Genomic DNA, 144179 nt, shown 5'->3' with positions numbered 1-144179 from the left:
TTTACCTCTTTGTCTGGCTGACTTTCTCAGCAAGATTGATTCAAAATCCATCTAAGCCCTGAAAGGAATTAGCAGGAAACCACTTTGTTTGACAATGCTGTGGGGGCTGTTCGAGCAGCCAGAGGAACCAGCAGCAATACCCCAAAAAAGCCCAGGCCCTGACTAACTGGGGGGCCCTGTTAAGTGCAGTGAAGTATGAGTAAGTCACACAAACCTCTCACTCATACCTACAGACGCAAAAAATAGCATTCTGAGAGAAAAACAAACTAGTTAGTAATTGACTGTGAGGTACTCTGAAGCTGAATCACAAAGGTATCAGTCACTGGTGATTTTCTAGACAGTCCTGCAGAAGGTTATAGAACAAAATATTCCAAACTCTTTTGTTTGTAAACAGGGCAAAATCAAACATTAAAGGGTGTTATATACCGTGAATGCCTGGGTGATGTCTGTGACCTTTGAAAGAGTTAAAATCAGTCAGGAAATGTGCCACATAAATAAAACCCAGCGAGATCCTTATTATTAACTTCCCTTATGGGAGCTCACATTTCAAAAACATATTGGACAAATCAGGAGGTTGAAACCAGAGAATTTATTAAGAAAATATATCAGGAAAAGCACCATTTTAATAAAACCCTGGGAATAATCTCAAATCCAGATTATTTTTTTTTCCTGTGTGTGGGGATGCCCTAGAAAACAACCTGCATCCTGGGGCTGGGGGGAAGGAAGAGGCTCCAGGAGGCTGTGCCCTTCCCAAGCACCTCTGCCCTGCCTGGGGGCGAAAGCTCCTCTGCGTGAACTGTAAATATGTGGCTTATTTTTACTGTAAGAAGTGGCCAATTTCCTTCCTAGAACTGACCCTCTCACCAGCAGCCTAGGGGATTTCTTTCTTAAGCAAGTGGTTAAAGCTGGTATTTCAACAGAGTGTGGGGAGGGGTGTTAAGGACAGCGTTACAACAGGCGTTCAGAGGACAGCAGGAGTTTCACCGAAATCCCTGCGGGCTGATGAGGGCAGTAGCAGCGCGGCAGACCATCCTGGGGCCATCTCTTACAACTCCTTGTTGACTGTCCATCGCTGGCATAGGCAGCGTTGGGTACAGCAGCCGAAAAACCAGCCAAAATTTACGTCATCATGGGAAAAAAAGTCACATCACTCATGTCAAATGGGCCAGAAACTGGAATGTGGTGGACTACACGTGAACTGAGAGCCGACCCGAGCAAGGGCACATAGTGCATCCTGCCTGAAATCCTCACACACTCACGCAGAATGAGGGTATCTTTCAATCTCTCACGCCTGATCAACACCCACGGCCTTAAATATATTTTTAACTTTATTTCTGATTATTTTTGTACATATTTTAGTGACCCCTTTTTTTGTACTAAGCTTAATGGCTGCATACACTGTCACAAACGCATTGTTACCTGTCACACCATTTATACCATCTCATTTATTCCGACCAACACAGCAGCCCATGCTATAATTCATCAGAATCAGACGTTGATTATTGAAGTGGGTAATTGCAAAGGCTGTGGCCTGGTGATCATTTCTGGGCAAGGCATAGTCCAACAGACAGGATCAAATACGATGGATGTGATTGCAGTGAAGGTGTTGGCCATTGATAGGTTGCATCCTGCCATGCAGCATAAATCACTGCAATATGGCTTGTAAAATATTGGTGCCTTAGTTTCATCTGCCAGCAGGTGTGTAAAATAATACTGGACCAAAGGCACAGCTGCTATTGCCCTCTTCTGGATAGAATAATACTAATTAATATCAGTAATAACAGACTTGTTTGTGCCTCACCTCCCTGCTGTAAGGATCAGTAGCTTTTATTGCATGTCTCTGTAAAAAATATGTATATCTGCAGTCTTTCTACTTTATGTATATATATGGAGTCCTTCTGCTTTTTATATATATATTAAAAAATTCAGTCAACTACAAAATATTACAATGAATCCAATGGCCTTTCTCTGGCTGAAGTTTTCCTGCCATGTAGTCTTTCACCCATATTCTCCTGATCAAAACAAGCAAACAAACCAACCCCTGCAAAACCCACCTGGGCTTGTAAACATCTTTATAGACCAGGGGAAGCACAGAAAAAGGCCAGCCTTTGTAGGCCATTTTGGAAGATAAGTCACAAAACTAGTATAACTTCTGAGAGACTGATATAATTCCATAACATGAAGTTTTATACAGGGGCAGGGAAAGTCACCGGGTAACATCTCAGCACCCCTGCCAGTTTTATTTCTGATCTCACAACGATATACCTTCCATTTTTTGTCTGTACCTTTTACTTTGTAATTGCACATGTATATGTAATTGCTGTCCAAGTCTAGAGTATCCATTGTTGGCCACCACTGGAAATAGTATATTGGCCGTGGTGAAACACAGTCTGCATCCATAAGAAAAATGTCTGTGTTCTCACAAGTCCATGAGGTAAAAACCTCATGGCCTCCTTGTTCCTTCTTGGATTCCATCGAGCACTGAACTTTTTTTGGTTTAAAATGCTGTCTCATTGATATCTCCCTGTGGAGTCCAAAGTGCGAAAGGTCAAGCGAAGACGGCTTTGCAGCCTCACCATCATTTGCATCGACTTTCTCTCCCACAAAACTCTGCAAACTCCGCATTTCAGAAAGCAGATGATTGTGCAAAAAATGAACAGCGCAAACTCTTGATTTTTCACCCACGGTTCCAGGCAGTGCTATCACTCATACAAACAGCAAACCGCTCACAGGGGGAATGTGGCAACAGAGGAGCTTTACAGAATCGTCTTGCAATTACAGCCCAGTGGCAGAAGCTTTTTTCTGGGCTTTGTGGTGAACCTCAGTGCTAAACTCCTCGCTGGAGCTGGTTTGCAAGGTTTTCTCAGCCATGCACAGGGAAGAGACAAGGTGAATCCTGGGCTAGTTCCAGGAATTTGTTCAGAGACATTTCTGGTGGCTACACTTTTAAAAAATTGTAATGGAGCTTTCTGTTTTCCTTTTATTTCAGTGTTTCAGAGAAACAGTAATGCTTTGCTTTTGGGTAAAATTCAAATCAATGCAAACCTCATAAGACAATAAAATTTTATAGATTGTTATCCAATATGTAATTTGTTACACAGTATCTGTGCGGCTTCTGGTCATTGAGACATTAAGACTTGCCTTTTTTTAAGGCAGATTTTATGTGAGAAGGGCATAAGAAGGAATCACCTTTCATACCTCTTGTGCCATAAATTAAATTACCCTTAACCTAAATCATTTATCACGTAGTGGCAGCCTAATGAGACCAAAATAAACAGAAACAAACTGCCTGAAATTTTCTTGAAGGGACAACTTTTATTTATATCAGCACAATCTTTGGCTGGTAGCTTCACAGGTTGGCCGCATGGATTTTACAGTGGATAACATCAGATGCTCTGAGCAATAACTGAAGAAAACTTATGAGGCTATAAAGCTTGTAAAAGGGACTTTTTCACCCTGGAATCGCATATCACGGGCTGTGAGTGTAGAAGAGATGTTATAGGACAGTTGCATACTTTATGTTTATTTGCTGGCAGTAACTTTCGGCTGGATGTGACTAATAGGAGGAAGGGAAGGAGCCTTCATTTCTCCCGCACATCTGAACAGCAGCCTGAGGGGTACTCAAATACAGATCATCAGGGCTTTTGTCATTTGGATCAAGAGGGTTGGAAAACCTTTCAGAAAGAATGATAGCTACCATACTTGTGAAATACACTGCAATGTATTGTGCTTCCTGCTAAGATGCTCTTTTTCTAATATCACATTTCTCTTTACAATATACATTGGCCTGCACATGACATTATTTTTGCCTGTGTAGTTTCAAAGAAAAGGAGGAATACTTTGGAGTAAGTGTGACTTGTTTTTTTCTTTTTCTTTTTTGTTTTGGTGGGGTTTTTTTTTTGAGCCAGACACACAAGCATAAAAGAAGCTTTTACTCAGTAGATCTTGCTTGAAGTACGAGTGCACTGACCTACAGATACACACAGAGAGTGTAAGCCTATTTACTGCAACATGTGATTGTATCATAAGCTAAGTGAAGATCCAAATCTTTAGAGAGCTGATCCAAATCTTACTGAAGTCAGTGCAATATGTTTCCCTGACTTTCACAAGACAGAATCAGACGCTGTATGCTGTTTATTAGCTACATTAATTACTGTGTGGTTTACCCTCCACATAATGTATTTGTGGTTGATATATTCTGCTGTGTACAGAAATTGAAATATGTGTTGATGATCTTGCACACTGATGAGGACTGATTTGCTTATTAAGGAAATAAAAGCTAAAGATAGTGGATTCAGACCCAGTACTTGCCATTTTCCCTAATGGATGACAGATTTCACTAAGAGGAGCAGACCAAGAGAGGAATATAGTCAATCTATTTGTTGCTTTTAGCCTAGAACCAGTAAAAAATTTGATTCGTGTGACTATGTAGCAAAAACATTGTTTTATATGTCAAGAAAAAAATAAACAGTCCATTATTTAGATCATCACCAGTAAACAGATGTTTTCAAGAACAAAATGCACGTCCATCATCTTCTTATCGTCTCTAGTCAATCTGCTAAACTCTTGCTGAACCTATAACATTTGCTGCTAGAGAAAATCCTGGACAGCGAGAGAGGCTGAGTCAACAACCAGAGTGACATGCAGTGTAACATCAGCAGAAGTTATTAGTGCCCACATGCAATTTATGAGAGCAATCAAACATGCGGATGACAAGAAGTTGGGGAAGAGCCGCAGTATCCCAGGAAACAATCTGCATTATTAAGAACATAACCCCGGTGAAAGTATGATTAGCATAGAAAACTGCAGACACTTCACTTCCAGATCCTCCTCAACGTCTCTTCTTCAAAACAGGAAGCGCATTTAAGTCCATTAGAGACTGGACTCTATTTTGAAGTTTTACTAATGCAATTCCAAGGAAATGTGGAGAAACTTCTTGACAGGGCAGCTTTGCAGGCTTGCGAAACCAAAAGTGACACTTATACAATAATTTTTCTGCAGTCATTGGGATGGGTTTGATGGTCCTTGGAAAAGCATCAGATTGGGGTTCTTCTGGCTCATTCATGCTACACAGCTCTATACATCCGTCTTCAAACGGCAAAGATACAGCTAGCTCCAAATGTTGGCTGTTACTGGTATCAATGGTTGTACGCAAGCTGAAACTGGTCAGAACCTTTCTTAAATGTGTCACAGTGAGTACAGTCTCCTGAGCCTTTGGAAGAGGATACAGAAGGACTTCAAATGGAAACGTCATTATTTGTATGTCTTGGATCCCTGTCCCATGGGAACACTCAGCAAATGGGAAGGAGGGGCTACAGACATGGGCCTTTGACTCTTCACATTTAGCAATCAAACTACTATTTCAAAGGAAAGAACCTTCTAATACGCTGTCCCAATTCAGCAAAACACCTCAACATATATTTTGCATTAAATATGAGAATGTTCCTATAACTGCAGGAAAGAATGCACAGCAGCTGAAAATATGCTAATTAGTACCTTCTGCCGTGAAAGACTGACCGTTCTACAAACTTGGCATTAGACAGACCCTGAAGCAGAGAGCTTACACCCTTTAAATTCAGTGTTTTCCTTAAATAAGTGCTTATGCTCCTCTTGATGTCCTCTGGCTAGAAATAATAGCAGTGTTGAATAGCCAGCCTCCACTTTTGAAGATAGTTTGCCTTAGGCACCTTTACAAAATACAGGAAAAATTTTGGTCGTTGACTTACATTATTTTTATTGATGTGGAAAATGTAAATATGATTCCTTATTAAGAAAAGCACTCATGGATTTATTGTGACAGAATGTTTTTTCATGTTCTAAATGTATTTATAGTTGGTTTGGCTTAAAACAAAGGACAATCTTTCTAAGAGGTTCGGGGAAATCACATGCTTTAATAGTGACTCCAAAGGGATAAGGAATAAAGAAATGATAAGGGGATAAGGGCTTTTGATAAGGGATAAAGAAATGATAAGGGGATAAGGAAATATCCCCTTTACTATGGAAAGACCAATTTTGATATTCTTAAAGTCTGATAAATCAACAATTGTAACAGTTTCTACCAAACAGTTTGACGCAGGTATGAAACCAGAGGAAGCAGGTCCCTTTTGTGTCATCTTCAAAAGGCAAAGATTCCTTCTTGATTTAAGATCCTATAGAACCGTCTGTGGTTGTGAGGGTTTGAAGAACTGCATGAGTATTATTATATGCAGGTTGGATCATTCTCACATTCAGGAGAGGATTTTGGAGCATTTTCAGCTGTTCCTACTCCTCTACTACCACGGGTTAGTTTATACTACAGAAAATGCTTCTCCCTATTGTTGAGGCTTGAAATGTGACCAGCACGTGTGTGCAGACATCAGTACTCAGGGTTTCGCTGGGCAAGCGATGTGTTCTTGACCAGGTTGTGAACGTTATTCAGAGATGCTACAAGTCTCTATTGTACGGCTATAGGTATATTCAGCTACTTCTGAGAGCAGCCGGCGAGGAGGAGCTGTAAGAAGAGCCGAGCAGTGGCCCTGCAATCTTGTGAAATCGGACTAAGACAGAGAGAGAAGGACCATGCAGTCACCTAAGAGCAGTACAGCGAACAAGACAAACATGAGAAACTCTTTCCTTAGATCCTTACGAACTAATTCATAACAGACTGCATTTTTACTTTGTTCTTTAGCAGTGAAAAAAGTAAGTCTGGTCTTGGATCCACACGGAGGATTTGGACTGCAGTACTCCATTCTCCTTGCATAACTATAATCCTTCTGAGAAACAAACATGCACAATCCCAGCACTATCAGCTGTGTTTCATGAGTCACATCAGCAGCGATACATATTCCTCGCTGAAAACAATGCTGTGAAGTTGAGATCAACCGCGTAAATCTTGGAAGAATATTTGGCCTTGAACATTTCACCTATTCTACCACTACAAAAATACAGTGATGTATGGATTAAGAATGCAGCAACTGTTCAAGAAGCACACAGAAATGCTTAGAATAGAAAGTACAGAACAGGAGAATGAAAAGGGAATGAATAACAGCTAATCATGCAGGTGAATTTTCACCATCTTCCTTTAATTGACACTACAGTAATATTAAAACTTCAAGATTTTTCATTATAGCTTATGATTTTTCATCATTTCATATTTCTCCTGTTAATTTGTGGGTGCCATGCAGCTTACCTAGATGCTCAGGACTACGTTACATTGAGGGATGTGCACAGTTCCCCAGCAGCTAGTTATATTTTGGGGTACTTAATCAGCAGAACCATTTGCATAAGTACTTTGCAAAATAAGTGTTTCTCAAAATGGCCTTGAGTAAGATAGCAGTGTGTTTAATTCACTACTATTTCTTTTTTGTATTATAACAGATCATTTGGCATTGTGCAATTTCCTCTCGATTATTCTCTGCGATTCCAACAACATATTCTGGAGCATAAAGAGAGTCTAAATGAAAGTGCTGAATAGAAGGGTATAGAAGAGGCTTCTCAGAGCATTGATGTTACAAGAAAACAGGTTAAAGTCCTATTAGCTTTCAAAGTAGAGTCTAATAGACGAGAAAACAAAGCAGAAATGAAAAGGAAGTTAAGCTTCTAGAAAAAAAACCAACACAATACCGGTAAAAATCCCTTGCTAAATATTTATATCCAGCCATGGCCAGGTTTGATGCAAATAGTTTCCATGGACCTTCACATTTTAAAATTTTAGAATGGATGTATTTTAAAGTGCATACATAAATAAGTGCATCCCAAATATTATCGGTCTCTGTATTAGGAAATCCTAAGTAAAATCATTATTCTTATCTTACAACAGATAAAGTTAAAGGTTTTTTCTTCCAAATTTCTTTGGTCCTGATTCCTAGCTGGTGTAAATTAATATTTCTCCATAGCGCTCAAAGCTATTCCTACTTGCACCACTGGAGTATCCAACCCTGTTTACCTGTCAAAAACTGAGAACACCTCCAGAATAGTAAGTTCAAGTTCAAATCTCCTCAGTGTATCCACGGAGAGAGAGCATTCATAAATACTGATTACTATTCAAGCTAACATTTTGCTTTTCTAACATATTCTGGATCTATATAAATTGTCTGCTGAATATCCAGCAGATGCAAATGTATCGATACTTGCAGGCGTGACTTGTTCGGAGTGCAGCATAATTATGAAGAAATAGAATCAATTTCTAACAAATCAGCTGTCATGCGCAAAGCAGGACTCCAGTAGTAATTAATGTAATAAAATGTATTAATGTTTCTCTCTATCTCTTTCTTTTACCCGCTTGGTGACACTTGATAAGGTCTGCCTTCTGAATAAGCAAACAGCTCATACATAAGTCCTAGGAAACAGCATTGCAGAAGAAATTAATTAATAAACAAACAAAACTCAATTAATCTCAGGCCTAGAATTACACCATCATTTTCAAGCAACTTGACACCATGGGTATGTGTTGTGTGAACTGACTTTGAAGTGACTTTGAAGGAACTTAGATGTGTCTGTGGAATTCTTAGCAAAAAAGAAAGACACATTTAATTGTAGGAAAAAGGAATATAGATTAGTCTTGTTTTAAACGTGCCAAATTGTTCTCTGTAATAAAAAGAATCTCTAAACTTGTGCTTATATTTAGATCATGTTAACATGTGCTTCTCTGTATGTATTCAAATACACAGCTCATAATCAAGTTTTCTTTCCAAATTACTGCTTTAAATAGGAAAAACCAAAGTCTCTAATTTATACTATGATTTGAAACATGATCATCTTCTAAAAATCCAAACAGTGCTTAACGTCTGATCTGTGGCAAGTTGTTTAAGAAGGACACGGCTATTTATACTTCTTAAACACTAATAAGTCATTTCTCTTCAGAGGCTCAATTGAGAACAGCGCACCTTCTGTTCACCCAGTTCAGCCTCTCTTGGGCAAGGAAGCATCACCCAGTTTCCAGCTCCTTGACCTTCCTCCTCTGGCTTAGCTGCTTCATAGACTACAACCCCCAGATGGGCATCGCCCTTGACGTGCTCATCTTGCCTCGCAAGGTCCTTTCAAGCAGCTCTCCGGCACTGCTGCTCAGAGCAGGTCATGTGCGGGTGCTGCAGGCGAGGACAGGGCTGTGGGCTCCTTTTTCTTGTAAAGGGAGGCCAAAACGTTAGGGATATCGAAATACAAGGGAATAGCGCAGGGGGACGGCCAGTATCAGTGGACTGGTAGGGGACAAAATGGTGCTTTAACGACAGACCTTCATGTGAGCTGGTTTGTCCTGGTTATTAACTTCTTTATTGTTGAGTCAGCCTGAGATCTCTCTGCTCCTCTCTCTTGTTATAGCACCCAAAAACCTTCTGTAGAACAGGTACTCCATATGGTGAAGCCATTAGAAACTCCAGCACTTTTCTCCTTGGCTTTTGTTTAAAGGACGTATTTCTCCTCTTTTTTTTTTATTTTGTCCAGGTATGTTGTTCCAGCAGAATAGGTAAATAACTTGTATGCCTGTTCCCCTCTCCAGATCATCTTGAACCCTGTCTAGACATTAATACAATCCATTTGCTGCACTGATTATTCTGCTTGGATATATCCCCGATCTTAAAACACATGGATTATGCTGAATTAAGTCTAATTTCATCTAGAAACCAACAGATTATTTTCTTCCTTTCCTCATTATCAAAGAGATTCTAAATGATAGTAATAAACAGAAATGATATCACCAAGGAGGAAGGGAATGGTAAGGATCATCATTTCACGCCAAATCATTTACTTGTTAAACAATAAGCCCTGGAATTAACTTTCCCTCCTGACACACATGCATGCACATATGCATGCAAACAGGATGATTAGAGACTTCATCTTAGGCAAAAATAATGGCCATGTATGGTTCAGCTAATCTTAAAGTCACCCTGGCATGACAGTCCTGCCTTGTTTCTATTTATATTATTTAGTATCCAACTTAGCCTCATTGCCAGCTGGTTTAAATTCATCTAACCTATAAGCATTTGTGTCTGCCTAGGTCAGCACAGAACTAGTCCTGGCCTCCTCATTTATTGCTGCACAGCAAGGTATGGCTATTACAAAATCTAAATATTTCCTGACAGCCCTCTGGGGAAATCTAAAGTTAATAATTTACTTTCATGGTACCGTTAATACTTTCTGCCAGGCTGAAGACCAGTTGTTAATAACTTGGAGGATTTCCAGGTTCTTGTCTAAAATTAGCTTGGGTTTCACTTTTTGTTTTGTCTACAAATATTAACCCTGGTCCATGAATTTCTGAGGCAGGAGTGGCAGGCCGACTGCCCGGTCCCCTTCTCCAAGGGGGACGCGTTTCTCCAAGCCCCTGGTTCAAAAGAGCGTTTCTCCAACTCTCCAAAACTGAACTCCACTGATGTTTTGCTCAACTGCAGACTCACTTTGGCAAGAAAGTTTGCTGGGGGTCTCTGCGGCTGGTGTGCAACCACATTGCACTGGCCTTTGGGAACCCCCACGGGTGCCCACCCCAAGACTGGTTTCCACAAAGCCCAGTCTGCATTAGGTCTTTGTTTCACACCTGCTTTTCTCGTGCCACGCAGCCGCCGTCTGCTGAGTTAAAGTTACAGTCTGCTAGGAGAAGGGAGGTGCTCTTTGGTTTGGGGGTTGATTTTTGCAGGATAGCCACCTTGTTGTATCCTGCTGGAAGATCCTAGTAGACCCAAGATGCCCATTGTTCTTAGCAGCGACTAGGAAGTGCAATGGCAGTAAAATAAACATTTCTTTTTCCAGAGGAGATATTTTCAGGTATATAAAAAGAGAGAAGAGGTAGTCTGAAGGACCAAAACTGGTGTTAGTGAGTGCCTCGCTGCCTCTGCTACCGGCTGAAACTATTTCAGGTGAGTTTAGATGTCACTTGCAACCCAAAAGGAGTCAGCTTGGGTATCGTGTCCCACTGCAGTTCTTCAGGAAAGCCTGTTGAAAGCTCTAATAAACTCCCTACCCCCATAATGCTGGAGCATCTTTAAGCCTACCCTTTCTGGGAGGAGAATGTAGCACTTGCCCAAGTCTAGAGAAGATTAGAAACAATTCATTAGCACATTTTCAACAAAAGAGACAAAAAGGACTTGAACACCTCTCCCCAAAGTCTAGGAAGCCTTTCCTTTCCCTGCAGCTTCACTGCAGTACCCTGCTGCTCAGCTGAGAATACCTCCTGCTTTTTTTTCCTGAAATTGAGTCCCAAGATGACTTGTTGCCCTGAAGGGAGTCCAAGAAGCAGACAGGGGACTGTTGGTGCACCATATAATCCAGGGGTCATGTTTAATACCCACTCAATACCCCTCACAGCACGTTACGTCCTGCTTTCTTTCATACCTTGTGCCTTTGCGTGCAACACTCATCATTCCTCCCCTTTCTCCTCCAGAAAAGAGGATATGAAAATGAATAGTTTCTTCATAAACTGCCATAACAGTATTTTTTTTAACTAGGAGAAGCTGCTAGCCAGGTGTTGTGACGACGAGGTGCTGGGTTTGGGAGCCCAACATTTGAAGCCGTCTGGCTGTAATTGGGAGGAATAACAAATGATGAGCCACAATGAAAGGAGAAAAAGAAAGAGAGATCATGTCAGATGTTGGAGCAATAAACCACAAATCAGATTCTGTGCTGGTAAATATTACTTACATCAACAAGCCAAGAACAAGAAAAAGAGGGTCTCTCTCAGTAAATGGTAAATTCCTGCTGCGTACTGATCAAGTGAGGCTTGTGAGCCATTGCAGGGGAATCCCCGCAGCCATTAGCTCGATGAACTGGTGCCAGGTAAAGGCCTCGCTGGGATGTCTCCTGCTGAGAAGGACAGAGGTTTGTTATTAGGCTTCTGAGAAACACAGCAGTTCGACCCTGGCTAGAGTGGAAGGTACCAAGCGAGGCGACCTGAGGCTGCACCAGTCCCTCCATGCACCGTGATTCCCTCCATGGCCACCAGCTGGAGGTATAGATATATAAGAAATGCAGAAGTAAAAGCTTTGTTACTAAGGATATTATTTTGTTTGAAAGAGGAGCACCATAAAGATATCACAACACCTTTAATATGGATTTTAATAAAAAGATCTGGGATAGTAAATATGAAGCAAGCACAAGATTAAAATGAAAACACTGAATAGCAGACTTTACAGCGGCACAAATTAAAGCGTTCCTGTGATGTAAGGCTCATATTAAACAACCGCTGCATGAGATCTTGAAAGAGGGGAAGTTCTCAAGATACCATTGTAAAGTTTTATCAGCAGTTCCTTTATTAACATCCTTATCCTTGAAGAAACCTGCATAGTGTCTTTTGATGACATTCTAATTTTGGTCCTATTTTATTGAAGAAATGGGAATTTTGCTACTAACTTCAGTTGGAATGGAATCAATTTTTTTTATCATTATTACACTGATAATATTTGGAAGGCTGTTTTCTAGAATTCTTAAGCTTTTACTCATAGATATGAAGTAGATATTAAATTTTTCATCTGTGAAGAATAATGTAGGCTCTTCAGTCTCAGTATTTGGGTACCATCCAGACATTTATCTTTAGTGTTTGTGAACACGTTAAAAGAAACATGATAATTAGTTCACAGGTTATAGTGTCAGGTTTGGTAAATTTAACGCTTTCAGATCTCTCCAGAAAATGTATTTAAAAATGTATTGAATTGAAAATTGATCCACACTTACACTTCAGCAAAACCATTCAAGCCTTTTTATCAGACCTTTTCTATCTCAATGTTTGCTCAGTAATTACTGTAGACCATATTGAGTGATTAGCAGAGAATCTTCTAGTTGTTGGAAATTATCTATACAATGGAAACTTCTAAACTCCAATTCACATGGAAAATGTTCTCTTCTGCAATTCACAGAAAGCTCTGAAGACTAAGCTGGAGTTTTCATCTCATCAAACTTACAGGACAGATCTCATATAGATGTTTGAACATCCATGTAGAGATTAAACGACAGCAGCACTATTTTAGCTGAAGAATGTGTAGAGCTCTTGTATTTTGCCCTTGCAGTCCTGTCAGTTACTTGACAAAAAAAAATTGGAAAGTCCTACAGCAGGATGACTAACTGGAATGGCTCAGGAGTATTGAAGTCATAACCCAAGCCTTTATATGAAGCCAGTGTACGGGTGAAGTTGCCATCACATCGTAGCAGATGTTAACATCTTTCTGCCATGTCTTTAAACGAGTATTCTGACTAGTAGGTTCTACAGGAGAATTTGGATTTTAGGTTATTCCTATGAAGAATACCACTTCAGCATATACATTATTTAGATGTTTAATAACTGTTTTTTTTTCCAGTTTTCCTCTATAAACATTTTGATGGCAGATGATACTCCAAGTGCTGGTGCAGAGGCATGGAAAGGAATAAAACTAAAAGAGCAAGAGGTCTGTCACCTCTGTCCTGATAAGAGGGAAAAAGGCTTAGATGACCTACGCATCGTGCTTGAACTAAGGTGGCATTAGATCTTGTTCCTGCCACCATGAGGAAGGTCACGTCCAGAAGGAGCAATGGCTGGAGCATGTGTAGGTCAGTCCAAGCTCCCAGCATTCCTTCCAGTGAAAACCCACTGTGAAAGGTGGGAAATACTTGGATCTTGACTCCATCTGGAATTAGGCTGTGACAGGGTTACACCGCTGGACCAAGGACTCAACGTATTCTGACGTCTAGTCACGTACATAACAAATTTTGCTTTTTCTGTCTTCATACATACCACATATTATACAATGGAAGACTTAAAAATGCAAACAAAAACGGAAGCAAAACAGAAAATTATATATGAGGGTAATTCTTCCATCACGCCCCCAGGATCTGTGTATCTGCAAGCGCAAAGAGATGGCAGGTCAACGGCCCATAAGCTTTTGGTGAAGCACTGTACATATCACCTACAGAAACTCCTCAGCTTGACTTAGTTTTGCCTTCCCTCGGTTGCCGGTAACATGGCAGTCATTGCTAAATGCTACTATCACTGCTGCAAATCTTTCTTTACGTTTATCCATTTTGCCCCAGGAAGCTTTTGTGGCTGACATTTTTCTTTCTATCAAACAACATAAGATAAATTATTTCTCTACTTTGCCTCACTCTACTTCTGCCTCACTTTTGTTTAGTTTATGAAAAGAGTTGCAGGCTAGAAATCCGCTGTCAAAGGCACCTATGCTTATCCCAGCTACAAATTTAACATAGAAAACACATTTTCCTGAAATCAGAAGTGATAGTTTCTGCTAAGAACAGAGAACACAGCACAGACACATACAGCTGAAAATGAAGCACAACTGTAGTAGGGTTTGAGACGCTGTGTCTCTTGATAGCACATTTCAGGATCATACTGATGAGGAGCTTACTCACTGTAAACGGATGCTGATCCTCACTGCTGCCTCCAGGAATATCAGTAATGAGTACTAATGTTCATGACATGTTTCTAAACTACTTAAACTGACACAATTGCTTTTCATGTTACACTGGGTAAAATGGGGTGACTAACTAACAAAACCCAGTAATTCACTGAATATTTTAAGAGACACGTGCAATGATGTGACTCACTCAATTAAGTGACAAATATTTTATACTAGCCTGAATTTGGACAGTCTTACATAGAAATGATGTTCCAAAACAGAATCCTCCACGTGATAAAGACTACAGAATAGAAATTACGACAAACTAACATATTGACTTTGTAACTATATGTTGTCTTCCATCAGCTTGAGTCCAATGTGTTTATACACAAAGCTAGGCACGGCAAGTGGACATAGAAACCATGGAAAAGGCGTTATAAAGAGGAATATGTTGGGATTTGATTTACAATGAGTTCAGGGCCCATGGTTCTGGTAATGAGATGAGCAGTTTACCTGAATGCCATTTGCCATTCTGGGCAGTGTTAACCTGAATTGGTGGCACACTTGAATTCTATCGTTTCCCTGAAAGGGACATGCCGAGGGCTCTGGATTGAAGGCAGTCCTTGGCACAGCCCAGCGCTGTTCTTGAAAAGCTGCAGGAGTGCAGACACACCCTGAAGCGCAGGGTATCGGCTGTGCAAGGGCACCCTAACGTTTCCCACACAAACATCCTTGCTCCACATGCCCAAGAGTACGACACCAACAGACCAGTCAGGGTTTATAACAAATAGAAAAGGCTTCGCCACTCTTTGAACAAAACAAACTTCTGTGCCAGTTTTATCCCACTACACCACAATGAGATATTTCTGTCTTTATTTATCGTACTGCAAAGAGCAGAAATAGCACCGTGACTTCATATGTCAAAAAAGAATAAAGCAAACAGTTGAGATGATTGAATCAAATTATACCTTTGTTTGTACTACGTATGTATACACAGACTTACATGCATATATACATATGGACACATACATATACAAAAAGCTAATATGTCTACATCTCCCACGTTACAAGGAATCTACCAGCAACGTTGGTGCATAAGCAGTATGAGTATGTGAAGCAGAATTTTATATTGCCCATGAGACAGCCCTTTCAGAATGATTACTGGCATTGCATACTGTGTATAAACTGGAAAAAAAAAAAGGCATATCAGGGTACTAGCAAATAAGCTCCAAACGACATGGTTCATATGAGATAACTGCACCTTTGCTGTGCTTTCCTAAGGCTTGGTTAAGCACAAGGGCTGTGATTGTATTACAACAGTTATATTCATTACGACTTAAGCAGTTTACTGTTGAAAGACAGTTTTATGCTGATTTGTCAACAACGCCACCCACTGGGGTTTATATCTTTCAGTCTTTATGTTTGGGTTAAACACAGCAAATTGTTTCCTCGCCTTTTTCCTATTGAGACACGGTTACGTACAGCTGTGAGTGCCCACACAACGGTGGGTGCCATTGCATTAAACCTATATTCAAAATGTCCTGTCACGCACTAATACCCTCCCAGGCCATTGTGACAGCAACGCTAGCCGCACACCAGCTCACGGGTACATTCTGCAGTGCACTGGTGATGGGAGAGGAGCGTTTCTATTTCAGCTTTCTAGTTTAAGCTCACTAATCGTTGCTGCCTGAAAATAAAACCAAGTGAAAAATCAAAATTATTTAAGACATGGAAATCCTGTTGCGTTTTGCATTTGACTGTTGGAAGAAGGTGTAAGCCCTCAGAACGATCCCTCATCATGGGAAGATGAGCAAGTTCGTCCGATGCAGGGATGGTGGGTCCCGTTTGTTCGGCAGCTGGCTCAGCCCAAGGCTTTTGCCTTGTCCCTAGGTGTCACAGGGCCACCGGGGTGCCCTTATTATTTAGTAAGCCAGGTATGGCCTTCATATCTGCTTACTGCAATACTGGTGAATCCATCTGGGGAGCTGAGTGGAGCCTCATCATAGACACCAAAGTAGAGTCCACCCATTACTCCTCATGTGCCAGTGAGGTGCCTTAATGCAGGGAGGTTAAGAAACAAAAGCATCTGTAGTGTCACACTGTATGAGTCCCAATGTCACCTGAAACGCAATGAGCTGTTAGGATTTAGGAAAATGTTTTGAAAACACAAGATTTAAACCCTCCCTGAAGGCTCTATGCACTGAATTTAAATTGCAAACAAGCTACAATATTTTCTGTTTCCCTAGGAAAAGTAAGCAATAGCAGTCAGGAGTGATAAACAAATGAAAATACAAGTCCTTTTGTGAAAAAGGAAAAAAAATAGGAGTGATCAGTATTGGAAACCTTGGTTAAATAACATGGGGTACTTTCCTCCTTCGCAATATGGTTCAATAATTTTAAATAAGCAGTGGGCACTACAGCAGCATAGGTAAATCTTGCTGGGGACTGTAAAACTGGTTGCTTCTGCTTCTGCTCTGGTAGTTACAAGTATTTGCTATTCAGTCTGTTATGGATATCTGGAAAATAGTTTGAGTGCAGAAAGTGCCTCAGGGATAAAAAGTTTGAAAAGAAAAATGTAGCTGTGTATCATTGGCATTCATGAGAAAATTCACATTAGATGCCTTCAAATCAGGTGCTCAGGAGACAATATAGAGATCAGGAGCAGCAGTGTGCCAAGAATGCAAGCCTAGCTGGGACAGACTCAGCTGATTTCCTGGCAGATGAAGACTACAAAAGTACGTAAGGCCAAATCCAAAAGATAATATAGATGTGTGGAAGCGGGTGGGAGGGAAAGCTGAGGCTGCAGAATAAAAAGGCAATGCATGCACTCCCTGGATTATAGCCTCTTATCTTCACATTTTTATTCCTTTCCTCCTATATGCATTCAACAGATCTCTTCCCGTAGGTAGTTACACCAATATACCAGCCCTGCAGTGAAGCTCCTCTGCCAGCACCGCTGTGGAATTTAGTCCAGATCCCTGTTGTTAAACACTGTTTCTTTCACCAGGTCAAAAAGTTGCTGTTTCTGCAAACATTGCTACATTTTGCCATGGGTAAAAATGTCAATTTGCTTGAATTTAGCTAAGAGCAAAATCTCATCATCCCGCTGCCTGACAACCTTTACCTCAAAAAGATGTCAGTTTGCCACCTGAACCAAATCTTTCTTGCTTTCACAAAACTAACAGACAATTGTGGCAGAAATGTGAAATGTTGCATGTTTTCATGAAAACTCAGATGACACCAGAAGTGCATTTTCTCCTTCGTCACAGATCTGATCTTGTAAGTGTTTTGTCACTCAAAAAATAAGCAGTTGACGAAAGTACAGGTCTTGAAACCCAAAGCCTAGGTTGAGCCTCAGCTCAATAAAGAACAAAGTAGTGGCGCTTATGGTAATGCCCTAACTATATGTCAGATCATTTCAATTAATAAATGAATCTATAATATGTCTCAAATTCCATCACCAAGGGAAAACAGCAATACAACTGCAAGCTTCAGGCACATGACCAAAAAAAACCCCTTTCCCTCTACGTGCTAAGTGCAGTGGAACTAAGTCAATGCATCTACTCGTATCTCACATTTAGACAGACATTTTCAACATTCCACACGTACAGAAAGAAGCGTTTGATGAAAGCAATCCTTCTGCGCCCTCTCTTTCCAGTAACGCTGCCCAAAGCATTTGCAACGCGAGGCGGACGCTGCACAACCCATCCAGGCAGCAGCCTGGTGCTGGGCAGCAAGCAGAGCCCTGCCTGACCAGCGTGTGTCCCCCAGACTCACTTCAGGTGCCTTTTCCCCCCCCCCCTCACAGTATTTCTACTTATTCATCTCATAGTTACACCCCTGTATGTCCCACACATCACATTTGGGCGTCTCAGGAGTAGATATCTTCCCTTCCCCCACCGATAAGCAAGAGTGACAGCTAAGAAAGGTCTGAGGGCTGAGTCCTTTCCTACGGACTTGTTTTCTCTAACAGGAAAACAACAAAGAACGACGCTGACTACTTCTGTAACAAACATATTTGTATAAATTACATGCTGTTGACAAATGGACGTGCAATCAGTACTTTTAGGGGAAAATGTAATGTTTCCCCCATGATCATATTTAACACACTTTGTTTTCCATCTATCTATCTAGACCGACTGTTCAAACTGTGGCATAACAATTAGAGTAAGTGATAGCGCTACATCCAGAAAACAAAGAGTATGATGGCACAATTTATCTTGTTACATTTCTTGATTTAATGCCAGTCTGGGATTTCTAGTCTGAACCAGATTTTTCTTATGCTATAAATATTTCAGTTTTTTCATTTATTCTTGATTTAGTTTGACAGTAAATAATCCCATGGAAGCTGCTGTTGGAAAGACATTGTAAAAATTATTAAGTGCCTGCTTGTCAGTTAGGTCCTTGTGTTTGTCAGAGTGAAATAAGTAAAACAGTTGGGTTACTTAAAGGAAACCTGTGTGTATGTACATACATATATATTTACAATAATGCCCCATAATTTGCAACCTTAGAAGCAGGAGAATTACAGTTCTGAGGACTGATCAATACCTTATATGAATATAAAGAGCTCTGGGTATATATTCTGGATATTGGCAGCAGCAGGTACTTGCTTCTTGGTTTCAAAATGACTCTCACATAACCCAACGAGAGGAGAATAGAAAGCAAGGTGTTTTTCAGAAGGATCTGTCCTTGCAAGGCAGAGCAAGTGTCTTGGAAAAGGATGGATCTGGTCAGTTAATTGGCTTTTATTGGTGATTTTTTGTTGTTCAGAATATTCGCCTCGGGAAACACATGAGTAACATTGGCAGGTTTTGGTCCTTTTTCTTTTGAGCTGTAATTGCCTCAGGCAACTCTTGCACCTTTAAAAGGGATTTCAGGTCATCAGCACGAAATAACTCACACACCAAATGTGTAATGACCAGAAACGGACATGTGTGAGAGAACTTGAGGAAAGGGAGTTGGGTGGGACCAGAGCAGGCAGCCCTGGGAAATGCTTTCTGCCCAGGTCAAGACAAACCACCACAGAAAAATGCCCAGCACAGGAGGTGAATGCAAATAGAAATGCCAAGGAAACACGTGGGAATGTGCAAAATTTGTTGCCAAGACTTCACCAACAGAGGACAAACCGTAGGCAAATACTGGTTGTCACCTTCTGACACTAACAGAGAGCACTGGCACCCTGCAAGGACCTTGGTCAGGCAATGGGCATTTGAGCCGCCTCACCCAGTGGTGCTGCTGGATGCTCACGTGCAGGTCATTGAGGAATATTCCTACAGGCAACAGAACCTTCCTGCTAACCTAGAGTTAGAAACAAGGTAAAACTGGGATGCAGGGGAAGGCAGGGAGTCAAAGTCATAAAATTAATCCAGGAGGAACTAATAGGAAATCTTAGTAAATAATTAAAATTCTAAGATTTTTTGATCTGAAAAGAGACATTCTGTTTAGGAAGGACAAGGAAAGAAAGGTAAGGGGTTTTTTTCTTGTCTTAAGTATCAGAGATGTGTACACCAGCTTCAGGACAAATATTGACAAACAAGAGAAAGGGTGTGAAATAAATATGATGCAACTCCATAAGGAAAAGTAGAAGGTTTCACACCTAAGTAGAAATAATCAATGCATACCTTCAGTATAGGCAGGCAATTTAAAGAAGGGGTTAGAATGGAACCTGAACTGAATGCAAGTATAAAGAAAAAAAAAAGGAGCCATCCTCATTTGGGAATGTGTAAATAGCAAATGGCTGTTTGTCATCGCTCTGCCTCAGCTGAAGGGCTGTGCCCAGCTCTGGGCAGCGTGCTTGTAGGAAAATGTCAGCTATGCTGAAATAACCCAGAAGAGACGGTAAAACAATGACTTAGGAAAAAGAAAATAGCAATCCTCTAGCAGAAAACATAATAATATTCTTCAAACACACAAAAGGGATAGAGAAAAATATCCACGTCCATTGGTAGCAGAGAAATAAAGACATTTACAGCCAACATTAGGAATCACTTTTAAACCAAGAATGTTGCCAAGGTTTGCTTAGGAAGGTATGGAAAGACTTATATCACTGTAGGTCTTTGAAGCATGATAGGCAGATATTTATTGAGGATATTTCAGGTGCAATTACTGTTGCTTGGGGCAGGATTAATGTATAAAGGTACCAGCCAGCTCCTTTTTCTGCTTCTGTTTTGACAGAATTATCTAAACTTTGGTTTCCTCTTCTTAAACAGCTCAAGCCTTTTATACTTTTAAATGATGCAGAAGTGCTTCAGTAGACCCCAGACGTGTGTGAAGTAGGACCTCACACAAGATTAAAAGAAATTCTCCTTTTTCCATCCTTTCTTTTAAAAACTTAGCATCTTGTCAAGGTTTGATCATTCCCTGCCTGAAATGGCAACTAGCAATGGTGCGCCAGGTTTATGTGTGTCTCCCCAGAAACCACCTACAATTTTTATTTGAGGTTTATAAAAGCCTATGAACAGAATTAAGTCCCTTATAGAAGCAGGACGACTTCCAAAAGACTTGAATTCCTTAATTTTCTAAAAGACATCTCTTTCACTCATATCAGCAATAAGTTCCAGGGTAGCTCTGTATGAAATCTTTTTGCACTGGTATGAAGAAGTAGACAAGGGAGAATATGGATCCTTAAATGTGGATCATAAATGTAGTATCTCCTGGAAAATTTTCAGCACTTAAAAGGTTTAGAATGATTTTATGATTTTGTAAACCCATTTTATTAAGTGATTTCCTGTTTCAGCTCTTTTATGAACTGATTCCCAACAGTAAATTACTAGTTTGCCCTCTGAGAGTACAGGCCAAACAGGTACTTTTTTCCCCCGGTTTAATTCATCATACGTTGACTGAAATGTCAAAGGAAATTAAAGCAAATTGTTATGTAAAACCTTACAGGTGAATTTTTCATTTCTGAAGAACAAACCTTAACACAATAAAAGGTTTGGTTTGGTTTTCAGTTGGTTTTTGGGGGGGAGGCTTGGTTGTTTTTCTTGTGTATGTATGACACTATTGCCCTCTCCTCCCACATGAGATCTATTATTCTGCATCAGTACCTGCGTACGTCACAATACCTTCACCAAAGGATCCTTTCTGGGATCAGGAGTCAAACCACTGTAGGGCAAGAGATACCATAAAGCGCAATGAGTCAAGAAGAGTATGGCTTTTTTGCAAAGACCTTTTCTTCCAACCCAGAAACCTTTGGCGAATGGATCACAGGCAGATTTTGCTTTCTTACTTGGAGAAACTCACTCCCACGCAAGTGATCTCTGCGCCACGCGGAGTGGACGGACAGGTCTCAAACGTTATGTAGGCTTTTCACTGATCTCATTTCCAGCTTTTTGTCGTTTGGGAATTGTGTCTATGCTGGGACGCTCCTATCTAGACTCTTTATTGCATTTTTAGCGTCTGATTCTTCAGACAGTACAGTGCAACATGATTTTGCACAGTGAAAATTTGGATATTAATTTCAAATCTGTACTTTAATTACCCAATATCTCTTCTTGTTTTTACAGAATATCAAGGTAGTCACAGGAAGACACACTTTACTTTCCACTGATTGGATGGGAGGAATTTTTGACCTTGGAAAGTGGAGATGGTGTTGCTATGGAAACTAATAAGCCTGCTGCCATTCATGAGCTGCAGCACAGGTAAAATGTTCCACTATTAGTGTTTGTGATTGATAAATCTATATCAGTATCATAATTCTTCTAGAAAGGAGAAGCAATTACCAAAACTAACAGTACTTATTCGCATGAACAAGTGACTAAGGAGCTTTTCATTAGGACATGCTTTAATTTTAAGCAACACAAGGTGCTGCCTTTGAACCAGGAAAACATGTTTCAAGATCGTAAGAAAGCTGTACTCCAGGTAATAGCTTTAAAAAATACTCTAAAGCGTTTAGAAAAAAAGTGCAGTTGTTACTTGGCTAACAACATGCACAAGAACGACAATTCTTAGCCACAGCATAACTTACTCCCAAGCCAGCAAATGGAGCTGGATTCAAAACCAGAACAGTTTAGTGAGGTGCATGGGAGTGCTGCATGGAGGGTTTAGATTCCACACTTAATGTCATACCCTTCCAATGCCTCCATGCTAGTAAAGTGTCTTTAAATCACATTTAACTTACAAAAGAATTCATCTATGAAGTCCAAAACAGGTAAGAATCACGATGACTATCAAAACACAAATATCAAAAATGAAAGAAAATCTTGCTTAACACCCAAAGCAAGTGCAAATGTTCCTTCTTTGCCTCCAGTCGGCAGGATAAACCCTCCTGCACCCTGCCCTGTCACCAACCCAAGTCCCAGGCATCCTGTCACTCCTCAGGCTGCATGCAGAGGACAAAGTGTGGTTGGGGGAAGCAGGACTGCTTTCCCTCTTCTCCTTCTCGACTATCCCTCACGCTCAATTAAAATATCAACAGGTTGCTAACATATTGTGAGGCAAAATGTTCTTTTCTGCCTGGCTGGGCATTGTTCACAGTCAGGGTTTGGTATTCTGAGTTCATTCCGGTTTTGAACCTTTCTTCTGATTCAAAGCATATAACTTGACAATCCTGCTTCATAAAATCATATAAATGGGATTAACTCATGTGACTCATTACAGACTCATCTGAAACCAGACACAAAATGGTAACTGAACTCTTTGAGGTTATAATGAATTTGGGGATGAACTGACCCTTCACACTCGTCTGTGATAGAAACCATGACAACTGACTTTTGTCTACAATTAATGTATTGAACTCTAAATAGCTGGGATGTTACTCATGTACTCATGAGGAAATTGTATTAAAGTAACCTCAGATGATGCTTAAATTAATTATGTAGTGCATGAGTCAGCTGCTGTTTGAAATGAAGAAACAGAAGCAGAGTGCAGACTTCAGTAGCATCTTAAAATATGATTTAAATTAAACTAGATAATATTTTATATAATAGATTCCAGGTAAAAAATGTAAATCTCGGGATCAGAGTTTCTGTTAAATCTATACTAAATGCCTATTTCTATAACAAACAGCCCACATGTTAAGGACTTCAAATTAAAATATTTGTAGCGATTTCAAGCAAGCAGGTGCTTGTTTAGGCCCAGATATGCTGAACGAAACACACCACCGACCTCTTTAGGACCCCAATCGTCCCTTTAATTGCGCACTACACTGCCACAGCATCTATCAGCTCTCTTGGGTACATCTCACAGATCGTTTACTTCTTTACTAGCCGAAGTAAAGGACTCATACCAATCTTTTAGAGTACAGAAATCCCCTATAATTTCTTGATTGCTTTTAGCAGTTGTGAAATAGACTGTGAACCTGGAATATGAATCACTGGAGGAGCAGTACAGCTTGGTGATGGACAAGATATTTTTACCCCCATGTTTTGTATTTCCAAATATAACCTTTTCCTTCACTTCTTTCCACAAAGCTTTCCTTTTTCAAACTTTTAGTCATCTTCATCTTTCTTGCTAGAGGATCATCTTTTAATGAGACCAGTATCCTGGGCCGACTGAGTTAAAAGATACTAGGAGCTCACTCTTACCTTAACACGTTCAGGTTTTTTTGAAGACTTAACAATAGATAAAAATTTAAATGTTCCATATTCCCAGGCACCAAGAGTAGATCACAACGGCACCTTTGTCCTGATCTTGCCGTCAATTAAAGGAACAGCCAAAGCTCCCACTGACTTCACTGAGATGCATTAATTTATACCTGGGTATAAATTAATTTCGTTGATTTCAGTGAGCTATGCTGATTTTTCACTGCATGGCATTCTGAAATATGCTTGATGGTAATAGTCGAGCCTGCAGTTACAGGTAAAAACTACTTTGATTTATTATATGGATGGTTCGCATCAATTTAAGAGTAGAAGAACCGAGTGGGAAAATTGGGAACTAGTCACGATGCTGAGCAGTCTTGTTGGCTGGGGCTTAAAAGGTAATTCAGGTTGCTAGATGACATTGGTCAGCCATTTCTTTCTTGTTTCTACCTCAGTTCTACCAGACATGGAGTTAAAATTATATCGACCTATAAATGAATTTTAAATCTAAGGATTAAATGTGCTGTACAGCTAGATATCTTACCCCCCCAAACGGTAATTCAATTACTCGAAAATCAAAATACCTTCTCTATTCTCTCTATGTGGAAAGATCATGGAAAGAGTAATATTCCCTCCAACTCTTATTTTCCAGCAGAGCTTTTTTATGTGACTCAACAAGGGTCTTTAGGGTTTTCTTGCAAGTGCCTCAGGGGATAAAATAAAATAAAGTAATGTATGCATGCACACTGACGCAGTGAGGGAACAGATTAGACTTTTTTTCATAAGCCATTGCTATTTAAATGAGATAATCTGATCTAAGCAGAGCACCAGAGGCAAGAAGGGTGATGAAGATAAACTCAGAGATCATTACTTTAAATTCTGTGTACTTGTTACAAGGATGCATGACAACCATCTCCTTAGACTATTGCTTGATATTAATAGGTTAAGAAAGAGCACTCACTTTCTGGATTAAAGATCTAGACAGGATCTGAGAAGTTGATATAAACAGTAAAGTGTGTCCAAAGTGCTCAAGAAAAAAAAAAAAAAAATGCTTCTTCACACCAAAACTGTCTCAAGTTTTCCTCCTACAGCTGCTCCTGGCACATGGTCCTTCCTCTGGAGCTATTGTGCAAGGCTGGTTGCCAGCAATATCATATTGAGAGGAGAAGCTGACTTAAGGATCCCTTAGATACACCTTAGGCTGATGTTTGGAAATGGGTGCCAGGCCTGGTTCTGCAGGAGGTTGCCCATGCAACAACAGGCACCTCCTCTATCTGTCTCTCTGGTCCCTCCATTCTCTCCTCTGTCCATAAGGACTTAAGGATTCTGTCCAATGCTGTAACGCAAAGAATAATTTGATCACAAATACTTTGCAAAAGCCATTCTCCCACCCTTTTCTATTACCCAGCTTAGGTGTACTGGATAAATGCAGGTTGCAGAGCTTAGTCTAGAAAAGAAACAGGCACAGCTTGATTTTTCCAGTGGCTGACCCAAGTGTATGATACTGGGGGAGCAAACAAGCCTGTCGGTATCTCCCTGCGCAGCAGGTTATGTACAGTGCCACTTTGACACCAGCTTCACAGCAACTGTCTGAGCTTCGTGCTTCCTTCTTTCAATTCTCCAAGGCTCTTCACTGTTCAGGAAGAGGAGAAGAGTTATCTTCTCATTATTTCTGCAGTTTCTTTCTTATCCAAATTTTCTGTGTCCCTCTCATTTCTAAAGGCTGTCATGACCCCTCTTTTTTTCTGATTCCTGGTGGCTTCTGTCCTTCAAATAAAAACATGCAGTCTTCCATATAGAGATGGTCTTTGCAACTGTCCTTGGCTCTGCTGATGGTCTCGACCCCATCATGGAAGCAAACAGGTTTTCCAGGGTTAAAGATGAGGAAAAAGGAAAATGTCAGTAAAAGCTATCAGGCTCTTAAAATTAGCTATGGACAAGAAAAATATTAAAAGCCAAACCAGCCTGGTCTGAACCTTCATTTTGGAAATGAGGCAGTAACTGTATTTTTCACACAGTCCTTTGGCTTACTGGCTTAAATTCAATTGAAGATGCAACTGCAACCTCCTGGGCTGTATTTTGGCCCATCATTTTGAAACTGCTAAATTAGAGAGAGAAATTTCATGATGTAAAGTGTCCTGATACTCCTCTGGGTCACAGCGTGATGAATATTGAATACATCACATCCCACACTTTGCCTGCAGTCTCTTGCAGATTTATTGTTAGCATAACAGCACCTTTAGGAATGGAACAGCAGACCATATATTTTAAGACAAGTGACATCTTTGCTATTTCTAACAGCAAACTGTGGAGATGAACTAGTCCAGCCTGGAAATGTTAAGGCTTCTCTGAACAACCAGAGGCATTTGGAGACCTACTGATGAGTCAGAGGATGATAATAATTAGATCTCCCTTGGACAACACGGAAGTTTGCATGACTTTGGGAAACAGTGACCCTGAAAGCTGTATTTCTTCTGTAAATGACTTCCAAGCATCTGGCAGGAGAGGATGGCTGGTAATGCAGTGACCTTCTCAGAAGGGTGAAGTGACATTTAAGGAAAAACCTTTGTTTCCATTTTGTGGGGTGCCATGTGGTTCAGCTCATTTCTCAACATCAGTGAACAACAAACACACTCTGGTACAACAAAGCCAGTGAAAGGCATCACCTAATGCCCCAAAGATGCAGCACTGGGGCAGGTGAAAGCGTGGTGGAGAGCCACAGAGAGGTGGGCGGCCCTTCCCCTGCCATTTCAAAGACAACAAACATTTTGGCTATTGGCAAGACGCAGAAATAAGGACCGCGACTGTATTCAGAGAGGATGGGCTACAAAATTATCTAGTTGCTTTGATTTGATGTTAACAGGCTTTACCTGATTTCTGTTCTTAGAAAGACTTCATAAAGATTTCACAAGTTGTGTCAGCTTCACTCTCCTTCATCCCCAACTGGGATGCTCTAAGGGATACTGCTTGACTGTCTCCGATGCTGAAGGAAGACACTGTCTCAGGGAGGTACTTTCCTAATGGAACAAGCTGCTTCTCTGGTACCTGGAGGCCCCAGCACAGGCTAGTGTGGGCAGTGAGAGATGGGAGAGAAGGTCTCTCAGTGGTGACCTTCACTCTCATCTTCCTCTGGTACATCATTTGCTTTCTCCTTCCGTGTAACAGATTGACTATCCGGGTCTGACATGGGCCAGCAACACCCCAGCTAAAAGCTAGTACTCCAGGACCTGCCACACATGTGCTCCGATACGAAACCAGGACTTAATACTTTTTGTATTAGCAGGAACAATACAATTATTAAAAAAAAAAAAAAGACACGCAAACATGTGAAAGAAGAAAAAGCATCACAAGTAACAAGGGAAATAAGGTGTTTTTCTAATTCGTCACCTAGCTTTGCAGACATCACATTTGGAATATATTATCCCTAATATTGCCTTAAACTGGAGAATCGCAGAGTGAGCTGCTCTGCCCCCGTTCATATGTGGGAGGGCTTACGCAGAGCTGGTCCCTCCGTATTTAATTTTAAGAAGGAGAATGAGCAAATTCACTACTTCCATTTCCTGTCTGTTATCAGAACCACAAACTCTTTCCAACTCAAGGGCGAAAACCAGCCGAAATTAGACAGTATGTGAGAAATGTGAATCTCTGTCCTCAGTGCAAGGCAACATAGAGGACAAACCCTCTCGTGACAGGAGGACCGGTGCTCAGGAAGCCTGTGAGCAATTTCTGACTCTGCCACTTGCTGGTGGCTTGAACAGGAGGCTGTTACAAAGCACCAAGGAGTTTAAGATAACCATTTCCTTCATTGCTCAATTCAAAGAGGGATCAATTCACCCCAGCTTGTGGTGTAAGCTGCTATGGTAATGAAGCACATAAAGAAAGAAACGACACTGCAGCAATGATAACTTCAACAAGAAAAGTGACAACCCGCGTTAGCAGCAATTAGCCAGTGTGACTGCAAGAAGGAGTCAGCACGGGTAATTTTATGCCTCTGCAGATTGCCACGGCAGTCTTATCACTTGCTTGGAAAAGGGAAGAATGAGGGCAAAGCTCAGTATTTCAGAAAGCCCTACCTATGACATCTAGGGAAGGTAAGGGGTTTTGCAGATTTTCACTAAACAGAAATAAATCCACCTCTCGAGCAGTTTTATTCTGAGTGGGCAGCAGAGACTATCGTTGCCACGTTTCCCAAGCATACCATACACCTCAGACTGACCTGCTGGATACAGGGAACCGTGATCATTTAATGGGCTAGACTGACATTAGAGAGGAGTCTTCCTTATTATACTTTGTTTCCAAGAAAAATGTCTTTTTTTGGATTCCCTCAAGTGCACCGACATACGGTGAAAAAGAGGTTAGAGCTCAGATGCTTCTTTGAGGGTGCATTTTCAAATTTTAGATTGCATTGATTTAGCTGTCAGAAAGACATTATTTACAGTTCCTGAATTTAAGTGGAGCATACTAGAATTCATGGAAGTCATCACTAGAGTTTTTATGTTTTCTATATGGCTCTAGCATATAAGTCTTTTCTATAGTCTGAAAGGCCTAACCCATTTTTATAGAGGTTTAAATAATTACTACTTCCTAATCTCTTCAATTAATTACTTTACATTAAAAAGATGGGGTTTTTTCCATACTGTGAATTTTACACGGTTTCTTTCTGTTTCATATCAAGTAATTTCATCTCTCTGTATGAAAGGCTTATTAACTTTGTAAAAAACATCCCTGTACTCCAGAAGTAATTCAGGTTTTTTCATTTTTTGTTTGCAACAGCTTCAAAGAAAATTCAATTGCACTTTATTATCACTGCCAAGAAGTTGAAATTAGTAGGTGATTAAGCACTTAAAATATTTTGAGCATTTTCTATTGCCAGCAATAGAAAATTAAAGTATAAAAGAATTAAACTTAAGACGGCACAGTAATATGTCACTGAAATAGTTTACTGAAGCGTACCACTGTTTTCAAGTAAAATGTAATTGAATACAATTCTTCCAGTTAATATAAATATTTGGTGGGGAGCCCGCTTCCAAAACTCCAGATCAGTCTCATACAAGCACAAAACACGCTGGAACTGTACATCTGCCGTAGCCTCCCACGTTGCACAGGGCTTTTCCCTGACCCTAGAGTCCTTCATCCATTCTGTTCACACCCACGGCCCTTCAGAAGGAAGCCCACAGCCCATGTCTGATCTCTCCCTTCCACACCAAGTAACCTTTAAGTTAACTTTTAACACGTTGTTTGGCAGAGGTCACTATTAGAGCAGGGTACTTCGTTTATGAATGTTAGGCTAAAACCACAGGGCTCGATTTGGAGATTCTCCATCTCAGTTGAGGCTGCTGCATCTCGATCCGACACGATCTGTTACAGTAATCAAATAGTGACCAACATGGATTCCCTTGGGGTTTAATAGTCAAGTCCATTCTCTTTTTATCTTCACAACCAATGCCTCAATTAAAGCACTGATGTGTGAAACCTTAGATTTTATTATGGAGAGAAAGATGGACATGTCCTACATGAAATGGAGAGAAACCCAGCTGTAGTCTGTAACTTTCCACTAGCAGAAAAGTGATGTAAGCTGATAGTAAGAATGAGAAGGATTTAATTTGTTTTCAGAAAATAGGCCTTCGGAATGCAAAAAAAAAAAAAGATTAAATCTGCTTTACTTAGAAATGGAAACCCAGGTCGAATTTCCATGCTGTTTAATATTCCCATCCAGCAGATCCGCACACACCGACATAGGTGAAGACCTAGCCCACCAACTTTTAAGAGCTGAAACAATATCTGCTACTTCCACGTAATCACAGACTGATCATCCCTTCCATTGTTTGCAGAAGCTTGAAAATAAAACGTCTCTAGCTATTGATTTGCCACTTCTTTTTCATTTAGCGACTATTGATTGCTGTTTATGTGTGTGTGTTTCTTGTTGAGCAGAAATTAACATTGAAAACTTCTTGGAATTCACTGCATTCGTACCCACTTGACATTCCTGGGGAAAGCTTGCTACCACAATCACTGTAACTGGGGCTTTCAAAAATCCGCTTCATTTTCTCCTCCAATCTCTTGGCAGCAAAGAAAGATTTATACACAAAAATCTTTTTATTATTCTTATTGTTGTTGGCACTTGCCTGGGACAGAAAATGTGGTTGTCAGAGTTAGAGCGCACAGAGTCATTTCAAACCACACAGTATTATTTAGGCTGTGGTTATCGTGCCTACATTACAAAAATAAACCTCTTCAGAATGTGGGCCATTTTTTCATGACTATCTGGAAGAGAAACTCTTCTGATTACCACTAAAATTGCTTGCTGGGACGTGTATGGGAAGCCAGCTCTTAGACACATGCTGATCTGTAATTTGAGAAAAATATGGATGGGTTAGTTTAGAGGGGCCACGTGTAGGGGCTGGATGAATGAAAATATCCAAGATAGAGATGAACTTTTCTTTGACTGAAGCTATTACATCTGTGAAACCGTCCTCTCGTTGGTCTTATTACATTCAGATCATGCAGTTTTCCCAGTTTTGGCACTCTCAGGTCCAAACACAAACAAAAGCCACAGGACAAGTACGCATTTTCCATGAGACTAGATTATAGCCCTGAACTGTCAAATAACAACGCAGATAGATTCCTTTTGTTTACCTTGCATTTGTTTTTCATCCTCCAGAACTCCCCTGTTCTGTATTTTTTCATTAAACTTCAGAGTTGAAATCTAAAAAAAAAAATTAAAAGCAACATTAAATTATTTAATTATCACAGAATTACATGGTCTCAAGAACCAGAGAAAAAACCCCACACCTAGTATTTCAGGATTTATGTTAGCGACTGCTCTAGTTGATAGCATAGTTATCACAATTAGCACCCAGACAGAGATAAAGCTCTCTACAGCTTCTTCTGCAGGAGTTAAGAGGGAAGCAAATAAGAGGACAACTTCTGAATGTGGAGGTAGACTTCAGACACACAGGAGACCTGCAGCCCTCACTCCTCTGAGTTTCTCTGTGTCTACATTTAGGCTGTACCCAGGGCTAAACTATAACAGTTGCTCTATCGCCCAATGACCCCTCAAGAGACAGGGAGGGGAATTGGGAAAAAGGAGAGCAGACCCATGGGCAGAAGCAAGAACAGATTTTAATGAGATAACACCAACATCAGCAGAGACAGCCAGAGTTACCCTCACCCCAATGAACAGGCAGCACTCACAGTCAGCAGGAGAGCAGTCCTTGGGAACAGCCAGAGGAGGAGCAGCAGGAACCCCCTCCCTCCAAAACCTTCCCCCTTTATACCGCCCGTGCCATGACGGGATGGGCTCCACCTGGAGCTCCCTCAGGGCAGCTGCCCTGGCTGCCTGGAGCCTGTCCCAGCCCAACCAGGACACTCTCCTTTCCTCTACCCGTGCAAGGGCTGCCTGGAGGTGACAATAATTGTCCTAGTAGGGCGGCCTAAGGAGCAACCTGTCTAAGTCCTACCAGGTTTGCAGCAAGAGAGAAGTTTATAGATTTTAATCCTAATCTCTCTGACTTTACTTTTATATATTTGACTTTTAGACTCTTTTAGAATTTCGGCAATAGGATTTTTTTTCCTCCTACATAGCATAATACCATGGTATTTTGTCCTTTGTTCAATATTAATATATATAGTTTATTGTTCTATTCTAATTACAATCTCATTATTAAAGGGGTAGTACATTTTTCTCTGACAGATATTGCATCTCATTGTTAGCGGGTCTTAGTTATTCTGTGCTTATTGTTACTAATAATTTGTAGCAATTGAACTGGTATTAGAATATTACTTTGCTAAATCACTTTTGCTGCTAATTAAGGCACTATCTGTGACATTGTTTAGCTCCAAACATCATGCTCCTGCTTTTCAGCCTGCTATAATTACCTGTAAGTCATTCATTTCTACTTATGTAAGTCAGGTCTTTTAATCAAGACTCCTGTGAGCTTTGCTGTGGTGTGAGCTGCTGTTGGTAGGAATGAAAAGTTCTCATGGACAAAGATATTTTTGTAATGGCAAATGCACCTTTCACTGCAGCCCTGGAAGTCCTTAGAAATAGAATAATTGTACTCGATGGTTCCAAAGTGGGTACAAAAGAAGAAGGAGGGTTTTGAGCGCAAAAGTGAAAGATTACTGAAGTAATCCAACTATTCAAGATACCAGCAAGGAAAGTCACCATAGCTTTAAAATGTCTTTTCCTCACAGAACGATTGTCTATAAGATCAGATCTATCGTACTAAATGTTGTGATAATATTTTCTCTGAATAAGCAGCATTACTTAATTATTTGCGTGGGAATATTATTCACTTTTGCTCCCAAAAAAACCCAGAAGATACAAAAAGGTCCCTCTTGAGCCATTAGTAAAAATACCTAGGGGGTTGGAGCAAGCACGATTCTCTTTTAGCGACAGGACACCTGACATATTCTGTACATTGCAAACATTTTACACAGACCTGGGAAAATCAGAAAGAGTTTATTCCTGTGCAATTCATGCTGGATTCGTTTTACTGGAGTGTAAAAAGGTGTAAAAATGTAGCAGATATTTGTCCCGAAATACTGGAGCTGTTCTGCACACACGCGTGCACACACGTACAGTTTACACGTACACACCAGTGCCATAGTTACGCAAAGTTTGATTTCTGCACCTTCACTGGTTCTTTTGCATTTCTGCTTTAATACCAAGCAAGCTGCAGTTACCGGTGGCGTTACAAGCATACACAGACTGGACTGAAGTCACATCTCACCTGCTGGAAATGTCACCCTGAGCGCCTTGTTTTGCTGCCAGAGCCTGCCCAGCGAGAGGGCACTGGGTTTCCTTAAGAGCAGATGCAAAACTCATTACGATTTAAGAGAATTGTGTGGGAAAATAAAAGCATGTCACAAAATCAGAGAACACTGTCCTTCGGAGCAGGCTTCCCCTTTGCTGAATCACTGCGTGCTCTTGGACAGATTTTGGTTTATCTTGTCTCGTTGCCCCAACAGCTCTCCAAGCTGCCGCTCTTCCCAAACCCGGTACAGCCTCCATCTCACAGGCTGCGCCCTGAACTCACTCTAGTTTAGAGCAAAATCTATCCAAACTTTGACTCACGTGCTTAGATGGCCTTCCCACCAACACAAAAGTGATTTATGGAACACAACTTCTTCATCCTCGAATATTGTCTCACTTCATACACTATGCCAAATAGTTTTTGGTGATTGATTACTTTTCCTACAGCTTACAAAAAACCTGTATATCGGTACAGGCAACGTGAAAAAAAAACCTGCAGGGGTTAATCTCTAGTAACATCTTGTTGAGCATTAATCAGATTCATATTTCAGTTGTATTAGTCTAAAGCTACTGAAATCACTAATGATATAATGCAACTTAAATCAGAATATAACACTATACCTCCAACTACTCTTTCTAATCAAATCTCTTTTGCTTTACACTGAATGCAGTAGAAATGAAAGGTTCTTCTGTGTCTTTCTTGTAAACATTTGTGGTTTTGCAAAACACAAGTAGTTTGCTCTAGGCCAGAGAAAATGTAGTCATTTATGCAGCAGATACTGAATTCATATTTGCCTGACAAGTGACCTATCAGCTACAACTTGTCATCTTCTAATTAGTCTACATTTATTTTTTTCACTAAGTTAACCCCCAGCCTCTCCTGTAGATGAGCTGATGGCACACCAAATTTTGTGTGGTGTCGCAATTAAAATGCTGCACTCCACAAATCTGCCTCTAAAGAAAGGTACGTCTCCTTAATATCATATCAATCTGATGACAAATTGAAAGAGTTTTTGTCCCCAATAATACCACTGGCTTGCAAGGCTTACTGACCGGTAACAACACTGTCATCTTTTTGGACAGTCTAAGAATAATCACATAACACTAAAAGCACACAGCGAGGTCTAGGGACCAGGAATACCTCCATATTATTTGAACACATTTCCAAGTGCAGAAAGCAAACAACAAACCCAGTTTTATTATTGCTCTTGGAAGTTTCTTTTTATAACAAATCATAAATAAGCACCCTTTATAAAATCTGAAGCCACATGAACTTTATCTGGATTCCAGGTTGATTTTTGTTTCCGTATCTATTTTCAAGACTTTCTATGACACAATGTTTAAATTGATAATTTCTGGAGATGTGCAGAAGTACAACTTCAGGAGCTGGGTAAGCTTTCCTATAAATAACCTGCATGTCTACAATTTTTTAACACCTCCAGGGACAGGTAGCTGCAGTTTTGAAGATTTGAATTTAATTCCTTCACAAGTTAAATGCCCAGGTCCTTAAATTTATTTTTTTTTTAAATGTTACTCTGTGTTTTACAGATCAAGACTGACCTGAAAGGCAAGGATCTAACAATTGTATGGAAAAGAATTAAATCCTGTGAACAGAATTCAGCCTGAATCAGGTTTTATGCCTTAAAATATCTTGGTTTTACAGTTTCGGCTACAAATCTAAACCACACGATTTGAAAAATCAATTGAAATTCATATATATTTTAAGCAAACCTAACCTGCATCAAGATTTTATGTCATAGTCTAATATGTGTCCACATTGCACTGTGGACATACACAGCTAATTTGTAGGGAGAAGTTGAGAAAAGAGCCCTTTTGTCAGCCCAAGGCTGGACGTTCACTGCAAGTTAAAATAACAAAACAACAACATGTTATGGTGCACTGACATTTTACTAAAATGTCCACGTGGTTTTCAAGATAATGGATACATGAAAATACTAGCACGCAGAAAATAAACGTGTTAAAATGAGGCATGTTGTAAATTCAGTCACATACAATTATTGAGGAGAGGAAGCGCGTAATATTCTACTTCCTTTCCTTCAAAACTCTGCGCTCTAAACCCACCTAAATTAGAGCAGTATCTATCATTGATTATGTCATTCCCCAGAAATATGGACTTCAGACAGTTTGTCGTAACTCCACTGGTGATACTACACGGCAGACACATTAAGTATCAGTCAAGATGATACAATTTTCCAAATACTACAAGTCAAGCAAATATGTTCTCAGCCTTCTGGGACAAGCTTTCCTGTAGATGGATGACACCAGACTGTGATGTATGGACTGAAGCAAAGCAGTCCCTCATAGACCTTTGTGGTGTCTTTCCACTGGTTTTGATCAGGGCCCTGACCCTTATGGGAAGGACAAGTACTTCAGTACCTAAATCCCATTGAAATCGGGGGATGAAGAGCCTGAATTCAAGTAATACTTGACATTTTGTGTTTACAATCTGAAATTCTCCACCAGCTCTATGTCTTTTGATTTATTTTTATTTATCATATCATCTCGAAGTTATATTTTTATTTACAGTATCATCTTGAAGTTACTTAATGCTTTTTGGATTTTGCCTTTGCAGGCGGTTTTATTTTGTCTTTGCTTTTATTCCATTTTACTCCTTATACCGTCCCCATAATCGAAATACTCTCGGCCCCAGCTCAAGCTCTGATGAGAAGCGGCTCTGCATTGAGTGTGTTTCTTCCTTTGGCACATTACGGCATCAAACCACTTTCCTTTTTTTTTTTCAAATCTGCTTGAGTTTGAATTTCACCACTGGCACAGATGAGATGACTAATCCAATTTGCCTCTACGCAGAGAGTCTTCTTGCAGTTCTTTCTGCACTTCTACTTTTTCCCTGAATAGTCGTCATTTAATGCCCCGTTATCTTAGATGGCACTCATTTAGTGGTTTATTAAGCAGTAATTTAGCAGCCTGTTATCACTTCTTACTGTAGCTAGGAAAAATATGCAATCCAAGTATGCAAGATTTCTGCAGAATTACAGCATTTTTGTGATTTTTGGATTAGAGAAAAATTACCGAAAAGTAATACATAGGAAATGTTTTTGCTGCATTTCATTATTGTCCCTGCACTAAAGCTCCCATCAGGCTATTCAGAATGTAGATTGCCTGAGCTCTATTTCTGTTTCCAGCCCAAGCAGTGAAATTATACAAAATTGCAGAGAAGTCAATGGACTGAGAAAAGCGTAAGGAGGTCCTAAGCCTGGACCCAGTTCTTCTGCCTGCACTCCTACCGTCCTTTCTGTAAGGTTTCCAGGTGGAGAGAAGGCTTAGGTCAGTTTTTGTGAGCTGCTTAAAACCCAGGGAGTTTCAATGAAATAATGTGCAAGGGTAGAAACCAAACTGTGCCCTAAGCATTAAATACAGTAGCATAGAGGGATCAGCATAAACCCCAGCCGGAAAAATGGTGTTGCAAAATAATTTTGACAGTAACTAACATAGGCAAAGTCTTGATTTGGAACTACAGCTTTTAAAATCTGGATGAAACTAGAAATATCTTTTTATCAATAAATCATTCCTGTTTCTTAAAACAGCCAGATTACAACAAATAATGACAGAAGAGATAAAAGGAAGCAGCTAAGAGGGCAATGAGGTACCAGCCAGCTAAAGTGGTGATTGAGAAGGTCCCAGGGATATGGGATTTTTCATCATATCTGCTTATGAAAAGCTTTTCTGGTTCTGGTTTCCCTCTGGAAACATACGCACAAGTGACACGAGAGGACAAATCATACAAAATCTCCCGAAGTGACATATCTTCCCACGCTCTGCAGGCTCTTCTCTGGAGGGAGTGCCTCGGGAAGAATTAACAAGGACTCCTGAAGAAAACTGTATTTTGGACTACTGCTGTTCATAACAGCATAGCACGGAAATGGTGTCAAGCATCGACACCAGAAGGGGAAAGGGACTGCCTTCAAGGTATAATGGTAGGTCTTTCCACTTTTCCAGTTTTCCCCAGGTTTTTCAGCCTGCTGACACGGCCAGCAACTTTTCCCCGTGTGCCTGGCCCCAAGCCCTGCCGTGGGCACGGCAGCCCTGCCTGCTGAACCCTTCCCCTTCTGCCTCTGCTCCAAAGCAGAATTTCAGTGCAGCCCTATCAGCCTGGTTTGTTTTCTTCCTCCTTTCAGTTGGGTTTTGTTTTGCTATTTATGCTGTCATTTTTTTGAGAATAGACAGGATAAAGGTCATTTTTTACTTGAATGGAAAAGAACAGTAATTTGACAGTGAGACATTCCCAGCTTGCCATACATCAGAAATGTTGATATTAGCTCCTTTAAAACAGAGACTAGAGACGAAAATTGCCAGAGCAACCCAATTGCTAGCAGCAGTTATTTACCAAAAAATGAACATTTACAAAGTTATGTTTGTGGCTTCTGCTAAATTTTAGGCTGCCATTACTGAAAAGACTTTAACTTCATTTGTGTTCACTCAGAAGAAGATCATCATGAAGATATTAAATAGTCACAAAAGATGATGGCTTCAAATAGTGTCTTTTGGCTGATCTATAATCATTTGCCTGGGCAATTTTATTCAAGAACATTAGCACTGATCGCTTATGCTGTGTTCCTAATTATTTCTGAAATATTGTGCTGTTGCTCATGCTGAAATGCGTAACGAGCAAAGCGGTAGGTTCGTTCGAAATGCAATGTTCTAACCGGTTTTTAATCAATGAGTGATAATGATAGCTTGTGTTTTGACTTTCACTGTTTAATTGCCAGTAATAAAGCAGATCTTAGTTGATGATATTTAACAGAGTTCAGTTTCATTTATCTCCGTTTATTCTATTTATTTTAAAAGTGCCTGGGAGCTTTCTGTGCTTGACACAATAACAAAATATACACTGCTAATTATATTTTTGTTGCCTAATATTTTCCACAATAGAGGATTCTGATGCCCTTTCACAGGGAGCTATTGCGCCTCACTGGTTTTAGCAGATTTCTGAAATGCAGTAGGTTTCTAATGGTAAAGCTCTGTTCCATGAAATCCCAACCAGATTTTTCTGAGGTCCAGACTATTTAAATCACTATTTCCCTTCTGCTGCTTATGATAGTCATGACATTTTTCTGCCAGCATGCCAAAATAATAATAAAATAGAAATATTCTAAGGGAGAGGTACATCTGCAGGTGATGCTGTACAAGAAAACAGGTCTCCTCCAAACAGCCATACTGGCTCAGATTAAAGGTGCATCCAAGTGATTACAGGACAGTCAGCCAAAAGCAGACACCCGAAGGAGACCATAAGAGCGAAGATGGCATATAGCTTGAACACTGCATTGCACATTCCTCTGTGTTTACACCACGTGCAATGCCCAAAGCAGAGCTGAACTGGGATGATTTTTCCAGTCAGGATAGTGGACACAAGCAAGCAAAATCCCCTGGGAGCAGAGAGGTGTGCTGTACACCGCACACCAGGCAGCAGCTCTCTGTGTATGGCAGCACAAAGGGCTGAGAGGGAAAGCGAAGAGACATTTCTGCTTGACCCTTGAGTTTCTTCACTGGCTGACAGTCAATTTTGCAATAGATTGTACCCGATTTTTGTTCAAGAAAGACCATTTTTTTTAGTTCCAAATTTAGTTTCAATCTACTAAATGGATGTCAATACTGTGATGACAAGCATATGTAAATCAGGCAGTTAATACGATAAATATTTCGATAATATCCTGCCTGATTAATCTAATTTAAATCAAGATCTGCCTTAGGTTTAAAAAGTTATAAATATCTCTTGCGTTCCTCTTCAATTATATGTAAGAAAATAAAGACCTTTTTAATCTTGCCTGGTTTGACATTACCTTAATTGCTTAAGATGATTTATTTTCCAAGATTTTATTCCCAAGTTATCAATCATCTGAAAGCAAGAAATAGGTGGCAGCCTGAAATTTCTACATCAGAGCTTCCTGCGTCCTAAGGATTTTTGCTGTGGTAGTAATTTGGACTACTAAAATTAATTCTCTCCACACGTTTTTCTATTATCTTCATTATTCCTAAGCGTTATTCCAGAATATAAACCTTTCTATCTACATAAAAAATCATTTCTGATGTCAAATTCTTACAGCTAGTTCCTGACTAGCTTTATTCATGCCTTTTATTTAGGGCCTAGTGGGAAAAGCAAGCATCTATGAAGCAGACATTTCGTTCCAGTTAGTCAAAGTAAATAGGCAAAATTTAAATAACTTGTACACAGAGCTTAAACATCCACCTGCAATTTAAGTCCCCTATAATGGTGATTGTATCTAGATTTCTACAAGGCCTGGGACTCATAATACTGCGAAAACCAAAATACTACTTCACATTACGAGATGTTTCCTTTTGAACGAAAATGGGAATTACGAAGTGTGCCCTCTGGAAACAAAAGAGGAATCATTGTTTGCTTTAGTATATTCAAACTATTTGCAAACTAGCCTTTTTCATCACTTCTTTTCCATTCCAATGCGGCTGGATCTTTGCTACTAAGCGTCTGCCTGAAAATAATGCAGCTGTCATCAATATCCAGGAGCTACTGCACACTGAATCGGTCCAGTTTCCAAACACCCAAGTATTTAGTACACCAATTACTATTTATTACACAGTATGCAGTTGATATAAATAGAAAAGAGATGTTCTTAGCAGACCTCCTCCCTCTGTTCATGTGTGCAACTGCTTGTAAGGATGTAGATGCACTACACATTTATATACACACATAGGTACAGGACAAATATATATTGCCTAGTGCAGTGTTTCACACATAGAGAAGGCATCAAAAATGGAGTATTAGTTGATACTTTGTTCAGTAGGGGTTGATCCATTGCCCATTGAAGCTTATGAAAGGCTTTCACCTGCTTCAAAGCACTTTGGCTCTTAGTCTCTACATACGAAAAGAAAAAAAAATGATGAAACTGTATCTACTACCAGCTATAAAAATGTTAGCCAAACTTAGCAATCATCAGGCTGCTGCGTATTTTCTGTACTGAAACTACAGTCACACTGGGGAAATAAAGAAAAAAAGTGTCCCAGTAAACTCAGTTGTATTTGATCAGTACTCTTCCAACGGATTCCCCAAGTCTTTTCTACCATGGGGCAGGAAGAGGGGTGCCATGAAAGATGGTAAAGATCTGTGCAAATGAACTTGAAGATTAAAAGGCTTGGTTTTCCCAGATACCTCAGGCTAGCCAAGAACAGGGGCGGAGGAATAAGGCATTTCAGTCTAACTCTGTGAAACCACTCAGGTGGTTCATCCTAACGTAGAGAAAGCGAGAAAAGAGAGACAGAGCTATTCCTCCCCCCAGGCTTGCTCAGGATCTAGAGGAAGGAGGCGATGGAGCAATTCCCTTTTTTTCTCCCTCTGTCTCCAGGGCCACTGGATCGGAGCGCAGGGCTGCAAAGCAAGGTGCTTAATGAAAAGACTGAAATGGGGCTGAAATGGGGCTTAAAGGCAGGAAGAAATTGTCACAAATCTCTTTCCCCCCCCATTTTGAGTATAAACTGAACTGTAGCTTGCCATATTGCGGGATGCTTATTCAAGTTAGAGTTTCACTCTCTCCCCCTCTCTACAGAGCGTCCATCAAGAGTTGCAATGGAGGTTTGGAGTCATCACACAAAACCCCAGAGCTGATCCACACTAGCAGTGGCAAAAACTATCTGAGCTTAATTAATCACCACCCTCCTAAGACAGTAAAGCACAGTTATATTTTGCACCAAAAAAAATTGCAGAGAAACAAAGTGCTGGATTTATTTAACTGGCAGGATATTAAATGATATAGCTGTTATCTTTTTCTGTATTGTAAATTATTGAATTAAGCCTTCAGTCAGTTTGGCAACAGTGCCAAATGAATATTACAACAGTACAATGCAGCAAACAGTATCTGTCATCGAATCTAGGTCTCACTTATAACTGAAATTACAGTGAACAAAATGCTTGTGCAGTAGATTGGAAAAGGTTCATTATTATTTATTCATCTTGCCTAGTAACACAAAAACTAATGAAATTTCATTGAGAAGAGTGCACGTCAGGATTACTATACATCATAAAGACACATCCCTCTAACTTCATTGTGGATATTTGTCTCCGTAATTAGATGTCTGTTCCACAACAGTTCTGTATCTGAAGGACATGATCAAGTTCATGACATAAAACAAATCACCTGCACAAATGAAAGGGCTTCCTTTATCTTGTCTACATCTTGCACAATAGCACAAAAGTCTTCAGAAAAATCTTTCCATAAAGCCAAGGAAGTCATGCACAGTTAGTAATTCTAGCATTGTTACTCAAACTTTTTAAAAAAACTTTAATAAAATATTACATTATTAATACAGTTCATACACTGGTGTATTTATAGTGCCTGTATTCAGGCTATCGTACCTTTACACGTATCTCCATAACGAATGGTTCATAAATCTGTGTTGATCTGTAGCCAAAAGTGTAAGTTAGTGAAGCTCCATTGAACGCTATCCAGAATGCATCAATTATGAGCCATTTTCCTTCTCTGTGACTTGAACTTCTGGTCTGGAATCTTTAGGGAATATTTTGGTTTTGTACTGAATGCAGTAAGTACCACGTAAAGCTGAAGTAAGAGTTTGATTGCTATACTTAGTATGATATGAGAAACATCACATTTTGGCATTTAGAGATCTATCATTAATTATTTTGGAATTAGAATGTGTGTATCTGTTAGACCAAAATGCGATGGGTAATAAATTCGCTGATACCAAATCATATTCACAGAATATTAGCTCGAAGTGTTGAAGCAATACTGGTTATCACAATAGAACTGTTATAAAATGTTTGAAGCACCAGATTTTGACAAAATCTTTTGTCAATATATATAATTGAAAAAGGCTCATAATTCAAGAATATGGTCATTTTTTGCGTAATAATTCCTTAATTATTATCTGTGATATATTACACCCTAATTTTATATGTTAGATTGTGGCAATCCTGAGCTGGTTATATTAGTAATTAAAAACATATTTTATACTTTTATTGTTTGCTTTCACACCCAAGTACTTCAGGAAAATGTGCAGTTAGTGTCTAACCTGAGCGCATTGCTTGCCGCCTTAGCCTCAGATCACCCTGCCTGCACCACCATACAGGTTATGTTTAAATATTAGGAAAAATACTGGAATATTCAAATAATTTTTCAAGGAATAAAGTTTAGGGGATATAGAATTGTTTTCATTGAAGACATTTAATGTTTGTGTGCCATTTGCAAGGGCTGGAGGAGCCTTAACTGTTCCGGTCTTGAAAGTTACACCTCCAAACCCAAATCCAGACCGTGGTTCTCCGGGTGAGCCACAGGGCACCTCCACGCACGGGAAGAGGGGACAAAGCCAGGTGGGCACCTGGGGTGACGGCTCCAGCCCTGCTGCTGGGACACGGCAGGTCCACCGCTGTGCCTCCCTCCATCTGCTCACCCTCGCTGTCCTTCAAACCTGCGAGGAAGGGGTATGGCCAGCCTGCTGTGGCCCAGATGAAAGGGATGCCTTGCACTGTTGACTGTCACTTTACAGACAGCTTTGTGGATAAAACCTGGGCGCGAGTGCCAAGCTTCAATTCATTACTGAGAGTTTCTCTGACTTCAGTAGGGCCAGGACTTCACCCTCCTCCTCAACGCCCACCTTCCTGCCTACATCAGAGTTAGCTAAGTGTCTTTCTGGTGTTGGTGTCTGATAACAGAGACAACGTGGAATTTCACCACTACTCCCATTTTGACTTTTTCAATAGAAGCAGAAACTTGAAAGGAGCCCTGTGTCTCTGGAGGTCTGTACATCAACGTCTGAAGGGAGAAAACACATGAAAGTTGAAGGCCCTTTGGGAAAATCCTACAGGTTTTAGGTTGCTTCTGCCTGCTCAAACCTATAACATCTCCTCTAATCTCCCTTTCTCTGTGTATGGCTCCTGCTTCACTCTCTGATTGAGACCTGAATGTCACGGAGAGGGAGAGGGGGGAAGCCTGCCTCCCGTTGCCTGTAATACTGACAGGATGTTTTTCTTTTTACAGAACGCTTTCATGGCCCTTTTCTGCTTCTTCTTTTCCCATCTTCTCTTTCAGCATTAATATCTGATTCCTTGAACTGACATGTGTTACTTTACACTTTCCTTTTAGCAAACAGTTTCTTATCCGTTACCTCTCGTTTTGCATCTGTCATGCTCCTTTTACAGTCCTTGAGCTACCTGGTCCAGCCTTTTGATGAGGAAAATAATTATTCCGCTCTGCTTCTGACAAGATTCAATCAAAAGCCCCAATGTTATTTGCAGGGAAAGACTCCATCACGTTTCAACACCTGTGGGCCCTATAAATTCCCCCTCCTCCAGTTAAAACTTACCAATGTCTTCAGCTGTGAAGAAAATTTAACAGATTTTGAAGTCATTTGGGTTTTTCATATTTTTTCTACCCATGCTGTCATTACAAGGAGGCAGTCTCTAACTCACCTGTCCCATCCTTTTTGTTAGAACTGACAGGTGTTTTACTATCAAGCTGATTTAAAAGAGGCCTCTTAATCAGGTGTCAGCTTTGGCCCATAAAGTCATATTAATGTTTTGGATCAGATATGAGGCTCTATCTAAGGCACATTAAGAAAGATTCATTAGAAACTCACTACCCCTGGAATTTACAGCCTTCCTGGAACTTAATAGCGTGGATAAATTCTTCCATATCTGGTTTGCTTATGTGAATTATAGCAGGTTTGCATTGAGAAGCTTTTTAGAGTACAGGTTTTAACATTATTCTGGCCTCTTTATTCTTACCATCTTCAGTAAGGATACGCTGATATGCTACAAATATACCTGCCTAGGCAGGAGCACGGCCCCTCCATGCCTACTGCCTGAGTCCAACTGAGGAAAGAACAGCCCTAGTCCATTGCTTGTTTGGGATTCTTCAATGCAAGACCTCTAGCTACTCGTTCTACAGCACAAACGACTCCTAATCTCCGAGCAGCTCCGCAAAACATCGTGGCAACAGAAATAATGACAGAAGCTGCAAATACTGCAGACTTTGGAGCTCTCAGATCACCAGAACTGTACATTTTTGGTCCTTGAGCAAAGAATCCTCTTGAGTTGGTCTACTTGGAGCTGATTCACGCAGGCAAACCCAAAGCCTTACGTGGTCTTTCTCTGCAAACGGAGTAGTTTGTTTTAGTAGAAAGTTTCTAGGATACTTTCAGTTTCACCAAACAGGATTTATCTGATATTACTGATCAGTTTTGAGTAACAGTAGTTCCACTGGGAAAAAAAAAAAAAAAAAAAAAAAAAAAAAATCATAATAGAAAGGAAAATCTGCGGTAGGAAAGGGATAGAAAATAGTCAGCTGGTTTGCAATACTGGCCTGCTAAGTTATCGATACATATGCTACAGACAGGGTCTTAGCCAGCCTCAGTTGCTCTCAGGCTGTATTGTCAAGCATTTCCAGTTGAGAAATATTGAGCTCTCATAAGGAGCTAAATATGAAGCCAGTCAGAGTCAGGAAAGAACAGGGAGCAGGATTTGGCTGGAAATAATGTTGATTAAGTGTGGGCTCCAGATGTGTTTTGTTCTCCTTGTCTGGATGAAACAGAGCATAAGCATTTCAATATTTATTGTGACTAAACCAAAAACTCTTCGACTACATTTGACGTGAATATCATAGCCCAATATAACTAACTGTTGCCCATAAAGCAATGAGAGGAAAATACCGTGATGTCCTCTGCTGGTACACAGTTATCAAAAATATAGGCTTCCTCCTCTTCTATTGGCACTGTGTTAATCTCTATATTGCCTGAAAACAACATCATTTAATGAATAAAGAAATGTTGATTCATTTTCATACTTTAGATTTGAATTCAGACTAGCGTAATTATGGTCTTAATGGAGATCAAACTGATTAAGTATCATAAAGAAATACATTTAGCTTCTTATAAAACATTTCATGACAAGAGTTTATATTTGCTTTCAAGCACATATGTTTTAAGTCCAAAAATGATACATTTAATCAAATATTCATAGTCCAACAGATTAAAAAAATCTGAATTATTTAAATCTTAACAAAAGTAAACAGACCTCTGAAGATTCATTTGTCATATGTATCTCTGGAGAAATCATGGTAACTGGTATTGAATCTGGAGAATGGGAGAGAAATATATGGCCGTTCTCTACACAAAATGCAAAAGGATGCATCAGGAAATTAGAAATGACCAGCCTGACCTTTTGTATAAATAAGAGACGGACTCATAGTACACTATTGGCTCTGAAAGTGCACATAATTTCTCATAAATTTGGTGTTATTCCCTGTTGCAAATCAGGCAGCAAGAAAAGGATATTAAAGAGAAAACAAAATGATAGCATGAAGCCACCTTTACCAAAACTAATGAATAATATTTTTGTGATAGGGACTGCAGCGCGTCTACTGTAAAGGAGCTGATAGGGTACACGTAAACTATCGTGTCCTTATTTGACACAATAAGGGTCTGCTGTATTTATGACATGGAAAGGTGTTACGTGAACTAAGATGCTCGAGAGTCTGCAAATGACAAATTAGTCTACATTCCATTTAGAACGCATCATGGGAATTTAATTCCAGATTTACCAAAATGTTTACATTTTTGTCCGTCAAACCGGGGATTTTTATATACAACAGGTAGCTCACCACTGTTAATTCCAGGCCCACCCAGCTACACTGATTTAAAAAAATGGAACAATGATCCCTTGGTCATTTTGGTGCTTTTCACTGGTAGTTCTGGGAAGGTGATGAGAATGACTAACAGGCTAAGTAAATTAACCCAGAAGGGAAAAAATTTCCTACCAAAGAAAAGACAAGTCAAAGGATCAACTGTAGAAACAGTGAAAAAAAGAAGTCTTAAAATTTGTCAAGGGATTAAAAGCAGAAGACTTGCAGGAAAAAAAAAAACAAAGATTATTCAACTATCTCCAGCCACCCTCCCTGGGAGACACTGCTTTGCCCTGCATGGCTTGCTGAACATATTGTCTTCTCCCCTGCTCCCCATAACAAGAAAGACTACCATGAGAAATAGAAACAGTTCTGGTTTATTTTACAATCATTTGATTCTGAAAGTATGAAATAAAGGAAAAAAAACTAGTTTGGGGGTCTTAGGTCAGTACTGGGAGACGTGTAATCTTTCTGATCAGAAAGTTGGAAGTGTAAGATACGAGTTAGTTAGTTGTCCTACAGCATCTTGCTCTATGACTAAAGACCCCTGGAAGAACCACAATATAAAGAATAAAAATTACGAATTTAAGCTCTAGGTAGAGGTCAGGGCTGAAACACACACTTACCTTTAGGTATTTGAGTAACCCCACCAAAAGCAAACAGCAAGGCCCTATGATGTCCAAGTTGAGCGACAGCTTCTTTCATTGGGTTTGTTTCATATTTTCTGCAATTTTCACCTCTGTCCACTAGTTATGGATGAGTCGTGAAATATTTGGAGGCTACTCTAAGGCTGCATATAGTCTGCAAAGTTTAACGGAATAAAAAAGTTATGGAAATTGATAGGGTTCGTGTGATTTACTGCATTTTATGGTCGGTTAAGTCACATATAACATCACATATAATGTTCAGCCAAGTTTAATATTTTGTCTAAAACCAGTAGCTCATCTCAGCTGTTTTACTAGCCTGACTTACTTTATATCCTAAACCGAAAGGATGTATTTTTTCTTTCTAGTATGCCCACGCTGTCTCCTTTATAACATGAAATATTCCTAAAATGAGATGTGTCTACCCAAACAGCTATTGTGATATAAAACAAATCAATCTTTTTTGACTGTTACTTTGAATTTTACTCCAATAAGGCTATTTCTCACAGGTACTGCTCATGAAAACACACTCACAGCTGGGCTGTGTGTGTATATATATATATATATATATATATATATATATATATATATATACACATACACACACACACATATATATACAGTGTAAATCGGGCTAACAGAAACAGACACATAGGAACGGGTGTCCTGATTAAGATATGTGAAAACTGTTGCGATTATCAGATGCCATCCTTAAAAAGGCTTCTGGTCAAAAAAGCTGAAGTATAAAACATTTTCATTTGTTCAGCAGTCTCTAGGGTTTTGCCAGATGTTCTCTGCTTTAGATCCACTGAAGTAGAAAAGTCTGACTACATTCATCAGTAAAAAGCAATTTTACTCTTAGAAAGATGGGGTTGCTAAATTTGCTGGTTTCATTAAAAATATTTCAGATATGAAAGAAAGATTAAAAATCAATGATACTTTAAAAAATTAAATATTATAGTCTCATTACTTTGGATAAAAATTATTCATACAATTCCAGAGGATTAGGGCTCTCAGGAAAACAGCCAAGTGTCACAAAAAGATGAAAGCTGACAACAGTGCTGATCTGGCTTTTTTAGAATTCGGAGGAAATAGATTGAAGTAGTCAAAAAGTGCAAAGGGAGATGAATATGTATACAGCTACTAGCAGATACAGCCAGTCTGATTTTTGACGTGCACCCTGTGCAGTTGCTTATGGCCTTGCAGAAGGTGCCTGGGTTGACAGGGCGCCAGCAGCCGGAGCTGACCTGGCTGGGGTTAAGCCTGGGGAGCCGCCTGGGGGTGCATGCCGAGTTCATGCATCAGGACAGCTGATCAACTTTGGGGATGCAGGAGGAGGCTCTGCTGGTGTCGGCTGAGAAAATCCTCTAGGAGTTAGGGAGCTACAGAGCAAGAGAATCGCACTTGGTAACCTGGGGACAGAAGTGATGACACAAGGTACGGTGAAGCAGCGGCCTTTGGGAAGTTGGTTGTACCTTCCCTCTCTGGTAGCCAACAAGCAGATAAAATCGGTGAATAAAATCAGATGTGATTACTGGAAACATTTATACAACTGTAGAGCAACTGGTTTTGGGGGGTTAATACCTCATCTTCCCACCTGCGTAACCGCCTGGCAAACTCTGTGGGTTTCTTGGGCTCATGTAAGACATCTAAGAACTGAAGGATGGTCCGGTTGCCAAGCTTTATTCAAGGAACTGGGATCATTTATTTGTTCTGTCATTAGTGTTCATCTATAGCCACAAAAAAAAATCACTTAATCTCCATGACAGTATTCCTTGCAGAAATCCCTGAGATTTTGAGGAAGCAGATGGGTCTCACCCCAGCCCACGTGTCTGTTGTCCCTTTCTGTTTACGTGCTGTAATTAGACTCTGCGTGTCACCAGGATGATACAGGTTCTAGTGAAAATGATGAATAATCAACCTTTATTTAACGCTACTTCTGTTTAAAAAGGGCCCAAATGAGGGGAAAAAAAAAACCAAAACAAACCCCACCAAACCAAACCTTGAAACCAGGCCAGCTAAAGTACACAAAAGTAATATATCAAAGGATGTGAAGGGTTAGAGGAGAAGGAAGTGACTGATTCCCTCAGACTGCAACGTGACCTTCTGGACCCCATCACCCGAGAGGCCGAATGGCAGAGGAAAGGAAACCCCAGGACCACCGCCCCACCACAACGTACCTCCTGACCTAGAAGCTATTTGGCCAGAGGTCCTCCCTCTCCCATGGCATGCACTCCTGTGGACCATGGTGAAATGTTTGTGCTGCCAGAGACTGGCTGCAGCCGACGAGCCGCCTGCCTTTCAAAGGGTGACGTGAGGCTGACACAGCCGTTTCACCAGGCGAGCAGGGAGGCGGAAGCGCCAAACGCAGAAAGCCACAACTTCATCCTTTCCTGCTTCCAGTCGTGACCTAAAGCACAAGTATGAGGTAGATTTAGGGAGAGATTTAACAAATGGCCATGGAGCTTCCATAGGAAATATGCAAAGAAGGTAGTCTTTGCTGTCACTTGCAAAATAAATCACCAACACCTGGGATATGCAATTTTATTATCAATCAGGCTTGAAATATTTCCTCCTTAATAGCCAAATGTCTGGAGGTGGATTCTCTGCTGAATATAATAGCAGACCTTAACTTTTGACCGAAAGCAAAGGACATTAAAGGACGCTTTTATGTGTAAGGACATGCTAAAGATGTCTAATCTTAAAATACTGTTTTTCTTTCACAGGGGAAGAAACCCTTCATGGTCCTATTTTTATCCAAGAGCCACATGATATCACTTATTCCATGGGCTCAGCAAATCCAGAAATCCTACTGAACTGTACAGCTAAAGGATATCCGCTCCCGTACTACAGGTGAAGTCAACTTTGGAAAAGTATTGTCTCACTGTAAATCTTTTAACTGTGTTTTAATGAGTAGGACACGGTCACACATACCTCAAAATGTGTTGAGCACTCACAGCAGGAGTATACATAGGTACAGGAAATTTGAGGAATGAAGGAAAAGTATTTTTACTAGTTTACAGTTAGGAAAATTAACACGGGAAAAGAAAGCACATCATTGAAAATTGTCCTCAAAGTATTTTAAAACATACAAAATTACTTCTGAATCCACAGAACAGCTGTGAAAAATGGAAAATGGAAACGCTGTGCATTTGTATTTGACAAAACTTTCCATACATCTATAAATGTTTGGAAAGCAAAAGAGCAACATCCTTGCCCGTTTCTAATTCTAACATTTCATGTTTATATTTATAGTGTTTATTTAGAGAAACAGCAAGGTACAGCTCTGGGATCTAGCTTATAATACACTGTAGACTCACTTAAAACCTTGGTACATAGGATTGTTTGTTTATTGAATAACTATGGACTCATCTTTTAAAACATAGCTGCACCAAGAATCTGGAAACCTGAGTCTAATATGAGGAAAAATCTGGAAAAAAATGACAGTGTGCTTTCTTCAGAAAAGAATTGGGAAAATAATGGTCTGGGAAAAGGAAAAAGAAAAATCATTCATGTAAGACATTAAATAATGTGTCCTACCAAATACATAGACAGTATTTATTCAATAGCTTTTAATTGCTCACATAACAGTTTCCTCTGTAGAGCACCACTACTAGTTATCAACTTGGCTTTTGCATTTCATGTATTAATTTGTTTCCAAATATTGTGCTAGTCAAGGAATACTTTATCTCCTTTTCACAGTGTAACTTCTCTTCCTATAAGTAGAAATCCTCACCCATTTCCCATCCCATTTGTTCTTCCTGTTTTCACCATGAACATCCACTGGCTCATGTCATGAATTTCAAGCCTTTTCAGTTCATCCACCCATCTGCTTCATATCCATTTATACAGGCAGTTTCCTCAGAGACCTGTAAAAATTATTGACTCTTTTATTCCAACCACGCACACACACAAACAGTAGAGGCAGCAGGTTCCAGCAGGCAGGAGAGCTGTGAAGTCTCCTCCCACCATATATCTGACATCCACATTTTCTCTCCCACCTTTTTCCTACCCATTCATTAATTAGATTCATTATTTTCTTTGCACCATAAGGATGTTTTGCAAAGTCTGAGTTACCCTAGTAAGACGAGATCAACATCTGGGGATGGATCCTGAACCATCTAGGTCAATCAGAAGTTATCAGACTATCAGTGCTGGGGAGGTTTCATCATGATATGAAAGGAATGGGGAGTCTTCAGCACTTTTCTTTGATTTCACTAGAGCTAATGCCAGTTTTGTCAAACGAGGATTGAGCCCATATATTTAAAGTTCCAACAATTTTAGGCAAATCAAGCACAGTATGAAATTTTTATTGTATCCTTCCTTGAGTGATGGAAAAGAACAGCAAGGACTACCACAAGGTTTTTCTTTGATTCAGAAACACAGAACCACTACAACAGGAATAAAGTTATATACAAGCCAATTTGTTGTTTAGCACCCTTTACATAGATAAATATTCTGATTAATACCTTTTCTTTAAAGAAAAAATGCTTAGCATCTCCTAAAATTATTCTATAATATCCTAAAAATGTAAAAGACTATATTAGTCTTATGAGCTTATCGAATATAGTAATCACTTTTTGCAACTTCATTTCAAAATCCTGTGTGTCTAACAACCACAATGCCAGGATCGCGTAGAACTGAAGTAGGCATAAGTAATAAAAAATGAGAGACACTGATTTCTGGTTAGACACTGTTGGAAGTAACAGAGAACACAGATCTGATAACAACGGAAACAAAAATATGGATAGAAGTGTCTCTAAAGCAGCACGTGTGTAAGGAAATCTATAGAAATGCCCTTTTAAATACCTTTTTATCTATTATGCCTATTTCTATAAAGTCAAATTTTTTTATCCTATTTGGCACACTATTTCAGCCGTTGCCCTGTGTGATGTTGCTGGTAAATAAACATAATCTTTCAAATTAGATTTATTTTTTTTTTTTGCAATTAAGCTTTTCTGCTATAGTTCATTGTGGAATTATCATCAACTAACTTAAGCAATGAATTTTACCTCTTTTTCTGCTTATAGCCTATCCATGAACATATCACAGTTCCACAGGTTTCTTCCATTAAATCTTTCAGTTCAGGACAGCTAGCCTTCCTCCACACTGGAAAAAAACAGAAAGAAGTCACCCAGAGCCCGCCAAGCAAGTGTTTTCTGCAGTATTTTGACATTTCCCGTTTGGTGTCGGGTGCTTAGTTCTATCACTTTTTCTGAACTTACATTCAGTATCCAGAGTAATCATGAAACCCAGTATTTTCATGCAAGTTCGAAATTGAGGATTTTTTTCCCTCAATAATCTTCAAGAGAGCAGTCAATTGAACAAATAAATAAGAAACCCAAGGACAGCATAAGCGTTATTCATTATAACAATATTTTAACATTTCAACATAACTTAGAGAGATGCAATAAAATAAGATAAAGAGATTCAAATTCAATCCAAATCAAAGTACCACAGAAGATAACCGTAACAGACAAATAAAAGCGAGGGGAACAGAAGCACAAAGCCTACAAAGATTGCAAATGACATAAGATGTGTTTATAATCACTGCATAAAATTGTAGAATGATTCCCAGTAACCCCCGAAATACATTTATCTTATTCATACCCTTGACAAACAAATGACAACCCTGCTATAGTGTGCTTGTTCACTAAAATGCTGTCCCTTGACTCATTGCAGATTCCACTTCAAAAGAGGAGTAGAATTAAAAATGCCTTCAACCTCTGTTGTCCTGTACACAGACAATGATTTTTAAATTTTCTATTTTCTTCCTCTATGGAAATACTGTATATTAGGGGGGTTTGCAAGTTTTTTTCCCAATTACAAGAAAGTCTCAGGTGACTTGGCAGGATATTTCCATTTGAATGTAAATAATCTAAGAACCATAGAACACAATGAAGACTTTAAAAAATAAGTATTTTCCTTGTAGCAGTACACCGAAAAGATAATTCATTAAACAGTGTATGCATATACCCACACAGAGAGCAGCCCAACTTAGGGAAAGAGATCTACCAGTAAGAGCTTCCAGCTGTGATAACTTTGGTACAAAATCATGGCGTGGCCACGCGTGCTTTGTAAAACTTCCAGGATTTTACTCGTAAAGCTGGAGAAAACTCTTTCAGCAGGAAATTCTAATAGTTCTAAATGTATCTCTTTTTTCAGACAAATAAAAGAGATTAATGAAATACTGCATTTGAATTTACCCAAAATATTTGCACATTGCCTAAGTGGAATCTTTTACTAATTCCTTAATTGCTTCAACGTTCATACATTGATAGTCTCACTGAAATTGATACACCTTCACATTTCACTTCCAAAAAGAAACCACATCTCCTGAAAGAAAATGTTTCCTTTCTCTAAATAGTTTCTACAGACCAATACTCTTTTCCAGATTCATTAATCACAGAAATGGGAGTCAATTAATTATAGCTACGTAGACATTACACAGCACTTTATAGTATGCCTACAGATGTGATCAGAAATTTCCTGGTTAATTATCCACTTACCAGAAATCATAATCTTATGTCAAAAGTTACAATATTCCCTGTCAAAATATCAAAGATCGTAGGTGACCAAACAGTACTTTTATCTCCCCAAAAGAAACTTCTTGCTCTGAAGCCCATTATCAGCCCGTGTAAGTGTTGCATTGCAAGCTCGATACCTCGTGCCTGTATTTTTTCTATAAAGTGGCAGCTCCAGTCTGAGGGCTTGGTCTTCTCAGCTCTGAGGGATTTACTTGAACATGGGCCGAGGTGTAGGGAAAGGTTTGGGGATCGAATGGCCCAGAAGAAATTCTACTCGGAAGATGAGGGAAGTCTAAAGTCTAAACCTGTGGGGACGCAGCTTAGCAGCCAGCTTGTGTATAATGAAGCATATTGACATTTCTCAAACAAGTCCTAAGAATATTTGTACTCTGCAAAGATCTCCAATATATCATCATTTTCCTAAGTTTTATGTGCTGCTGTCTTCTTTGAACATTTTTAGCTAGATCAATATTTTTTCAGCCTGAAAACATGATAGGAGTTCATTATATTATTTTTTACAGAATTCTTTTATATTACCCTAAAGACAGATTGCTTAATTTGCAGTTGCATTGTAAATACACGTTACTCACATGTTCATGTTCATTAATAAATTCTACTCCTCCTCATTTTTACTTGCTTGGAGATGGAGACTATTTGAATAGCAGATCACAAGCATTGATTAAGTAGTATAAATAAGAGGAAATCATCATATATTACGAGTTTATCCTTACATCAGTGATTCCACTGCAGTGTACTTTAGAAGGGAGTTCCCAATGAGTCCAGCATCAAAGATTAAACATAACCCAGTGGCTTGGAAGAATGCTGGTATATCGGTATATTCAAATGTTAGGATAAATTGGTAACTATTCAAGAAAAGAGAACAAGAGCAAATAGACTGCCTTTTGCTTGAGATTCTTAAATCAAGAAGGGAAGTGGGGAGGTCCCACATACATACATTCTGAAAGTCTTTAACTTAACGAAGATTTTTTTTTGGAATATTTTTATAACTGCTGTTCTACAGAAACTTAGATTTTGAAGCAAATAGAATACGATCATTTGGTTTATGAATTCATAAAACACACAGTTGCTTTTTTTTTCAAAGTTTGGATATATCAATATGACTTGAGAAGTCTTACACTCCTAGGGAGCTAAGGTATTCAGCATCAGAATATAGCATATTTTTTAAAAGTTTAGTTTGTGAAACAATTGGTCCAGGATGCATTTCCTATAACTGTTGAAAAGTATTTTCCAATGGTTGCATGAAGTAGTTCACAAAAATATGTCTATGTTCCCTGCCTTAACAGGCTTATCTTAAAATTTTCTTAACATAATTCTTCAAAGCTTTCTGTGTATTAGACAGCACACTGCAGAACACACAAAGTCATTAAATCACTGTCTATCACATGAATTCATTAATTCACTTTCTTCAGTGATGTAAACATATTAATTAGGAAAAAGCCCACACCAGGAGATGAACCCCTGCTCTGTATGCAAAGTTTAATAATCATTGTACCACGGTGATTAGAATGATTATGGGGATACTGTGAAGAATTCATTTGCAGCAACTAAGCCAACAACTTTGCATTTGTTTTGAAAAACAATTATAGACCTTAATTGGGAGCCATGTAATGATGACAGCAGTTATTTCAGTGATTGATTCCGAAATTAAAGAGAACTGGCAAACTAAATACCAGAATATCCTATGTTAGAAAACTGAAAGGTTTAGACAGCATGTACCGTACGTAAATCCCGAAATATGGCAAAATCCTGACACTGATACAGACTGCTGCTGCATAGCGCAGGCTCGTGGATGGGCACCAGCTAAGATTTTGCTCATCTTTGGAAAAAAAAGCCAAAATACCCCGAAAGAGCAGCAAAAACCTAGACCAGTTAAGCAAAACATAAAAAAGGAGTAGAGCAGAGGTATGGAAAGGTCAAATATCAGCTGTAATTGGTAGGAAGAATTACTGATGGTCCACTGCTGCATCTAAATTTCTTAATGTTGATGCATTCATGGAAGTGGAGGCAGCGATTGGCAGACACACAAATTATTTAATGTCATTAGAGTTTGTTCACAGAACCGAACTGATTTCATATTTTAATCAGTCATTAGTCATCTTTAAAAAACAACAAATGCCCACTTGAAAGGTCAGGATCCTCACTTCCTCTATACATATCTGTCAAGATTCCCTTGGAACACAGAATTGCATGTCACAGCACAGTTTGAAAATCTTCCTCCAAAAAACCAACTACCTGCACAGTCTGATCGCGTAGAGAAAGGTCTGCAGGTGACAAAAGTGAAGTATGGTGCTGTATATCCAGGTCAGATCTTCCAGGAACATAGTTATGGGGCAAGTTTGCTCCAATTTGTTAACCGTGGAAACCACCATCGCTGTCAGTAAGTTTGTCTCTGCAAATAACAAGAAAAACAAATTTTTTATGCTGTGATCCTTCAGGTAGTTAACGTGGAGACACTCGCCTGTGTTTCGAGGATTGTCATAAAGCCTTCTGCAAACCCAAAGCGAGCCCTCAGCCTTAGACCACCCTTAGACCACCCTCGTGTGGTCTTTGCATCCTACAGAGGGGTAGGCATCACACCCACATAGGTCAACAGAAACGATAGAGGCTAAAGAGATGGTTGTGGAATAAAATTAGGAGAAGAAAATGTCTGGTTATGTAGTTTTAGGATGGCTGACAACCTAAAGTGTGGCATTAACAAGCCCAAAGCTTGCAGGCGTCAGTGACTGAGGTCCTTTGTTCTTCCTTTGGACCTCAGGTAGACAACGAAAATTCAACCCTTATGTGACTAACAGCAAAGCCACCAAATTTCCCTTCTTAAAACACATAATATTTATTTTCTTTGAAATATAAATTTTATCTGGACATTTGTAAACAGCTGTGTAATAATGTTGCAGACACAATCCATTTTCTACTCAGTGGACTAACAGGGACAAACCATGTTTTAAAACAGCCGCATTCTCATCATGAAATTATCAGTCTCACACTTGCCGTACAAAAACTTCTCTCTCTGCTTCCATCTGTCCTCCGAAGTGTAACCCTTCCTGATCTGTATCTCCAAACCATTGTTGTAACCAAATTTATGACATCATTTGCAAGGGCTGTAAAGCACATTCAGGTACCATTTATATTATAAAAAGTAAGCTAGCTGTAGTCGAGGCATACACCATACTCCCAGCTGGATGGATAAGTTAGTTTGTATGAATAAGTTAATTACTTTTTGTGGACATTTGGATGAACACTGGTGACTAGCACAAAAACAGTAAAGATTTTTCAAAGAACATAATTATTGATATAATTAAGATTGATATAAGAAGCAGTCTTGCGTGAAAAATGATGTAATTTTGTGATATTTAACAACATTTTTATCATTACAGGTATGCTACAGCACACTATTTAAGATAAATATGAATAGGCTCTGTAAATTATAAGCATAATTTGATTTTTTTCCCCTCAAAGGTGGAAGCAAAATGGCACAGATATTGATCTTACCATGAGTTATCACTACAGGTTGGTTGGAGGCAGCTTGGCAATCAATAACCCACATAAAAAACAGGATATTGGAACATACCAGTGTTTGGCCACAAATTCATTTGGAACAATTCTAAGCAGGAAGGCAAAGCTTCAATTTGCATGTAAGTTGGGAAGATCGTATTTATTAGAGCATTATTTTCCGATTAATTCTGCACATGAACTGTAATTTATTGGATAATTAAAGTATCATCGGTGATTCTCTTCAGAAGGTTTGGCTTACTTCAGCAGTGCTTATTCTTAAAAAAAAAAAAAATCATTCCTAGTAAATATTAATAACAAAACCAGACACCTGATGGCTGCTAGCACTCAGGAACAAGAATGACTTTCAGAAAACTGAAAGGTCGAGGAACACGAGTGCAATTATTTTCGCTTAATAAAGGTGTTTCCACTTTTTAAGACCGTGCTTTCTCCGTGATATTGCAGGTAGTTACAATTGCAGCGGGAAAGGCTGGAAGAAGTTAGGGTCTCTATTTTCTGTGGCGTAACAAGGTCTAACCCAGCCCTAAAAACACCGTACCCCTAATTGCCACACAGATATTTCATTACACTAACAGAGTAAGAAACGCCCTTTTTCCTGACACAGCGTGCAAAATGGTGAGCTATGCCCTGAAATGTTCCATATTTCAGCTCGACTGGGTTCAGCACGTATGTTGTCTTGAGACGATTTAAAATTTATTTTAGGCTTGCTCCCCATTTCGCTTCACAACTTCACAATCTTTTTTTTCACAACGTTTATGTGTGGTGACTGAGTTCTGCTAATGCCCTGGGGGGGGAACAACAGCAACAACAGAAAAAAAACCCAGATATTACCTCCATTCCTTTTTCTTCAGGATAAAGGTCTGAGCTGTCTGTTGCTGGGAGAAAGCAATTGTTTTCAAACCTCATTAATAAAACATGTGTCTAAAGCCAACCTTGTGTCGCTATTTCAGACACCAGCAAACGTATTAATTATTAATCCTGTTCCATTTCTCATAGCAAATCTCATGTCGCAGGGGTTATACAAAGGAGACATTAGAGGTCAGGATGGTTCACAGACTCTCTTTTAGTAAAGCTGATCAAACGGTATATCGCTAGTATCTCATTTAATAATGTTTTACCCTGAATTTCTCAAAGAGCTTTTGATTCCCAAGAGCTGGTCAAATGGAAACAAAAATTTTGATTCATTATTTTGTCACTTTTTTCCAAAACATCTTTGCAAGCCAGCCTTCCTGTATGGGGAATTATTTCAAGATCTGGAGTTGAAAAATGTTTAGTGACAGAACAAATCCCATTTTAGAAAGAAGTGAGAATAGACGGCCGCATTAAAATTGTCAATGGAATCGGTAATCCCAAAGGAAACAGGACAGGCCAGGAATGGAGCTGGGAAAAGACCTAAAGAAAAGGAATAACCTCAAATGAAGGCACAAAGGAGGGATAAAAAATTAAAAGGGAGGGGGAAAGAAGGAAAACCAGGAATACCTGTGAAAGAAGAATTCTTTCTCTGGTGATTGTTCAGCATATCATGTCACTCAATGATTTCACCTTTTCCTGGAAAATTCTATCCTTGTTTCAAATTCCTGGAAGCGCTTTGGTTTCCCTTTCACTGGTCTCCCAGCCCACAGGGAGTCACACTGGCTTGGTGCACCGGCTCTTGGGGCATGTGAACAGCTCTTCTGGTCAGCACGCCTTTGCGTAATATTTAATTGTCCTTCCTTCCTTCCTGTGGTTTTCTGTGTTTACTTTTACCTATCGCCATTTCATAACCCTGTGTAGGACCAAAGCTAGCTCTGGAAAACTGTCTTGTTTTAACTGCGAGGAGAAGGGTTTGGAGACAGCTGAAAGGGTGAAAGAAAGCTTGTGGGGAAAGCCTCGCTGGTAGGGAAGAGAGAGGCGAACAGCCCTTTCTCAGGACACTGGTCCATGTTCGTTTCTACAGTCACAAATGCATCCCTGATAGTCCCCAAGGAAACGAAAGACGCTGGTTGGCACAGAAGAGCCTCACCTTCAAGCTTTTCTTGGAAATGTGATCCTTTGGAAGTTTTCCCTAGTAGAAAAGAGAAACTGCACACGACAGCTGAGTTTACTAAGGTCCTAACGTGGGATTGTACCTTCCCATGGAGAGCAAGGTGGCTCTGCAGAGCCCTCTTGCAACTCCTCCGCTCCTGGCGGCACTGGTGGGCCAGGTGTCTGCACTCAGACACGCGAACCTGAAGGAAATCCTGTGTGATCTCCGGCCTGTCTGAGGCAAGGCACATCTCAGTGCAAAACCGCTGATGCCACTTGGAAGCCAGAGGACCTGTTTGACAGAAAACGAACTTTGTGGTGGCGTTAAGCACTTTCAGCTGTTAAACACCAGCTCTTTAATACTCCGGGCTGGTGAAGCATTTCCTCCGTAGCACTTCGCTCACTAAAAGCCTGAAGTCTCACGCCAATATATGACAATCAAAATGGGGTAAATATCAAACAATTCCTTTACTTAGGCTTCGTGCCCCCACCAAGACACTTCCCAAAGTTACTGCAGGGAGCACGTCACAACAAGGTTGAGCCTCCTTTGTCCACAGCAGCAGACAAACCCACAGCTACCATCCTGCTTTAATCCTCCAGTTCTTAACAGAAACCATGTAGTGGTAAACATCTCCCATATTCAAGCAGCCCACTACTTTTTCATCAGTGGTGAGGGGGCCGACAAAGTGAAGGTTATCATTTGCATTGGCAAACGCAAACGTATAGGAAAATGCTTCAATTTAGCAGCATCACTGTAAAACTATGACCTTTAACTTTTCTTACAATACAAAAAAAAAAAAAACAAAACCCAAAACAGTGCATGGAAAACGTTATAATGACCTGATGAGAATAGTGGAACAAATTAACTTGAAACAGTTATTTCACAGTAAACATTCTCTTATTTCTCATTTTCATGTTGCTATCCAGTTTACTCCTTTGTTTCAACCAATACTTCAGGCTGTATCTTAAAATCCAGGCAAGCAGGCATGTTGATATTATGACATTTTCATTTAATACCCAGCAAAATGGGACTCTTCCCTGGATCGGACTGCCTGGGATATTATTACAATCACAGTGATAAATAATTGAATCCAGCCTATTATCCAAGTAACAGGGTTTATGCGTATTTGTCTTTTTACCACAAGGTAACTAACTCTGAGTTTGAGTCTGAATTAATGATACCTCTGGAAACCTATTGTACATCTCAATACGTGAGAAATACTTTTTTTTCTCTGCTCAAAATAGTGAGCTCTCCGAGTAGAGCAAAATAAATGTGGTATGAGATTAGAAATATGTCTTCAGATTCAGCTGGAGTTTCACGCTTATCCTCTATTAAAAACAGAGCTGTCAAATGAAAGCTGCAGGAGGAATATTGTACAGAAGGAAGTGGCATAGATTATTAAAGCTACAAGCTGAAAATGAGAGACAGCATCAGTGAGAGAGAGCAGAGCAAGAGCACATAAATGCACTAGCGGGATGCATTGGATGGCAGTCTTATGTTATTCGTGCTTCCTGGGAAGGTTTGTTTTGTCATAAATAAAGCTGAAAGCTCCCTATAAATCCTGGGCGTCTCTTGCTACCCAGCAAGCAGCACATTTTGAAAAGCTAACGTGTGTTTTGCAAGAGCTGGAGCTGTTGATCTGCATCTTCAGCCTGGTTAAAAAGCATTGGTGTCTGATCCCAGCTTGCCACAGACGCAGGGGCCCCCATGGAGATTGGAGTTTTGAGCTTTGCTCCCGGTTTACAACCCGCCACCCCCACAATACTGTCCCCCCTCCAAGTTCAGAGTTGACATCCAACACAAGGTCACCAGTAGCGCTTCCAGCTCTACGTCAAGGGAAGGTCAAAGGCAACTCCGTGGGGAGTTCACCTTTGTGAACTACGCAAGAGTCAGCTGGAAGAGAGAGATGGGGACGTGGGAGGTTTTACACGACGTAGTTTCCAAACCGGAACGAAGATGCTTGTGCACAAACTCCCCAGACGTCACGGATTTTGCTTCTCCTGCATGCACGTTGGAGCTGACTCCTCTGAGGAAACAGCTGCCCTGAGCCCCACCACCAGCAGAGCCACCTCCTGAAGCCACCACAAAGCCTGACCAGGCACAAACACAGCAGCTATCTCTTCTGAGCCAGAGACAGCAGGATCACCATCGTGTTCAAATTCACAAAAGAAAAAAGCATCCAGGTTTAAAGAATTATTTTCATCAGTAAAACTGGAGTTTCTCCCATTCTGTGGTGCCAAGATGCATTTACATGCATATTAATGAGGTGGTTTGCAATCATCTATTTTTATTCATGAAAAGCATCTAAATTGCATTTCATGCCTTAAAAAAAGACCAACAAAAAAACCTGTTATACAGAACTGCTTAAATATGGCTGCAACCAGAACTCTATCCCAAGGCACTCAGGGGATTTGTTTTAATTATTTCATCAGTTTTAAGTAAAAGTAACTGTGTGCAAACAACTGGTCTTGAGGGAAATCCCCACAACTAGCTGCAGCAAAACAGTCTGTCCAGGCCTGTTACTCATTCTTTTAGTCCTCACACATGTCTATAACAGAGACATTAACAGATACGTAGGAGAAACCAGAAGTGCAATTAAACAAACTAGAAAGAAAAGTACTCCACCATGAAAAAGGATCACGTGTGAACCTAGCTCATAACTATTTGGGGCATAAACCCAGAAAAATCAGTATTAATTGAAAACCTCTAGCTGCCTGGGGGTCTTAAATTAGATTCTCAGTCAAACTGTTCTCCCATTGCTGATAGACAGTTGTGATGGTTGCTGCTTTCTCAGACCTCGGGGCCCCCACTATTCACCACGAATTCTGAGAAACAGCGGCAACGATTTAAATTCATGAATAGGACTAGTTATTTTGTCCTGAACCACACAGCAGGGCACAAAGTGGCGACATCAGACCATGTGTTTAAAAGTCCCCCCCAGTGCTACAGACCAAGCAAGGATTTCTCCCTGCCTCTTTTGGACCGCAACCACATGCTGATGTTTTTCAAAGGGGTGCTCAGGGGGTTTGCCTGGTGCTTATTCTCAATAGCATTTTCCTAAATGCACACGCCGCCCCTCCTCTTAGCCAGTGACCATGTGCTCAGAGCAGTGGGATGAGAGTGATAGTGCTGGAGCACTTGGAATAAAACCTGCAGCTCCCAAGTGCTCTCATGTGCTTTTTGTCAGATAGAGAGAAGAAGACACAGTTTTGCTGAAATAACAAACTGAAGAGGCAATAATTCCCCCTGGACAGAGTTTTTCCATTCTGAAACATAATATAGTCCATCATTAGCATTTAACTGTTTCAGGGGAAATATATTGGAAGCAATCAAGTCCATTTAGTCTTTGCTAGATCACGACAGTCTGAGCATTAGCAAAGCCCTGTTAGAGTGACTGCCTGCGAGATGCTCAGCTAGCATGAAAGCCCACATTTCATCTGATTACTTCATCATGTTATTTACCTTTGACTGCACACAAATTACAGAAACATCACAAAGCAATGCAGCATGCCTCAAAATGTCATAACCCTTTTTACTCGTAGTATATGCTTTGAAAGAGAAAATGGAAAAATCAATACACTTAGATAGTCTGAATTTGCAAAGTCTGGACATGCATGAATTTTAGTCTAAACGGCACACACACTTCTGGATTGGTTGTATTGCGGTACTCTGTGTGCCCAGAAATCCCTCTGTAACAATTGTATTTGATTAAAAGGTGTGCTAAATGGTGTAACTACCACCTTGAGTAAAGCTCTCTGGGTCTTTAAACTGATTGTTAATTCATCACTGCGTGCGAGGGCTGGCATACTGATCAGGCTGTCTAGCAGCTTCTGTTGCAAGAATGAATGCTGCAACTTCTTTCTTTTCCAAAAGGAGGTATAGACTCCTCAATTCAGTGTGCAGCAGGCACTCAGGGATGGTGGACTGATAACTGAAGAGCGAACAGGAGGAAGAGCTCAGCTTTCCAGTGGCAGAAGCAGGTCACCATCAAAGATACATCCCCCAAAGTTCCATTTACTATATTTCCTGATCCTCTATAGGGACACTTTGGGTAAAGTCATAGACTTCCCTCTATTCACATCATTCTACAACCGCTAAGTGACGCATTAAGCCTGCCTCTCTGTTTTGAAAGGGCTTCCTTACGTAAAACACAGCAACAAACCTCAACGTGCAGATATGTGGAGAATCAGATAGAAACCAACGTCCTTTCCAGGCTCTGCACAGCCCTCCTGACGATCCTGGCAACACCTCACAACCTGCATCTTCCCAGGAGCAGGTGAGAAAAGAATGCAACCTGCAGGAGCAACGCTCCCTGCAGATCAATCCTGTCTGGAGGATGGAAATACTACTGTCATCTCTCCTCACGTCACCGAAGAGGCTTACAGCTCAAAATGGCCTTTTGGACTTTTACCCACAGTTAAAGAATCCAATATAACTACAGCAGCAGTACCTACCTCTCCCTGTGCCTGGGTAGGTGGGGTGCAAACATCTTAAGAGAATGAGTTACCGTAAATATACCAAGAATTCAGTTTATTACTTGGAAATAAAGCCCATATTTTGTCAAAATTCTGCCTGGAGTAAAAAGAAGCGGAACTTTCATTTGTCAGTTCTGACTGCTGTGGACGCTTTGCGCCAACGCTCCGGCACTCTGCAGCAGTTCCCCACGGTAGGGGTCTACATCAAGGTCTTTGCTTAATGGATGCTCTCCACGGAGCAGACCCAGCAGCCTCAGGCACATTTTCTTTTTTTTTTTCCTCTTTTTCACAATGTTTCTCCACAAAATCAGGAAAAAACATGGTGAGAACCTGATACACATTGCTGTATGGGGTCTGTACACTGCTCTAGCCACTCTGAAGCGGGGCACTATGTTTCCTTCAAGGCTACTTTAAGCAGAATATTTGCAGAGAACCAACTATAAACGATGCAGCTTATTCAAAGCCAAAAAATGCTGCAAGACCGCGCTACGTTCAGCTTGTCTTTCTGCATCTCTGTTGAGCCTTCCAGTATTTCTTTCTTTCAGCAGTCTGTGCACTCACAGGTTTAAGGAAAAGCCGGAGCCATCGACCCCCATTCAAGAGTGATGAAGCAGGAAGCCTGGAAGGGTTTCACCTGCTTGCTGACAGGACAAGGCAGGGTGATAATGGTTTTTCTATTTTAAAGCTCAGACACCACAAGAATAGGATTATGCAAATATCCAGACATTCCTGAAGAGAGAAAGAACAGCCTGCAATCTTAAAACCAGGAGATAGGGGTATGTCTACATAAAGGAGGGGTTTTCCTTTCTCCATAATTCCTAAAGCTTTGAGTCCACTCGGTGTTCTCAGAGCCCATCTAAAGTCCATCAGTGCAGTCATGACCTCCTCTCTCTTGTTAAACACACGGCCTGAAGCTGACAGTAGCAACATTGCCCTTTTCTTGAATGTTGCAGCAGCTCAAGCAGCATCTGAAACCCAAGCTGCATTTCTCCCTCTCTCAAACGGTTTTGAACATCTCAGAGTACTTCACCATCACGTTCAAGGCTGAGCTGCATCGGGACACTTTGTTAAAGCTGTTTTATTCCGTTAGGTTAAGTTGCTTGAACTTTTTTTTAACGAAAGAAAAAGGCTCTCACTCCTCTCGTACAGGAATTCTTTACGAAATGGAGACATACATCACAGAGCTGTTGTAAGGGACACTACAGGCAGCGAGCTAGTCAGATAAAGTAGTAATAGGGAATGTATAAGTATTTGAAGATTATCTTTTAGTTATATATTACTTACTATTCTGTAGTTCCTATAAAAGTGTTTATCCTAAATCAACGCATTGCAAGTGGTATTGGAAAAGCAATATATGTGATTGAGATATGGTAGGTAACAAAGCACCTACAGGTCCCAGAGCTGCTAGATTTCCGATTGATAAAATTTAATATTTTTGAGGGATAAAACCAGTTTTTGTAGTCTTGGTGATTTTCTTTTTATCTGCTCTACTTTCACTGCAGACAACGTGACTTAGATTCCAATAAATTATTGAATGAAATATCCATAATGTCCACATGAGCTTCTTCATTCTGTGGTGTGACAAAAAAAGTCACAGTGGAGGCTCACAAGGGAAAAAAAAAACCTGAATTAAATTCTTTAGAATAAATTACCAGCTTTTTTGGAATAAAAATAATGAAATTGATTAGTTATTTTTGTATTGAAGGTTGGTCACGTCTAATACAAAGTTTTTAAGGTACAAGATAAACTTCTCTATTCTGTAGCTTATGTTGAAGAAGGAGGAACAGCGTGTGTCCGTGGTACTTCCCACATTGTGAAGGAATAAGGCCACAGGCACAGCTTTTCTCAACAGGCAAACCACATCTGGTACGGAGACCGCACCGAGCTGTAAATATTCATTTCTAAATGCTACTGAAAGAACAACTAATACCATATCCTACACTCAAAATCCCACTTACAAGATTCACATTCAAAAATCCTTTACATCAATCACTCAGGTAAATCTGGAAATTCCCATTGGAAGGAAGTCTTTGATAGCTTTGCAGGTGGAACAAGCGAGATAAAGCAGTGGTGTCTGGGGAAAGCTCAAGGTAATCCTGCAAGAAGGAATTCTGTGCTGGATCGAGATCTCCAAAGTGCTGGGCAGGAATTTGGGAAGGGCTGAAGTACGCATGGACATGCTTGTTACACACCTTCAGCAGTGCATGAGAGCCCTCTCCTCCTTGCCATTGTTTATTGTGCATATTACAAGCGCAGATTTTTACCTCGTTGGTAGAAGCGTTATAAAAAGCAATTAACAGCCTGAGGTGAGGCTGTGGGGTGTTCCACAGGAGGTACCCGGCAGGACCCTGGACACGGGCTCTCTGCAGGAACGGGGGTACGGCTGCAACAAGAAGGTCCAAGGGAAGGGACGAGTTCATGAACCATCTCCATGCACCCTGGGAAACCAGATCTCTGCAGGAGCAGGGGGAAATATATATGAAAGAAGCTGGTTTGGGGTAAGAGTTAACAGCCCTGCCAAGAGGTAGTCTGACACAGGGGGCCAGGGCCATCTCTGGAGTAAGTCAGTCAAATTGGTGTAATACTGGCAGGGATAAATCCGGCCCATGAGATTTAGACTGGGGAGAGAAATCTGTTTTTAAGAGCACTCCAATCTGGAGAAAACTCATGCAGACGGCAAAGTGACTCTGAGATGACAGGTGACAAATGAACTCTGCCGTGACAAGTGAGAAAACTGCTCAGGAATATGAAATATTAAAAATGTATTTCTTATGTCTCCCTCCCTTTGAGAGGGTCAGATCCTTGGATATGCCTCTGGCCTGCAGATGGGGTTTACAGCAGGAGCCCTAAGGCTGCATCAACACTCACTGCTTGGTGCAAGTCCTGTGCTCGGTTCAGAAGAGAGCTTTAATATTTTATGCTAACTCTGTAAAAGGGGGGAAAAAAACCCAAAAAACCACAGCCGTAGACCAGCACTGCAGCTTCACAGCATGTTTCTTTGCACTGGGCTTCTTGTTGCACGAACAAAAACCAAGTCAGCTACGGATTTCCCCCGCGCCCCCCTCACTCTCCCTGTTTAATTTAATTGTGACCTTCCATTTTTCCCTCTAGAGAAGCTTGATATTACTTTGTAAAGGGCATTTTCACTTTTTAATTGAAAAAGACAATCAGGCTGTGGCAGAAATTATTGTTCCCCACCTTGAAAATTAGTGCCTGGGTTGGCTATTCATACCATTTAAGCTGAATTGAAGACCTGGGGCCCGTGTGCATCTTAATGTGTAAATTACAGGTCCTCTCCCCTTAGAAGCTCCAAAGCAATTTAACTAAATAAAGGAGCACTGTTGAAGGTCCTTGGTTGATTAGGCAGCTTTGGAGAAGGACAAGAGCCAGCGATTGTGCTTTTCCCTCTCCATTTGGCAGACTGCTCTGTTGGGGCGGAGGAGCAGGGCTTTGGGGTGAAAGCAGCAGTGGGGCTCTCCTGGCGGCCTTCTTCAGGGGGGAAGGAGAGGGCACCTTCCTTTTTTAACCAGGGTGGGATGCAGTGTTCGCCTCAGGTGGAAAAATAGAACAGAAGTGGGAATTGCAGTTGATTTTTAACCTGTCCTAGTGAAAGGAGACGCTCAGGTGTTGCCCAGGATTGTCCTGGCTGAAGCAAGTCCTACAGACCTGGCGATGTTACAACACTGACAAAGCAGAGGCTCCCGTGTACTTCAAATGGGGAAGGAGCAGAAGAACTCAGCAGGTGTTTAGTGGAAAACGCAAGTATTTAAAAATCAGGAAATGGGAAATGCTAAGCAGCTTTCAGACACCTTAATTAGAGATAACACTGCTCTTAATCTCAGAATTGAATTAATAGGAAATCAATTAGAAGATTTGAAAAATTGAGATTAGATGGTAAGGGGAAAAGATTAATGTATTGACACTATTATCCAGACAAAGGAACTGTCAGAGGGTTGGTTTAGCAAGTTTACTAGTTTTGAAAGCTGAAAAAAAGAGTTTACTTTCCAGTGAAAGTTGTAGAAAACGAGATTAGCTGTTCCTCTGGGAGATATTTGGAGAAAGAAAGAGATTTCTAAAACACACCCTATCAGTAACCAAGCTGCAGGAGGCTGGTACTAGTCTCCTACAAGGTGATTCAGTACAACAATACTGAGGAGAAGCAAGAGGTGTGGTCTTCTGGAGTGGTCTGAACAGATGATCGCAACCTTCTGGCAACAGGCACACTCTGTATCTAAAAGTGGTTGAGTCCAACAAAAGGTTGGGACTCCCTGCATGTGAAAAAGAGAAATAACAAACCCAAAATCTGGCCAAGTGGGGGACCTCCCATAATTTAAAAGATCAAATAAGTTCCAGTTTTTCTATTTGAAGGTGTAACAGACCTGATTCCTCTCCATCAGGCGCTGAATTCAGACCTGTGCTTACCAGTGGGTCCCCTAATTCACTACAGTCACAGGCAGGTGAAGGTAACTAATTGTCAGCTCGTAACACAGGCGTTAGGAATGCTTATACTATGAACTCCTTTTAAAACCCGCTGAAGGTGTAATTTTTATCTCATTTCCCCACCAGAGAATTTCTATTGTGATACATCACACCCAGTAACACCGATCATATTGCAATACATCATAGCCAGTAAAAAGAAACATAAGAAACTGGAACAGATGTGATATATCACAATTTGACACAGCCACATGGAAATGTGAAAAATCTTATTGATTTGTCCTCAGGAGCATAGCTAATTTGTAAAGTGCTCTTACTAGTAATGCCTCAACATTCATTGCACATTTCAATAATAAATAATTGCAACAATAAATAATATTTGGGATTATGTAACGACAAAACATTTATGAAAAAAATCAGAATTCTGTTCAAGAAAGCGTGAAATTACATCAATTCAGATGAACTGTTAGTAATCATGCAAGGTGATAAATTGGACTTTCTCTAATTGTCTTCAACAATTTCATATATTAAAACACCCCAGTTTTCCTTGTTTGCTGTTTGGTAATACAGAGCTGTCCTATGCTCTTTCTTAAAATGGACTGGCTTGGAAGTGCTACGCCTACCCCTGAGCAGTTTAAGGAAGTGTAAACACGATTGGGAGGTTGAAATGAAGGAGTTGCCACTCGTGATCAGGTTTTTGTTCTTCTCGTATTTAAGAAGGAGTACCCTAATCCCAGAAAAACTGACCCTGTCTTCACACGTTCTGCTGTGCAAGTTAAACCTACCACCCGACCACTTGTAAGGCAGTTTTATATCAAAAAAAAAAAACCCAACCCAACCCAGATGTGTGGGTAATAGTGGTGATGGTTTGGAAATTAGAAGCGATATAGTCATGATACAATCAGCAACTGTGTCAGTGCTGAGCTTTAAAACACTGAAGAAAAAACACTGTGTGGCTGAACATGTTAATTAGCTTATTACCTAACACAAGTATTTTAGCAGGAAATACTTGTGTACGTCGGTTACAATTCGTTTCTGTCTCCATAGGTCATCACTTCAGGCAAACACTTCACCCACCAGTGCGGGTTTGCTTACCTTCGCTCAGCAGCAGCTCTGTACTCAGTAAAGCTACGCTGATGGTCATCCCCATCCAAAACCGCTATTCTTCACAGCTTCTGCTTTGATTGTAGTTGAGTATCTACGTCGAAGCCTTGCAGGCCATCTCCTCTGCTGCCATAAACCACCATAACTTCCTTGACCCCAGTGGAGTACTATTGACTTAGACCAGCCAAAAAAAAAGCTCCAGCCCCTTCCTTCTCACCATTTCTCCCTCCATACCTGGCAAGGAGCTGAAAGCCTCCTTCTCCTCGAGTATTCCCACTTACATCAGAAAGCCCTGTCATTCTCTAATTCAGTTTCCACAAAACACCATATGTTTTGCTTGTTCTGAGCGCATACCTTTCTTGCTTAGGTCTGCAAATGCTCACAAAGATGATGACTTCTTGCCACACACAGCTGAGTCCATATATTTCCACTCTTTACTGTGAAGAATCACTTGTTCATCTGAGCATTTTGCTTAGCCTACATGACCTCATTATCACATCCAACTGATTAATTGCGCTATACAAATAGTAATCTGCCAACATGCAGAGTGCTGGAAAAAAGTTGTTTTTCTGTTAAAACTCGCAGCTGAGAGAGCAATGCAGTGTGAAGGAACTCGTTGTTCATAAAGTGAGATAAATACAGACAGAGAATGGAAGGAATTATGCAGGAACTAGGTGATAATTTATTTATAGATCTCTGCAGAAACACTGAAGTTAGCAAATATACCATCTGTTAAATAGTTGTACTATTCCTAAGTGCATATTAGCAATCTAAATGTGTGCCAAACACCTGATCTTAGCAATCTTATTTGATACTCTTTTTGACAAGCGACATTATGCTTTATTAGATTACGTCATGTTATGTTATAAAGCCATGCTAGGTAACAGTAACTGGGAGAATGGAGTGGTTGTGCTCTGGTGGTGTAAATTCCCGCTCAGGGCAAAGAGAAGTAGCCAGATTTTCAGAATAACAAGAGCAAAGTAGAATATCTACATTTATATTAATCTTCAGGTTATTTTTTTAATATATATTTAACACATCTTACATTGCAATTAATCACTGAAAATACATAAACCCCATACGGGGAAAAATGGATGCAAAACTCTTTTGGGCAAGAGGACTGCTTCCATCGAAAAGAAACATCATTTCTGATGGTCCACCTCTTTCCTCTCTTTATCACCCTGGGCTACATAACAAAGACAGACAATTTTATAACTCATTATTGAATCCCATCCGAACAAAGTGTCATAATATTTCATAGGAGATGCTGCCTGCCTGGAGAAAGGGTCCAATAAAGATGACGACAGAAGTAAGACCGACTCCTATAATGAGTTAATTTTACTTGTTTTCCTCTTTCAGAGGTTTTTTTTTTAATATGCAATGATTCTTTGTTACAGAGAGAAACACTGAATAAATTCATTTTGTACAATTATCTATCAAAATCAACTTCAGACAGAAAAAAAGATCATTCCTGTTCAGTCTACTAAATTTTTGGGGGTGGGGGTTTCTAAAAGATGCAGTGTGATGAAGACTTCAGAGTCAAGCACTGCAATGGTCTGTCTAAAGAAAATGTTAATCCCTAGAAGTCTTTAAAAATTAGTTAAATAAGTATCTGTTAGGAAGGACATAGCATACTTGTACCTGTCATGGGTCTGGCAAATAGACTAACCAACCATTTATGTGCCTCCTTTTTTATACCTGCGATTCACTGGTAAGCATAATGGGGTGAAAATCTCTCCAGCCCTAGGAAAAGCGCAGCTGCTTTCTATATCCAGACTATAAACATGCTGTGAAAGAGCTCAGACTCCTGCAAACAGGGTTTGATACCAAACTTCAGGTTGAAGAGTGTGGATTAAAAAGGCAAAGTCAACTTCTTCCTGACATATAATCAAAAGTAGTCTGGCTAATTATAGAATAGTGGATCCCACAAGAGATCTAGTAGTGCTGCTTCTTTTGTTATTCAAGTCAGGGATACTTCTCATGGGTTTCATGGAGAAACAGAGACAGGTGACACAGTTTCTAAAATTAGAGTAAAAATCATACCGTGACATATCACGTCATTAAACTAAGAATTGCTACTAGCAACTTACCACTTTCCAAAATCTACTTCAATTTCAGGGTAAAGTATTACACAGTTAATTCTCAATTGTCACGAAAACCTTCTGCTACTGCTGCACTGAGCTTCCTTTTTTTTTTTAAACTCCTTTCTCAGGTGTCTCATAACAAGCGAAATTTTGTTCTCAGCAAAAAACTAGGCCTGATTTACCGTAGCAGAAAGCAGTGGGAGCCACTAGTTAGACTACATGTTTTCCACACTGCCCAAGAGTTTTTTGGGGGTTTTTTAAATTTCATTTTTATGTAGAAGCTGCACAATCCGCATTATATTAGCAACTCCAGGAAAGTGGTAGGCAAGGGAAATGTGACCATTTTTGTTGCTAGTACTTGAATCCTAAAAGATCTGAGTGTTTTGTGCTTTTCCAATCTTTTTTCTATTTAATATAGTAAACGGGAAAGTTCGAGGGTCTCTTCTTTTTTTCCCCATACAAAGCTGGCTGCCTTCCTCCCAGAGCACAAAGCCTCAGGCCAGCCAACCCAAGCAAATCCCCATTTAATGTCTTGACAGTTGTCCCAGGGGCCACTTTTCCACACAGCTATTTTGTGCCGGCCTTTTCCTTCTCAGGAAACACTTAACCCGCAGGAAAGAAAAAGAAATCTGATAAACATCCTCAGACTGAATTTTCAAAACAGGTAAATAAATAAATCCACACATTCAGAGACCGGACCAGTAAGCACCTTCTAAGTATGGATCCAAGCTCAAGTTAGTCATATCACATCCATCCACTGTTTTCTTTTCCAATTAGTATTACAGGACGGAATAAAACAAAATAAATATTTTTTTTGGACCTTTCTTGTCTTTTTTCTGCCCCCAGACTACAAGGCAGAGATCTAGCCAGCAGGCAATTAAAAGAACATCAGAGTTTAAAGCACTTTCCCAGTGTATCGACAGGTACCATCTATTGTGGCTATGACAGCGCAAGGAGGTGCTACAGCTGCCTAATTCGATTCAGTCACCTCTGAGCAGACAATGTCTTCATAGGAGACCAATATACAGGAGATGAAGAGGAGGAAAAGAAAAATTAACTGTGTAAAGTTCAACTAAGGGGGAGAAAATTGATATATTGACGTAAATAGCTGAGCCTGTACAGGTAGTAATCATTATTGCTTTGACCAGCGAGAACTGTTTCTCCCTATTGAACTCTGGATCAGGTAGTTGTTCGGCTGATGAAAAATGGAACAACTGTTTGAAACAAGAACCTGCAGCACGGTAAATAAAATAAGCTTAAAGCAAGCCGTATACAATAGCATGGTATAAAAAGTTTTTTAAGGAGAAGCCGATGTTATTTACCATATTAAAACATTTTGATTGTATTTCAAGCAAGCATTTCCCAAAATATTCTGACAAAAGTAGTAAGTCTTCTCATTAGGATTGAGAACTGGATCAAAAAGTAAATAATCATTTTTTAATTTACATCTATTGTGTCATGTTTTGTAATTGATTTATTTAAAGGAAACGAGACTGGTAGTACTTCCAAATGGCAGTGTAATGCGAGAAAGCAGAGGAGATTGAGTATGGTGTAAGATTCAATAATAAAATAAAAATTACTAGCCATAAAAATCACCTATGGGAGATGGGCACGGACATGTTCATACTAAACCATCACGTGATTTCCTACTGGAAGCGTCCCCTTCCTCCCCTTTAAAACCAGTGCTAAAGTTCGTTCGAGTCAAAACATATCCATTTACCGCAGCCAGCTTTAGGTCAGAACAGACTAATTAAGAATACAACATACTTTTATCATCATTTGAACACACTCTGTGGGAGTCCTGATGATGTTTAATTATCACTTGTATATAGAGAAGAGCACACCTGCTTTTTATTTCTATCAAAACCAAAACAACGTAATTTTTTTTCCTATTCATGTAGAGTAAGAGTCTAATAAGTTCCAAAAAATGATGCTAGAAAGAGTCATGGAATACTATACTAGCTCTGCAATTAGGAACTGTAAATAAACTCACAGGGTTGGAGTATAAATGCTTTATGAATAGGCATCTCATGATTGCCAAAGGACTAGATACGAGGTTGAACGTGCTATTTTCCCATACAGTATGTCAATTCACATCCTGAGATTATATTATGCTGTTGCATATATGAATATGTTCTTGAGCTACGTAAGCATTGCATAGTTTGGGATGCAGTTAGGAACAAATCTAACAGATAATAACTGGGTCTTGTTTTCTCTTTCTCTCTCAAGATCTCGAAAATTTTGAAACGAAAATAAGAAGCACAGTGTCAGTCAGAGAAGGACAAGGGGTGGTTCTGCTCTGTGGTCCTCCACCACATTACGGAGGTATGATGAATACTCCTACGTCATGTGCAGCCTGAACATTGACTGCTATGGCTCAGAAGCAGCCTGTGCAGTCCTCTGCCTGACTAGCACTGGAGTGTACTTGTGCACGAAGCGCATGGGTTTACACCAAATTTGGATTCCAATTCTTTAAAAGACACTGGGGGTTGCACTTCTCATGAGGCCCTTTTTTTATTATTTCATGATTATCTGAGGGACTAGAACACGTCATTGCTCTTTGGGTGTGACACAAGCAAAGCAACCATGAAGGTCTAAAAGACTGTCTCCTGACAGAACTGGTTGTCTCAGCTCCTTCACCCGTACGGAATGGCAGAGGAGCAACCATCAGCAATTCTCTCCACATCAAAACCGCTTTGGGTCTGAATGGAATGACTGTTTTGCCTTTTCATGCTTGCTGCCTTCAATGCTATAATTTGAATCCTATGTTTTACACATTAGACTGGTCACAAAAATTCATCTTCTGCTTTTGAATACCTGATTCTCTCCTTCCCGATAATCATAAGTCACAGAAAACTGTAAATTGGAAGGGACTTCTGGAGAGGGAAACTCCCTGATTAAAGGAGGTCTGATTAGATCAGGTTGCTTGATAATTTCCAGTGCTTCAGGTAAAGAATGAAAAGGAGTTTTCTGGGGAATTGAAGGGGGGTGCCTTGCAGCTGTTGCCATTGCCTACTACCACTCCTTAACCATAAGGGGTTTTTTGGGGTCCTTTCTGGAAGAAGTAAAGTCCAGGTGACTTGCAATGACCCAGTAAAGCATTTAGCACGAGGTTTCAGACTTTTCATCTAAGACACCCCTAAGTACGGGGTGCAATTTCCTTTTCCCCCTTGTTATAGGTGTATTGCCACCTCCAACATCAGCATTTACAGAGCAATACAAAGACTTGGGCATGTATGTACACTGCTGTTATTTTTTCTTAACACTTTTTGTGCCTATCAGAACTGAGAAGCTCAAGTGGTCTTTTGAGGGGTTTTTTGAGGTTTTTGACTCCTGCAAGTTTTGAGCCATATACCTTCACAAATCTCCTCCAGGGGTGTTAGAACCCAGATCAAAACTGCTTCAGATCTTCTGAAGTCTGGAGTAAGAATTATGGTTTCCTAACATAACTAGCTGAGGATGATCAGAAATCTTATGCTGGAAGAGCAAATGTATATTAATAAAGGGGAATATCAACAGCACAGTTACCAAATTGTCTTGTTCTGGACTGAAAGAATCAGCAATTCTCAGCTGACTCATGTCCTGCTGGGGGCAGGAGTGACCACACATGCACAAGAGGTGCAGTTTTCTGTGTGCTAGTGCCAACAACCTGCTTTCAGCAATGTTCCCTCAATTCTTCTTAAAGAAACAGAGTTATAAGACAAATTCCCATGAGAAGGTAAATAGTGATCTATAAAAAGGATGCAGTATATCAGAGATGTAGAGAAACCTATCAATCAATTTAAAGCCCGCAAGTCTCGAACAGAGAGGAAATGTCAGTTCACTTAGTGTTTACAGCCATATGAAAGAAGTATATAATCAAGGAGATTAAGTGAAACCTGGCCCTTAAGGGCAGAAAAGGCTTGAAAGAGTTCCTGAAATGTATCAATGGGACAGACAGAAAGACAACACATCCATCCTCGAGTCAGTAAGCTATATATTTTCCTCTTGCTGTAGGGTAAAATTACAGTTTGACAAATAGGAACGAGTAGAAGAAAACATTCAGAACAAATAAATAGTTAACAAGTGAGTTCACCCCAGATTAATTGAACTGACAAAATGGTATCCATGAACAAAGCCTTTGGGGCAGTGGTTCTTAAGCTGGGGATGTGAGCTGTTGACCAATAGGCTTGAAAAATACATTGTCTGAAATAACATGTCTCTAGAGAAAGGAAACTGAGTTCTTTTGTCACCCATAAACACTGTATTTATGATCCAAAATTATATGCCGTGGGGATGAAGTACATGGTATGAACCATGATAAGCTGTATACTATCTCAGGATGCTTAGGAAGTTGTTTTTCGTTGAAAAGGATTGTGTATTTAGTTCTTTAATTGAAACCCCTGCCTCTGACCCACAATACCTACAGGAGAAAGCATTACTAGCCTTGCATACAGCTTCCACTGCTGTACAGGCCTTTAAATGTGACAGGAATCAGCTAGTCATCAAGGAATTTGGAAGACACCATGCCAGCAGGAAAAGAGTTATTAACAAGAGTAGGACAATCCAAGCTGTAAAACGTGTCCCATACACTAGGAAGCAAAACTGCTGCTGGAATTCCCTACCCAACCTGGTACATACAGCCTATAAGCAACGCAGACTTTTTGCTAGTCTGAGCATTTACAGGGAACGGAGGCTGTTTGGGTAGAAAACACTGACTATGCTCTCGGAAACAAGTTATCCATGTCATTGAAGAGACACCCAAGGGAGTCAGAGCAGATGGATACAGCCCTCCAGGCAGCCCTTCCTATAGACCAGCTGCTGCTTCCCCCAGGATGAGTCACTGAACAGACCCAGCCCTACTCATACATCACGGAGGGAAGAGGAGCACAGTTCTGATGGTTACGGGCTTTGTTTTCCTTTGCCTTGGAGGACAGCAAACCTCTGTACAGCAGTTGTTTGAAGCAGCTATCATTAATATAGTTATTGTGAAAGATGATGCACTAGCTAAAGCCTGCCTCCCTGCTAATCAAGGAAGTCTGTATCTGCCTCTTCTCACAATAGGAGACAAGGGCAAGAACCTGAGAAAGCAAGGAGTTTTTATTATGTTGAAGTTCCTCCCCATACAATATCAAGAGGCAGGAATAAGCAGATAGAATGAGAAAAGAAATATCTCTATTATCTATGGTATCTAGGTAAGGGTTTCACTTCTCTTTCTACCTCTCACTAGAGGCCAACCCATTGCCAAACTTACCTAGCCCTATACCACAGTCTGAAGTTAAACTTCTTGCTAAGTTCACAGGAAAGCAAGCTCTGCAGATATCACTAGGCCCCTGAGCTGGTCATCATATGCTGTAAGTACTTTTTCCACATTCAAAAAAATACTCAAACATTTAAAATTAAAGTTTAACCAAAATTAGTTTCTGATACAGTTGACAAGAACAGCTGTGCTGGTTTTTGTAGACACGCTTCTTAACCAAGACTGCACTGATAACCTATTTCCTCTTATACAAAAGACATAAGTTATTTCACTCTAATAGGAAATAGAGAATATATTAGGCAACTATATAAGAAAAAACAAGAAAAAAGTACAGAAGGGTTACTTCAATAGCTTTTGCATCAGCTTTAGACCTTAAACTGACTCTCAGAGAACAAAAACCTTGCAGAATTGTGCTAAGGCTATACTAAAAAAAGTTTAACACCAGAAGAAAACCTACTCTATATTGCTATGAGCAAACATTAGCACTTCTAGTAAGGATCAAACACAAGAATAAAAGACCCAGCTTATACCATAGATCAAGCAAGACATTAAAAATTTGCTACAGTTAATGAATAAAAAACCCCTACCCTGTAATTAGCCTTCAAAAGTCAGAGCAAAGCTGCCCCAAGTTAGCTGCCCCAGCCTAAACCCTTTGTTCCCTCAGCCAGCCCCTCCTTGCCTATTTATGCACCAGGCTGCTCTCCAGCCTCAGCTGTTGTTATTTATGAGGCTCATTAACACACCTTATAAAGTTCAGCTTGTTAGTGAGGCTCTGGAGTGCAGGGGTGGGAAGGTAAACTGTATTTCTTTGTCTGAGATATGTCTCGTCTCTAGCTGAAGTTCTCCAGGTCAGCTATTTTTTTCCCTATGTAATCAACCTATAGTACTATTTTATTATCAGAAAATAGTGCTTATATAGAGCAAGGAGGCAGGGAAAAGCACGTAGGGAGGAGGAAGGAGGCTTGCAGAAGCCCTCATTTCTGTAGCTATAGATGAGCTTGACCTGACTACGCTTAAGAAGCTGCTGCCTAAATGGTAATACTTGACACAAGACTGTGGGGTGGACTGCTATTCATTTATTTTCTTACAAGCAAAGTCTGATATAAGGCCTGTTTCCTTCAAGCTGGCTCCCTGCAGAGCTTTAAGGAAGCTGCTAATCTTGTTAGGAGCAGCAGGATCACTCGTGCATTTGCATTTACTTGTGCATTAGAGCTGCCAGGGTTTGAAGCTGGGATGCTGAGTCTGTAGGCTCTTCTCTGTGCTGACACTACTGTACCAAGGCTACGCTAAAACCCCAAAACACTCTTAAGGAAGTAGGAACCTTGTGGACCTGCTTAGTGGGGGAATCTGCCAAATCCTCAGCCAGCAGGAGGGTGGGGAAGGAGGGGCACGTGAAAGCAGGGCATGGGAAACTGGGTATGTGGAGAGGATGAGATGCGCAGCGCTGCCTTATGTAAAACGGTCTTTGCCTTCTGGCTCGGGTTGTTCCTGCATTTTATATTAAACAGTCTACTTGATAAAGTGCATAATCAGAAAGTGAAGGCTTGAAGTGTATCTCCCTTTCCAAAGTCAAGTGCCTTAGTCATGGGTTTAGAGTCTCTTTCTCTCTGCTCCTCTTTCTTAATGCTCCTATGAATCTTTAATCCTTTCCTGCCAGCTCTGGCAGGAGGGGCAGAGTCTCTTCCCTGAGACCAGCCTGTAGCTGTTCTCCTGCAGAATGAGCAGTATTGATTTGAATCTGCTTGGGCTGAGGAAAGCACTGGAATGTTATATTCCCTAGACTAGTGTATCAGGAGTGATTATCAGCTGCTCTTCTTCCCCTGCTGTGCTCTGAAAGAACGTGCTCATGGCTGATGGGTGTAGGCAATGCTCTCCTGCCTGGCCAAGCTCAGGACTTTTTGCCCTGCCAAGCGGTGCTTGGCTGGAAGGCGAGGTGGTGTTAACCTACTTTTGGGGGGCCCTTTGGGATGATAAGGGAGACTGACACCTTGTAGTCGCCTGCCTTGGATTGAAAAACCCAAACACACCCTTGGATTGCAGCACTAATAAAATAGCTCGTGCTCTGGCACACGCACAACGGAGTCTGCATCGCTGTGATTATCCCTCCACTGACGTGTAGCCCCTTTGAAGTAAAGGCAGTTCTGTGCTCTCCAAGGCTGCTTCTCCCAGGGTCAATGACAGCATGGGGATCACTGTCTTTTTGAGAGCAAATATCATTTCCAGTGTTCAATGCTCAAATACGTTTATTTGGGCTGAGACCAATCAGCTGTATCGGCGAAAAGAAGCGGTACTGTGGTGTTTATTATGCCATAGCTAGAGAGAATTAAAGAAATTAATTACCTGAAGGTGATTAATGTTTTCAAAGCTTGTCTTAGAAAACATGTTGACATGTAGGTGTTAAATTAAAAAGTTGAGGGTAGAAATTACATGAATAATATTTTATTATTAGCTTTTGTGAACTAAATCCTGAAACTTTTGTAGTGCTCTGAATTTTATATTGTCATTATTTGTAGGCCCAGATATCAGAGGATTCTCTCTGGGTATAAAGCTCCATAAGGTTAGCAGAATTTTTTTGTAATCTAGGGCTGAGTCACGGTTTCTCTCTATCTGTCTTTGGAACAAGCTCGACTTTTACTGTAAACCATTTCCTTCAAAAGTTTATGGGGAAAAATCCCCCCACAACACAATCTGGGATCAACTTCTACTTGTTTTGTCCCTATCTAAGTGCCACTGAGTAAGGATTCACCCAAAATTGCTCCAACTCGCCTCTCGCCACATACAGCGGCATCCTGTGATCTGTGAACATCTCTGGAAGGGCTCCCTTCTGCAGCCTCTTTCTCCCTTATGCCCCACTATGGAGTTTTACCTCACACATTAAATTTTCTAAAACATCATATTTTAACTATAGTGAAAAGAGCAATAGGAAAATTGGGTTAATTTGTCTGGAATAAAAAAAAGATCTTCCATTCCCTTGCTTCAGGCGTGTTGATTCATCTTCAACATCGTATGAAAAGTTGATGCTCCAGAGGGAAAGCTACAGCCAAACAGGCCTAAGCACAAAGGAAAAAATGAAATAGAGAAAAAAGCCCACAAAAATCTTTGGTGCTGATAATGGCTAAGAGTTGTGTAAGACCTTTTATACCAAAGCCCTTTCATAGCGGTGTCTGAAATTCAATAATTCTGAGACTGTCACAGGTCCGTTGAAGTGTGATCCCAACTGCTCTCCATTTCAGAAATCCTGTGGTTAAAGGGAAAACAATGAACTAAAAAATAATTGTAACTTTATTTGTCCTTCCATAAAATAGCTGGCAGCAGCAATTTTCAAGTTCATTTGAGTTACACTTCATTAGCAGGTTACTGTCTTTTTATAATTTCCCTTCTATGCCTCTACCACCTTCTGTTCAGCATTACCTTTACCAGACTCTTCCTGGCTGCTGACTTACTCATGAGTATAACCCTAGAAATGATAGCATGGGCTTTTTGCTCCTTTCTTTTGCACATTCTATGGGCCTGCTATACATCTGATTCATTCAAGGCAACCCAAAAAGGAAATATTTATTAATAGTGGCTTCTTTTGTCATGCAATGTTAGATTTTCTAGCCTATTACACCTGTCGATGTTGTAACTTAAATTTCTAAGAAATCACATTGTGTAAGGGAGAAGACTGCTGGTATTATGCCTTAGAAGAGGGGGCGGGGGGAAATAAAAAAGCTTGATCTCCAAAGTTTGGTTCCTTTCTCTTGAGATTTCATCCAACTCCCATTGAAGTCAATTAAAATTAGGGTTTCTATGAAGTCTAGTGGAGCTGAATTAGGCTCTAGGCAAGTATGGCCTGTGGATTGGTGATGATGAACCCGTAGTTAGAAGAGTGGTAGTGTTTATATCCTTTATACTGGGGGGAAAAAGGATTTAAACATGAAAAGGAGGGGCCTGCACTTGTTCCCAGTTAATGGGAAAATTCATCAATAGGCCCTAAGGCGATGGAGGAGTACAGACAGGGAGAGAGTAACGGAAACTTTGGAAGATTAAGTCAACTGGAACCCCTCCGAGAACTGAAATCAGGACAGACAAGGACTGCCTCTCTCTTACTGCTTAATTAATTCACAAATGACCTCATGAAGAATGTCTGTGTAGCATAAAGTTAGTTTTGATAGAGTTTTATTAGGATTTGTATTCTTTATCCTACACAGAGAATTTAGCTGCATCACCAGGTCCTACAGCAGGAATCTGGTTTCTAACTGCACGCCATGAGATGGTTTAAAGGTCGTTTGTGGGCTTCCATTTGGTGTCTTAGCAGGTACAGTGGTGCCCTGTTAGAGTGTGCTGGTGCTTTCTTCAGCCCTGTGATTACCAGCGCCAGAACTGGACTTTGGCAATGGAACCTCCAAACTCCTTGTTCCTATTATGTCACTTTTTAATGCCCTCCAGTTTCTGATTCGATACACTACCCTGTCATGGAAGTCAGGGCATCCAGCTGCCAGGTTCAACCACTCAGAGCCGTTTTGTGGCACATAAGCCCATATATGCCTTTGTGTAGGTCCGTGTGGGGAGGAAAGTAAGGGTTCCAGCTGTCCCAAAAGGGACAGCAGGGCACCAGCCCTCAGGTGTTCTTGTGACATCTGAGCAGACTGCAGATCCGAGGTGTTTCCTCCACCGAAATCCCATGTTTACAACATACTGGTCAACTGAACATAGGCTAAAGCATTTACCCTGCAAATCTTCAGCATTTTCTCTGCTTGCAGGCTAGAGACCTTCAAAAAAAAAAAACAACTTGAAACCAGAGTTTTGCCCACACCAGTCACTTTGGTCTGTTTTTCCGGCCAGACTACAGTCACCAAACTTTGTGCCTGAGGCAGGAACATAGTCTGTATATCGTTTGTCTCTGGAAGGCCTATCAGGTCATGGCTACATTCCTTAGATCTAGCTATAGGCTGATCTTCCCCCCTGTCTCCAGATTTTCTTCTGTAAACAGATGCTTTAACCAGGTACCTAAAAGCACATGGGCACGCAAATGTGAAAACACGGCGCTTTTCTTCTGTGTGTACGCACATGTCTATGTACACACGTGTTGTATTGCAGTATTTTAGGAACTGTGGCATCTTCTAGGTTTACTATACATCAGGAAAAAGTTTAGCGTTAAGCTGTAGTGAAACAGAGCCTGTTGCAGCATTTAGTCAAGTATAGAAGGTGTCATTGATTGCTCCCCGGAGATGCATCATTCTTAATGAGAGTCCTAAAATGTTAGAAGATGATAACATAAAACTCCACAAAGCTACTGGAGTTTGCAGACTTATTACCATACTGTACCCATGTTGTAACTGGGGGGGGGGGGGGGGGAGAAATGTAAATAATCTTTGTCAAATGGGATTGTTGATGGGGGAAACGTGTAAAAATGAAGCTGTTGGCAGAACTCTGTTAGCTTATGAATTATACATTTAATTAAGGAAAGCTAAACTGGTAGATTTTGAAACTTCTGATTTACTGTGCCTTATTGGAGACAGAATTTCAGCCTTGCTCCGGCTGTCGGGTGGCAGCACGCTGTGTTGTGAGCCCTGAGCCCGCTCGCTGCGGTACCGACGGCAGCGAAACAAGGCTTGGCCAAAAAGCCCTTTTGAGAAACCATTTTGGATGGCAAGCTGGCATGGAGATCTACCCTTCCGGGGTGGGACAGTCAAATTCATTTTACACCACTTAGAGTATAGACATACGTTTTTAAGGTGTGTATCGTGAAACTGTGTGGGGAAAACGGAGGAGGGTTAGGAAGTTAGAATAGGACAAGAAGCACCATGGGAGTATGGAAGATGAGGAGGAGGGTCCAATGTGCAATAGGATCAAATATTAAACAATCTCCAAAATATTTGCATGCAGCTGAGTTCCCTCCTTCACAAGAATCTGATGACAAAGCTCTGTGTTTCTTTTTTCCATACTCAGAGTGAAGAAAGGAGCTGTGACATTGGTTCTCTGGTTATTCAGAGGGAAAGTGTTATAAATAGAAATTATTTACCAATTATTTACTAAACCAGCTTTCTCATGGCATTGCAGCACTGCCATTCCTACTTAAAAAACAGGCTGAGCAGGAAAATGAAAAGTAGCAGGGGACAAAAACTTTTGTGACCTTCTGAAGTGGCTTGAAATGAGTTTAAAACTGAAGCAACGCTTACCTTGCCTTTGCTAATTCGTGCATCCCCAGTGCTTTGCCCTGCACCTGACTTGTTCTTTCAACTGGCAATATTGCACTTAAGCACTAATGGGAAGCAGATTATACTAGAGGGGATGCATGATACGTTTCTGACGTTTTCCAGGCTTGTCCTATACGTGGATCTTCAACAACGATACTTTATATGTTCAGGAAGATAATCGCCGCTTTGTTTCACAAGAAACGGGGAATCTGTACATTGCCAAAGTAGAGCCGTCCGATGTGGGCAACTACACCTGCGTGGTCACCAACGCCAAAGCCGAGCAAAGCGCCCGGGGGCCACCCACTCCCCTCACGCTCCGCAGCGATGGTGAGTTATCTGGGCACGCTGGGCTGAACGCAGGCAGCACCACGTTAACTGGTCCAATCTCCAGTTATTGGAAATGGGTAACAGGCTCCCAGTAAAAAGCTGTGCAGTGTGGCACCATCCCACGGTTTCTGCTGGACTGAAATGGGATTTGAACTGCCAGGACAGGGATGATGAGGTAAACACACGCAAAGAAATCAGAGCTCAATATCACTGAAAAAATAGCAAGAGAATGTGAAATGATATGTTAATATTTTTCATCTTACAGATGCCTGTGTGGAGACTTAAGTCTGACAAAGCTTTCTAAATTTATAAACTAGGTGTAGTTCAAATATCAAATCTAGAAAGCTGTTTCAAATTGAGTCATCGAGGTGAGAAACTCACCCGCACGTATACACTTTTCTGGCAACACTTGTAACTGAACGTTCACAGGGAGAAATATGTACCTGGGAAACCTTTACATGACGTTTGTTTTGTAAGCTTGCTCACCTAAATTTCTCTATACTCGTGCTGTTTGCAAAGCAGTGGCGGCGACCAGTAACAAAAGTCTGTATAGAGTTGTGTTTCTAGGGTTAGTAAAACTCAACCGTGCATTATAGAATAATACTTCTGCTATGAGACACTGCTGCTTTACAAGATATTCAATCAGATCACCCAAAACAAAGCTATAGTTCCACAGCTCAAAAGTTAATAACTTGGTACAAACAGTGAGTGTAAATGCTTAACGTCTTTTCTGACTATTTTATTCCTTTTCTCGGACTGGTTCTATCAGCCTCTTTATCTTCTCCCATCCACTTTTGTGGCCTCTGGGTCCTAAACAGGCAGCCTCTAAGGCAACAGCGCAAATTCTACGTGTAACATTAGCCAAGTTCCTGTTAAATACGAATTAAGAATCAGCTCATTTTCACTGTAGGATCTGCCCTAAACTGATGATGGATCTGTGGTTTATCCGATGATCAGCCAGATTTTCAAATGTGGTCATTGCATCTAGTTACATCAGCCTTTCTCAAGCCTGGAGCTCAGGTTTGGATGTTTTAAATAAGTCTTAAGTGTTTCACAAGCACTTTGGACACAAAATTCCACCATTGCCTCCTGCACCCCGAATCTATTCAGTGTCCTGAGAAGTGGCCACTCAGTGAGGCGACCCATATCAAAGCACTGCTTGTCAGCACCTCTTAACAAGAGGTGGGAACCCTAAATTATTTCTAAAATCTCAATGCACAAGTGCAACATACTTGTATGTGCAGAACTTGTACAACTTCATGCTCTTCAACTCTCAAATGCCTAGAACTTACAGGTTTCACATAAGCTTTCAGCATTGGGTTGGATCCCTCCCGGCGGGCCAAGCCTGCTCCACAGACCCCACGTGTTGCTTGCCACAGGTGGAACGTCAGGCTCTGACATTATTAATGCCATCCTTTCTTTTACACTGAAATTGTTGTGCTAGACAGGTCTGAGGCTCACCTGGAGTGCTAGCTGTTTTGATGTTCAACAGGTGTGATGGGGGAGTACGAACCAAAGATCGAAGTACGTTTTCCAGAAACAACATATGCAGCGACGGGCTCATCTGTTAAACTGGAATGCTTTGCCCTCGGAAAGTAAGACTTTCATCTTTTCTTAAAATGTGGGCTCTCACACTGTTCTACAGTGAGAAACGACGGTTCTTCCTAATTTGCACGGCAGGATTTTTTTTGGTCAGAATGTGAATTTGTAAAATTTCCTTTTTTTTTCTTTTTTTTTTTAACCTTATCTTGGTTTGATTGTTTCTGTGCAGGGTGTTCACAGGGAAATGAGAAAGAAAACCAAACCGTAACTGAATCTCATTTGGTTGCGGGGGGGGAGGAAGGGAGGGGAGGGAACACTGGAACAAAGACGGTATTCCTTGAGGGGATAACTCTGAGGTGGGACCCGACTTCAGGTTACAGCGTTCAGTGTAACTGCACTTTCACATCCGACCTGCATCCAAACAGGGATGATTTTCTGCGTGGCATCATTAAGAATGAAACTTGAGGAAACAGGAGACTGTCTAGAGTGGATCTAACAGATTCCCACGGCTCTTAGCACCCTCTTCTCCCAAGCGATGGGAAGCCCTAGCAGCAGACCTTCCTGCTAAAATCTACACATCTATTAGGCTTGTGGCAGCCTCTATTTTTCCTAGGTTGCTCACACTGTTGTATTCACTTCCAGAAGCAGTGGCGCATTCAAACAGCAAGGGGTGCTCTGTATTCAAAGAGCAGACGGTTAACCGAGTTAGTGTAACCAGCCTATGAAAACTAGTCTTTCCAATGAGCATCTGTTTTCCCTGGAAAAGCTAAAATAACCTTAGATGGTTGACCTCTATTTAGTTTAAGTTTACTTTGACAATCTGTTTTAAGGCTGTAAGCTTTTAAAGTGTTTAGAGCTTTCCCAGAGGTTAAAAGCCTGACTTGCAGACAGCACAAATTAATCAAATGTTCCTCTGGAACCTGTGCTGGGAAGTAGAAAAATAAAGCAAATAAAAAGTTAATAAGACGGGAAATGGCCTTCCCTTTCACATGAGATTTCTATATAAGCTAATCTTAGGGCTAATTTTTATTTAAGGATGAAGAATATTTCTACAGAGCCATATTCAAAGGCATATGCATTTTTTTGGCCCAAAACAAGTACCAGACTGGAACACTCCTGCTAAAGCTGATTTTTCTTTCCAAATGCTGTCAAGCTACTTCTCTTTAAATACCTCCTTAATTGTGTGTGAGTCAGTGCAGGCTTTACATCTCAAGTTGTCATTTCATATTTCCATCTGTTGCACGGAAAGCATTTAACAACGATATGTTGACTGCAGAAAAGCATTTCAAAGAGTAAATAATATGTACAAAACAGCGCCTTCTTACTGGAGGGGCAAAGATGGGTCATGTTAGTGTGGCACACAGGTTTTGCCATTTCAGAACATCTTAAGGAGAAAAAAAAATAGGTGGACGTACAGGTAATGAAATCTGTCAGCAGGCACAGTACATTCTATGCTGTGCTTAGAAAATGGAATGGCTGAGAGGGTTAACGCAGCTTTAATACACATTTTCTTCTTCATATATAGGACTGCAACTTAAACTGGTGCTGCCATACTTCCCTGGAATTATACTGTGTAAATACCAGTGATCCACGGTCAGAAATCCATTTTCACGATTTTTTTTTATTTCACACTGCTAATGTGCATCTAGTTTAGGGCACATGTTTGAGAGGAGCTGTTTCTGAGTAAAGGTTCTTTACTCCAGTTTGGGGTTTTTTGATAGATGAGATGTCTTGCAGAACTGCACTGCTTTCGAGTCTGCTTTCTTCTCTCATTTTCACTAACATGTCAATCAGTGGAAAAGCTTTATTTCAGAGCTGGCATTTATATGTGAATAAAGCAAAGGAAACAGATTGCAGGTGAAATACTCTTAACTTATTAGATAAGGCCAGATTTCTAAAGGTATGTAGGTGATTAGCAGTATTGTTAAGAGCTCAAAGTTTCCTGCCTCCTGCTGTTTACAATTGTAGTCAGGCACACATAAATACAGCAGTGTGGCCACCTGCACCTTTAGATGCCTAAATTCCACTAAAACTCTAGCCCCTATTATTGTCTGTTTATGTTAAAATCAATTCAGCTCAACATTTGTTGAGCTATACCTCTGATCTGCCACGAGCACTAACGGTTATTATGTCTCTTGGATTTCAGAACTGCTTTCCCATTATCCATAATTTTCTACATTCATACAGTTAGTCCACTGGTTCAGGCAATGCTGTCAGCTGCTACTACCTCTATGCTATGAATAGCAGAAATCTTTCACACCGAAGGCAGATTATAGGCAACCTGCTGTGGTTTTGGTCTCCAAAAGTCTTAAATGAAAGTACTTTCATGGTATTTAGAGAAATAGCATCTCTTTTCTGTATGGAACAGCAAATCATACCTCTTGGTATGCTCAAAAAAGCACTTCCACACTTGAAATGCTAGTACAAGAGGCCAGGGCTGAGTTTTGAGATGTCTTTTGACCCGGGAGAAACTCAAAGCCACCTAAGCAGCACTCATTCAGCCAGGCTGTGGGACACCCAGAGGTGGGTATATGCCACGTAGTTCTGTTGCAAAGCTCTCTCTTTGCATTTTACACGAAAATATCATGACTGACGCTCACAAATGGGCTTCTAGATCAGTCAAACTCTTGCATGCTTGGAGGAAAATAAATATAAGGGGGACAAAGGGTCAGTATTTAGAGGGTTTGGAGGGATGGATCCCAAACAGACAACAGGGCTTGGGCCAGCCCTTGGCTCTGAGTCCTATTGTGTAGAACAGAGACCATGAATAGTAGAGAAGATTTTGAAAAGCAAGTCAGCCCTCGCCGTGAGGGAAATGCAATTGGGCAAAAAGGTACGTAAGTAGCATGCAACTATCTGATGATTGGCATGGGGAATCCAAACAGGGAAAAAAGTACACCTTAACTCTTTAAAAGAAGAAAAATTGAAATATGAAATAGTAGCTGGACTAGTTCAAATACTGCAGCCTGTGGCAATTTAATAGAAGGGATAGGGCTTTGCGTTCTGCACTAATATTCATTAAGCTGACAGTGTTTAATACTATGCCAGTATTAAAAGTCTTGTTTTGGATCAAGCTATATTAATCATGCCATACATCCTAATTATTGTTCATTATGTCTTTGAGGGGATTGAGCACCACAGAAAGGGTTATGTTCAGTTGAGTCGCTCTGCTGCTTTCTCTAGATTTCTTCCAAAATAACTTTTTTCTGTTGCACAAATAAGAATAGTTTCTGGAACGAAAATAAGCAAAGTAGTTTCCATGTCTGGTGCACACATTTATTAAACTGTCTGTGTTTTACGGTTTTCTTCATTTTCTTCTCAAATATAGGGAAATAATCTGTTCAGAATCCCTGCAGATGGGCCACTGCCAGCTGAGGTTGTAAAAAGCATACGTGAATAATATAAACCAGGATTTCTTTCAACCCAGAATATGCTTTTTTCATGGGAAGACCTGTATTCCTGTAAATGTATTCAGGAAAGCGTTTTTCTAGAGGCTGTTGGTGTGAGTAGATAATCACACAGCTACAAGAGGGGTCCAAATAACCATCCTCACTAAACGTACATCAGAATACCAGGCTTCACTCCATTAGATGGCTGGTCTACTATGTTCTCAAAGAGTTTATGCAGGAGGCTATAAAAGGATCAATTATGGGAATCTAAAATCATATCTGTACGAATGACTTCTGCCACCACAAGTGAAGTTTCAGCCCACGTTCCTAACAGAGCTCTAATACCTTAAGATTTGCACTCTAAGGGATGAGCAAGCAGCACTGTCTCCTATGTTACTTAAGGTGAGTGGCTTGTGACCCCAGGACAATGAGACACAACACCAGGTTTCAGAAAACTTCGCTGCTTTGCTGCTTCCCAAGTTATACATCAGGGTGATTAGAAGCCTGAGTGCTTTAATTGTGATGCCCCTTGGATCCTCGTTCTTCCTTGTGTCAGCAGTTGATGCAGATGTGATAGCAGCTTTCGAACCTCCGCTTTGTCTCATTTGTTTAACTAGGCATGGTCTTCATTACCGAAGCTGTAGATTTAATTTTGTTCTGAAGTGCCCTCAGATGCACAGGACGAAAGATGAGGCACAGATGCAATGCATCATCCGGCTGCAGAGTCTTTGCTACAAAAAGGTGGAACTTTCATCTTGGTGTGGGCTGTAATGCTGCAGACAAATTAATTTCGTGTTTGGTGTGACAAGACTTGTCACCAACCAGGAAATATTTTCCATCTCCTTTTCTTTCTGAGTTAGTAACTTATGGTTTTATGATTCTGTTGCCTGTATGGTAGAATATAAATTAAATTAGTGCTCCTAGATGCTCTGAAGGTTTCAAATAAACTGCAGATTTATGTACAAAGACACTCTCATATTTATGCACTGTTTCCTTATTTACTCAGGTGAAAGCAAGACTTTGTCTATGAAGTGTAATAAATTTGAAAAGTGTACTCATTTTTTCTTTATGTATTCTAAAAATTTTTGCCCCAAGCAGTTATCCATTTTAATCTGGTTATTGGTGGTGACTAAATGAAAACAAGACCCACCACCTGCTGGACTGCCCCAGACCTGCATGGGCAGGTACGATATGCAGCAATGTCAGGTGTTGGCCTTCAATAGAATATGGTTATGCAGCACAATCCTGTAAAAATTCACAAGATTATCTTTATTAAACTAGGTTTTGTATACATTTACCTATACCTAAAGGACAGTTTCACTTCTTAAATCAACTTGTAAAATAGATAATTTGTTACAGAAAGCAAATTCATTAAAATAAATTTTAAATCTAACTTCAGGGGTTTTTTTTTTTAGCCTTGAAAGGTTTCATATGGCCTGTAGTAATAGCTGCTGTTAAAAGACTTGGTTATAAAAATGTAAACTAACATCAAAAAAACCCCAGCCAAAAAACCTGCCTTCTGCAAAATACAGTGACGGAAGATGCTGGAAAGCCTATGGTAATGAGGCGCCAGCAAAGCCAGCGAAGAACTACAGATCTTCTCAAGCTGCTGTGATAAGGGAGGTCCTTCCTCTGGCTGACGGCACGCGGCCGAGCCGCGGTGCTCCTGCAGCCCGCTCATTTAACCTACAGCTCAGGCTGACGAGGAGCCGCTGTCCTGACAAATGAATTCCCTCGGCTGATAAAACTAGGCCACTTGGTGCAAGGCTCCCCTGGCAGGAGAACAAAGGGCTGTTAACTATTTATCGCAATTACGCATTTAAACGCAGCAAAGCTGATGAACCGAACTCTGAGGTTTTTACATCATCCTGCTACAGTTCGCATCGGAGGGAGCGCATTTCAAACCCCCTCGTGTTTGGCCAAAAATGAGGCGACTTTGCCTTGAAAACATCCCCAAGGATGTCATTATAAGCGTGTGGTGTGAATAAGGAAAACAGGAGAGCGTCTTCAGCTCAAACCTCGGTAAACTTGACTTGACAAGTTGACAGAAGGGGCCTTTTTCCACAGAGGCCTGCCTCTGGCCTTGGTGTCAGCGCAGGCTTCCCTTATTCATGAACAGTCAGTGCTAAAAGAAAACAAATGCCTGATAGAATAGGAAATATTTAGATGAAGCGCTTTTAGGTAGTGGAGCATGAATGAATGCATCTAATTGTTGTTTTTCTTCTCCCATATGGCTGTTAGTTTCCTTTAATCTCTGTGGTACCAAAAAAACCCCCATAAATCCAGAAGAGATGCCTCTAAAGTCAGTAGTTACATGCTTCTGGTGTTCAATGCACTGCATGCTTCTGCTATACAGCAGCTATTCACCCGCTGTTTAGTATGCATGGCATTTTAAAAGCCAGCCACGCTCTCCTTCGTGCCGTCAACAGTCTGCATCAATCTGCTGCAAGGCTGCAAAACACCTCTGGCTGTTTTCCTGACTGCAGCATGGCAATGGTGGGACAGACCTATTCTGCACTGGAGCTGCGCTTCTTTCAAATAACTATGAGTAACTCGGCTTCCAGCAATTCTGCGTGAGTAACGCCATGCAAGATTTGTGGAGGAGACAGCACCTTTCAACAGACCAATCAGTGTCTTTGAGAAAAACAGGCAAGCTCTTTTCCTAGTAAGGAATAATATCAAACACGTTTGCATCTGCGACAGGGTTTGGTCTCATAGGGAAGGGCGATTAATAAAGGTGCTGGTGACAACTACTGTTGTCCAAAAAGATTCGGAATTTAAGCAACTACGTAGGTCTTGAACCAAAATGGGAAATAGAAGAATAAAGTGTCAGTTGCTCTTTCCTGCTGTTTCACCGGTTAACGATGGCTGGCATGTCCCAGTCTCTCTCATTCGTAGTAAATTGTGCAGCTGTATTTGAGGGGTTGTGTGAGAGAACTTTGTGTGTATGAGTTACCCATACACATACACGTACCAGTGCAGAGCTAACACCAAAATGTGGAGCAAGTTGCTTATAGTTCCAAACCATTTTCGCAGGCAGTTCGGTCATGAAGGAAAATGTAAAGTCGCCAGAGAAACTTTTACGCTGCTCAAATAGCTCTTAGGGAGCCCTCGGTTAAATTTGTGGCTTTGGGACTGTGATTTTCTGTTTTACGGAGGAGGGGGAAGGGCAGGTTGGAGGCTCTCTTGCCCAGCTGACCTCCCACCAGCACAAGGAAAATGTTTACAGCCTTCCAGTGCACCCGTCCCATCTTTCAAGCTTAAGTGCAGAACTAAGCAAACTTACGGGATCGTTATTCATTGGGTGTTAGAGTGGTCTACCTGTAAACCGTCCTGTCTGTAGTCTGTTTTGCTTGATTTTATGTTTGCAGTTACTCTGCTAACACCTGCCCAGCTGCTCAGTCTGTTCGCTGAGTGCTCACACTTCCCTCGGGTCCTGGTTCTCCTGGTGCTGGGTGAACTTGTGGACATCATCGCCACGCTCATTCCAAATGCAGAAGTTAGGCCTAAGCTCACCTGTGTGATGTAATTTGTCCATTCCGTATTTGTGACTTGATTTCTTTGGTCAATAAATGAGGATTTGAACCAGGGACTAAATAATTTAAGGTGTGAGCTGTTATAGCCTCTGCTAAAAAGGAATAAATACTTTGTAAGTCAGCACGGCAGGCCAGAGACCTTGGGGACTGGCAGACAAGGGCAACATGCACTTCTAATTTCCATGAAAGTTATGTTTTCAAGTTCAGTACCGAGTCCTTGCTGTCGATTTACTTCCAATGGAAAAGAAGTCAGCACTCAGCCAAAGCCTCTGTAAAAAGCTGTTCAAAATGTAACTGCTCGGCTGCTTAGAAAAAGCAGCTTACTTCAGTTTGCAGAAACAGAAAGCAACTGTGAAATCCAAGACTATTAATATTTCAAAGTGTTTTGGTGACATAATAGATCATGAAAGTGAGGCTTGTATGGGTTGCTGTATTACCAGAAATCCAAGAAGTATTTATAGCTGCCTTCACACTTGACTATTTTTTTATTGTATCGAATACATTGATCCAAATATAAATTAAAATGATAGAAAGCTACGGAAAACATGAAACAAGAAATATTCTCTTTTGTCTCTATCTCCTCTCAGCCTCAATGTCTCATGCTTTCCACTTCCTCGCTCAATTGTCTGTCTGCCCCAGCTCCCATTTTTTATACTTAGATTTAGTGGTATTTTTAGGTCCTTTGAATTCTTGTCCAATATTTCCTGTTTTGAGGTGTGAAAATACCTCTAATGCTACAGGGAATTTGTTTGCTCTGAAAACTAGTCAATAATTCAGTGCTACTGTGGTGTTTATTTGGACTTCCAAAGTCATTCCTTCAGCATCACGGTGTTTCAAAGCAGGTTCGAGCTCTAAGTAGGGGTTACTGCAGGGAAAATCCAAATTGGCCTAAGAAGTGATCATAGACTTGACGGAGGACTTCGTCCCACTGTTGGACTTGCACCCCTACATAAACTGGACAGGTTGTACAATGTCAGTCTTACGAACCTCTGTGTGTCGTGCTTAGAAACAGAGAGGATCTCTCTTTTTAAATATCGTTACTCTTACGAAAGGATTTCACATTGTCTTTTTTCCGCTATAACAAATGCTCTCTTCTCTTTCTCTCACAAATTATAATTATTTAGTCCTGTCCCTAGCATTAGCTGGAAGAGGTCTGATGGGTACTCATTGACAAAGAAAATCGAACACAACAAAACCAAAGGAGTTCTTGAAATCCCAGACGTTCAGCAAGAAGACGAAGGCTCTTACGAGTGCATTGCAGGGAACATTCGAGGAAGTAATATTGCAAGAGGTCAATTATTTGTCTATGGTAAGCAGACTGATTAATGTCTTCATTTATTTATTTTTTTTTTACAGAGCATGATGGTGTTCAGACGTATTTCACAGATGAAGCCTATTAGCCCCTTACTGGAGATGCGAAATGTAGTTCAGGTTAAGGTGGTTAAGAAACGATTGGCGGTCTGCAATGACCTTCCCTGAATTACATCCTCAGCAAATAAAGATATTTTGCATTAAAACTCGGATTGAAAATGTGGGCTCTGCCATGATGAAGTTGTAAAGGTTAATACGAGGCAGAAAGAAATCCCTGGTACATTTACATGAAACATTCAGGGCAGGCAAAAAGATTTACTCTCAATAGCTCAGAGCAGCATAAAGCTGTGCTGCCCCAGATGCAGATCAGGGAAGGATTCATGAGGTTTTGGTGCATGGGAGTGTAAGATTATTTCACCTCTTATTCTAGCTGAACTGTATTGCTCCGTAAACAGACGAGGGCAAAGCAGGGGAAGCTCATTCCACTGCCTCCCTCGCCTTCCTCCTTGTCTAAAAGTGGAGAACAATATTTCTGTGAAACTGTCCTCCCTTCCCTTTTCCCTTCCCGCACGCATTAATTTCCTGTGATCCCAGTCACACATGATGGTCCCTAATAGCCAAGGTGAATTATATGCTCTTTAGTCCCATTGTTAACACCCAGGGAAAGCAACGTATTTTGACGCGAACAAGAAGGGACATCTTTTCTTTACCTCATAAATCTTTCAAAAGAGAAGGCAAAAAACGTAACAGTCAGGAAAAAATTACACGAAGCTAGACTGAGCCTACAATTAACATCTGCTGAGAAGACCTTGGCAAGTATTTTTTTTTTTTTTTTTAAGTAAATCTCTTCTAATGAAGAGTTGCAGGCTTTGCTGATAAGCTACCAGTCTCCTGCAGCCACGGCTAATATCAAGATATATGCCAGGAACAGAGCAGTCTGCTGCTGGTTTGAATATTTAATTATTTCTTTGCTTTTAAGGGGTTATTTTTGTTCTCATTGCTCACTAATTTTTGCAGAACATCAATCAAGCAGTTCCATTAAAATTAAGTTCAGTAGATTACCTGGACATGATTGATAACAGCACAGGCAATTACAAAATTATGATCAGCTAATACAATCTAAAACAATGCGCTTATTAAATGTGCTTTGTAAATTAATTAATAGCTGTTCACAGTGAAGTATATAAACAGCACTCACCGGAGCTTTTGCGCAAGGAAATTTTTTTTATCATATTAGGAATGGGCTGGTGTATTATCTACGTAATTGACTTCCTTTTGCTTCATTTCTGTGCTGCTTTCTGGTTTTACTGGGTAGGCAGCCTGTCTCTAGGGAATACAGTTTCTTTCCTGGACTCTGTCTGCTGCTCTGTGTATGATACCCAGCTCCCATGCCTTAGGCTCGGAGAGCAATAACAATGACAGGCAATTAGAATCACTTTTAAGCACGGTGAGCTGTATCCCAGATACTTGCCCATTCTGGGAAGCGGATCGTTGGCATTGTGTTAATCCAACGTTGGACAAAATCTCGAGGCACTTTGGTGGGGCAGAGTCACGAGGTACCCGCAGGATCATGCTGTAGAGGGAGGCTTTTTTAGGAGCTTGTTCTGCTGGTCTCAAAGGACGACGATTCTCTTCCTAAAATTAAATTGTTCTATGTAAGAACGACATCTATGTGTATATCGATATTCATATGCATACAGAGACTACAGCAGTATGATTTAATAACTCAGACAAAAATTTTTCACAGGATGTTAAGACACCAGCCACTGATGTTAGAGGCAGAGGGACTCAACCTAGTATTTCACTTGCATGTGCCTTCAGTCTGTCCCGAGGTTAGGTAGGTGTTAGTTGTTCTCCCTCGGTCTCATACTCACCAGGATCTTGACGAATATTCTAAATGTCAGCCTGCCTCAAGCTAATTCCTGCTCAGCTCAGTCCTTGAGTGCTTGCTTGGATGTTTACAGAGCTCATAGGTGATTCCTGAAAATTCTGCTTTTACGCAGCAATGAATTTATGTCCATGTGCCACAGGTATTCGGAAGGTGGTGTTCTAATCCGAGTAACCTTAATTGCTTTGTGTGGTATTTGTGCTGTAAATTACAAAGAACCCATGGTCTGAACCCCTGGTCTCAGGTATGTGGGTAAAGCAGAGGGGTAATATTTGCAGTCCATGATTTTTATTATAGCTACTGCCCTATGATTTTGAAATTTCTATTTTTGGTATACAGATCCAAGTACCTTGAGAGGAGGACTACAGAAAGCAGGGGTCTTGGTGCTTTCAGAGAGCATGTCCAGAGTTTCAGGCATCTAAAATCACTGCTTCTGCAAATTTTGACCATAAAAATGAATATTACCTAAATTGAAATTCCTGCTCACTAGACATTTGATCTCTAAGATTTCACAAAGTTACTCCTGAACTTTAACACTGGGGAATTGTTGTGCAGAATTCACTCGCAATATAAGAAGAATGTGTTGGACAAATACTCATTAGCCTTGCTCAGTTCATTAATTAATGGCAGTATACCTCCAGCAAAATAATTTTTCTCCTGCTTAAAATGGTTTGCATATTCTTTTCAGCACTCCCTGAATGGGATAAAAAAATCCAAAATGCCTTTCTGTCTCTCTATGACAGTTTATTTTGGGAATGTAAGGCAAAAGGAAAACCAAGCCCTTCCTACAGTTGGTTAAAAAACGGCCAGCCGCTCACATCAGAGGTAAGGTTCCTATCACCTTGTTTGCTACCTTGCATGTCTTTTGGGTTTTTTCACGATTTCGTCATGACATCTTACAGGGCATTACCTTTTTTTCAGAAATTTAAGGTTACAATATCAAAATAAATAGAATAGCACAAACACTGCAACACAAAGCCCTGGTTCTTGGAGTTCATCTTATAGAAAGTGTATGGTGTTACCAGTTTATATAGCGATACACACACCAGTTTCTTCATACGATTTATCTTACAGAGCAGCTCATTACTACAAGACATGGCAGTAGGTATGGATGGGTTTAAAAATACCCGTTGTGGTTAGTGGGAGAAGGGCCTATCCAGAAACGCTAAACACAATTGTAGATGTAATCCGTAATTTGGGAAGTTGGTAGGATACCAACCGGCTGTGTGTGGAAGAGCATTTCAGAGCTGGCAAAGCAAAATGGTCAGTCTTTTAACTTGCACTTTTCCTCTATTTCTGTCCTTAATCTGTAGGCTGGATGGACCTTGGGTCTCACGCAGCATGGCCATTCTTAGGCTGTGTTAATCCTTTAACTGAATTGGTCAGCTACGAAAATCAGTTAATATTGAGGTTAATGCTTTTCTCGTGCTACGTGGAGGAATGACTAAAGAAAACCATAGAAAGTTACAAGGAAAAAGTGAAAAAGTGTTAAATCTCACTTAAAGGGTGAAGAAGGACCAAGTGGAAAGGGAAGTAGTCAAGTGGTAGGAGTGCAGGAGGAGAGGGGAAATCAACTGGAGCTCAAACATTTAAGAAACCTGATCAGATACTTACATAGATGGGTCTCTGAGAACCCAGCTTTGTCTCCTCCCAGGCAGTATCATTCTACTTCTGTGGTGGCCAAGCTTTGGCACGTCCATCTTCCAGTCTTCGGTTGTTGGCAGTCTCATGGAGAATGACTTCTGTGGCAAGAGACTCTTTGCTGCATTTGCATTCTGCTGAGGCCAAGTTTTTCTTTTTTTATTAAGCATCTATTCAGCATCTGTCGGGCACAAAATGGCATGGCTCATCCGTAATGCATTTTTACTTGGCTGGAAAAAATAATACTGTGATTAATTTCTGTCTAGCAATAACAGATACAGAATAATTTTGAAAGCATATGGGGCAAATTAGCACCTGCTGGGTTGCAGAACCAGCACTTGTTTGACTCAGTAGTACTTATTTGAAGCAATTGGAGGGGGGTCCAGTCTTCCGTATGATTTTCGGCTGGATTAGTCCTAAACAGAACCCAACTAGCATCCGAGAAGGCCAGCCAGAATTTACTTGGATTGCAATTTTTCTGAACCTGATCATTTTACTCATCGCCACCTCTCCCTAAGCAAGATTATCCAGTTTCTCTCACTTTGAAGACAGCGATATTTAGAATCTGTCACTCTTCAATTGCATCGTTTCAATAAAAAAGAATAAAACACTCTACAGACACATTTTCAACCAACATTTTCACAGTACTTACAGTGCATTGTAGATGGAATACTTCAGGCAACAAAATGCTGAATGTTATTGCTCAATGGGCAAAACGGATAGTTTGGAGGTGAAAGTACAAGGGAGGTGTAATAAAATATTCAGTCTGTCACAGCACCCTGCTTGTTGGAAATATCACAGGAAGAATACTGTCCAGACACTTTCCACCTTGGGGCTGATTCTAAGGATATTGTTTACTCTTTGTCAAACCTTTCTCCCTGACCACCTAGTTGGTCATCTCTGCATTATTCCTGCTTGTGTACATGGTGTGCTTTATTCTTCTCTTTGTCTGCATAGCTCAAAAGAGCCAGCAGAGAATGGTGGGGATGTGTCTAAACCACAAGTGTTGCTTCAGAAGGGGGTTTTACATTCAAAGGCTGTTTGTAAAAATAGAACGCATCAAGAGGATAGCAAACAGCCTCAAGGTAAAACTAAGTATGCAAAAGATATCTGTAGCGAGAGCCTCGGAAAAAAAAAAAAAATTAACAGTGGATAAATAATGTAATGTTGTTAATTAGTTTGCAATACACCAGCCATACAACCGCAGGCTGTGCTCTCATCAAATTTCCAAGCTAAACAAGGTTGGACTGGGTCAGCTCTTGGCTGGGAGACCTCCAAGGAAAAGCCAGAGTTCTGGAAAACAGAGCTCCATGGTTCATTGTCCACACTCCTCCCTCTGCAAGCACCGCAAGAAGAATCCTCCCCAACAGGCTGTGCCGCTGGCTTGTCTGTGGCGACTCAGCCGGTTAGGTGATATATGTTTAGCAGCTCACCAATACATTTTTAGAGCCTTGTATACGTTCAGCAAAGGCTGTGCTGGATCCTCTAACAATGTACGCTCCCATTACTGCTCCAGAGGCAGGAGCACCAGGCGAAAGGAGCACCGTAATAACGACAGTAATATCTGTTGTTTCAGACTTGCATTTGGTGATGGACTTTGTATTCCCTGTTGTGGGTTTCTTCCAAACTGATTTGTTTTGGGGAACATACTCTCTTCCCCTTCTCAGTGTTACACTTTGCTGTGGAGCTATTATTGTCTCCAGAGGCTAGTAACAGTAAAATCACAAAATCTTTAAGTTATGCTTGTAGCACGAAACAGGCTTTTTTCTATTTGCCAAACTAAAGCAAATAAAACTCCTTTTAATACACCAAGCCCCAAGCCCTGGTCTGAATTTATCTACTGCGCAGCTTCCTCTATTTCAGCAGAACTGCACCGAAGAAACGTGGTCTGTGTAGAAATTCCAGCCACGAGGAACATGCCCTCCCTCTCATCTGCCCAGCTGCCCCTGGGCTCCCAACAGGAATTTAAAAGTGTTGCCTTGCAGTAGAGCTTTTTCAGCGGATCATTTTTCTGTGACTTGTGATCTGATGACATTCGAAATGTTTCTGTCACTTGAGCACCTCTGCCTCCTGTGGAGGTTTTCTGATCATCTCAGATCATCATCATCAGGTCCATCTAATCGGGTGAGGGGGGTAGGCCAGGCTTCACCGTGCCCTCAGACAGGGCTGCGGGTGCTGCTGCTGCTGCTCAGGAGCCGTATGCAAGATGCTGCAGGCTCCTGGAGTGGAGCAGCCCTACCTGCCCTGCGGTAGCTACTTCTGCTCCTGCTTCACGGTGAAGCCTACCCTCAGATTCACAGCTCAGCAACGCAGAGAAACACAAGCCACAGCTGGAACATCTGGGCAAACCTGCCCAAGACAATGACTCCTATGCCTGGAGTTCTTGAGAAGTTTGAAGAGCTTGAAGAAGTTTGCAGCTAAGGGGTCTGCAAACATAACCACCATCACGTCACCGAGCTGTACATCGTATTTCTGACGCATTCATCCAAGAAAATACCATTTCTGCTTCTGAATTGTGAGCGGGTGCACCAGTGTGATGCCAGAAGGCTTTGGGGTTGCACACTCATTGGCTCTATCAATGTTTTTTGCTTGTTTTTTCTTTTATCAGGAAAGAATTCAAATAGAAAACGGAACTCTTATCATACCTATGCTGAATATGTCAGACTCTGGCCTCTATCAGTGTGTGGCAGAAAACAAGTACGACACTATTTATGCCAATGCTGAGCTGCGGGTGATAGGTGAGTAAAAAGTCCCTGAAATGAGCAGGTACCGAGTATAACTAGACACTCGCTGAAAAAAATTGAAATGAAGAAACGAGTAGATATAAATTCCACCTGGCAGTTCAAGTCTGTTGATAGTTCTTTGCTGCTTGCCCTTCACCCACGTGCCAATGGTTTTTTATTTTATTTCATGACTGGTTTGGGGGAAGAATCTAATCCCATGTGTGGTCTTTTTTTATCACATACGCACAAGTTTAATGAATGCCGTTTCTCACTTGGTATTTTGAGTTATTAATAGTTATTCTGCAGTTTTTAAAAGTCATTTTGGAAAGCGAGAAAAATAGTTTTAACTATAAACATGGAGCATATGGCAAAGATGTATACAAAAACAAATAACATGTAGCAAGTAATCTCATTAATGATTACCAGAGATGTGCATAAAATGGCATTTGTTCGTATATCATAAAAAGTATTCTGTTAGACATATCCAAATATAAAGTCTGTTCAACAGCCAAATACTAGTGAAACCAGTAAAAGAGACTTGAAGAGCACCTAGCTATTGTACAGGCCTTGTGAATTCTCCTTCTCCAAGAATTCCTGGAAAAATAAACACATTTTCAGAAAAGAGAGTTGGTTTATGAACGGAAAGCCATTGAAAAACTGTGTTTGTAATCGAATGCTCTCTGCAGACGAATACATGTGGCTGGGATCAGGAGCGGGACGTTTAATCCTGCTGACATAGCTCTGCTCAGGAACCTCACTCTTCATCGCACATAGACCTGTTCTCCCAGTCTGCAGATAACGCCCAGGAAGGATTGTCAGAGCAGACAGTTCCTCGGCAGACAGTTTAGAAACAGCGTGAACAAAGATAAATAATAAATAAGATACAATGAATTCCATTCTTGGGTACTTAAATACATTTTTCATGTTTGATATAGCTACTTTTGCAGAAACCTCAAAAGCAAAGCAATTACTGGATTCACCTGCTCTGTAACTGGAAGAGAAGACTTTAGCAAGTTCACTTAGTAACTTGTCAGCTGCTCACTGTTCTGCTCTTCTTTCTTCTCTATTTCTAGCTGCAGCACCCGATTTTTCCAAAAATCCGGTGAAAAAAACGTCTGTTGTTCAAGTTGGAGGTGAAGTTACAATCGGTTGTAAACCAAGCGCTTCTCCCAGAGCAGTTATTAACTGGAGAAAGGGCTCAGAGGTTCTGCGCCAGAACAAAAGGTACCGTCATAGACCAGTTGCTGGGTTGTTGGGTGTCCTCTGTTTTAATAATAACATTCAAACATCCCTGAAACACAGCTGGCTTAGTATTGCTTTTGACAGCTCATTGATGGAAAACTTTGATGCCAGAGGCCTGTTTGTCTTCAGCAGTGGCCATACAGCTCCGCAGATACAAAGCTGGTTGAGAACAAAGCCAAACCGAATACACACGGGTAATTGTACGTTGCATACGTTTGTGTTCATCAGCAGTTAATTCACCGCAAGGCTATCAGAGCTGACTGTTTACCACACACAAAGCCTGAGTGAATCAGCTTCATGGAGGAGACATCAGTGGAGGCTTCGGGGAGGCGGAATATACCCCCAGGCTGCGGCATAATTGCTTCGCTGCTGTACAGGTTGTACAATAACCCATAGCTACATCAGCCTCCGTATTCTCTGTCTCTTCTGGTTAGGCAGGATTTAGGCACTAGACGAGCACAGTGCACTGGTGCACTCCCTCTCCAACCAGCATGGGGTAGCGTGGGCTTCGCCAAGGTTTTACCGACGTTTTGTCTGTCACGGCTAACAGCTTGTTTGTGAGCTGCCACAAACCATCTACATTATTACATGCTAATGTCTATTAAATGGTAAAGCAATAAAAGTAATTATTAAAATCAAAATCAAAATTTAATTTTTAAATTTTATTTTACTTATGAAAACAAAAGTGACTTACTGGCTTGAGTAAGCTTTGAATAGTATACACAATATACAGCCGTGATGATATTTCCATATACAAATATTGACAGAGAATGAAATGGGCAACAGTGTCTAAGAACTGTCATCTTTCCCAGCATCTATGATTTCGTGGCGTTCTATTATTCTACGATCTCTTTCAGTTCACAAATATAACAGCAATACTGTTTTATCACATTATTGCTTTCAAAGACTGCAAACAGAACCAGTAATTCATAAAGCTCTGGAAACTGAACACCAGATTTTGCACCCAGGACCAGTTGGTCAAGGAGGTTGGTCTGGGTCCCATAAGACTTAAAATAATTATCATTCATTAAAACATTATCCAAACCTGTGACACAAAGAAATATTTCCCTATCACGTACTGCAGTAATGTAACATACAGATAAAAGTAAATCGGGGAAGTCTATGCGAAAGAAATCGCAAGTCTGACAAGTATTTCACATCAGTGCTCACGAGGAAACAGAAAAAGTGGGGAAAGCAATCCGTGCCACAGCGCATAGAGAACTTTCCAATGATTCTTTCCCCTCTTTCACTAATGCCAGTTTTATTTTCTATTTAAGTGCTCACCTAATGATGAAAAATACTTTTTGAACTAGTGTTCAGTCAATTCTTTATTTGCATTTTGATTGTACGGTCTGTTCAACACAAACACCTGCTCATTTCTATGAGGCGCAGCCTATCCCTGCAGCTCTGTAGAAAACAGGCTCACTATACAATGTGCCACAGGTAATCTCTGGATTTTCCGACGTTGATGAGAACAGGAGCAAGGAGAGCACTGTTTAAAACTTACAATTTAAATTGTTGAATCAAGCTTAGATCTTGAGGCTCTAGTACCCTGATATTCCCCATCTGATTTGCTTATCAAAAAAAATTTACATACCGCATACAGTATTTACTTGCGCTCCCATATTAATTTACTAACAATAATTATAAGCATGCCGTAATTTTTGAGCATTCCAGAAGGCCTTCTGCTGCTTGTGAACAAAAGGAGCAGGATTTACACTGAGGCAAAGGGAGAGAGCGTTCAGACTCTCCATGTGCAAAACATTATTACCAGTGTGTCCACTGTGCAAGGTAGAATTTATGAGGCTTTTTGATTATTAAATGACAAATTAGCTAAGGCCACAGTTTCAAAGAAGAGAAAATAAATCACCTACACAGTATTTTTCCAGAGATCTTTATGACAGAAAACAGAAAATGAAATAAGGATTTATTTGGCTGTAAGTAAAGTACACAGCTAATTAAAGTACTAAAATGACATGTACCTTTGCTCACAAGAAAGAGAAGGAATCTGGTCTGTCTTTCCCTCTGTATGTGATTAAACCCTGACATGTCACATACAGATTAACTGTTTTAACTAAACCTTTCCTTATCTCTGCTCCCATTTTATTGTGCAGCAGTTACAATGTCTATGGACTCCTTTAGTAGCTCTGTTTTTGCAAAAAATGTTTGGTTGGGTTATAAATACAGAAAAAAAAAAAAGGAAATACTGATCCCTTACGGTTCTGGCAGCAAATCTGTGATGGACACATTGCTAAATAAGTCAGATCACAGAGCTTCTTCAGAATGATTTAGATAAATTCAATCTTTTGTTACAGAAACAGTGTAACTAGACCTATTCTACCCCAAGGAGAAAGAATATTCTTTCTTTTTTTCACCTTCTTCCTTTCACTCATGACAACAGTTTACTCCTGATAGTCATGTGTGCATGGTCACTGCTCTCCCTGATCATCTGAGCTCTTAATACAATAAGATAACACTGGTTTATATTAAATGATCATTTGTAGGTATGTAAAGAGACGTGTGCTAACTAGGAAGAGCTAATTAACTGACTATCCATATCAATAAAAGCACCATGAAATATTTTTTATTTTATTTCCTCTGAAATAGAAAGGCCTAAAAAGCCTTTTTAAGTTTACGAAGCTGCAGTATTTGGGCCCCTGCTATTTGAAAAGTATTTTAACATTTCCTGAGCCTGAAGAGTAACCTTCTGAGCCTCTTGTCCTGGCCCAGCCGTGAAGGTCCTCACTCCTCTTTTCAGGGCACAGACAGTTTCCACCGGCCCCGCTTGTCTTTCCCATCTTCTCTGCAACACATTGTTGCCCGGATTTCCAATAGCTTGTATGTTCTGATTGATGTAAAATACTTTATTGCATTTGAAGCATACACATAAGTCCTCCAAAAAATTCCCAAATCAATCCATTTTTACATTAGACGGTAAAACTAAGCCTGAACATACCTGTACCCGCTCTGCTTACTGTTCCCAGCCTTGATGTCCCCTCCCCATTGAGTATTCTACTTCCAAAAGTTCAGAAATAGCTAAACTCTGCCCTCATTCATGTGGCTCACCACCTGAGTAGTGGCATTTATCTTTGGTTCACTCACTGGCCAACTTAGAGAGGGAATTCAAGGTTATCAGCTGGAGGAATCAAAAGGAAATTCCACAGTTGGCTAATCCTAGCTGGTGTTCCCTGCTCTCTCTTGACGTGATCTCCCCAATCAGCTTCTCTGGATCACCTAGCAGTACAGCTTCAGGTTTTCTTTTGGGCAATTAACCTCCTTCTTTGGACCAAAGTCTTGAGAAATGGGCTGTCGGGAGCAATATTGCTTTGTCCAATGGGCAACTCTTTGAAAAGGTCTTGTTTGCCCCTTGCCAAATGCGTGACTTTTTCCTGGCATGTGCTGTGGATTTTAGCTCAACATAGAAATGAAATGCAAGAAAGAAAAGGAACAAGCTTCATGGTCTGAAATCCCACCCTGAGGAGTTTGACACAGATACGAGCTATTTTCATGTGTGTCATATATTCTCAGTAAGTGGAGCGGGAGTTTTCTTCACCTCACTTCTCACTTCTTTCATCTCATGTGTCCAGTGAGGAAAAGAAAGAGTAGAAGGGAACAATTCATATATTCAATAAAGCAAATTTGAAAGTCTAGACACTGATCTCATCGCTAATTTACGTCTTGTTGTCATCTTCAGTAGATTCAGGATCAGGACCCTCACGGAAAACTTTATAAAAATTATTTTTGATTGAAACATTTTAATAAATGGGAATTGGAACCCCTTTTGATTTACCAGAGAGGGGTGCTATTGGGTTGAGGATCCCCAAACACTATGCTGAAAGCATATAAACATATGTGATTCACTCCACTCAGCATTTAAATGAGGATAGCTGAGGGAAAACTGAGAAATGAGGTAGGCCAAAAGAATGCATTAGTCATATACAGCGCTTTCCATGCATTAATAATCAGTAATAAGCAAATACTCATAACTTAAACTGTTTTCTGAGGACTGGACAAGAAACATGTTTAGGGGTCAATAAAATATGCCAATACTTGTTGGCTCCTAGACTTGCTTGCAGGGCGCAGTTCAGTCCCAGCTCTGTGAAAGATGGTAATTGATTCTTTGCCATAAATAAATCTGCTGTATGTGGTAAATTCTCTCTCCTGTGTCACACTTGGTTTTGGTGTTTTGCACTCAAGTTATTGCCGTTACTCAGAGGAAACATGGGAGAATGATCGAGCACCGAAATGAAAAGCTGTCTTTCAACAACCTTATGCAAAGAAAACTGAGCAGATGTTGTGACTAGAGACTTCTAACACTGTGGGTGGGGGGAATTATCTGGTAGCTGCTGAGGTCTTACAGCTGCCCCTTGGAGCCTCAAACTCAAGGGGATTCTCCTGCTCCCATGCGAAATGCAAGGAACCAGCAGGTTTCGTTAATTAAAGGCTTAGGTCTGCTCACAGCCATGTGTTGCATCTGGATTGCTCCACCAGTCTCCTGGGCAGGACCATTCTGCAACAGCCTTCTGAGCATTCGTGGCCACCATCTGCTTCTGCCTTTCTTCTGCTGCTCCGCTGTTCAGAGTCAGATTCTAAAATCATGAACATTTTAACACATTTTAAACTTTTTAGTCGTTTGGGAAAAGAATTCTGTCTTGTGACTGCTGTTGGAATTAGCGAAAGAGGGAGTGAAAAAAAAAAAAAGGCAATTAATCAGTAAAAAGAAGTCCTTAATCCACTGATCAAATACAACACACAAAACATATTGCACTGTGAAATAGCATTTCAGCTTGAACCAATTTGAGAAGAAGTGTGTCAGGGCGGTTCAACAAACTTCAATGAAACATTTCAATTACCAGAATGTCAACACTGTTTGTTTAGTTTGTACCGAAACCCTCCAGAATATCCATTATCTTTAAAAAAAAAAAAAAAAAAAAAAAAAAAAAAATCCGCTTGGGGAGGAATCAAGACAAAATGGATTGAAAATTCCAAAATTTGCACAACTCTACTAACAGAGAAAGAGATTGATGTCACTTAACTTTTATTTAGCTGAAGTCAATATGCAGTCTTAGGTAGTTATTTACTTTCTCTTGGCAGGCACCTCCATCTCAAATGAGATGCCTAACTTTTAGATGAGCAAAGCCGGGGGAATGAAACCTCTCCACAGCATCTGAAAATAAAAAATCCTACCTATATTGAAGTCAGACCAGATGAGTAGCACAGGCAAAGAGAAGCTTTGCTTGTCATGCTGCCTAGTGCCACAAGCCACCCTGCTTTATGCACCCGCTGCCTGCAGATAAAGGTAGTATAGACATTTGTATGCTGGGAGCAAGTTTCATATAGAACATATTTTCTTACGCTATTCCAGCACTTACCATTCTATTCCCAGCTTTTTACAGCAATGCAGCTAGGTGAATAGCAATGGGATATTAATATTACTATTATTTTATTTTTTAAGTCTAGTTTTTGAAGCCGGGATTAAGTGTATCTCCATTTTTATCCTTCTTGCTTTTCTAGCACAAGAAGCTTTGCATAGCTTTGATGATATGCCTTAACCCTTCCATCTTATCAGTGTCTGTGTGCTTGTAAAGAAGTTCATTTCCTATTTTAGTTTTTAAATAGAGCACTTGAAGTGTGGGCATCAGCAATCAGAGCAATTCCAGATCTCTTAGATGCTATCGCTGTAAGTCAACATGAATACAAATTAAGCTTATCTCTTGTTGAAATTCTAATTTTGCTTAGGGAACCAATGGAATTGATTCCACATCTGCTAAATTTGATTAATCACTTCAGTTCCATTCCTTGCTAACAAATAGATTGACAGAAATCAAAGGCATGGATTTACTTGCCTGCTTTCAGTGCTTGGTATGAACTTACATAATAAGATATGAAAACTCCTACAAAACCTGAGATTGCTGTATAGAATTGCTTTGGTTTTTCATCTCTCAGGCCACACTACTACTACATATTCGGTGCTCACCAGAAAAAAAAAAACACCATTACAGCCTTCCTGAGGGAATGCTGAGAGCTGCACGAAGTATTCTACGCTCTAGCTAAAAATATCTTATGCTCCGATTACGGTGGTCTCGGTTTCTGTATGAGAGGCAGCACAAAAGAGTGTATTGCAAAAGACTAGCGGAGGCAGCTATAATACGTTTCTTGCATATCTATTTGCTAAGAGCAGGGGTATTTTTCTGGTTTCAGTGCTGGTTGTAGGCATAAGTGTGCAAGCATTTGCCCATGCTTCATTCTGAACAGTGTCATTGAACCTAGGAGGAACATAAAACACGGCAGTGCTCACTGAAGAGTGAGTGCACATGAGAAGAAATGTTTGGTGATCCAGCAAAGCTAATGGTATTGGCGTAAGAAAAGTTTTACAGGCAAAGGCTTGCCAGAAAATGCCTCGGACTGACCTGAAGTACCTTCAGTCTTTCCTTCTTTGTGCTCTCCACATTTCCAGTTATTTCTGTCTGCTCCCCCAAGCTGAGAGCGAAGGCAGGGGAGTGGAAAGCATATGAGTGAAAGACGAGGAGGGAGATACAAGGAGAAGGAAGAACGAGCACAGATGAGGGGAAGAAAAAGACAATATTTTATTTTTCTTCTTAAGCTTATTTCGCTTTGTTTTTCCCCTTTCTTCTTTCTCAGTTACCTTTCCCTTTGAAGTCAATCCACTGCAGCGTAATGAGAAGGCAGAAGGGGACCCCCATTGCTACCTGACCCAACGAAACGCTGGCAGGCAGCAGACAGAGAATATTAGTGCAGCGGAAGACATAAGAAAAGGGCTTTTCCTTTCTTTTCTCTCTCCTTAGAGAGTTTCATAATGGAACAAGCCAATAAACCTAATTTCATCATGTATTACTGACTACTTAATGCAAGAGTGTTTAGCACATCAGATAGCGTGAGCATCAAGTAGGCAAACGAACCATATGTTCTGCCATATAAGAAAGAATGACAACCGGCGTGATGCTGGATTTATTACAATTTCCCTTCTCTCTGACACCTCTCTAATATAATTTTAAATTGTTCCTACTCAACTCCTGGGAACATCGTTAAGGCGAGCCTTTCCGCGGGGCCGTCCTACATGCTGAGGTGTCCCAAGCAATCTGTCACTCTTCCATCTCATATGGAGTTGCAATAAACTAAACCCCAGTGACTGTCAGTGTTGTGCCCTCTCTCCTTTTCAGTTCAGTTCGTGGTCTGCTTCATGCCCATATTCTGATTGATGTTCAGGATTTGATGCAAAGCCAGCTAATCTCATTGGAGGTTTTCCATTGGCTTCAGCAGGCTGTGAATCAAGGTCCCTAATTAGGACTTTGCACAGAAAATAATGAGAGAATGCAACCTTCTGTGCTTCTCTTCTAGTCCAAGTTGTACTGCCATGCACACCATTACTGTTGCGCTATTCCGGTGTGTATTGCCACAGCATACAAAAATACTTGTCTTGGATGAAAAACACACTGTCCAAATAAAAGCTAATCCCTGATCCCAAAAGTTTCCAACCTAAGAGTAACATTAGGGGCAACAGATAGACCAGGATATGTTGGGGAGGTGATGTAAAAAAGGAGCAATAAGACATCGATTAACATGACAGGCGCTCAGGCTGTTGCCAGTCATGCTGTAGGCGTGATGAACAGAGTCTTCTAGGGAGGAGTTTCTGGGATCATTTTTGAGCACAAAGGGTTATGTGAGTGAAAGCATAGAAACAGCACCTTGAAAATGTGGCTAGTGCTTGGCCAACAGGAAGGGTTTGTAGGAGGGTACTAACACCTCTGGTTTAGCTGCGGGATTTTATTACAAAGCAATACTGTTATTTCATTACTTCTTTTCTATGAGAACTAAAAATCTTTTCAAATTTTCAGTGAAAGGACGAGCTGCTTAAGGGACATGCATGAGTGGTAGAACATTACTCACACATTAAAAATACATAAAATGTCTGCGCTCTGTCACATTTTGAGCAAGGATGTGGGTCTAAGTCTGCAGCGAACCACATACAGTCCCTATCACTCAAATTAAGCATAAATTCAATAACCCACTGAGGATTGCCCCAGCATTTCCTGCAAGTCCACAGGCAGCCCACCCACCAGGCACAAGAAGCTAGAGGTGATGAGAGCTGAGGACACGAGGGCATGGGCACATGCAGCTGAAAGACGAGCCGTCAGCCTGGAAGCTGAGATCCCTGCAGATGAACACTGTTCATCTCCAACACCGTCTATCTACTCTGGGTGTGTGCGCACATGAACATGCTGTCCAGGGTTTCTGACAGCAAGCCAGCACCACGCTGTGTATCTGGTGCCAGTTGCTTGTATATACAGAATACTTTAAAGTTAACAGCAGGTTTCATTGTATTTTTATTTTTGAAATATGTTCTGACAAGCAGAGAGGGAAGAAGATTCCTGTAAGCAAATTAAACTCCCACGCAGAGGGTAATTCAGGGCCTTATGTACTGTTTAAATTCTACTTAAGTCCCATATTAAGGGCTTAGTTTTACATCTGGAGTGAATTTGGTTGTACAAATGGCTGTGTCTGAACTCCTAATAATGTCTGAATCATAAAAATAATGATTAATGTTAGGATTAAACTGAATAGTAGTAGTGTGAGCATACCATCCTGTGCTGAAAGAACTTTTCTCTGATGTACCCGAGTTATAAAGATTTCGTAAAAACAGCAGAACTAGTTGGCAAATAGAAAAATGGGCAACGTTTCTCTTTGGCAATTCAGCTCTTTTTCTATCTGGATTCTCAGCCTAGAATTTCGCAAAGTCTGGTTCCTCATACTTTCCTTCTCCGTGTACTACTTTACCGCTAATTTTTTCTGCTATGAATATTCAGACTTATCAACGTATGGCTACATAAATACGATGTTTCATTATGTCCTGTCCACAAGGTAGACTAATAACCAGGAAATCTTTCTCTTTGCCTGGACATGCTAAGGTACAGCTCCTGTCTCAGTCCAGGATTCTGCTACATCTCTCCTCTCTAGTTCAGATGCAGATTTGAAACAGAGCAAGGACAGACACAGGGAAGAGAAGAGCCATAAACGGGCCATATCTTGTAAATATGACAGGAGACCAAGATCTCTATGTGGGAAAAGACCAGAAATGTGTGTGTTTGTTTAACGCAGCAGACTGAGGATGCACAGGCTCACAAACACCTTAAAACTCACGAGGATTTAGAAAGCTGAACGGATTAAAACATGGCAAGCAACATTTTTGGATGTTGCTTGTTGGTTTTGTTTCATCACCAAACTCGTTTGGTTGGCACATCTTTCCCATGCACATAGAGGTGCTGTTGCCCAGTATGCTCTGGCTGCAAGTCTGGAGCTGTATCGCTGGAATAGATTTAGGCACATGCCTACAGACATGGTATTTCTGTCACCTTTTCCTTGGTTATCGTGTAAGAACATCTGTCTCACATTAGAAGTTGAGTATATTAAAGACAGGGCAAACCAACTTTTGCTATTTTATGTTGAAGCTGTACCGTCTCCTGAAAATACCCTATTTTTTCTGGAAGCTTTGTGATGGAGCGTAACTCTGTTCAGATGTCTGTATATATTTACATAAAATAAATATTTGTGGTCCCAAATTGCAGAGATTCTGTGCAAAAATTATGTTGCTTTTCAGGAACATAAGGAGAATTGTAGGAACTAGCAAGGAACAGTGTTATAGTGTCACCTTCTATCATTGCTAATAATATTTTTTCTAAAATAATACGACTATTCAGCTAGATTGCGTAATTTTGTTTTGATCCAAGGAGTTAACAGAGAGATTATTCAATTTCCACTTAATTGTCACTCAACTCTGAAGCTCATTTCTATCAGCATGCAGATAAGGAAAATCTTCTTTTAAGCATAGTTTATTAAATGGCAATGCTATTAGCATACAAATTACGCTCAGAATAGGATAAACAGGTACAAAGATCATTAACATATAATACAGACAGTCAGATCTCAGATGGGACTCAGTGGGACCTTTGCAAAAATACCAGAGCTGTCATCAGCAGGCACAATTCATTCACTCAGTCAAACTTCAGTCACATTTCCAACTGCATAAATCACCAGCAATTCCGAGCCACTTGAGAGCTGTGCTCATGTTTCTGCCCCTCGCTTACTTCCCCTTGTACTTTTTAATTCAGCCTCTCTCGTGCTTCTCAATCTTTGCAAAATTAGAAAAGTCAGTTATTGTCTCAGTGTGTGCCAGCACGTTGGAAGAAATTTATAAACAATATCTCTTTTCACAGCCTCTGAAAGCAAGAGTGGTTTTGCTCTTGAGCAGTAAAGTGAGGCTGAGAAGACATGGTTTCAAATAGGAATTCTCAGATAATAAAAATTACTTTGCCTCTGATTTCATCAGATCCAGAATTCTCCCTTTTTATCTGCACAGTGCTAGGATGATCACTTCAATAACATTATGAGGTGTCAGACACTTGATGTTAGAGGCAGACAGGAGAAGAGTGAATCTTTACATGAAGTATCAGGGTTACTTTATTTTGAAAGGAATTATTTGATGCCCTTGAAGAGATAGCTACCCTACTGGCAGTGCTGAAATCTGCAGCAGTCAGTTTGATTCACCCCCAGTTTTACACCAACCCAGCTCAACCAATTTTGATGGGGATTTCAAAGACATTTGTTGTACTGAATTAATGCGATTCACATCCATGAATTAAAATCACACTTTTCGCTAAAACAGATTGGCTGAACAATACAGCAGTGCACAAAAATTACCTCTGCTCCACATTAAAATCTAATGAGTTGACACCTCTTTCTTTTCTCAGATTTTATTTTTCCATCAGCCTTGTTAAATACATATTATTCTTTCATGCTCTTAAGATCAAAGCAAATAGCCATCAACAATCTTTTGTTCACATGAGACAACACTTTCGGAGATGGATTGTTTGGCCTGGTTAATTAAAAGCTGTACCTATCATCCCTGCTTGATTTCTCAAGTTCTTTACTTAAAAAGTATGTGTGACAATTTTAATGAGCTCTCACTTCTTCCCAGTCTCATGTCTTCTGCAGAAACGTTGCAAACTATTCTTTTTGAACATTACGCAGAGTTTTGACTCCAGCAGATCCTGGGCAGGCTGTTTGTTTTCCCTTTCTGCATATCATGCTTATCTTGTGTACTCTGGAGTCACTCAGAGAGGACAAGGACGTGGATCAATCCAATGGAATGAGTAGATTAAAAACAAACAACAGGACGTGGCTTATGTGATGCTTAAATAAACCACAGGAAAACTTCTCACAAACCGTTACGGGACTAAAGGCTTGAAGAGGCTCAAATGGCTTTGGATTCATTTCTTGTCCTGGTTTGAGCTAGCACAGACCCAATTCTCCATTCAGGGATTTTACTTTCCAGCTAAGTCTCTTCTAAGTGTCTGCACTTTCTGGAATTAAAGGCATTATTATTATTTTTTCAGACAGTGTCTGCTCCCAGCAGCGCTGGATGTCTAAGGAATGGGATGCAGAAAGGCTCTTGCTTATACTTGCTCCTCTAGAAACCAAGGTCACTGCCGAATCTTGTGCCCCACGTTGAGGTGCTGTAAGTGAAAGGGCCGTAACTAAGCAAAAAGGTCGCACCTGCAGGGAGGAGCGGACAGGAGAGCTGACCCAAATCTGACCAAGTATTCCATTCCATATACGTCATGTTCAGTATAAACCTGAGGCATCACAAGGGTCAAGCCCTCTTCTTCTACAGCCAGTGTCTGAGAAGGACTCTATCCATCCCTCTGCCTTCCACCCCAACCTCTGCATTTCTGAATCCAGCTCTCGTTGGCTGCTGAGTCCAGTCTGGGATTTTCCCAGTGCCTGCCCTGCAGCAGCAGTGGTGATGGGATCATCACCGGGAAAGTTCGATAAAGGTTTTGGGTATATTTGTATATATTTCATTGTTTTCTTATTAATGTTGCTACATTTTCTTTTTATTGTTATTGTTTCATTGAAGCTGTTTTAGCTTTTTTTCCCAACCCACAAGTCTCTCTCCCTTATTCTGTTTCTCTTCCCTTTCTGCGAAGGGAGAGGGGATAATAAAGAGCACCTGACATTCGTTTAGTGGCCAGCCCAGCCTTAAGACGTGACATTCCTGAAGACAGATTTCATCCTATCTAGAAAGGCTCTACCTCCAGATCCAAACCCCGGGTCACTTGGAGCTGGGAAAGGCCTGTGGTACCTGCCGCTGCATCCTTACCCTGCCCTCACCCTCTGCCAAGGGCATCCCGCAGATGGAAAATTGGCTAGACGTGTCCCTGGACTGGGCTTTAGGAGCTGGTTTCCATTCCTACGATCCACATGAAGTGAACCGCATCCAAGATACCCATCTTTTTGCAGGGCAAGTTCCCAGGCTTGCTACATATGGAGTGATATTTCTGGGTATTTCTAATTAGCTCTCGTGTGCAGGAACTTTGTATGGATTTATAGAACTGGATTTTCATCTCTTCTTTTCCTCATAGCAACTCTGCTTAATGGAGCTATTTACCCAGAGATAGCACCTGTGTAATTCAGGCAGGAACATAAGCGTCAGCACTAGTCTGACAAGAATCTAAGCATTTTGTAAGTCAGAGATGCTGGTTTAGAGTTGGGCTTATGCTTAAGCAATCCCTTGCTGCCACAGGGCTTTATGAACACCTGTGTCCCGAGTAGCTCATTTCATTCTTCCTTCTCCTCCTTCTTTCGCGGGGATGCATTTATCAGATCTTTCGCTTTTTGTCCCTCGACAGACACTCATTTACTTACTGAGAGAGGTCCAGTTTTCCTGGCAGGCAAAAGATTCTACTTGCATTATATCAGACAAGTTAAACTTTTCTGTCTTGTCGCAGTACTTGGAATTACCTTGTCTTCTGATGCAAACGCTAATTATTATCTAGAGCCTTCATGTAGTCTAAAATGTTGTGAAAAGTAACGGTTTTCACCAAACCTTTCAGCAGGTGAGACGTGTGTTTCACAGCTTCTTTTGAAATCGTTTGTTAGAGGTTGATCCGAAGCCCATTAAAGGAAATATTCCCATTGCCTTCAGAGTCACAGTTCCCTTATTTGAAAGACAAATGGAAGAGGATAAAGTGCAGCCCCTCTGAACCCACCCGCGGTGTAAAGTCACGGCTCTGAGGAAGTTTATGGCAACTTTGGTGTTCATGGCAACTGGGTCAGTATTTCACATTGCCTTTTTTTCCCTTGCATTTGAAATGCATCATCCTGATCTTCTGCTGTGCTCTGCTTCCTCATCCCTCTCCTGACACAGACCTCAGTACAGCTGGAAATTACTCGCTTGTTTTTTTTTTTTCTTTAATTCCCTTCCTCGCTAACTAATCGCTCTGGAGTCCTTTGTGCTTTTACATAAATTCTGCCCGAGTATCTTATTTACTGCTAGCTCCCTAATTGTCTTTAGGTGACATGACCTCTGTTTCAAACAACTCTGAAGCTTTTATTAGCTCTTGGTTTCTTTTTGCTAAGCTCTGTTTTGATCCATTGAAAGAGCCGTTCCACCCTCAGCCTGCCCAGCCATTGAAATATTGTTCCAGAACATCATTTCTTCAGATCAAACATTACCTCGTCAGCTCTTGAGTGGGTACAAACCCCTCCTAGTGGATAAACCAGGAGACTGGGAATTATTCAGGTCTCAGTTCCTAATGAAGACTACATGAAAAAAAAACCTGAGACATGACTAAACTGCAGTGAAAAAGCCCAGAAATCCATAGGGGGCTAAGCACAGAGCCTGTGCATTCAAAGATTCTCCCCTTGATTATTCTGCATTTCTACAGACTCTTTTTTTCCTGTCTATTTACCTACGTTGGAAGCTTTTGGGGACTGGGATTGTCTTTTTTTTTTTGCCTCATGCCCACTTCTAGACTCCAATTTGTGCCTACAGCTTTTAGGTGCAACCGCAGTAAAAATAACAGCACATCAATATTTGATGGTGAGAAAGACACTCCGGTGGCTTGTTATGACTTATTACTCAGGTATCCAATTTATGAACGTTTGCTGATCCAAACTTGAATCTCTTTTGATACTTTGATGAAGCCACTGCATGTTAGCTAACCAGTCCATTGAATCAACTACTTTATCACCAGCAATTTCTAATGAGGGTATTTTCTCCTGGCTGGTGCAAACTGATGTGAAGAAATGCATCATTAATGCAAAGAAAATTGCAGAGGCAGTAGTGGAATACTTGCAAATGCTTCTTCATATTTAAACCTGCCTTTAAAACACCATCATCAGGTGTGTCTCCATACTGAGAGAGGCACCCACAGTCTCTTGTTTTGATGCACAGCGTCGTGAAGCCAGCAGCAAGGCTCAGTTCTTCCATGCTTATTCATCCTTCCTCACCCAAAAAATGTCATTTATTTGATACGTCATTGTATTGAAGAGCGGACTTTGTTGCTTCATATTGGATTGTTAAGCCTGAACTTATTTTCTCATGGTACTACAAACTGCATGCCAACAACTGCTGCAGTACCTGGAGATTATTGCCAAGGAAACAAAGATTTTTCATTCAAGCCTAAATCCCTTCCCCGCTCAGCTCCACACCCCAGTGACAGGGTGCCTGGCACCACGGGGTCATCTCAGCTCTTCTCATTCCTAAATCCAGCCCTGCCCTGCGCAAGAGTAGATCTTATGGCAGGGTAAGGTCAGACAAGGGTGGGAGACATGAAACTGAGGGGGGATGAAGTGCCAGAAACCCAAGTCTAGCACTTCTCTTCATCAGCTGAGAGTCTGGGAGTGTGTGATGGGAAGCAGAACAAGGTCTAATGTGTGTTACGCATATAGCTACATGCGTATAAATAGCGGGGTGGAATGCAGCAAGGCACTACGATGGTTTTTGTGTATGTAATGGCTATGATACTACTGCCAGCTTCAACTTCTGCTCTTGTTATTGTTCATTTCATTTAATAATTCATTACATCATCCAATCTTATGTTGTTAGTAATAAATATTAAATACCCAAGCTGTGATGCATGAATTAGATATCTTCTTTTTATAAAAGGATTCTTGTATTAGATTTAAATGTCAATTAAAAGAGGAATATAAAAAAATAATGCAGTGCTTCTGTGAGAGCTGGAATGAATGAAGCCTGGTTTCCTGTGCATTTGTGACCTACAGCTGGATTTTGTCAGATGTAAGAAAGTGGGGCATTTGAGCGCTGCTCTTACCCAGTTGGGTGCAGATTCTCTGATGCCTACTAAGGAGCGTGCTCATGCAGCGGCTTTACTGGCAAGAAGAGCCGTACATAGAGACCCTGACCCGATTTTCATGAATCTTCCAGGAACTTCATGTCTTTCGGCCCACTGTCCTCCTTCTAAACTCAGAAAAAAATTGGGCAAGAACTTCAACATCCACCAGGCGCAACAGGTGGATGGAAGAACCGAAATAACATTAATGAAACATTACAGGATAATATTATTTTCCATCCAAACATTCATCTCTTACCTCATTCAGTTTTCATTTTGAAATTCTCTACCTTTGACAGATACATGTTCTGCACGTTTGTGAAGCAAATCCCCAAACCCTGAAGTGCTGTCCTTGCATGTAAAAGCAAAAAGGTGCCAGGCATGCAGTGAAAGCTTACCTAAGGAAAACATCTGCCAACCTCTGTACTGACTTACATTCTAAAGTATCTCATTGACATGAAGAAGCATATGAACAAGCTTACAAATTAATTTTGTCCATAAAACCCAGGAGTGGTCCTGAAATTACTATTAAATGCAATTTACTCAATACTCTGCAAACTGGCATGAACAACAGTGACTAACAAGGTGATTTGAGGGCCCTGTGAGACAGCGATGTATTTGATTTGGCTCCTTGGCTTGTGAGATGGCATTTCAGCATCTCGGCTTGTCTGCTAATATCTTTTAATAATCCTGACAAAATTGCACAGGCAGCGTGTCTCAGACACAACATTACTATGGCATAGGAGCGTTGGGACCTGAAAAAAAAGCCCCCCATGGTAAAATATAGCACAATTAGGTAACAAGTTAGATCTTCCTTCTTGCTCTTGAGACTCCAGATTTTGCAGCAAGAAAGTCAGCTAGATAAGTTAATGGTCAGCTCCAGTATGCCAATATAACATTCCTAATATAGAAATCAATAATAAGCAGAGGTGAAAATTGGCTGATACATATTCAGCTTGCTCTAGAAGAGAAAAAGGATAATGGAAGCAATTAAATATTAAAAGTAGCAGTAGCATTGCATTTCTATTCCAGTTCCTGTAACAGAAATCTCTTTTTCTTCTCTTTTGTTTGGTTATTTTTTTCCCCAGGGTCATGTTACTAGAGGATGGCAGCCTCAGGCTCTATAACATCACCAAATCAGATGCCGGGGTGTACACTTGTATAGCAACAAACCAGTTTGGAGTCGCCAGAAATTCAGGGAACCTGATTGTGAAAGGTATTTTAGTACTTTCTTTTGTGCTTTATGAATATGAGCAAGAATGTGCTTTTTGTCCTTGGGATGCCCAAGTCTGTGCCCATCAGTGTTGGTACGAGCAGTGCGCCGCTTGCCCTGGAAGGTGGGCGCTCACAGCAAAGCTCCTTTTGTGCAAGATCCCACTTGGGTGACAGTCCTTGCCTGCTGTCAGCCGAAGCTCCAGCGGGCACAGCCAGTGTTCGGGCACGTGGCTCTGCTCAGCTTCTCCTGTTGGGCTAGGCAACGCATTGAGCAGCCTGTGTTGCTTTTGGATGGGGGTCTGAGTCCTCCCGCTGAAAACACCGGCAACTGCAGCACCTAATTCAGCTTTCCAGACCACCTTGGCGAGGCCAGGAGTTTTATTTGTAGACGTTGTGATGCTTTAGTCGGAGGTGTATAAATAACTTCCCTAACAGCCAGCCTGTGATTATCGGTTTAAACATCCAGAAAATCATGTTACGGGCTAGGAGACACGTCGTATCAAGTGGTCACATCTGCTGTAATTCTCCTTCTCTCCAACACTGAAGCTTTGTCTGCTCCAGGGCTGAGCTTCTGGTGTAACTGCTCTGGTCCAAATCCAGTCATGCTCTGCAGGGGGGTGTTTTCCCTGCAGTATTTTTCACTTTTCTTTGAAACACAGTTAAATACATTGTGGAAAACATTAAAGTACGTTATGTCCAAAGCAGTCCTGTGCCGCACGTTTTTTTCTGTGCTGATGGATGGTCTGTTTCCATTAGTGAAAAAGAATTTGTACAAACTTATCGCTCAGGTGGACAAGTCCAGAGGTGAAGAACATGAAAAGAGATATTGTTTGTATAGATATTCCTGCGTGCAGCATATGAAAAGGCTATGCTCTGATCTTTGATCACTGACAGGAAAAAAAGAAGGAAAGCCGAAGACAGTATGTTTTTTTCTCTTTGCTCCCACACGATCTTTTCAATACAGATGTTTTCTTATAAGAGTATCCACATCTGTTGATTTTAAATGAGGAGAACAAGTTAAAAAGTGGAACTTCTGAGATTATAGCAAGCATATGAATCAATTTTGCGAAACGCCTAAGAATAATGGTGTCTGTAGTTAGAAGAAGAGCACGTTATTATATGAAATTTGTAACTCTCTTTTTTCGTAATATTCTTGTTTTCAATGACTTCAGAATGGTTACTGGAGCCTGCAGGCATGACCTCCTCCCTAACCTACTGCATGTGGCGAAAAGCTTTTTCATACTCGTATTATGAAAGAGCAATTAGCATTGATGCAGTGCAACGTGCAATCTGAGGCGATGTTACAGCACAGCTAGCAATGAATAAACCAAGAAGTTTCGGATTTAGGCGGCTCCGTCTTCATCGAGGTTATATACCATTTCACATATCACATACATACGTCCTAATGGAGCAATATGGGAAAAACACATTAAAACATGAAAAAAATATTTTGTTTGGCATTTATGAAGTTTATTAAAACACTGAGTAACAACATGGTATAAAAATGATCTTGTTTGCAGGGAACATTTGTTTTTGTTTCCCCTCTGGAGAAGTTTTGGCTGTTCAATTATAGGCCTCATTGCTTCAGCATTATTTTCAACTGAAATGTCAGAACTTGGAAAAGCATATCTAATGTGCAAATTAAGTTTATTGCTGCTCATTGAGTTGTTTATTCTTTGTGTAAGAAGTCTTTATTATACCTCCAGCACTCACAACATCTTATCTATTTTCTCCTCTGGAATGGGCTTTGCCATATAATGCATGTCTGCAGCTGCTAAGCAAGATAGATAGATAATGTAGAACCAAGAGCTTTTAAGAAGCTTTTAAAAGTATTTGAGGTGGAAGTCTTAAAGACAACCCCATAAAAGAAGCAGAAAATATCACACAAGCGAACCACTTTACATCAGTGGTATCACTGGATATGAGCAGGCTAGAATAAGAGATACAAAAGGATGACAATACCATAATAAAATGGATTTTTTTTTGCTAACGCTACTGAAAAACCACACCTCACACACAAACCCACTATAATTCACCCAAGGACAGTTTTCAATATTCATTTGGTGGAGGCAAATAGGTTCATACCAATAAGAAAGCAGACTGCTTATAATACGAACAGCACATAGTTATTGGGATTTGTTGTGTTATAAGAAGAAACCCTTATCTTCTGATACCCCAAAATACCAGTTCACTGAGGGTTCCATAGAATGTGGTTTATTAGAAATATTTATCTTTTCCCTAAGGAGGCATTCCACAGGTTTTAATAGATGAATGATTTCTGGAATTGTTATTCCTTCTAATAACACTCTATAACAGGATTAGAGCCGGTTTATTTTTGATTTCTCTGAACGTGTGATCAAATCATGACACAAGAAATTACATGACAGACCTAATGAGGCAACCGTAACATTGCTGGAACCTTCTGATGAAGAAAAGTTTCAAAAAATTCCCAGCCAGTTTCATCACAACCGGCTGGAGCTAATGGTCCCCTCCTGTACAACAGACAACAGGCTTTGGTGGAGGCTTAATGATTCCACAAAAGACCAGGACACTGTTTTCTATTTGTATTCTATGGATTTTAGAATGTAGCTGTTGAATCTGATTACAAATTCTATGCAATTTTGTTTGTATCATTCTTGGTTAGTCTTACTTTGACCTTTTCCTAGAAATAAATTGATTTTATTTATAGTATTTTACTTATTTATAGAACGCTGTAATTGTACACAGCGCATTGTGGAACAGTCAAAACACGCTGATGCTGGTGACCAACTATCCAATATAGAGAAGCAGGAGTTACAAAATGAGGTGCCATTGTCTTGTGGCAGTAGAGGTGAGGTGGGTCTCGTGAAGGGCAGATCTTTTAAATAGAAATTTGAAGGACAGGGAGTACTTGACACATGGAAAACTCAGTCTTGGCGCAAAATTTTCTTAATGCTGAATGAACCAAAGCAGAAAAGGTGAATTTCATCCCTGGTGTAAGTGCCTTGATTTGGAGTTTTAGCAGAATACTCAATTCAAAGGCTGTCACCAGAAAGTGGTGCAAAACAGATACATCCAAGTCAGCTTTAAGCAAGATGGATGAAACACCAGCGGCAAGGAGCTCATCTTCGTCTTTGGGGTCTACACGAGGGCTGGGAAGCTGACTCTCTAACACTCTTTACTCCTACCCAGACACTGAGCTTACCAAAGGAGGGCTCAGGAAACATGCTGCTGCCCATCTAATGATCGACGTTGTAAACGAGCCCGGCGAGGGCCAGCCCTCTCCATTCCTGGGGCGGTTACACCGCACAGGAGATGCAGAGGTGACCTTTGCAGCAATTTCAGAGGAACCGGTTCCCAGCTCCTGGTTCTCCCAGCTCCACCGCACAGGTCAGGCCCAGGGGCGACACAAGATGAGGGACCGCCCAGGCTGGCTTGCCAGACCCTTCGACACGCTCTTGTAAATCAAGTGTAACCTTTTGCATCATTTATGAGAGAATATGTGTGGAGACATCTCTCCTGCACAGCTAAAGACAGAGCAGACAAAACCCAAGTGGAGTCTGGGAGCAAGTGTGTCATAAACATTCAGAGCAATATCCAATTTTGAGGTCGATTGTGGGGTTCAAGGGAAGACTCTGCTTCTTCAATGCCATATTTCATTCGCTTTAAAAGCTCAGTGTAGAGATGCACAGGGTATATATGTTTAAGGAAGGAGAGAGTCTTACAGGATGACTTCAGAGGAAGAGATGATGAATTTGGAGGACCATATCAGGCCAGAAGATCATGCCTCTCCACGTGCTACTAGCAAAGAGAAGTTCCAGCTATCATGAAAGAAACTTTCCAATTTTTAATGTATATCAGAATATTATTTCTTTTTTCTTCTTTTAACATATACAGCATTATTGCAAGTAATAGAATTTCTCCCCTCAAAGTGTTATTCATGCAGTTCTATTTCTACTGTGAAAATAAGAAGTACAGAAGGAAAAGCAAGAAAAGAAAACTGTGCAGGTTCTCTGTAGTTCCCAGATACTTTTCAAAATTATTCTATAAAAGTTACCTGTACTTCACAATGGAATTACTTCATTTGAGATTTATGGAGCCAAGTTCTTTGCCAGCATGTGCTGAAATCCATGGAGTTTTGCCAACAAAGAATATGCCCCTTGAATCATCTGGAATTTATTGCATCTGACACACTGCTTCCAGGGAGAGGAAGAGATTTCTCTAACCTAATGATCGAGTATCTTTAAGACAGTCATCTGAGGCCTTCACATTTTTGCTGTCCTTGACTTCAGACAAACTGATGGAGCTGCCACAACGATAGTTTTGCACGGCTGAGAAAAGCAATCAGAGTACGCAGGGAAATCTGAGAAAGTGTTCCAAGTCTGAGCTCTAACTCACAGTGAGAACCTCTGACATTCTCTTAATGATACCAGAAAAACCCACCTAATTTGTCTAGAACAATAAAAATCACTCAAGTTCTCTGTTTTCCTTGGAAAACACTACTTGATGCCTGCAGTGGGTATATCACTGAAACTAGTGAGATCCAGTTTTATTTTAGAAGGCTATCAGAAAATGCAAATTCCACCTTGTTTCTATTTGACCACTGCCACAACAGCCACCCATCCAGTGCAGCTCAGATGCTGGGAAGAAGCCCTCCAGGCTTCAGCCCATGTTGCCTGTCTGTACCGACGTATTAACCAGTTACTGCAATGACGGTGACAGTCTGAATGAAAATGTGTGGAAGCTGAGGGGCTGGATGCCTTATCACACCCAACCAAGGCCTCGGTAAAACCAAAATCCTGAACTTTCTAGTACATTTCTTACACATAAGGTTAAGCTCGTGAAAATTTTCTTCTCCTCCTCTGACATTATTTTCAGAGCATATTGATATTGTTGAATAGATTCTGCTCTCATTTTATTCATGTGTCTCTAAATTCTCACTGGTTTATAACACTTTCATGCACAAAAGCTTTTTTTAAGGGAATTGCTTACAACAATGTGGTTGTTATCTCTAATCTATCTGCCACTCATACCAAAAGTGAAGCCACACAAACCTATTTCTTTCCCCTTCGGTGAGCTACTCCTTCCCTCAATAAGAGCTGCAAGTTTGTTTCTCAGTGTAAGGGGTTAAAAAAGATGACACAAATAGCTTTTCTGTCTGTGGAGATATCTTCTTGAGGCTGTAACGTAAGCAACACTGTGCAGTAAACTACCACTAACATTAATATAGATTAAGGATCTTAATGTACAAAGTAAGCGGAGACAAACAGCAATTTTGCTTTTGCTGCAGTTTCCTGTGAGGAGAGATTTTCAAGTTTGAAGAACCCTGGGCTTATTTTTAACAGTCTTAATAATGAAGTCTGTACTTTTTGAGCTGAAATCGTATCTATTGACTACGGGCTTTACAAAGTAACAAATGACTAATTTAGCACGTTGCCTCTGCCATCCGCTCGCTCACGGAGGCACACAGCGTGCTCATTGTACTGATACTGCAAAACTAAGGGGTTACACACGAGTAAGAGAGTTCTGAAACCATCACGGTATTAGAGATCATTTTCTTTATTACGGAACATTTGGGCCAATTTTAAATCATTTCACAAATGGTACAAACCTCACTCAAGACCTACTATTTTTATAAGCATTTTAATAAAAAGGATTTTTTTTTTGTCTCCACAGAGAGGACCGTAATTACTATTCCGCCATCTAATATGGATGTAACGGTTGGAGAAAGCATAGTCCTTCCATGCCAGGTGTCTCATGACCCCTCTGTTGATGTGGTGTTCACATGGTCATTCAATGGCAATAGAATTGATTTTAATAGAGGAATACATCACTTTGAAAGAATTGGGAGAGTAAGTTTCTTGAACTCCTTAGTGCTTAATGAAACTATTTGCCATAGTCTTTAGACAACACAAATATTTATCATAATTCTTCCTTGGCTATTTCTATGCATGGCAAATCACTGTTTCTTTACAAGGGCTGCAGCCGTTTATTTTTCTTTCTTAAATTTCATAAAGGCGCTTGAGTTATTTGTGAAGCCGTAATAAAAATGTCCACATGAAAGAAACTGATGATAGCTATGAATATTTTAATTTAAAAGCTGAATTTTTTATTAATATTGAGCAATTTATAAAAATGTCCAGTATGGAAAGCATGTTGTGAGTGATTAGTTTACTTTCTTTGTATCTCCAGGAATCTGCTGGGGATTTGATGATAAGAAATATTCAGCTACATCATTCTGGGAAATACGTGTGCATGGTACAAACAACTTTAGACAGTCAGTCTGCAACAGTAGATATAATTGTAAGAGGTATGTCTGTTAAACGTAGACACATATACCTTCTGGAGGAATTAGAAATTCTTAACATCAGCTGTTGTTTAAATGATTCCTAGGATATCAATTCAACATTTCAATAGTGAAATGCTATATATCTTGTACCCTGGGCCCCCAAATGGGATTGAGAGTCTGGCCAGCATGATCCTAATGCGCAGCTAACCCAGGGAGATCTGTGCAATTCTGCCACGGTCTCTTTGGAAGGCAAACTCTTCTGGGCACACAGGTCAACAGGGCAGGGCATAGGGAAGTCCTCCACTTCCAGCAGACTGCCGTCAGTCTGGGCATATCTGGGTTGCTGTGCAGGCTGGAAAAAAATGAGAGGCCTGGTTCCTTTCCACTAATTTCAGAAAATATGAAAAATTATTTTCAATATTCAACTAACTAACCTTTTTATGGCAAGCAGCAAGAGAACTGCTGTGATGGGAGCAGAACCTCTAAACCCTAGTGGAAATCAGAAAAGTGTATAGTGCACCATCTTGCATTCTTTCTAAACCTCAGTTTTGATTCAATTCAGTAGGAATTCTGAAAACATTGGATGGTTCAACAAAAGACACGTCGGGTAACTGTCAGACAAAAAAAAAAAATCATTCCCTTGTTTATCGTTTTCATATTAGTAACATAAAGACATTCATTTTCCTGACTCAAACCCCCTCATTAATTAGAAAAACGCAATACAGGCATGAAGCCATCATTTAGAGATTGTGCCACTTGTATGAAACTGCAGCGTCATGAATAATTCCACTGACTTGAGAAAGTAAGAGTTGCCCAACCCATTCCAGCAACCAATCTTCTCTTCCTAATGCCTTCATCTTAAAATGCTAATCATATTAGGCCCCCCAGGTCCACCAGAAGATGTTAAAGTTGAACATATTTCTAGCACTACTGCTGTGTTATCCTGGAAGTCTGGAATAGATAATAATAGTCCAGTCCAGATCTACAGTGTTCAGACGAGGACTCCTTTCTCGGTTGGATGGCAGGCGGTTTCAACAGGTGAGCAATTTGAAAGTTGCCTTCTGATTTTACATATAACATTAAATTGCACACACCATTAATTATTCCAAAAATACACCATCATTGACATGTTTACTTTGCTTTTAGTTCCTGAAGTGGTTAATGGTAGGACTCACAAGGCAACAGTGGTTGACTTAAGCCCTTGGGTTGAGTACGAGTTTCGTGTGGTCGCCAGCAACAGTGTTGGAATTGGGGAGCCGAGCCGACCGTCAGCTCTACTGAAAACTAAAGCAGCAGGTAAGTCCCTAAGTTTCTGTCCGTTTTTCCCACACAGACTTGTTGCCAGCTCCCAGCTCTGAGAACTTCACTGCAGCAGAGCCACTCACTCCTACAGGGTTACTTACGTACCTGCCTGGCATTTTAGCCTGTGGCTGCCATGGCTTCATGACAGCAGAACTGCACTGCCCGTGCAAGCGGTGCTCGGACATGATTGAGGCACCGCACGCTTTGCTCTCCGGTTTGGAGACCACCTGGGCTGGCCACAAAGGCTGGAGCTGGCCCACGCTTCCTCCCTTTGCTGTGGCCCGAAATACACCTAGTCCACACGCCTGAGCACAACCTTTCATTGAAGCGATTGGGGAGTGATGTTTGTTTTCTTCCAGTTATAACCGCGTTTATACCCCGCTCAGGGACTTGCATAGGAAATGCTACAGCCAGCTCTGTGGCACATCCTACCACAAGCATGTCCTGCCTTTGCTGCGGAGGGTGTTTGATATCTGAGCATCAGTAGGGGCAGGATATTGGCTTTAACTGGAGGAAATAAATTACAGCATCCGAAGCCCAGTGAAACTAATAGCTTCCACTGACTCGAGGGCAGGATCCTTACTATCTGTCTGTCTAACCTTTACACATTTATCCTCTGGGACTTTGAACCTCATAAGAAGAAGACTCATTCTTGGATGACCGACACTGTCAGTCCTTTGACCTACTCAGTTTGGCACAATTTATTTGAAGCCCAAACCTTTCGGGTATTTTACGTTTCTCCCAGCCCCCTGCTTATCAACTCTCTCCTGCCTATAAAATCAGTATTTATAGGACAGAAAGCAGTAAAATGAAAGCAGCTTTTACAGTCCACTTTCACTTCTCTGTTTATCTCATTTGCCAAGCTCTGAAGTTTGGCAAGCTGCATTTCAAGACAGAACTCAAAATACAGTACTGTACATCATACAGCAGAAAACGCATATATCCTTAGAAAGGAGGATCCATTTGTCTCTCAGAATACCTACAGTATTTGTCTCAAGGCAGAATGACTTCAAAATATATTAAATCGGTTGATTTAAATCTAGTAAGTTCTGCTTCCTATTGCTGAAGCAAAAAGTTATACTGAGTATTGATGCCAGAAAAATCTATTCGGTCATTAGATCACCAATTCTGATAGATTTCGTCAGCTTTCCAGGTGCAGAGAGACATCAAACGAGTCCTATCAGCAGTCAGGACCGCCTGGCCAGGGCGGTAGTAAAGCAGATTGCAGGCTGCTCCCAAGCAAAGGGAAGAGCCCGACAGCCTCCAGCCTGGGAAGATGCGCTGACCCTGCCTGGGGGCTGCATGCCCGAGCGGTACATGACCCTCGCCTCCAGCAGAACCACAGGAAGGGTTCACATGCAAGGAGTAATGAGCAAGGTGAAAAGAGAAGGCTAAAGAAAAGCTGGAGCCAGAGAGAGGCCAGATTTTCTAAATTTCCCAGCAGAGTATCACAGATATATCTTCTCCGTTACATGATTGATCATGAAGTCAAAGTTAGTCTTGAGAAGGTCTTTCTTGCTGTTGCCACTGTGGGGCTTTATAAAGTGTGATATTCAAAACCACCTCTCCAGCCAGTAAAAGCTTTCACCTTTTAAAGCAATTTTTTAATTAGAGGGATTCACAAGAAACAATGGAATTAATATTATTGGTCCTGGCAATAGCACAAGGAACGTTATTTCCTTACAGAGTAGCACTGTCTGAAGCTTAACAAAAGGAATAGAAAGACTCACTTCAGGTTTTAGTTGCTTAACCCCTTCACCGCTGTAAATCATTCTGTCTCGAAACACTGCTGCGCAGTGGGAGATGTAACAGCTTATCTTTTTCTTTTTTTTTTTTTAATCAGAATAGAAAACTGAAAGCACTGTGACAGTGTGGACAGCAAAAGGTTGGCCATGAAAGGGTGAATTTGAACTTCGCTGCCGTAATGGCCATTTTGCCAGCTGAAATCTGAGCATTAGTAGATTTGTGGATGCAAATGAGCCACTGTTCATTTCATTAAAATGGAGCTGAGAATTAATTGAGCCTCTGTTGGTGCACTCAGCTGTAAATTTTCATCTGTTTCTCAACTATGACCCAGTTGAGGCTCTGCTGAGCAGTAGTACAAATTTTTTCCCCATGCAAATGTAGTAAGTACTGAACACATTTAACACACGAGCTAATTGAGCATCAACTGGTTCATGAAACAGTGAAATACCAGGCTGGAAAGTCTGTTTTGTCATTTTTTCCTTTAATGCTGTTCTTTTCAGTCTTATGATTATTTACCCCTGATGTGCACAAAGACATTGATTGTGAATGACGAAATTGAATACCTATGCTAAACTCCCCAAAAAAGCCTAGTCCGTTCGCACTTGCACTCACTCTTCTGACTGCTCAACAGAATTATCACAAAATTTCTACATTTCTAGAGAGGATGAAATCAGATAAAGCTTTATATGCAGACTGGAATCTAGAAGTGATAGTGGGCTCACAGGAATTTCTGTGGACCTAAAGGGCTACGGCCTTTATTGCCTCTACTAGAGCTGGGCTAACGCTGGGTCTAAGACATGGGGAAGGGCAGGCGGATGTGGCAAAACTTGCCAAAATCTCTGAAAAACCATCCGAGATGTAACTGTGCTGCCCATGTCCAGCCCTGTCTCGACTCATCCTATTTTCAGACAATGAATCATAGAATCATAGAGCGGTTTGGGTTGCAAGAGACCTTAAAGATCATCTAGTCCAAGCCCCCTGCCATGGGCAGGGACAGTGAAGAGAACGACAAAACAATCTTGAAATTTCCAAAAATAGTACCCAGGGTTTGGAGATGGCAAACAGGACAAACGCCTTCTTCTAGGGGTTTTCTGCCTCAGTCTCCAGCAGCAGAAAAGGAGCATGATACCATCCTTGCAAGTAGGTCTACAGTGAACTACACAATAACAGCAAGGCTGATCTGTCTAAATTCCATCCGTTACATCACAAACCAGTTCCCCAAAACTGACAATATTTAGAGGCCAATGAGGCAGGCAAGTTCATGGAAGTATAGAGTAAGAGGCAAGAAATGCTGACATTCTCCTTGCTTTTCCACCAAGAACCATTTGAGTAATGAGAAGCCCCTTCAGCCTGGAACATCAGCATGTTGCTTGACCTCCCCCTTGTACCTATAGCACCACACACCTGTAGCAATGCTGGGGAAATCAAGCTCTAATCAATGAACTTTTGGACACTTCTAGTGTTGGGAGAAGGAGAAAATCAAATTAAGACTTTTGAATTTCCTAAGAAAAGCATGCAGCCAATTAAAAAAATTAATATATTGCTCCAACAACATGTTTACTGAACAAATGCATAATTAGTAAATCAGTACTGTTGCAGCTACAGTCTGAATGGAAAATCATTTTGCCAATTAGTTGATGAGGCATAATAATGTCAGATACTTGATGCTACTAGCTTCTTTAATTAATTTTTTGAACCAGGGTACTCATGTATCAAATACATCTGTGGCTTCAGCCTTATAAACTTGAAAACGTGTAAACATCATTTCAGTTCATTTAAAATGTACCGTCATATAATGCAGTCCCTGTCCTACGTGTCGAAAGGCAGAGTAGCTGCCCACGAGCGATTCTAACCAGCCAGCCGACAAGACCCCCGGCAGTAGCGGTGGGTCGTTGCAAGCATCAACATCTTTTCTTCTCCAGCTCCTGTCGTGGCACCGACAAACATCAGCGGAGGAGGAGGGAGCCGTTCTGAGCTGGTCATCACATGGGAGGTAATCGTTAGCTCAATTAACCTAAGCTGTCTAATAGGGAAGAGTCCACGGGTGAAATCACAGCCCTGCTGAAATCCAAAGGCATTTGGTCATTGGCTTTGGCTGAGCCTGGATTTCATCCTGCACCGGCAGAGAAAACAGCCTGTAAGATATACAGCAAGTTTTCTGTGTTACAGCGAACAATTTATAAAAATAAACAGTTTAAGAGGCATGTTATAAAGATGTTTAGAAGTCTGTATAACCCTCTTATCTCCATTGTACAGGAGGTGCTTAACACACTAATCTGCTTGGCCATTTTCTGCATTAACATTTTTCATACTTTTGTTTACAAGTTTTTCATTCTGGAACACTGTGCTGACAAGACATATCCTATTATGCGTTAAAGGAGATGAGCCCTTTAATTCTCCAGCACTCCAGCGAGAGGAGAGAATATACATTTTCAGCACAGTTAATACCACAGTGCAAGTTGCAATGGGTGAGCGCAGGTCATTCCACAGAGCGGAAAGAAAGTGTTGTGGGAAGGAGCCCTCCTCCTCCTCCTCCAGCCACCCAGCAGCCTCCCCGCGGAAGGCAGGCAGCGTCCTGCAAAGCCTGTGTGGTGACGGGGCCGGTGCTTGGCTGGGGCTCCAGCCCCCATGGAAAAAAACTCCCCAAAACACAGCTCCCAGCTTCTGGGTTTCTCATTGCTGCTGAAAAACACGTATGAAGTTGATGTGACCCACCTAATTAAATCTTTCTTCTGGCTTTGAGGACATCTGACTGAAGTAGGAGCTACCCCATGCCACCAGCATGGGGCCGGGCAGCCTTGCCACGTACCCTACTATCAGGTGTGACTGTCTCAGAGGCTGCACAAGATGACTTCTGTGTAGCTCCTAATTTGGGACTGGGCTTCTAAAAAGACGCTGCTCCCTTTGTAAGTTCTGGAAAACATTTCTTCATGAAAAAAAAAAAAAAAAAGACAAGATTTCTAGTTCAGCTTAAGCAAGGAAAGCAGTCTAATCTCTCCCTTGACTTCATGTTTTTTCCAAAGAAAGAACCAAGCTCCGGTATACAGTTTGAAGGAAAGGAAAAGTAATTAAACTAAACTAAAAGTGATGTTATTCAACAGCTGAGTGAGTTACCTGTGTTCTCTTGTACACTAAAAAGCTGTGCCATTTAACCAGCCTTTTGGGGGAGGAAGGGAGGTGGTAAGAAAAAAAATGAGGTCAAAAGAAAAAAAAAAAGCACTAGATAAATAATATTGCCAATGCCTTCCCCTCTCCATGCGCCAAACAGAGTGAAACTTCACTTTTACTGAAGTAAGTTTTCATCCACATGCATCTTCCGCTCTTTTTTTTTTTTCATTTTCTCCTCTACTGATCTACTCTTTGGGAGCAGAACACGAAAACTGAAAACAACCTGAGAGATCTCAATCAAATTATTCTGTTGGACTCCATAGCATGTCCTGAAAAATAGTCAGAAGAAATACTAATTATGCCAAGCTAACAACACTGAACACAACTCTCCAGCTTTCTGTGATGAACTCACTAAACATCTTGATCTTGATTAAATCTCAGGTCACAGTATCCTCAAAGACAAATTAAATACTCTAGAAAATAACTTGAACTCTTTTAAATCCCCAGTGCACCATCACCCCTCACACTTAACTCTCTCAGGACTGGAAAAGGGATAGAAGAGGGAATATTGGGGAATTAGTGTTTGTAAAACACTTAGGGAAAGACACATTTGTTATATATGCCAGGCCAGGTTTATTATTAGAATTAGAAGGAATTTATGAAGAAAAGAATAAAATAAGCGCCCTGAAATCTCCTGATGTACTTCCCGATTTTTTTTTCCTCCCATCTTCTTGCACTGTTAGTGCTCCCAGGAGCTTCTCTGCAGCAGAGGAGATTTGAGCCGGGAGCGATCACAGGGGCGGCAGTTCTGCCCCTATGTATTTCTCTCTCTTTTTGCACCATTTTCCACATCTGCTTTTCCATGCACCTCACTTTCATGTAAGCATCTAAAAGAAATGATGTTTTGCTGAGAAACGCTTCCTTCCTCCGTGTACTACTGAACTTTTCTTGTTTCATAAATGTTTTCTCGCTTGGAGAAGCCAACGTAGAAGTGTTTCTACCCCATGAAAACAAAAAAGTTCACGCTGGATTCAATGCTGATGTAATTACCTGTTCAGCTTGACATGAGATTTTGTTAATAGAAACATTGATTTTACCATGTTGACTTGCAGTAACTTTCCTGTTCTAAGCAAACTGAAATATGTTCATGCACTTGAGACTTTCAGTTGTGCTAAAAAAAACCCCCGTACGCTCTGTATTCATATGCAGGCAATTAGACAGCTGACACACGCTTCTGAGTATACATTTGCTCCTTTCCCAACTCTCCTTTTTCTTTACAAATAATTTATTTTAAATTAGCATTTCGATGCCCCTTGGGGAAAAAAAAAATCATCTACAACCTGTACTGAATGAAATGCTTTTAATTTTGAAAACTTCATGCCTGAAAGAGAATAACTTTAATGGAGCTGATCAGACCTTTTGTTTCTAAATTGATTGCCTCAATAGATTTATTATTTTGATTTTTATTTCAATATTACATTGACTGATGGAGCAAACATTATTATCTTCTCTAAGGCACAGTCAACTAAATCAATACCACTAAAATATACTCAAAGAACGAAGATTCAATTAAAACAGTGTATACTTGCAAACGCTTATTGACTGACTGCCTTGTCACTACAGCCAGTTCCAGAAGAACTACAAAACGGGGAAGGTTTTGGCTACATCGTTATGTTCCGTCCTCTTGGCTCAACAACCTGGACAAAAGCAGTGGTGGCTTCAGTGGAAGCAAGTAAATACGTTTATAGGAACGAAAGCATTACACCTCTCTCTCCTTTCGAAGTGAAAGTTGGTGTCTATAACAACGAAGGCGAAGGGACCCTGAGCTCCATATCCATTGTCTACTCCGGAGAAGACGGTAACGCATGTTATTCTTATTAGTAACGGTTGTGTAGCATCAATAGGTCCCAGATATGAGCAGACAGACCTCCACAGGGATATTAAGGAGTCTGCTCAAAGCTGCTCATTGAAGATTGACAAGAGACACGAGACAGAAGATGGGAAACTGAAGTAAAAAAAAAAAAAAACAGGGCAGATTTTCAGAATCGCTTTCAGTAGACAGCATGTTTCAACTTATTTGTCCCCAAGGAGCTCCTGCTGAGTGGGCTGGGAAAATCAAGAGACATTCAAAAGTGTAGCTCTCAGGAGGGTCTAGCTTTTCAGACCACTCAGTGCAGCTGATCTCTGAAAATGTGTCCCAGGTTATGGGTAATGACTAATTTTGAAAGCAGGTTTTGTTGACGTTCCACAACAAATGGGCAGTAAAGCTCGTGATCCACACCAGGTTTCCCGAGCCTCTGTCTGCTGCTTCCCCCCAGAATCTCTTCCTTTTTTTCCTTGAATCTCCCCCAGTTCCTGACACAACACCCTTTCGATAACACAAATGTTCCACCCGCTGTGTTTTCTCCCATCACCCAGAGCCGCAGATAGCACCAGCGGGGGCTTCAGCACTGAGCATTTCGGCAGCGGAGGTGGAGGTCTCCTGGCAGCCCATCGCGTGGAACAGGCACTCGGGCAGGGTGCTGGGCTATGAGGTGAGACAGCTGGTGCTGGTGCCTGACACCTTACAGATGTCCCTTTCCTGACCACATTTGTATTCTGGTTCCTCCTCCCTTCCTTCCAAGTCAACAGGCAACGAAGCTCTTCGCTGACTCTCATTAGCAACATTTCACCGGAGATAATCACAAGCGTTTACAGACCAGGACTGCAGGTCTGTCCCAGACTTTTTGTAAATTAAAACTTCAAGACTAATCATTCGTGATGGCTACTATAACAAGACTCACAAAGCTGATCCACCCTCCTCTTACCCAGCTGTAACGCTATCTGAGCATGACGGGTACTTGATAGTTTGGGGGCACGCACATGACCCCATAGCATTGCTTACAGAAGAAACCAGGATAACTGCGCTTCATGGCTAACCAAAGCTTGCGCTGCAGGGTATTTGAAAGGCTTTTGGCTTCTCACTCCTCATAGAATCGCAGGATCATAGAATCATTGGGGTTGGAAAAGACCTTTAAGATCACCAGGTCCAGCCATAAACCTAATACTGCCGAGTCCACCACTAAACCACGTCCCTAAGTGCCACATCTACGCCTCTTTTAAATATCTCCAGGGATGGTGACTCAACCACTTCCCTGGGCAGCCTGTTCCAGTGCTTGGCAACCCTTTCAGTGAGGAGATTTTCCCTGCTATCCCATCTAAACGCCTCCTGGCACAACTGGAGGCTCTCTGTAGCGAGCACCCGCTCATTCACTAATGACTGACAGGGGTTTTGCCCTGGGCACTGGGGTCTTGCTGGTGTCACGGCACCAGGTCCAGGGCCAGCTCCAGGGCCAGGCGCTTCAGGGTCTGAGCAGGGGGAGCTGCGAGCACCCACGGGTGCTGCCAGAGCCCGGTGGCACTCAGGCAGCTGCACTGCTTCTGGCTCCGCTCTCATCTCCAGCAGCCGGCGGGAGCAGAAACCCAGCGTCAGCTGCGCCTGACACCCGCAGGACAGACCAGTGGTGCCCCCAGCAGAAAGGGGGGGCCAGTAGAAATTTGTATTCGTAACTGGGGTACTTCGAAGTAACCTCAGATAGGATTCCTGGGCTTTTCACTCGCACAGTGAAATTTTTATTTTGATTAAAGCAAGTCAGAAACACTTTAAATTCTGTCTTATCACTACAAATACATAAATGAAGATAACAGGAGTCATGCACAGTACATAAACCTTCCTAAATCAATTACTCACTGAAAAAAAAACAGGTCTAAATACCTGTCACCGAATCAAAACTAGAGGCAGGATACAAAATAATTAAAAAACCCTCTTAGATGACTGAGATAAATGTTTCTTTGCATCTTTTAAAGTTTTCTTCAAATCTGCTCAAACCATAAAACCAAAAAAGCTTTTAAAATTTCTCACCTTTTCAAAGGTTTCCTTTTGGACAACTATGAAGTTAAGGATTTAATTTACTTCCTTAATTGGTGTTCAGTCTCCGAAATTTTATTTCTTCTCTATAAATATTCATGCTTGGGTTTATTTCCTGCTAGTTTTGAGTACAAAAAATCTTGTATTCCTTGAAATCTTCATTGTCAGCATGCCTGCTTTCTAGCCAAATCTGTAATTGATGAAAACCAGCGAATTGCCTACTCTTTGTTCTCGCTTTTCAGGTTCTATATTGGACTGATGATCCCAAGGAAAGCACAGCTGGTAAAGTCAGAGTCAAGGGGAACGTTACAGCCAAAAATATCACAGGACTAAAAGCTAACACAGTGTATTTTGCAACAGTTCGAGCTTACAACACTGCAGGGACGGGGCCCTCTAGCACCCCGGTAAATGTCACCACTAAAAAATCACGTGAGTATTCAAATTCGTACCACAAATGTTGCCAACTCTCAAGTGTGATAGTGACATTTCAGCTTACCGTGACCCAACTCTGCTAAATGTTGCAGTATCAAAGAAAACTGGATCCCAAATTTCTTCATTAAATTAAGCAACAAAATCTGTGAATAAGCAACTTCTCTACCTCTTCCCCGACAATATTTTTGTTGTCACCATCAAGTTTACTCAGACTCTGGTATTTAAGACATCGATATAATATTTAGCTTCAGGTCTGTCTCAATGGAAGCCAAAATTCTCATCAACTTAAACCAGGTTATTTCCTTTACCCTATTTGTATGCTAAAGTAATTCTGTACACCTACAAAATCAGATAACACCAGTGTTTGTGTTCCTACAGCGTAGTAGCCGTTGGGAAGGATTTCCCTTTGCATTGCAACAGCATGTTACTTGCTTTCCGGAGATTTCAAAGGAGATGCAGACTCAATAAAGGACGGATGTTGCACGGGTCAAACAATAGATTTGGGAGTGGGAATATGGGTTTGGTTTTTAAAGAAAACTGTTGAACGCTCCAAATACAGTGCTTTTTTGAGACCTCTAAACTGTGCGCTACAGAGGGTGGCATATGGGATACACTCACACAAATACTACTTAGTCCTTCGGTTTTTAAATTTTCTGCAATTGTAGAAGCAAAACCGCGTGTTGTTCCGTTTGTGAGAAGCAACTTCATGAAACCACTGCTTTCATGGGGCCGTCCTCCAGGGTAACAAGGAAGCACTGAGCACCGTCCTGCAGGACTGAACCTGTGAAGTAAATGTTCACTAAGAGCAAAATAGTCATAAAGCAGGAAATCCTGGTAATTTGCTACGTACCAGAGTGCTGAAAATTCATTACTGTTTAAGCATTTGGGATTTTTTACACTTTCCTTGGGTTATGTTTTCCCAGCAAACAACTGTTCAGCCCTTTTGCCCAAAAAGGGAAATCTTTCTCCTGCCTTTCACCAATTTGCCTCTTGTCTATGTGCTATTCCCTGCTATTACTCAAAGTGCAAGACAGGAACCAGCTTGTAAAATGAGTTAATGATAAAAGTCACCATTTAATGTAAATAACATAAACCAAAACAAAGCCAGAGAAGGTATTTCTTAAGGCCTCAAACAGGATTTTTCTCACAGGCAATTTCTTAATGGAAAATAGACTCATCTCTGGAAATGAATCTCCATATTTGCATGGGCATATGTATGAAAGACAAGTTAAAGATGTGGCAGTCAAGTGACAAGACGTAGAAGGAATGAATTTGCTTTTGTTTTACATTGACTTCATCTTCTGTCAAGTTCAGGATTGTGCTAATGGTTCATTTAAAAATTAAAGTCAAAATAACCCTGTTAATATTTAAAAACATATATTAAAATTTTAAGCTCTAGTCTCTGAAAGATGCAAGCACTTTCAATATGAGCAGAGATAATATGTCAAGAGAATATAAACAATGTGCATCTACAGCTTGAAGGTAATAGCTCTGCCTTCCTACTCATCGTCCAGCATTCCTACAGTGTTCTGGGCATGCCATTATTGTAGAGACTAAGCAAAACTAAAATGGTCCTTCTGCCACATAGGTGCAATTCTGATTGAAACATACTCATCTAAGATCAATTTAAGGTCGAAGTTGATATCCTGGTTTAGGTTTAAACTACTTAGGAAAGCGGAAATGATGTCCTCCTTCCAGGAACATAGTGCTCCATTAGGAGCTGCTGTGAAGCTCAGCTCTTCTGCTTCTTTACTTACATGTTATGGATTTCAGAAATTTCTTTGCTTTTTCTTCACAAATACATCAACAGATATAGATATTAGAAATACTTCGCAAGGATAAACCTCAATTCAGCACAGCAACAAAGCCAAGTGTCCCCTAAGACATGAGAGTAATGTCATTAACTTAATAAACTTAGGCAAATACTTGGGCCTTCTATTATTCCTGACAACGCTGATTGCAAGAAATTAAGTTGAGGAATTTATCTGCTCATCTTAGATCTGAAGAACTGTTTGCAGTGTTTTTGTTTGCAGATATTAATATGGATTTGGGGAAGTGCTACATTCCCACCTATTCCAGTCCCTGGCTGCGGAGCAAAACCAGATAATTTTGTTTTGCAGATCATCCTGTAGTGGTTTTTTAGCCCAAAGACTATGAATTAAGATGATTTTAAGTGCTATGCTAAAAAGCTTTGAATAAGGCAGTATTCACCCGTTTTTGCGTGCTTCTAAGACTTTTCAGAGTACACAGTCAATGAAGTATTTGACATCCTTTCTCTCGTGAATTTTTTGTTACCAAGTTTCTTATATAAAATATTTGCTGAAAGCAACAAAGAGATTTCAAACCATTCACGTAAATTTGCAGTTTTATGTATGTGAATGTATATAAATGCCTTCAAAAAGAAAATGAACCTTTTTCCAACACTGCCAGTATGGCTCATAGAAGGACATCTGATTATATTCACCTAGGTGGTCCACTAACACCTCCTTTCCCTGCCAGTGGGATGGATTGAACTTCTCCTCAGTCACGAGGCAGACAGATAAGAAACAACAGGCACCATCACTATCTATCTCCACAGGAAATGAAAGAAACAGTGGAGTATTTCCAAATCAACAGTACCTTCCAAGTTACATAGATTAATCATCAATATACAGGAACTGCAGGGAGAAAAGAAGGATCCTGGAACTTAAGCATTTCAAAGTCAGGTCTGGGATATTTACAACATGTTTCTCCAATTCTCCCCTTTTTCTCAATTCTGTTCAAGTCTTTATTTCCTCTAACACCCCCAATGCCATCCTCCCAGGCAGGGTCCGGGAGGACACACCATGGAGAAGGAGATAATGTGTTGTTCTAAATCTGAGATACAGTTCAAAGGCCCAGTTTCAACTTCACATGTTCACACAGGATTCGATTTCAGTCACTTGTAGGCAAATTTTCAAAGTCCCGGCACTCAGGCATAAAAATCCTTTGAAAAGCTACTCTCAGCCTATTGTGCTGAGAATTTATAAAATCCTACAATATTTCATGATGGATCACATGGAGACTTTAATGTGTAGCTCTTTGTAACCTGTCCTCATGGCTGATTAAAATCTTGTCTTTTGTATTTTGCTCTTTGTTTTAGCTTTTTCTGAAATCCATACAGCGAAATGTTCTCTAGCACATTAAAATACAGATAGGAACAACACAGTACTTAAACAAAATCCATCAAATATAACTTGAACTGTCAGACACTGTCAGGCTTTTCCTAATTTTGAAAATGAACTCTCACAGTAAGTGGTTTTGTGCTATGAATAGATCTTTATTCTGACTAATACAAGAGCAATGATGGACTGGAAAAATATTTTTTACTCTTTTAGATTTGAATCACCCATGCATTTGCTACTTCCATGTCAGCAGCTCATTCAATTACACTATGCAAATTAATATTCAGTTGTATCTTGTGATTATCATCATCTGTTTTTTTAAAGCACCAAGCCAACCCCCGGCAAACATCGCCTGGAAGCTGACAAATTCCAAAATCTGCTTGAACTGGGAACATGTAAAAACAATGGAGAATGAATCAGAGGTGCTAGGCTACAAAGTAAGTCATTTCTTTATCTCATTAATCAGACACGTTGTTTATAACAGAGGTACAAACAGGGACTTGTTGAAAGGTGACTGTTTATTACCTGGAAAACAACGTTTCTGGAGTTATTGGGTGGTTGGCTGACACTTATACAAACGGCAGAACGTCTGTGTTTGTTCAGAGTAGGACCTCTTTACCCTGACACAGGGATGTTCTGTCCCCAGCGCTGGATCTCTCTTACCCCCTTTCCCTTTTAATCTTACTCATCTAAGACTCTTGCATCCACATCTTTTTGGAGAAGGAGTTTCACACACACGCGAGAAGTAGAGAACGGTCTCTCAAGCATTAAAGGCAGGCATAAAACACATCCAAAAGTTCTCGCTCTCTGGCAATTCATAAGCGTACCTTTGAAAAGAGGTAGGGAGATACTCATGTGAAGATCAATGTGAATAAAGTAAAAAGCACTCCCATAAATCTATTTTTAAAGGAAAGAAAACTTTATTTTAAAGTTTGTTTGCAGTGGCTTTGACCCCAAAAGACTTACAGAGAGACTTTTTTACTCCTGAAGGACCGTAAAAAATGGAGGTGGAGAGTGCTTCCATGAGGAAATGTCCTCAGGATGAAGATCCTCATGTTGATAGGCATTTTAGTGTCTACAGAGTTATTTATGTCTAGGGAGGAAAAGGACACAAACCTCCCCACCTTGCAATCTTTCTTGAGATCATATTCTTTTACACCCCAGTGAGCGTGTTGGAGTAGCTCCACACACTGGCAAAAAAGTTAAAACTAGACTATTAAGCTTTTTTTTTCCTTTGTGTCTAACCTACCTGCTTCTAGGCTACACTCATTACATTGTGATGTGGAAAGGGTGCTTTAAGTACTTGCTGGGTATTTATTGCATGATCCCTGTTTCTCCTTCTGCTTCGCTCTTCAGTTGCTCTTCTTATCATAAATATGTCAAAAGATTGTCAAGAGAAAGGAGTCAAGCACTCTCACTGACGTGCTAGCAAGGAAGGAAGGCTTCTTGGAGGAAAAAAAAAGCTGTTCATAGTCTGCAGGGTCCCTGCCTAGACTCCCCAAGCTGCTCTGCACCTTCGCCCAGTGATTCATTAGCAAAACGACCCGAGTGCAAGCAGGCGCTGGATGAGTCACGGTTAGTTGTAGAAATATGCTTCCCAAGTGGAAACCCAGATGCTATTATCCAAATTTCTGTCCTTTCCTGAAGTCTTTAAAAACATACTGCTATGCAACGTCCCAAGTTTTCAGCGGCAGGCAGTAATTTTACGCAGAGGTCAACGTGAATGTTTCTATTTGACTATAAATGCTCACCACGACCAGGCAAAGTTTAAAAAAAACCTCAAACCTAAAGGTGCAGTCCCTCAAGTTTCAGATGAGTTCTGGATATAAAAGGTGTTACAGATTGAAGTCTTGTTTAAAGGTGTGTCTAGCTTCCTTGTTTATAGAAGAGCACAAGTGCATTGGATAAGGATTTCATAACTACTTTCAAGGTGAGCCTCAGATCTAGCAGACAAAGGCTCTCCCAAAAGTTGCAGTAAATGCCCGCTGTGGTCTCCATCACAAAATCCTGCAGAATATGTTTCTAAATGTTGAATTAAGTTTAATGCGGGATGCCGATAGGGCTCTGAAAAGTTTGGGGCATGACTAAAGATATTCTCAGCCAAAAAAAAAAAAAAAAAATCCATGAAAACTTAAAAAAATGTGAGTAACTCTTGTTTTCTGATCCCTTTTTACTTAGATTTTGTATAGACAAAACAGACATAGCAAAACACATATCCTGGAGACAAACAACACTTCAGCTGAACTTCTGGTACCATTTGAAGAAGATTATCTCATAGAAATAAGAACAGTCAGTGATGGTGGGGATGGCAGCAGCAGTGAGGAAATTAGGATTCCAAAAATATCAAGTACGTGAGATTTTTTTTTTTCCCTCTGAACGTTCTTGAGTAATAAAAAATCTGTGTGCCTCTAAGAACTACAATAGATTAACAGACTTTCCATTACCTTAGGTGGCCTCTCTCCTGTTGCTTTGTGATGCTGGGTACATGCAGATTAGTCTCTGGTACTCTCAGATTCATTAGCAGAGAAAGTATTTTGCACAACACCCAGGTGTGACCTTATTTTTAGTGTAGGTCTCCATCTGCCCTGGCTTGTAATGTTCAGGGAAGGACAGAGAACTAGGCTTTCCTGCTAAAGTCAAAGCTGCAGCTCTCACACATAACGCGGCTCTTAAGCTGCTCTGGAGCTGCTGCTGCTGAGATGGGGAACCTCAGTCCTGCTCCGCGGCTGGGGTGGGGTGGCCCAGGGTCCAGCCTCTGCTCTCGGATGTTATTATTCCTGCAAACCGGGGCACAAACGAACCAAAAGCCTCCTAAAAGCGGTTGTTCACAGGGAGGGTGGGAAGTTGATTCAAAACAATACCCCATGGAATTGCTGCCGCAACTTCAAAAATAAATAAATACAAATAACTTTGGGGGATAATGTTTCATTTGGAAGACAGAACAAAGATTACCGTTGTGCTAGAACGCACAGAAAAACTTGGGGTTTTGACACAAATTTACTTCTGTCAGAAAATTACATGTGCTTTTATTTTTACAGGTTTAAGCTCTGGAGCAATAACATTGTCCCAAAGCGTAAAGCATATATTGCCATCTGGGATCCTGCTATTGAGTTCTGTTCTTACACACCCTTTTCCTTGATGATTAAAGCAAGGCTCAGCCATGGACTTTTAAAAATAAACCATGTGTAGATTTTACCTTAATACTTCGCCATGACCAACATTCCTGATAAAACAGTGGGGATGGGGGAGGGAGATAGAAGTGGTCTATTATTAAGAAAACATTAAGTATCAATATTACATTAATTTTTAAAAATAAGCTTTGAAATTAATGGATAAATGTATATGCATTAATTAAATGGAGCGGTGCCAAACATAACTTGAGATTGTAAGGAGAGTGGTCTCGAATTTTTTATAAGCAGCAGCTCTTTTTGAAACTCCAGTGTAATGGTATGTCAAACATGAAAGACCTGTGGCAAGCTGTTATAACCGAGAGAAGAAGAGACTTGCAATTGCTTGTGATGTGGATAGTATTTATCTCACTTTCTTCAATGTAACCTGTAAAAAACCCCCCACTTTCAATTAAATAAAAGCTATTTGTTTACTTTTTGCACTTGTTTATATTACAAGGGATGAAATGTACTGTGCTAGTTTCTTCAGAAAAGGGAAACTTAAATAAAAGGAGTCGTATGTACCAACCCAAAGCCCACTGAATTCAACAGAAAGACTTTCAATGGCATCAGCGAGCCTTGAACCAGATCTGAACAAGACAGTACCTTTTATGAGACACCTTACATATTCTCCAATGCATTTTAAAGGGCTTTTTCACGCAAAGACTATTCTGATCAACAAAACTAGCAGAGATGCTAAGTACCTTTTTTGAAGGGAGATCGAGATATATCTGTCTTCAAGCAGGTTCAGTTGCTCTCCCAGCTGATACTGTTATTCTTTGCTGTAGCTTGAAAGTGTCGGTTCATCTTTGGGCTGAGCACAAAGGTAAATGAGAGGAACATTGATTTTCGTCATCTTGAAATATAAATAAAAGCATATAATTAAGCCCTTCAATCTATTGAGTTATTAGAATGACAAATTAAACTCCAGAGTGAGCGTGGCTTTCAAGTCAGTAGATACAGCTCAAAATGTGAAGTCATGCTTGTGTCAACTTCAATAACATCCGATAAAAGGTATCTTTTTGTCTCATATCATTACTGAGGGACCTTTTCTTCCTTCCCACTTTACTCTGAAGTACGTTTTCTTTTCACTGCTGTCAAATACGTGTTGCATCATCTTTGTAACCATTTATAGCTACAAATGAATCAAATATTCCCCAATATTTTTTTTAAAAAGAAAAAAATTCATATGGGGATGGTGATGTGTAAGCACACAAATGAGCAAAAGGACAGAGGATCCTCTGTGCACGATAATCCTTCAAACAGCACATTAAACATGTTTCTTATGGATGGGTACGGGGGGTGCAGATTGGCAGCAAGAGAGTCTGAAATGTGAATTCGTATAGAAAGCTACCAAAACTTTTTGCCCCTAAGATCACTCACAGAGCCCATGTGCTGGACTTCCAGGGAGAACTCCACACACACTGATGTAAAATAAAATCCTAAATGATAAAAAATTTGCAAAAGCACACGATCCAAGGACTCCAGAGGATGAAAAGGATATCAAGTCCCTAGGACAAGGCTTGGAGTCACGCTCACCATTAAAAATCTGCCCGTTGTGTTGACACCACCACAGCCAACAGAGCACGTTTCGGGTTCTCACGGCTGTGCAGCTGCAGCCTCGCTAAAGACACGACTGTAGAAACTCTTTCTTTACTGTGGATCAGCAAATATCACTTACATCTGGCGATGGTTAATAATCCCCACGCCAAACTCAACAAAAAGTTTCAGAGCTGACCACTACTTGGTGGAGCTCCGACAGAGCTTTTTGCTTCACCCCTTCCCAGCAGGTCTCCAGCAGGAACTGCCCTCTGCCACGGCAGCTCGCTGGCACATCTTCTCGTGTCCATCAAGCAATGGGTACATTTTTTTTCAGTTAAACGGAATCTAAAATTCTCACGTTTCATAACACAAATGCTTCTTCTAAGTTTAAACAAAACGTCTCCTTTTATTCAAGGGAAGAGAGACTTTCTGCAGAGCAGTTATATACAACTGAATAGAAGGCCCGATAGATGTTTAATTACAGGGAGGCTCTAGAAATACAATGTCACTTTTAGAAGCCTGTCCTCTGGGATTTCTACAAAGATGCTAATCGCAGGAGTTATTAGGAAGAGGTTTAACAGCTTTCAAAAGAAGAGAACAGTTTAGAAAGAAGCGGATAGGGCATTAAAAATCTTGATAATACCCTAATGAAGGAAAAAAAAATTTCTTTCCAGTGAAACTAAACAATGAGTCATTCCTTCAGATTTGTTTTCATTTTTGTATCCATTACTAATGTTCTTTGCGAGGTAATTTTCTCACTGTAGAAGATAAATTTCAAAAGCAGAGTCTTTTCGTCTCCAATGTTTAACCTCACGTCCTAGTTTTGGCTGGGATAAAGTTCATTTTCTTCCTAGTAGCTGGTACAGTGCTGTGTATTTAGTATGAGAATAACGTTGATAACACACTGACGTTTTTAGCTGTTGCTAAGTAGCGCTTACACCAAGCCAAGGATTTTTTCAGCTTCTCATGCCCTGCCAGCAAGAAGGCTGGAGGGGCACAAGAAGTTGGGAAGGGACATAGCCGGGACAGCTGACCCACACTGGCCGAAGGAATATTCCATACCATGTGACACCATGCCCAGTATATAAACTGGGGGGAGTTGGCCGGGAGGGGCGGATCGCTGCTCAGGAACTGACTGGGCATCGCTCAGAGAGTGGTGAGCAATCGCACTGTGCATCGCTTCTTTTGCATATTCTAATTCTTTCATTAGTATTACTGTCACTTATTATTTTCTTCCTTTTATGTCCTATTAAACTGTCTATCTCAACACATCATTTTCTTGGGTTTTTTTTTTTCCGACTCTTTCCCCCATCCCAGTCAGTTGGGGCGAGGGCGAGCAGCCGCACGGTGCTCCTCCTCATTTCTACATTAGTCCTGGTTTGTCATTCCCACGGGAGTAGCCCTTTTTAAGGTAAGGGACAACCTAGGAAGACCACTAACATGAGTAAAGCTATTCCCTTAGAGCTGGAGCACAAGTGGATTGCCAAGTGACTATTCTGCCTTGGGAGCAGAACTTCTAAGCGGTCTTAAGCAGAATACCTTTACATATAGATATAATTATAGCCCCCATCCTCCCTAAATCAATGTAACCCTCTAACTTGTGCAGGCTCACTTTCTTCTTTTCAGCTCCCCAATTCTTTTTTGGTATTTCACTAGGCCAAACTGAGTCTGAGCTGCCCAAAGCAGTCCAAGTCCAGCTCTCCTTTTTTATGTGAAAATGTTATTAAAGCACCTGATGCTGAAACAGGAATGAGTTCAGATGACTGGCAGCTTTCACTAAAAGAAAAAAAAAAAAAAGTCAAAAAAGAGTTTTGTCACTCACAGTTGCAGAAAAAGTTTGAAAACAGGAACAGTATAAATGCCCTAAAACCAGAAGTTGAAATGAAAGCAATGGAAAAAGTAAAACAAAAAATGATATAATGCTTCTGATTTTTAGCAACTAGGAAGCTGAATTAAAAACCCCACTTAAAGGCACCCAACAGAGGGAACCTTGGGCAGATTTTAAAGGCACCAGATCAAATCACAGACCAGCCTAAGTTTTCCAATAGCTGGAAGAGTAATACCTATTTTATTTTGATAACCTAAGCAAAGTACCAAAAAATGAGAGAGTCACAGTCAGAGATTTTCATTTTAAATTTAACACATCAACAAAATATTTCTCCATGAAAAAAAGCAATTTTGAGTCTATCCAAACGTTTCCGTTCACTCTAAACACAACGTTTCTTTGTGATTTAAGAGCATTTAAACTTTAACGCCTTCTCCCATCTTTATAGTGCAATTTTTGAATATGAATGCCACAAAACCAAATAAAATAGCCCATGTGTGCTATTGTACCAGCTCCTAAATCAACATTTTCCTGAAGTGCAGAAACACCCCGTGCGTTCTGCAGGTCGTTGGAATGCAGCCCTGGCGACGGTACGACGCGGGGCTCTAAATCACACTTACATATAAATATGTTGTAAAAGAGGAAAAAGATTTTATTAATACCCGACTACCACAGTAGCAGAGAATTTCCCCCAATGATTTGCAGAGTCTGGGTGGAAACGTCGTGGTTTGAGCCCACCCAGGCGGCAGCAAAGCCCCTCACAGCCGCTCCCCCACCGCCACCAGCCCCCTGAGGGGTGGGGAGGAGAAAATACAACCAAAAAAGTTTGACACGGGCAGGGAGGGCTCACTCACCAGCTACGGTCACGGGCAAAAGACCGGCTCAACTTGGGGAGAACAACATCAATTTTTATGAACAACCACCACCACCAAGGAGAATGAGAGATACAATCAGGCCTTAAAAAAAAACCCACACCTTCCCCACCACCTCTCCGGTCTTCCCGCGCTCAGCTCTGCTCCCTCTTCCCCCCAGCAGCGCAGGGAATGGGGCTCACAGTCCGTCCGGCACAAGGGGTCTCCGCTGCTCCTTCCCCCTGAGGGACAGGGGCCCTCGCAGCCCTTCCCTGCCCCACCGCGGGGTCCCTCTCACGGCAGACAGTCCCCCATGACTTCTTCAACGCGAGTCCTTCCCCGCGGGGCTGCAGCTCCCCACCAACCGCCCCAGCGCCCGTCCCTCCCGGGGCTGCCGCCCTCCCAGCGCGGTCTGCCCCGGAGCTACAGTCTGCTCCGGCCCCGGTGTCTGCTCCGGCCCCGTCGTCTGCTCCGGCCCCGGCGTCTGCTCCGGCCCCGGTCCCTGCTCCGGGCCCGGGCCCTGCTCCGGCCCGGGCCCCCCGCGTGCTGCAGCCAACACCCGGGCCACCGCTGGTCTGCAGGGGCTCCGCCGCCATCTTAGGCGGGCGGCAGGGGCATCTTTGCTTCGGTACAGCTCCTCCTCGCTTTTCTCAGGGACCCGGGTGCCCGCAGGGCTCTTTCTCTCACATTCCCCTCTCTCTTTCGCTCACAAACAAAGCCTTACAAAGAAAAAACTTGCCCAACGGGTTTTTCCCCTCTTACATAGGGTTATAGCCTGGCCTTGCCCAGAGGAGGCTTCTGAATTTGAGCCGGGCAGGCGTGGGCGGCCTCTAGAAGGCTCTTAGAAGAGCCACCTCTGTAGCCTCTTCCCGGCTACCAAAACCCCACCAGACACAAACCCGACACAGGAAAAGAGAATTAATCTGCTCGGAGAGGTTTTGGGACGCACTGGGCTGCGGCAGGACCACGTCTGGGCATCCTGCCTCCCTCCCTCCCGATTTGTGTCTTCAGGGCACGCGTGTCCCACTGCTCTTTGCCTTTCCCTGGGCAAAAGCTCGGGCAGAACTCGTCCTACCCTGAATAAACCAATGCCTTTGATGCCCTCCAGCACTGGTATTTCCAAGGCGCTGCTCCCCTACAATTTCTCTTGAAGTGCCAGAGAGTTGCTGTATCTCAGTGCTCCTGAAAACTGGGTTTCAAGTGCCTATGGAGGTGCAGCCACAGTATGGCCTTTGGGTGAACGTGGATGGAGGGATGGTAGCACAGCGGAGGGCTGCTGAACTCTTGCTACAAGGCTGATGAGCTCCTCAAAACATGGGAACATGCATAGCCTCGCGGTCTGTGCGTTATTTGTGCCAAGGAGTGGTCCAGCCTACATCCACCATTGACCTGGGATAATGTCTATACGCTGCTTTCGGCTACTGAGTGCGGATTAACGGAGGGCTGCCGCTTCCAGGGTCGTGACGGCCTGGGGGTGTAAAAG

At 40.9% G+C, this 144179-nt stretch overlaps 1 protein-coding gene across 1 annotated transcript; it reads left to right on the top strand.

Annotated features, from left to right (window-relative positions):
• The first annotated feature begins 48586 nt into the window (after positions 1-48586).
• CNTN6 (contactin 6) lies at positions 48587-138450 on the top strand. Its single transcript, XM_009953956.2, has 21 exons — positions 48587-48711; positions 55863-56038; positions 72251-72346; positions 81563-81766; positions 83259-83361; positions 91358-91542; positions 94121-94257; positions 97682-97811; positions 98870-99020; positions 115279-115406; positions 121061-121236; positions 121577-121694; positions 122553-122711; positions 122820-122969; positions 126644-126714; positions 129453-129687; positions 130248-130363; positions 131979-132165; positions 135636-135748; positions 137490-137658; positions 138350-138450. The coding sequence occupies exons 1-21, from the start codon at positions 48644-48646 to the stop codon at positions 138448-138450; spliced, it is 2973 nt and encodes a 990-aa protein (XP_009952258.2). The 5' UTR covers positions 48587-48643.
• Positions 138451-144179: the final 5729 nt, after the last annotated feature.

This window comes from Leptosomus discolor, chromosome 9, assembly GCF_034619465.1.
Source record: "Leptosomus discolor isolate bLepDis1 chromosome 9, bLepDis1.hap2, whole genome shotgun sequence".
Classification (NCBI taxonomy): domain Eukaryota; kingdom Metazoa; phylum Chordata; class Aves; order Leptosomiformes; family Leptosomidae; genus Leptosomus; species Leptosomus discolor.
This window is presented reverse-complemented; position numbering and strand designations above follow the sequence as displayed.

Excerpts from the sequence above, each read along its gene's own strand:
- CNTN6 (XM_009953956.2), top strand. The coding sequence starts at position 48,644 with ATGGGCTCAGCAAATCCAGAAATCCTACTGAACTGTACAGCTAAAGGA. Across the intron at positions 72,347-81,562 it reads TCCTCCACCACATTACGGAG|GCTTGTCCTATACGTGGATC; the intron begins GTATGATGAATA and ends GACGTTTTCCAG. Across the intron at positions 121,237-121,576 it reads ACTTTGAAAGAATTGGGAGA|GAATCTGCTGGGGATTTGAT; the intron begins GTAAGTTTCTTG and ends TTGTATCTCCAG.